This window comes from Mytilus trossulus, chromosome 5, assembly GCF_036588685.1.
Source record: "Mytilus trossulus isolate FHL-02 chromosome 5, PNRI_Mtr1.1.1.hap1, whole genome shotgun sequence".
Lineage (NCBI taxonomy): Eukaryota > Metazoa > Mollusca > Bivalvia > Mytilida > Mytilidae > Mytilus > Mytilus trossulus.
This window is the reverse complement of record NC_086377.1, coordinates 27156395-27300573: the sequence shown is the minus strand read 5'-3', so window position 1 is coordinate 27300573 and position 144179 is coordinate 27156395. Positions and strand designations below refer to the sequence as shown.

The window sequence follows — 144179 nt, the reverse complement described above, 5'->3', positions numbered from 1 at the left end:
CAGAGACATATAATACTTATATGTCTCTGACGTTATGAATACCGTTTTGTTGGGGTTGACGTGACGTCCGTTTTGGGGGCAACCCCGCCCCACCCCCACCGAAAGTGAGCTGCGAGGTTACAGTTCGACTGAGGTTTGAGGTAGATGGCAAAGGGGAATCCCATTATAATTAAACAGCAAATTCATTTGGATTGAAACAGATGGAATTGAAGTGGAATAACAACAGAAAAGCAATATATATATTTTATTACAATCCTTTTCTCTTATTTAAAATTTACTTTTCTATGAGCATGTATTGAAATTTATCTAGTTATGTTTTACTCAATGCGTGAATATTTTTTTTGGTTATGTATTATATTACTTTTTTCAGCATTTATTTTTGAACTTTGAAGCTGTCACGGTTGTATTATGTAAGGGAACATGATAAGTTTATAATAATAACTAGCCATTTGATTATAAATAAGTACATGCATCACTTTTTTTTTTATTTGAAGTTTCATATTACTTTTACTCAGAACTTTGGCTCACACTGCAAACTAAACTATATTGGGCAACTAAATTACCGGTGTTTCCATTAGATATGTCTCGAAGATAAACATATAGACAGATATATATACAAAAAACAAATATGAAATACATAAGCAACAGAAAACCACTTTAGCTACAGGCTCCTGACTTGGTACAGGCACATATAGTACATATGGCCCCTGTCGAATGAGGGAGACCCTATAGTGATTGGTCTGACAGTCTGTCTGTCTGTCTATAACACATTGTGTTTGTTGTATATCTAGAGAACCCTTATGATTTCAAAGTATATACCCGACATAAAATTGAGAATGGAAATGGGGAATGTGTCAAACAGACAACAACCCGACCAAAAAAAAAAAAACAACAGCAGAAGGTCACCAACAGGTCTTCAATGTAGCGAGAAATTCCCGCACCCGGAGGCGTCCTTCAGCTGGCCCCTAAACAAATATATACTAGTTCAGTGATAATGAACGCCATACTAATTTCCAAATTGTACACAAGAAACTAAAATTAAAAAAAATACAAGACTAAAAAAGGCCAGAGGCTCCTGACTTGGGACAGGCGCAAAAATGCGGCGGGGTTAAACATGTTTGTGAGATCTCAACCCTCCCCCTATACCTCTAACCAATGTAGAAAAGTAAACGCATAACAATACGCACATTAAAATTCAGTTCAAGAGAAGTCCGAGTCTGATGTCAGAAGATGTAACCAAAGAAAATAAACAAAATGACAATAATACATAAATAACAACAGACTACTAGCAGTTAACTGACATGCCAGCTCCAGACTTCAATTAAACTGACTGAAAGATTATGATTTCATCATATGAACATCAGGCACAATCCTTCCCGTTAGGGGTTTAGTATCATACCATCATAACATATATGAGAAGAACATAACCCGTGTCATGCCAACAACTGTTTTTAGAATAAATGTGTTTAGTTCCGACGCAAAGACCTTATCAGTGACTCAATATTAACGCCAAAATATGCAATCTTTAATGACTTGACAACAGTATCGTAATAATATCCCTTAAATTCTCCCTCGCCCTGCTCGTCCGAATTTAAAGTATTTCTACTCTAAATTCAATTAGGCTTTAAACAAAACAAACACATAAATAGAGTTAGTTGCTCGCAGTAACATTATTATCTTCTCTTGCGATACAAATTTTATTTCACTCTATAATACAAGTTTCTTCGATACAAACAACATAATATAAATACATGTTATAAACATAGCAGCCATTAATGTGACTAACTTCGTACTATACGACCTAACTGCGAGCACCTTCGATACTAATACATTTAAATGCCAAACTTTATATAGTACCCCACCCGTAGAAACCGCCAAAACTTTTCTCGTGCTTTGTACACGTAACATCAGACTTTATAAATAGTACATACTCCTGCAGAACTAGTTCTAAAACTAGTTACACTAATTCCCATCTATATATAATAACTACAAATACCTAAAGGGAAAACCCCAATTTCAAACGAAATGAAATATATTTAAATTCTCCCTCGCCCTGCTCGTCCGAATTTAAAGTATTTCTACTCTAAATTCAATTAGGCTTTAAACAAAACAAACACATAAATAGAGTTAGTTGCTCGCAGTAACATCGAATCAAAGGAAATGAAACAGTTCAGAATTATATGCCAAGATTCAAAGATACTACCAACTGACGATGTAAATTGTCCTTAATATAACCATCTTTCGACTGATCTGATGACCATCTACCGTGGGCCTTCAATAATCTATCAGAAACTCCGTTATTAGCTGCTGAGGTAGCACCTCCGCTTCTCAGACTATGCAACCCGAATTTAGATTTATCTAAACCAATGTCTTCCAATGCCTTAAGTAATATCTCACGAGCTCTAGTGTACGATAAGGATGTATTGTTTTTGCTTAGCTTGTATACACCTTGTGATTTCAAAAATGACAAAGACCGAAAAATAAAATAATCAGAATCAGATTCTAAACCAGCTAATTTCAAATAAATTTTTAACCACTTAACAGGACACGTTTCATTCCCGGTCCTAGCAATTATAACCGTGTTTCCTCTTCTATAAATGTCTGTTTTACTCTTATCAATAGTAATCTCAACATGAGAATCATAAAAAACAATGTTGTTTCTTTTTATCTTAGCTAACTCGCTGTAGCGTAAGAAACCGGAAAATCCAAGAAGACATAGTAAACACACTCTTAAATTAGACAAATCGTGTTCGGAGCCGTATCTAGAAACAATTAACTTTAAAATGTCAGTAGTAATAGGCTCTTTTTTGTTGATGGGTTTACTCAAAATTCTACGACCGCCTTCCAAAATATTAGATAACAACTTATCAGAACAAGGATTGTATTTAAAGTTAATGTCATGATACCATTTAATTGAATAAAAATTAGATTCTAAAACGGACACGCCAACACCTTGCTGTATCAGTGAACCGATATATAAACATACTGTAGTTGAATTAGCCGGAGAAGATTCAAGTTGACAATCGGAACACCAAATACGAAATTTTCCAAAATAAAATTTATACTTTTTAACAGTAGATTTTGAGCTAGACGCTTCCACAATTGATGGCAATGCACTGACAATTTTGGCAAATCTAGAATCATTGGCTAATTCTTCGAACTGTTTCCATTGAGTCTGTAAATAGAAAAAACCCAATTAAAATCTTTATACATACATGTATCTTAACATTAAAGTTCTATTAATATATACATCTCATATCTACATACATCATCCTCTAATCACACTGTGTGATTCTTTATGTTACACTGTGCAACATAGCTCGTGAAAGTTCATACATAATCCATCATAACACTGTATATTATACCACAGAACAACTATATTGTTCACCCGTAAACATTTCACACTGTGTGACATACACATATATAATTGTATCTAAATAGATAATCATCTAAATTTCTAAGTTGAAAAATCAACTAACAACACTAACACATTACTGTTAAATGGTTGCTTAGCAAAGATACTGTTTTCGTCCGATCCTTTTATAAAAAATGATTTCGGATTTCTGTACTCACGAAAATCTTTAATATAGTCTTTATATTCATATGTTAAACGATTCACAATCATCCAATACACAGCTGATTTCCACTTAGGTATTACTAATGCACCTTTTGCCTTGCATATAAGCATATAATTAATAACCCTAGTAATCAAATAAATAGGAGGAACTATCCAGTTATTAAATGCTGACCAGTCATATGCAAATGCATCAACGCCGGAAGTACCAGGTGTAAAAAACTTTGAGAAGAACCTAGATACTTTTTTATTTCTACTGTCAGCAAATAAATCACAATTGAATGGACCCCATAATCTATCAAAATATTTAAAAATAATATCTGAAACACCCCAATCATCAAAATCGAAAATTTTGCTCAATTCGTCAGCTTGAATATTTTTATCTCTCGGGATCCATTCAATTTCTAATACAATATTGTTATCTAAACATATATTAAAAACATCTAAAGCTATGTCCTGAAGCTCTGACTTCATACTACCTTTTCTAATAATCTTAGTCACATTCTGATTATCGGTGTAAATTTTTACAAGTTTTCCACTCAATTGATTATGTACAGACTGTAAAATATTGCTTACTGCTTTTAATTCTCTCCAAGATGAACTCTTGGTTTTTTCTGATTTATCCCACATAAAATGAGCGACATTATTTGAACCTACAATATAACCAGCACCTGCATATTCGCTGGCATCAGAAAAAACAATTCTCTCAGGCATTCTATGAAAATATGAAATTTGCCTAAAACTAACTTTTTCACAGTAAAAATACCAAAATCTAAGTTCTTGAATAACATTTTCATTCAAATATACAAAAGAATCCCAATAATCTCTACAACAAATAGTCATATGTAAATGTCTTGTCATAATTTGACAAATACTGCCTAATGCTGGTAACATAGAAATTATTTTTCCACACACTTTAGCTAAATTTCTACAAGTGATATGTATATTACATTCAAATAAAGCAGATATTATGTTTTTTAAATTCTCAAATTTTTTCACAGGTATTTCTAAAGTTCCGTCTTTTAAATTCCAATTAAAACCTAGCCATTCCATAATTTGAACAGGTGTCCATACACTCTTTTTATTATTTACAACGAAACCAGATTTTTCTAGATCACTTTTAACCTGTAAAGCCATATTTTCACATATTTCTGAATTTTCTGCAGTTCCCCACCCGTCATCTAAATAAACCACAATAGGAATACTCATTGCTCTCCAATATTTTACTAAAACTCTAAGCGTTTTAGTAAAAATGTGACCTGCTGATGACAAACCGAAAGGCAAAACTGTGAAAGTAAAAAATCTGGTTTTATTGCCGAATTTCCATGAAAAACCTAAAAATTTTTGATGATCATTATGCACATCTAAGTGATGATAACCATGCCTTAAATCAAATTTATACATGTATTTTGAATTATGTGCAAAAGATAATGCTTCATTAACACCTTCAAATTTAACCTTTTGTTTTTCAACGTATTTGTTTACATGTCTTAAATCTAGTACAAGTCTTATTTTACCTGAGCTTTGTACCGAAACAGTTAACGGATTTACTACAAAAGGTGGACACTCTACTTCATTAATACAATTGGTAGTAAGAAGTTCATCTATTGACTTTTCAACAAAAGTGGCATGCTTAAGAGCTGATTTGTTATTAGGTAAATAAATACAACATGGTTCAATATTAAATGGAATACGATAGCCAAATTCTATAGTATTTAAGATAAAATCATTTGCCTGTAAAACAGATTTCCAAAAAGACACACTATGTTTTAAATTCCCTTTAACGTTAATAACTTGATCTCCAGATTTAATTTCATAATTGTTAATAAAGTCAAAATTATACTCAACTCCATTCGTAGTATCTTCATCTAACGTCGGTTCTTTACTGTGACTTTTCTTGTTCCTTTGGGGCCGTGCTGACTGTTGCTGACGGACTTGCCTTGAATGGACAGTATCTGGCGAAATGTCCTTGTTGATTGCAATAGAAGCATTTCCCGGATCTGTTCTGCGACTGACCTGCATTTTCTCCGAATCCACTGTTTTGACTAATCCCACGAAAAAAATTCTTTGCGTTGAATTTATTTCCACTTTCTGTAGGTTTATTGCTGGGCCGATCATACGGTTTTGAACTTTTCCTTTTTCTAGAAGCACTGGCAATAGCGGAACGCAAATTGGCTGCATCATCCTTATCGTCAGCCAAAGGACTATCAAGATATTCATTAACGGTGTCCCATCCATGTTTGTCGGCGATTTTCACAATTTTGTTCCTCTTCCGCAAGGTTTCTTTCTCTTCTGCTAACACCTCCAACGCCTGAACGTACGATTTGGACCTTATCAGTTTCTCTATTCTTGAAATCGTGTCGGACCTTTCTGTATTAAATAAGTACTGAATGCGATGTCCCTCTCTCTTGAAAACGAAATCTGGAGTCGAAACACCGGTTGACTTCACTGGTTGTATAAATTGGTTTTCGAAATGTTTGATTAAATTAACCTTCTGCTGTTCTAGAGCGTTCGTTAAAACTGTTGAAAACAACGATACGGCACCATCAGTAGACAACTCGGTATTTGATGTACTCTCTTTACTTTTGGACGGTCTCAAATCATCATGGTCGGAACCAGTATCGGACATCATAAACGTAAATTAATGTGACTAACTTCGTACTATACGACCTAACTGCGAGCACCTTCGATACTAATACATTTAAATGCCAAACTTTATATAGTACCCCACCCGTAGAAACCGCCAAAACTTTTCTCGTGCTTTGTACACGTAACATCAGACTTTATAAATAGTACATACTCCTGCAGAACTAGTTCTAAAACTAGTTACACTAATTCCCATCTATATATAATAACTACAAATACCTAAAGGGAAAACCCCAATTTCAAACGAAATGAAATATATTTCTTAATAAGTCTATTCAAAGGTTTTTTAAGTTTCTGAGGTGAATACTGACACCTTTGTGCTTTATAAAGAATATTTCCATAAAAAAATGGATGTGAAATACCTGAACGTATAAAAAGTCTGCATGTTGAGCTATATTTACGAATGATGTCTTTATACCGATGATAAAATTTAGTAAATGTTTTGACTAGTTTGTGATATCGAAAACCCTGGTGTTATAATTTTTTCAGTAATACATAAATTTCTCTCGTTAAAATCTAAAACATTGTTACATTCAAGAGCGAATCGTACAAGTTGAGATATATAAACACCGTAAGATGATGACAAGGGAACGTCACCATCTAAAAACGGATAATTAACGATAGGAAATGAAAAATCATCCCTTTTATCATAAATTTTAGTATTCAGCTTTCCGTTAGTGATATAGATATCAAGATCGAGGAAAGGGCAGTGGTCATTGTTAGTATTAGCTTTATTTAAAGTAAGTTCAGCAGGATAAATTTCATTAATATACATACTGAAGTCGTCATTATTATACAACACCAGAGGCTGTGTCATAAGATCAAGGTCAAAACCTTAGATTTCGATCAGTTTACAACCCCATTTACAATCATTATGGTAAAGTAACAATTTTTTACACACATTATACACATGGGGGCTCACAGATACAGCTCCGATCTTAATGATATCTAGTTATGTTTGCTATATCTTAACAGACAGAACCTAACCCACCCTCTAACAAGTGGCTATGCAGCACAAGAAATCTAAACTTTTGTATGGCTACATGAATTATTTCTCAAGTTGAGTATTAATTTTATTTCTGTTTTTTAAGATAAATAAATGTTTGCTATGAGAAAGAACTAAATAATCTTTCAATCTGGTTGTAGGCGTTGCAGGATGTCAAGTTTCCACTGTACAAATAAACCTGTCAGAACTTTCTAATAATAAACTAATAGAGCACAGATCAGGATGCATTGTTCACGAATCATTTAAAGTGCCTTTAACACCAGCAGGAAATATCAAAATGGTTGCTAAAAATTACGGTAATGATACTGTAAGTAAAACTTGTCCTGAAAATGATATTGAAAGTCTTCATCAAAATGAAACTAATTATGCTTTATTCTTTTGTCCAGAAGTTGGTTGCATCAGAAAATTTATTACTTATAAAGGAATGGAAAATCATGTCCTCTGTGGAAAACATTCATTACAGCTAGAGAAAAAACAACATGATAAAATCAGAGAACAGTGGGCATCTCTGTGTAATGATGTTGTGATAACACGCAAGACACTTTCATCCCCAAATAGCAGTGTTGAAAACACACTCAACTGTGAGCAAATGGGGTGAGCTTTACAGAAAGGAAAAAGGACTATACGATTCCCAGTGCAGGTTAAGAAATTTCTAATAGATAAATTTTTAGATTAGGAGACAAGTGGAAAAAAAATCAAATCCTGTTGAAGCTTGTGAACAAATGAAATCTTGTAAGAGATTCTGATGGAAAAAGATTATTCCAAGTTGATAAATGGCTGACTGTTGCACAAATTACATCATACTTTTCGAGATTAGCAGGCAAAGCACTTTCAGTCCAGACACCTGTGAAACAAGAAGAAATTGATGATGATGATCTTATGGCAGCCTTTTCTGCTATTGAAGAACAAGAGTTGATGGACAGTATCAATAAATAGAATTGATAACATTATAATCATTAACAGAGACTTAGAGGTGCAACAAGTATTCAGAAAACTTTAATTATTCACTTGAAATTTCATCATGTTCATGTTATACTACATTTTTTCATATCAAATGTTTTTGAACTTGAATTCCTTGTCTTAATGTGGTACCCAACACATTCACAAAAATTAATTTGGCTCATTTAATTTTCATAAAATTTATTATGAAGTACTGTACTATTATGCATATTTTTAGGGGCCAGGTGAAGGACACCTACGGGTGCGGGAATTCTCGCTACATTGAAGACCCATTGGTTGCCTTCGGCTGTTATCTGCTCTATGGTCGGGTGGTTGTCGCTTTGACATATTCACTATTTCCTTTCTCAATTTTACTTTGACCCTTTGACAAACATATAAAAATTTCAAAATATTTGAGCCAACCAATTTATCAGAAAATTTATATAACAGTTTTGCAAACACTAGTTTTGATCATTGAGAAGCTTAATATTTCCTAGACAACATAACTAAAACGTTTAGCTGATTTTACTTGAGTTATCTCCCAGTAGTGTTAGGTACCATGTCAAGTGGTAAAAAACTTTTATGTAATCTCAACTAAGTAGTAATTGTTGGTCAACTGCACAAAAGTATTGAGTTCTAATTTTTGTAAAAAAAATTGTTCTGTGCATTGTTTTTTTTGTCTGCTCTTTTTTTTCTGTCTATCCATCTATCTGTTCTGCTTCAGGTTACAATTTTTGGTCAAGGTAGTTTTTGATGAGGTTGGAAATCCAAAAAAAAAATGATACTTAGTACATATTTTCCCTATGTATGATTTTACTAATGTAATTTCCAAATGATAGAATTGACCCAAGTTTGTAAGTCCGCTGAACATAGAAAAAGACAGTGTGAGTATGGCACCAGTGTAATATGGACACATTCTTGTTCAGAACAGTATATTAAGCATAGAAAATGATAGTGCGAGTGGGGCATCTGTGTACTAGTTAGGAAACTTTCTTGTTCATTCATTTTTTGTACATAAATAAGGCTGTTAGTTTTATCGTTTGAATTGTTTAACATTGTCATTTTAAGGTCTTTTAAGCTGACTATTTGGTATGGGCCTTGCTCATTGTTGAAGACTTTACAGTGACATATAGTTGTACATATCTGTGTCATTTTGGTCTCTTGTGGAGAGTTGTCTCATTGTTAATCACACCACATCTTCTTCATAAGGCTGTTAGTTTTCTTGTTTGTATTGTTTAGAATTGTAATTTTGGGGTCTTTTATAGCTGACTATTGGTTATGGGCTTTGCTCATTGCTGAAGGCTGTACAGTGACATATAGTTTTTAATTTTTGTGTCATTTTGTGGAAAGTGGTCTCATTGGCAATCACATCAATTTTTTTTTATATTAAAGTAATTGTCACAAATTATTAAAAGTACTAAGCAATCACTCTTTTGATAAGAAGTTTATGATATATATTTGTACCATAATAATTTACAACTAAGCATAATAAAAATATGTTAAAATGATTTTGCTTGGTTCATATAATTTTGTTTTAGAAAATTAAACATTTGAACAACTTATTATCTTTTTTCCATTTTATTCTTTACTTCCATTATCTCCAATTATCATTTTATACATGTAAGTTAACTAGATATGTCCTGTTCAAAAGGGGAAAATACTGAATAAAAGAACATTGACTCTTGCATGTTTACATAATTATTGAGGAGGGGGGTACCTTTTTGCCATGCGCACCTTTCATTTAATTTTACTAATTATACCACTGAACAAACATTCTGCAGGTATAACTGTTTATAACATCTACATAAAAAACCCCAACAAATTCCATGTTCGAGACACAAAACAGAGTAATCTGTGGCTGAAATATCTTCACTACAGTGGCTTGTGAGATGTGAGAAAATTATTTGCTTCTTAGAAATAAAATCCTTCATTCATATCAATTCAGACCCCATTGATGCTTGCAAGGTAACAACACAATTATTGTGGACTTTGGCTCATTACTAATGTAAATCATAACATTTCCCCCCTTGGAAATAGTTCAAGCGACATTCCTTCCCAATCATACACAAAAAAGCTTTATATTGTTCCACTCAAAATGTAAAATATTAACCCTTTAAACCCTGGTATATCATATGTATAGGAATTGGTATGACATAAGTGAAAACCTGAAAAATTGACGATTTTGATGGTGCTGCCACCTACAACAGCGAAATATTTCCGAACTTTTTTTGTTTTGATTTATTCTTCAGGGCTTCTATTAAAAGGGAATATATAATAAAAGTGTTTCTCTTGTAACAAACTTCATTCTGTATTAAAAAAAAAAACAGAATTACTACTCAATGCCGTCTCATATACCATATACCACAAATACTTCGTATTGGTCTCATATACCATATACCACAAATACTTCGTATTGGTCTCATATACAATATACCACAAATTCTTCGTATTGATGAAAATGTAAATGACATACTGCTAAACAGTATGAAGAAAACAATAAACTCATAAATAAAGTGCAAAGCCGCTGCTCAGTTTATTAAAGATATGAAACAATTCATATAACTTGTATACACAATACAACATTTCAACAATATAATTTCTAATTTTCCAAGCATAAAAACTACACTCCAGTCCTATCAATCATATAATTACGATAAAAGGGGGGGACTTATAAATTAAAATTTACCAACTTACTTAAGAATTAAACTTTAGATAAATAAATGTGTGTTGACGGTTCGGCGCTGTCGTGCTGAATGACCAAAACCCCCGTTTTGGCGGGGAAAATGACCGTGCGATAAGCACGACACCTACATACATCATGAACAAACAAGAGAAAATAATTTCACTCTTATTCACTTCGTTCAAACGAAAGAAATTATATTTCTCTTGTAACAAACTTCATTCTGTATTCAAAAAAACAGAATTACTACTCAATGCCGTCTCATATACCATATACCACAAATACTTCGTATTGGTCTCATATACCATATACCACAAATACTTCGTATTGGTCTCATATACAATATACCACAAATTCTTCGTATTGATGAAAATGTAAATGACATACTGCTAAACAGTATAAAGAAAACAATAAACTCATAAATAAAGTGCAAAGCCACACGACAACGCCGCTGCTGAACCAAAGAAAGGGACAATATGTAAAATGTCCGAAAACGAGTCCTTAACGTAACCGTCTTTTGCTGTCTCCGACCTCCAACGTCCATGCCTTTTGAAAAGTCTATCAGAAATACCAAAATTACAAGCTGTAGAAGCTCCACCAGACCTTAGACTGTGAAGGCCAAAAGATTTTATATTTGGCACAATCGGAGAAAATGCTTCTATAAATAGTTCTCGCATTCTTGTATAAGAAAGAGGTTTGTTTTCTTTTCGGAACACATAATTTTCCTTGGTTTTTGTCAAATTTTGAAATACGAAAACATCAGTATCAAGTGGATTATTGCTCCATTCTAAAAAACTCTCCAAGTTCTTCACAGGACATAATTTATTCCCGGTTCTCGCAACGATTATTCGATCACCATCTCTGTAAATATCCGTTTTACTTTTCTGTATGAATACTGACATATGACTTAGAAAAAATTGAATATCACAGGTTCTCAAATTCAGCAATTCAGAAACACGTAAAAAACCAGAATAAGATAACAAACAAGCAGAAATAGTGCGCTGGTTGTAAAGGTTATTTTCACAATATAACCTGTCGAACATCTGTGAAAGCATATCTGGAGTGATCGGTTCTTTCTTTTTAATCGGAACAGATAGACGTCTCTTAGCTCCTTCAAGAATATTTTTCACTAAATTAGAATCTGTAGGAGAAATAACACTAATAATTTTATGTGCCCATCTAATACTATAAAACGCTTGATTGATAGGACTGGGCGTACGATTTTGTTGCACTAAACATGCTAAATATATAGCCACATGTATTGGTTTGGCCGGTAAAATAAATTCACTAGATATTCCATTAGATAAAGCCCATTTTTTCCATCTCAAAAAACCATAATAATAATTTTGAACGGTGTTGTTAGATTTACTTTCGGTTAACAGATCAGGAAGTAAATGAATTTTCTCAATCAAAGTATCAGGTAATTCCAACAGATCGCTTTGGAAAGCCTGCAAAAACATATGTAAAAATAAAAATCACATTAAAACATAATGTACAAAGCACATACAATTTGTATATAAACAATTTCACAATCTAATGTTCACATAACTCGTCTACCATTTCACTTAAGATTAAACCACCACCACAGCCCCTCAGGCCTACTGTAACATTACCGCCACCAACTCAAGAACTTTTATATTAGTTGTTAAAAAGGTTCAAAATCAAGTCTCAAAGCCAACACCCTGAAGGGTAAATCAATATTTCCAAATACTGATTTATTCCCTTTACCAGAAGTATAGAATTTCTTGTTAGTAGGTAAATCTATACAGCCTTTCACCTCTTTAATGAACCCTTCACCCGTAGGACATAACATCGGCCAAAAGCTTGCCGACTTCCATAAAGGTAAAACAAGTGTCCCATGAGCAAAACATTGCCTCATGTAACTTATTACTTTAGACACTAAACATACAGGTGGTACAAACCAACCATTGGCACCTTGCCAGTTAATAGTGAATACATCGATACCCATCGAGTTCACCGTCCAATAACGGGAATAAAATACCGTTAACTTATGATTGTCATCATTTGCAAACCAGTCTATCTCGTGTGGTCCCCATAGGGAATCTACATACATAAATAACTGTTCGTCAATACCCCAATCGTCATAATCAATAATACGACTGATGAAATCCGCTTTCTCATTCAAGGTTCTAGGAACCCAAACTACATCGATAGATATATTATGTATCAAACAATTCTCAAAAATGCACATAGCAATATCCTGTAACTCGGGTTTCATACTACCTTTTTCCACAATAGTTACTACATTCTGGTTATCACTGAACCATTTAATTCGTTTATCTTTTAATACATTGATCATAGATAATAGAATATTTCTAACAGCATTTAGCTCTTTCCACGTAGAACTCTTTTGAAGCCTCACATTCGGACCACATACCATGTGCTATATTAAAAGGTGTTTCTACAACATAGCCACCATATCCTGTATTGCTTGCATCACTATAAACTACAGATTGACATGACACATCTGAAGAAAACTTTTTAACATTTACGTGTTCTAAATTTTCTCTCCAAAATTTAATTTGTATCAAGCTTTCTGTTGATAAAACAATACAACTATTCCACGAAGTCATACTTAAAATATCAATGCTTAAATGTTTAGACATGATATAAGCAACGTTTCCAATGACGTATGACATGGACACTATTTGTCCCACTAAAGAAGCAACCAATCGTGCATGGACTTTGCCATGTTTAGATACATAATATTCAACGTCAGCAATAGTTTTTAAAACCTTTTGAACTCTTTCGTTCGGAATGGCTATAGTGCCACGGTTTGTGTCAATTGAATAACCCAAAAATACCAAAAGTTTCATAGGTGACCATTTAGATTTTTTATTTTTAGGAATAAATCCACTCTGAATTAAATCTTGTCTCACTTGATTGGACATAGTTTTGCAAGTTTCTTCGTCCGTGTGAGTGCCTAAACCATCATCTAGGTACATTAAAACTTGTTTACCTTCACCCCTCCACTTTTTTATAAGTGGTCTTGTGATCTTAGTAAATATATAACATGCTGACGAATGTCCAAACGGGAGAACCAAAAACTTATACCATTTTTCGGTGTTTTCATGCCTCCAGGAAAACCCTAAAAATTCTGTATGTGGCATAAAAATATTAACATGGTGATATGCCGACACAATATCAAACTGGAAACAAAAAGAATTGGTTGTGATAAACTGCATGGCTATGCGAACATCTTCAAATTTTACACTTGATTTCCAAAGATGTTTGTTAATATGACGGAGGTCTAAAATAAGGCGTTTTTTCCTACCGTCCGACGCTGAAACTGTAAGAGGATTTACAACACAAGGTTGAAATTCACATTCCTCAATCAAACCCCTTATAAGAAGATCATGTATAGCTTCGGTAACAAACTCGCTATGGATGATTGCCGATCGATTGTTTTTTAAGCATATAGAAGGAGGGGTACTGTAAAAAGGAATTTTGTAACCATTCAAAATAGTATCTAAAATATAATCATAACAATTAATATTTTTCCAAAAAGAATAGTGACTTTTAAGCCTGTCCTTCACAATAATATGTGCCTGTCCCTGTTCATACTCGTAGTAATCATTAGTGAGATTATCCGAGTCACTTATCGAAGATACTTTAGTTGTATTATTTTCAATTAAATAATCTATGCTACAATTATACTCATCTTTTATAAAGTCTGTACTATTTCGATTTTGGCTGGATAGGTCTGGGATTGAAGGGACACTGGCTTCTCCAGTGCTGGAACGATCCACAACCATAACATGCACCTTGTCTATTTTGTCGTTGATATCCGCTCGTGCTGGGTTGATTTTGATACAAGGCTTGACCATTGTACCATGACTGGGGTTCACGAAAGGGCTGATTTTTTGTTTGAAAAGTATCAACAAAATGAGAAGGAGTACTAGGAACAGAATAATTAGCCTTCTTAGAAGCAGACTTTTTTCCTTTTGCATTACGTTTACGTATCGCCCTACTCTCAGCTTTATTAATTTTGCTCTCATCGTCGGAGTCACTGGCCACTGGATTACTTTCATATTGCCTAACAGTCTCCCAACCCCCTTCACTACTATCGGCAATCTTAACAAGTTTATTTCGTCTTTTAATCTGGTCAATTACTTCAGTAATAGTTTCCCGTGCGTAGTCGCTCTTTGAATTATCAATGGCCCAAATAGCTTGTGTCAGGTCTTCTAAAAATTCAGTATTTAGTAGAAATTGAACCTTATACTTCCAATTATATTGAGATTCAGTTTTAAACTTTTTAACCTGGGAAGCAACTGCAACGGTAGACCCGTGAACTTCATGTCTTAAATCGGAAATGTCTTTCCTAAGTTTTTCGTTAAAGTCACCCTGGGTTTTAACAGCTTTCATAACATCTCTAAGAGACACCTCCTGTTCTGGGGTTTCCCTCTCTTCAGGGTCCGACATTACAAAAAATTTTACCAACTTACTTTGTGTTACTTCAGCGCTGTCGTGCTGAATGACCAAAACCCCCGTTTTGGCGGGGAAAATGACCGTGCGATAAGCACGACACCTACATACATCATGAACAAACAAGAGAAAATAATTTCACTCTTATTCACTTCGTTCAAACGAAAGAAATTATATGTATACTGTTGCTGTTTCTTAAAAAAATCAAATGAAATTAGACGAAGTATTCTTTATAAAGTATATACTAGCAACAAAAAATATATTATTAAAGCAAGATAAATTACTTTAAAAACGTGCCTTTTTGTAGTTTTCCTTGCTCATTTTTAGGGGCCATCAAGGGGAAATTTGAAAATGAATATTTTTAACACAAATACTAAATTATCCATTAGATATATAAAGATTTGGTTTAATTTGAAGTTTGGTTGTAACTGAAAACTTAGTTCATAAGGATAGCACATCCTCTATTAACGCAAATGTTGTTTACCGGCTTGCCCGGAAATTAAGAAACGATCCTTCACAAAGCCTCCGGTAATTTGCGGGCCGTTAACATTTCCGTTAAATTTCCGGTAATGTTATTTCGTATTCATAAAACCTCCGTTAATTAACGCATCCGGTAGCGTCTCCGTTAAATATAACGCTAACCTGAAAAATTAACATATACCTCAACGTACCCGCTAAATGGGCACCAAGAACATTTTATACAATAAATACGGTCATTTTGAAATTTTTAACATGTGGTGGGTAATACCCACTTCGTTTGGATAGTTTTCAAGAGTGGCCAGGAAATATAACAGTTTTCAAGAGTAGCCAGGAAATATAATATTGTTCACAAAGTTACCCCTTACAATTGTTAACCGAGAAGTAAAACATTTTAACGTATGTCATTGCGTTTTCTTGTCGATCTTTATACGATAATAAGTTAAGGGATACCACATGCAAAAAGGCAAAAGAGGGACGAAAGATATCAGAGGGGCAGTTTAACTCATAAATCGAAATAAACTGACAACGCCATGGCTAAAATGAAAAAAGACATTTGAACAATAGTACACATGACACAAAATAGAAAACCAAAGAATACGCAACACAAACGCAATAAAAACTAGGGGTCATCTCAGGTGCTCCGGAAGGATAAGAAGATCCTGCTCCATATGTGGCATCCGTCGTGTTGCTCATGTTATTTCTGTTTTAGACTCATCGGGCTCAGACTGTATTGGAAGTGATGTACCTGGGACATAGTGAAATAATTATTGGTTATCAACTTTGCTTTTTCGGTAGACATAAGACAAAGTGACCATGGAGAAAATCTACAAAAGAAACCCCAAAAAACAAACGATGAAATAAGCCTGACATCATCGTGTTGTAAAAGTCGAGTTAAGAGGTTTTTCAATACCAACTAAGTAACTCAGTTTGTAACGAAAGTCTATGCATTGCAGTAGGAAGTTTTATGATTTTAAGACAAATTTAACAACGTTTTCGGGCGCATTAACTCATAATCCTGGTGCCTTTGATAACTATTTACGTCGATTTCGTGTGCTTTGTATACAAACCTTCACCTTTGCTAAAAGAATTCAGGCAGAAATATTTAAGAAAATAGTAAGAGTTAAATGCATTATGTTTTCAATTTCAAGTTATTATTAAATGTCCCCGATTTGCATGCAAAAGGTTTAATAAATTCAATTTCTACACCTTAACGTTTAAAGGTGGTATGCCATCATGATAATTTTGTATATACCTTTAACTTTTTTTTCAAGTTTTCTTTTTCAAACTTAAGTCGATTTTGGTATACCTATAAGCACCATTTAAAATAGAGCACAGCTGAAGCAAGCAACGCGTCACAAATGGGAGGTTAACGTCATGATCATTGGACGTCACTCAGCTATGAGACGTCGTCAAAAAAGGCTTTGTAATTATTCCTGGTCAGTGCTCAAAATAATTTGAGACTCAAGAGAATATTTATAAATAGGTTGAACACTTTAGCTGCCTATGATGACCATGAAGTACTGTATCGATATATGATGTCTAGACAAATTAATGAGGGTGATACATATGGTTCGAGATGATATTGTAAATGAAACACACAGATCACATGCATTGACAACGAAATATCAAACATTAACAGCTGTCAGATATTATGCCACAGGATATTTTCCGACAGTAGTAGGAGATATAATGGGGATTAGCCAGCCTAATGAAAAATGAACGAAAAATATATAAGTACCACAACAGCAAACGATAATTTCTTGATTACAGGCTCTTGACTTGTGACAGGTACATACATACAGAATGTGGCGGGATTTAACATGAAAGCGGGATCACAACCTTCTCCTTACCTGGAACAATGGTAACAGTACAACATTAGAGCAAACTAAAGAAATCAGTTGAAAAAGGCTTTACTCATTATATGGATAAAATAGAAATATAACTAGCAAAAATGAAAAACACAAAAAAAGAATGGACGTGGCCGGGTACTTGTATATCCCAACCAAAAAACACTAAACTAAGTACAAATCTGAGAGTACTCGCTGTTACTACTGACAGCTAATTCTGAATGCGAATGACATTCTGCCAATGGAGTTGGGAACATCTATCATGCGAAAATCGTGTTGTATCACTATTTATTTCACACCTTCTGTACTCGTTAATGGAAAAGGACTAAATACGTGTGCAATATGTGAAACAAATCAACCTGAAAGATGCAGTTTGAAATGCGCTAAACACAATTTTCGAAGTCATTTTAATAGAAAAACATTGAACATAAGATTGTATAAACAATTCTGTAAACGATCTAAAGAAAAAGGAATAAGTAATTCCGATAATACATACTGATTTCTCGCTGCATTGAAGACCTATTGGTGACCTTTTGCTGTTATCTGTTCTATTGTAGGTTTGTTGTCAATTCGATACATTCCACATTTCCATTCTCAATTTTATATCTATACCATTGAAGTGTCAAGTTAACAACCTAATAAAATCAATAAATGATGTATCGTCGAATACAGGTCGGGAACTGTCAACCAGTCGCTACACATACCTCAGATATTACACAAGCAAAATTAAAGATATAAATCATTCTTTTTCAAATGACAGTAAAACCAAGCACATGTTCGGATGAAATTAGTGTCACCTTACCAATCTTACCAAAGATAAATATTCAAGATTTGAAGTTCATTATAACTCTAACCAAACTAACTGCTGTTGTAACATATTTAAAAGACAAATTTCAAAAACACCATTTTACGAAGAACCTGTACACGAACAAGAATAACTTATCTATGTAAAAGAACAACCAATAAATGCTGATTCAATTCATGAATCACAAAATTCAATGTATGACACACAAACGAAACTGCCTCCAGAGTTCTAATTGCAGGAAGTTCTGTTCTAAATGGAATAAACTCTTTAAAAATAGGAGTACCTAGATGTTTAAGTTCACAGAACATTTTATTATAGATTTGTACGATGTAGTAAACCGTATAGGTCAAAGTTCATATAATACAACGAAAATCATTTCGGGGTAAGCCAACATCAATATGAATTTACAGCAATTTGTGATATTTACTAAAAAATAATAAACTATAAGAAGTCTAATGCTAAGTTATAAATATAAAATTGAGAATGGAAATGAGGAATGTGTCGGAAGAGACAACAACCCGATTTTAGAACAGATAACAACAGAAGGTCACTAATGGGTCATCAATGCAGCGAGAAATCAGTATGTATCATCGGAATTTGATTATTCCGTTGTCTTTTGATCGTTTACAGAATTGTTAATACAATCTTATGTTCCATGTTGTTCTTTTAAAATGACTGTATCCGCTGTACGAGAATACACGGTTGATAGCATCTTTTCACAGAATTTTCCTTTATGAACTTTTTACACTGAAATAATGATCGACATTGGATTGTGTACTTGTTTTGCTTTAAAAAGTAAAATATATACTTGTATTGTATTTAAAGCTTTGTAAACATGCATCGTTAGTTTAACTGTTGAAATTAATACCTATCAACCTGTCTCAACTACGCCTTGCCAGAAAAAACCATGCATTTGCAGCAGGAAATTCGCTAATGCCATTAACCTGAGGTAAAGCTTTAAATACAATTTGGGTTTGCTTAATTCCAAGCAAGGTTACAATTGGCCTTTAGGAAATGTAGTAACTCTTTTACTGTAAAACATATATGTGTTTAATATTTATATTATCTGAAATTTCAACATGTAATCCTTTATTGTATATTTTACAATACTTGAATTTTAAACGTCATGTCATGTAAACATCTTTAGCTCACCTGGCCCAGTTTTTGGCTTATATCCCTGAAACCGAAGCATTTAGAGCAAATCTGAAAGGGGTACAATTGTTAAACAAGTCAAGATCTATCTGTCCTGAAATTTTCAGATGAATTGGACAACTGATTGTTGGGTTGCTGCCCCCATAGTTGGTAATTTTTTAAAGAAATTTTACTGTTTTCCTTTATTACCTTGAATACTATTAAAGATAGAGATAAACTGTAAACAGCTATAATGTTCAGCAAAGTACGATCGACAAATCAGCCAAGATGACCAAAATGATCAGTTGACCCTATAAGGAGGAATTGCCCTTTATAGTTAATTTTGTAAATTTTTTGTAAATTTTTACAAAATATTTTTCTCTGGAACTATTAAAAGGGCCAAGTTTATTATGGAAAAAGAAAATTGTAGGTAGCAAGAATGTTCAGTAAAGTAAGATCTACAAACACATCACCATCACCAAAACACAATTTTGGCATGAATCCATCTGTTTCCTTTGTTTTATATGCACATAAACCAAGGTGAGGGAGGACTAAGGCTCTTAAGAGCCTCTAGTTTATATTGACAATAATTATAGATAATCATTGATCATTTCAAAACGATTGATTTACTATCATGAGTCGGTACAGAAATTGTTTTCTTCTGTAAGTGGTTTGACAATCTGTTACAATAACTTACTTTTAATAGAAATATGTTCGTTTGGTATAATAAAACAATTATGGCCAATTGAGTCGATGAAAGGCCTTGTGGAATAACACTTCTGTTGATAATTTTGGATACTCACCCCCTCCGTAGACAATAATTGTATCGTGTTATTTCTTGTGATAATAGGTGTTGTAACAGTCATGGTAATGGGAATGGTCAAATAAAGCAAATGTAGTATAAATATGTAATACCCTCATAGGAAACAAGATTATATGAAATCTTCTGTTTGACATTTTAATCTTTTGTCTTCAAAAATTATTTATGTTCAGACTATTTTGACTTTCAGTTAGTAAATGGAAATGGCAAGGCTATACAGGGCCTCAATTTTAAGGCCCTGGGAAAGCTGACATTTACAGATTTTAAAATTGGTATAGAGACTGAGGCTATGAAGAAGGCAAATAAAGAAATTGTGGTTGCTTTGGTATGTATGTATTAAGATTTTTAAGTCATTATTGAAACTAGTATGCTTGCATGTACATGATTAAGAAACCATAAACTCTGAAGTGAGGTATTAAGTATTTGCCCCATATATTTAGTGAGTCCCTGTTAGGGAAATATTTATTTTTAAAAACTAAATATATCAGAATATAGCATTGCTACTTTAAGAGAGGCATTTGAGAATACACCAATGATCAATCCTATGAAGCAGAAAAGGCAATTAGAAGGCTACACTTTAATATTATAAACTTTAGAGTGAGCAGCATTAGCACCAACAAAACATGTTTTAGAAGAATAAGCAGATTTGCTAAACAACTAGGATTAATTACTCAGATTTATGGCTGAGAAAAAAGTTTCAATTTGCAGCTAAGTCTGATACATATACTACAAATTGCATTTCAATATGACTTGGTTAAAAGATCTTTGTCAAATTAGACCTTTTTTTCATTTAAATGTCACCAACTCTGACAAGATACATATTTTGTCACACTTGTATATAAATTTTATACTTTTTCAGAGAACTTTTATGGAGGCCAATGCCTGGAGTAAAGACATAAAAGATTTTTGGAACACTTTTAGGCAATTTATTACAACGTTAAGATGCAGGGAAAACCAGGGAGAATACTGGAAAAAGCTTACTGCAAAGTACAGCAAGTTAATTGAGGAGTTCAATAAAAAAAAGATAATGAGTACATCTCCATGTCTAGGCCTTATCATAATGAAAAAAAAAATTGTCATGCAATATTATCTACTTATTTAGTTTTATATTTCAATTAATAAAGTAAAATTCATCTTATTAATGATTAAATATGACTACAATTGTTAAATACGTCTTTGAAAATTTTAAAAGCCTAAGCCTTGATTACAGATCTGAGAGATCATTCTTTCAGTTTGAATTTTGGCATCCTAACTGTTTTAGATTCTCTCAATTCTTCAGTTTTATTATTTATCCGAATCAAGACATTTTACAATGCAAAGCAAAACAAACCTGTCACGAGTAGTATTGCGTTGAAGCGAAATTTTACAGGTGTCAAGCCATTTAGCCAGTTATATGCATATATAAGAAATTATTGCACGACACTATATAATTATTCTGGTTTATTGAAAGAGGATTATTTTGGGTAGAAGACAAAATTTGAATTCCTTCACGTTATTTATACTGTAATCAAGACGGTCTCTGCTGGTAGACATTTTGTCCCCGAGGACATCATCCGCCCAGTAGCAAAACTAAAATTGCCTGAATTTACGAAGATCAAACAGGAAACTGGCTCGGACGTCACCCAGTATATAAAAGGTCTGAAACAGACGTCACCATGGACACGGTGTCGTCTGATACGGCAGGTGTCCCCTCATCACCAGACATGAAAAATATCTCAAACATGACTCATTCAGATCATCGTCGTAGTGACAATAGCAATATTACACATATATAGCCATGTTCAGTTCTCCTTAAAGACACTTTGGTTTTTGATGACAGTACAACACTGCCGCATTTCGAAATGTGAGACCAAAGTCTGCAAAACGTGCAATTTTGATTACAGATGCTGGATTCACTAGCAATTTGACCAAGAAGTCATATTTTACAAGAAGTTACGATGATATGAATTGTAAATCGATAAGTGTCGTCTACGGATTAGAGTGCAACCTTTGCGGATTGGTATACGTTGGTGAAACGAAAGGACGGCTAAACAAACGTATGTGCAGTCATAGATCAGACATTAACCTCAATGCTAACGACATTCTATACCAGCATTTCAATCAGCCCGATCATTCCATCGTTTCTATGACAGTTCGTATTATCAAAAAAATATACTATAGCTCTAACAATCCTATTCTTTCAACGACTCTCCGTAGACAAAAAGAAGACAACTGAACTAGACAATTGGGAACTGCGACACCTTATGGTTGCAATGACAAAATCGATAGTATAGGTATTCTATCTAGTCCTTCGTGTAACTCGGTGAATGTGATGAATTTTTTCAATTCGACTCCTCGACGTAGACACAGTCATGGCTATCGTCATTATACATCACCTTCTCTGTATGATGTCTCTATTAATGACTTGCTGCCATTTATACAAAAACCGTTAGGTATTTATCACATTCGCACGAAACATTATTCATTACCCCTTTCAAAATTTCATTCTCTGTTCAATTTATGTTTGGAATCCACTGTTACAAACCCTCATTCAAACAAATACAAACTTGAAGCTATAATTTCGGATATTGTAAGTCACAAAATTTTCAAGCCAGTCCACATTGAAAAAGATGAAAAAGAGAGAAGATCTTTCCTTAGCCAACAAAGATATCGATGGCGTCAACTTAGGCAATATCCTTCATCATTAATTAGTTCAATCGAAAATACCTCAGTTCAAAGACCAGTCTGTACCAATCATACCTAAACCTATACCAAACCTATTACAACTAAAATTTTCAATTACAAACACGTTTTGCAGGATCTCGATATTGACGACTTCAAGTCCAAACCTCCTGATTGCACTTGTGCTAATTCACACGTAATCCTGCTTGCCACGTTATTACAGGTCACCTCAACATTGTTAATAACACTTATCTACGAAATGTGTTATCGAAAGGTCCCAAACATCGTGAGCCTAAATCCATCGATTGGAAATACAACTTTAAAATTTTGATGGATTCAGTCGATGATTATGCCAGGCAATGGGCTAAGCGTGAGATGGAAGACGTAGACACTCTTTCCGAATGGATTAAGGCAGTGAGGTCGTTGATACAAGTAGATTTAAGAAACTGAATGGGTCCATCAATGCCCATGCAACGTCAATCTTTAAAGACCCAAATGTTGCAAAACACCCGCAGACAAAGCCCCAAGTAACATCGTTTTTTTTTTTTTTAGTAAAAGTCATTACATAAACTGCTTGTTAAACGAATTAGGTATTGACAATTCAATTGGAAACTCAACATATACCCTCACGACACTTAACAAAGAGGAAATTCTGGATAATCATAGGTCTGTTCTTTGTTCCTTCGGAATTTCAAACAAAGATGAAGAACTTTCATCACTGTATTGGACACATAAACTACATAAGTGTCCTTACAAACAACGGTATATTGCTGGGTCTTCCAAGTGCTCCATGAAACCTCTTTCTAAATTATAAACATTTTTTTATCAGCAATCAAAGACGGGCTTTAAAGTTATTGTGAAACTGCCTATTCTAGTGGTGGCGTGAATCAGATGTGGATACTTAAAAATTTCTTTTAGAGTACATACAATCTTACTCTCTTTCATCTTGTAACAGTATTAAAACATTGGACTTTTCTACTCTTTACACAAATATTCCACATTCCAAACTAAGAGACGAATTGAAAGGGATGGTATTGCTTTGCTTCATAAAAAAAAGAATGGCCAACGTAGATACAAGTATCTTGTCTTAAGGAGGAATAAATCCTACTTTGTAAATGACTACTCTGATTCAAACAGAAAATTCTCTGAAACTGATATTATCAAGATGCTTGCAAGATTTCTTGATTAACAACATATTTGTTACGTTCGGAGGACGTGTTTTTCAACAGACTGTCAGCATTCCAATGTAAACAAAATGTGTCCCTCTACTAGCAGACTTATTCTTTATTACTATGAGGATGACTTCATGCAGGAACTTCTTAGGAAAAAAAGATAAGAAGTTACCAATATCCTTTAGCTCTACTTTCCGCTATATAGATGATGTTCTTTCACTAAATATTTCAAAATTTGGTGACTATGTGGAACGCATCTATCCCATGGAACTAGAGATAAAGGATACTACAGATACAGTCAAGTCGGCTTCATATCTTGACTTACATCTAGAAATTGACAATGAGGGTCGATTGAAAACAAAACTTTACGACAAAAGATATGATTTCAGCTTTCCAATTGTGAACTTTACATTTCTATGTAGCAACATTCCAGCAGCACCTGCATACGGGGTATATATCTTCCAATTGATACGATATTCCCGAGCTTGCATTTCCTATCATGATTTTCTTGATAGAGGGTTGCAAGGAAGCTATTAAACCAAGAGTTCCAAATGGTGAAGTTGAAATCATCTCATTACCGGATGTGTTATCACATAAGCAACACGACGGCTGCCACATGTGGAGCAGGATCTGCTTACCCTTTCCAGAGCACCTGAAATCACCTCTAGTTTTTGGTGGGGATCGTGTTGTTTATTCTTTAGTTTTCTATGTGGTATCATGTGTAATATTGTTTGTATTTTTGTCTTTTTCATTTTTAGCCATGTCGTTATCAGTTGATTTTAGATTTATGAGTTTGACTGTCCCTTTGGTATCTTTCTATACATGCAGATTTTTTTTTTCCATTATGAAATTCCCACTTTTCAATCTTATACAGTTATTGTAGTAAAAAGAGATGCCAATTATTCACAATAATTATCCTTGCACTACAATTTATTGTAGTATAGAATAAACAACCTTATCCTTTAAATATAAAAAAAGAATATGATGTAGTTGAAGTAAGTATGCACACAACAATATGGTATTTATTTCGTTTATTGATAATTAATTTAATCACATTTTAAAGATTTTTTTTAAAGTGAATTAACAAAATGGGTACAGTACTACTACTTTTGCATGAGCACTATTTCTAGTACTGGAAATTTACTTTAATATTTAGTACTATTTCTTTACTTGAAAATTAGTGTTTTATATAGGTACTTGTATTTGAAGTACATGATTTGAACAGGAAAATTAAGTATAACAGATGAGTTACATGCAGAGAGCGTGCTACTCTATTTTACAGGAGGTACCGAATGTACTGTAACCATTCTAAAAAGACGTAGATATGTACTTGTACATCCCGCACTGTTAATCGAATGCGTCAGTTTGGACCACAATCCTTAAATTTAACAGAAGCGGGTCATTGAATATTACATACTGTTCTGCAGCTCTGGAAAGGGGGACTGGTTTGTAGGATTTACATGACCATAATAATGGTTGATAAAGGCAACAGTAGTATACCGCTATTCAAAACGCATAAATCCATGGACAATAAACAAAATCGGGGTAGCAAACCAAAACAGAGGGAAACGCATTACATATAAGAGGAGAACAACGACACAACACTGAAAAGTAACACACACAGAAACGGACCAAGCATCAGACAAAATCCCACGAGAACAACAAATATAACATCAAAACCAAACACATGAATTTGGAATAGACAAGTACCGTGTACAGTAGGCCAGTACAGACAATCTCTGTAGATCCAGTATCCTGAAAGGAGTTCCAGGGTGAACTTGACATCAAGGCAATCTCAAATAAGAAACGTAAGATCATTAGCAATACAATTGAATGTACTGTCATTGAAACAGCAGTGTTATTTTTCTGTCAGTGTTCTCTTAATGCAACAATGCAAAGATTCCCGACCCCCCCCCCCCCCCCCCCCGAGAAATTCAAACAATAATATTATTAATATATATATGAAGATGTAGTGTGAGTGGGAGAACAAACTGCGCCTCTTTTTATCTTAATGTAATCACGATCCTCTTTTTTAAGTTAAATTCATTTTCAAATTTTTCTCTGTGTCTAGCGATATTTTGTATCATCTCCTAGATCTCGTTGCATTTACCGACAGTTATTCCAATCCAACACGGGACCTTGTGGAGCAGGTGTTATTGTTATCTTCAACAATTAAGAAACCGAACTTAAACAATCAGTATCAAAGAGGATTTCGACTTTTTTAGCAGAGCGTGGAGCAATAACTTTAGTTTAAAATTATGTAAGCAGAGTTGAAAATAAAACCATAATAGTAGAAGCAAAATATTTTCAGACAGTCATCAGCTATTGGAATTTGATCATTAAACTGGAAAATTGATAATCACAGACCCACTCCTCATGAAATAATCTTTCTTATTAAATCTATACACAAACACCATAAAATTTTTTTTAACCTTAAGGCATGCAGATTTCGCACGTGGTACAAGTGCCGTGTGTAGCTTCAATATGACTTAAGATTTTAGTATCCAAGTATCATGATCCAATGTGCTTGTCAGTGCACCGGGAAAGTTCATCCGTGATAAAATTTGCCATAAATAATTCGTTTTAGGGTAGTATGGCACTGGTAGAAAGTCTTTTCTAACCATAGAATCTTACTAGCACAGAAGTTCGTATTTGTGACAACATTTGCTTTTCGGCATATAAATTGTATTCATACGAAAAAGAATGCCGTACACTCTAAAGTAAATTAAAAAACAAAAACATTGTAAACTGTAAACTTGGATCAAAATTTATTTATGAGTTTTAATGATTGATGTTGTTCAGTACGCAATGGGAAACAATTCATCTGTGTTCAGGAAGAGATCGAATAAACAAAAGATAAGTAGGACATTCATTAGAGAAATGTGAATGGCGAAAAACATTGACTGCCACTAGAAAATGAGTGTTAAGTTAATAGGAACCTTGTCTTGTTTTGTAACATGCGTCTGATGGATCTCTGCATATTTGTTAAAACTATTCTAAACGTGCCAGTGTTAATTCGAGGCATAGAAATAAACGTCCCATCTTTGACCGGACGTGGCTGTGTACTTGTACATCCCGGATATTCTTGTTTGTTAATGGTTTTATTTTCGTCTGTTTTATTTCATATGCCACATCCTTGCTCAGTTTATTAACGAAAGTGACTTGTTGACTAAAAACAAATCTTCGAAAAAAATGGGTTTCATTTGTAAATTAAATAAAATTATTTATCGGAGTGTTTTACATGTCCTTAGATATCAATACAATAATACTTCCCTAGAAAAAGTCGTTCCTTGATGCTGCATAATAATTATTCGGAAAATATGAATATTATAAATGGTCTTGAAAATGAACTACTTATTTTTTATTTGTTGAAAAATCAGAAAAGAAATTGATCGCCTACAGATTTCACGACGAAACCCACAAATATAATAGCAAGACTGGTAGTTTAATCAAGTCGTCATCGGTTGCTTTAAGAAAAAAATAAAATCACAAAAATACTGAACTTAAGGAAAATCAATACGAAAAGTACATAATCACGTGGCAAAATCAAATAACAAAACGCATCAAACACGAATGAACAAGAACTGTCATATTCCTGACTTGGTACAGACATTTTTAAATGTAGAAAATGGTGGATTAAACCGGGTTCTATAGCGTTAATCCTCTCACTTTAATGACAGTCTCATCAAATTCTGTAATATTTACATTGATGCGTTGAATAAATAGACAAAATAAATAAAATAGTCAAAATATGGGCACATCAGTCATCATCGTATAACAATTTTAAAAGGAACAATTTAACAGAACACAAAAATTCTACTATCTACGAACACATTGATTGATTTGAGTGTCTGACGTCAGAAAATTTCATACGTCACATAAATATGTCGTTCAATGTGCATACCAACAATTTTAAAATTTTACATAGACAATGTTAGCATACAGGGTTAAAAAATCAAAAGTATGTAAGAATTAATTTCAGAAATAGACCGAGATTTAAAGTCATAAGAAACGAGTGACCGGTGAAAAATAATGTTTTTCCAATTCTTGAACCAATGCATACAAACATCATAAACTTAGTCTTCTGTGCTCGAATTTATAATTTTTTTTCGTGTAAAGGACTAGGGGCTATAAGGGCCATTTTTGGCCCCACCCCCAAATTCCATTTAATTTGTCATGTTGTAAGTCTATACCATAGACCTTCTGAAAATAATCGAATTTTGGGTCTAGCTCGTTTGTTCTGTTGCCTAGCAACCACTAAAATGACGAAGTTAAACTCATCAAATATGATTATTATACAGCTTAAATATATCTATATTTGAAATTGAACCTGTTTAGCATGTAGTGAACTTTACACTTGTACACTATTTAAATATTACATAATTAATTGCACATTTTTGCCAATTCACTGTTGTTTCTCCCTAGCAACATATCTGTGCCCATGGCAACCGATTTACAAGATTTAATTTTAAATATATTGAAACAGAAAGGCAATTTAAGATGTAAATTGTAAAAAGAAACAAACTCCAAGGTAAATATTAAGGGGGAAAGCAATATTGAAACACCAACAAACAAAACAAAACACCGGGTATTGCTGATATATACAGATTATGCATATGATGCTGGGTGGGGTCTCACTTATCAGCGATAAGAAGAATAATATAAAGACAAAACACATTTAGCGCTAGAAATCTTAATATTGATTATCTTAAATAAATAGATACAACAGACACATGCATTAAAGGGTGTTTTCAAAAGTCAGTGTATTTCCATGACAGTAGTTATCTTTCCGGAAGGGGTTGGGGTTGAAGGGGGGCATTTCTATTTACACCTTTTTAAAGTCATATGAAACGCGTGAGCGGTGAAAAATAATGTTTGTTCAATTCTTGAACCAATGCATGTATACATCATAAACTTAGTCCTCTGTGCACGATTGTATCATTATTTTCGCAAATATATCATATAATCGTCATTTTTTTTCACTCTGTTTGTTATGATTTAACACATATGGCTGCTCATTAAATGCCGTGTTTTGAAGCCGAGTTTTAACGATTGTCACCTTAAAGTAAACAAATCACAAAAAGCATGGGTATTGAGCACGTGTTTAACATGTATAATCAGATATTTGTTTATTTCAATGACAGATCCATGCGTATTGTGGTCACCGGAATTTTACGAGGAGGGTTACGCTCGGGTCACTATGCATACGGAAAATATGTCGGCGAATTGCTTCCTGGAAGCATGCAATTAAAAATAATTAAACTTCTTCTAAATGTGGACAAATTAAAGAATTTTCCTCAGAAAAAAATATATGTACATAAGTTGTATAATGAAAACTATCCATAAAGTTATAAAAAACATATGCATATTTTTTTTTAATTATGACTTTAAGCTTGAATAAGTGAAAAGTTGAGAAAACTATCAGATATATATGATATAACTTTTTTTCCTACGCAATTTATGAAAAGGTATATATTTTTAAAATGTAAAACTGGGTGAGGTGTCAAAATAGCGGCACCCCCTATCAATTAAGTATTGAAGTACACCCCCTCCCAACCCCAACCCCTCTAGACTAATGTAAAGGATCGTTAATAGGGTTGACTTTTCCAAATTCATCTTATTTTTATTATCTATTTCAGTCGTCCAGACATATAACCGTATCATTCTATAGAATTACAAAACTGGAACATGCTACTATATCAAATAAATCTGTATTCTTAGAGATTTTTTCTATATTCAATATATATATATTATTTGTTTTATTGTAGTTTTTGTCAATGTGACTAGTTTACTCAGTTTCGCCTTCACTAATCATAGCGTCGTATGACTTGGTCTTTGATCATGATGACAATATTCATTATATATTCTTAAAAATTATTGAAAACAAGAATGTGTCTTTAGTACATGGATGCCCAAATCGCAAGACTAACAATGACCAGGAAATCCTAGGTTAGGACAGGCCCAAAAAATCGGCAGATTTAAACATGTTATTGTTGCGATCTCAAACCCCCTCTCCCTCCCTAGGCAAAGTAGAAAAAAATCAAACACACAATACACACAGTAAAATTTACTTTAAAAAAAGTCTGAGTCTGATGTCAGATTCAACTACCTTCACCAAACACATAAACCTGAAGCGAGACACAAGGACAATCGGACGAACAGACTGACATACGCACAGACGAACAGACGCATAGACCAGAAAACATAATGCCCACAAATGGGGCTTAACAACAAAGCCGGGTCAAATTTACACTTCATTTTTACGCATGATTATAAAACTATTCAAAACATAACCTTTAAAAAGGTTACAGACATGGAGTATGCTTACAGACTTCAGGCTCTTGTTTCTATGCATGGAAAGGTCAATTATCCATATATACATTTGCAAATTTACAGATCTTACATTGTTGGGTTGATGTTTAGACGAGTTGTATATACATAATGTAGACAGCCATATATCACCATCACTGCTGGGGACCCAATGAATAAATCTGTTGTAGAGTTGTCACAGGCTCAGGCGTACTTATATAATAATATATACATGTTTATACGGATATATGGATAGTCTACCCTTATGCCGTTTCAGTTTTTTATCATCAAATTTTATAGAACTTGTTCTCTATGCACATTACCCACAAAGACACATCCAATTGAAATATATGTAGTTTCATTTTCGAAATAAATCTCATGTTTCTCGCCAATTATGGAAATTTAAGTAAAATACCCCCAAACTTTTCGTTACATAAATCATGGATCTGACCCTAATACCAGAGAGAGAGAGAAGATTACCCCATTCCATAGATGCCAACCCCCTTTTGACACAATCAGTAACAATCTATCAAATTTTCAGTAATTTTGAAAACTTTTCAGTAATCATTCAAAAACATGCATTTACCAAAATAAACACTGACGAATTGATGCAAAAAGATGTGCAAAAACATGTCTCTTCACATATGTTATCTGTAGTATGTATTCCATTCGTAAGTTGTTCATAATTAGTCTTGTTTCTAAAAGACATTTTGATTGACATTTTTGTACCATTGTTTTTGTTTATTGGAATTTGTTAATGTTTACTGGTATGTTCTTTTAATTTATATATTTTGTATGTCCCTTGATTTTAGTACATCTTATATCAATGACAATACTTCAACTTGGGTGTTGGAAGTAATTTTATAAAAAGAATAGTAAAGTTAAATGTTTTAATGTGACAAGTACATTGTTCATTATCCTTTATGAGTTCACACTGTCAAACTTAAAACATATATAAAACAGTCAATTAAAATCTGGAACTGGACAGTCAATTCTGTAATGCCTGGTATGTTGCTGACTTAGCACTTTTCAATTGTTTTGGTGTGTAAGTGTGTTCATAACACTTCTTGTCTGTGGAGGTCATATAAGTTTTCACAACCATCAAAGAAGACAGAGTTGACACTGATAAATTAGGCCGAGTTTCAGTTCTGTTTTTTCTGACTTGGCTGAAAATTCTTTCACTGTCAGCATTGCTGTGTGGGATAACTAGTATGCCAAGCATTAGTTTAGACAGTTCTGAATACTTTGGTTTTCCATCAGTTCCCTTAATCTTAGCAATCATATTCCAAGTAGTGTCAATTCTCTCTGCTTCAGTGATGTCAGGCGAAAGATTCTCAATTTGATAATGGGCAAATTGGACTTCTAGTTGATCTTTCATGCTGTTCTTATCTGATGCAGTATCAGTTACTAGTGCCATTGACAACTTATCAATAAAATATTCTACTGAGCAGAACTTTTGATTTGATCTTACTTTTACATCTACAACTTCTGCATGGTGTAAGAGAGGGTCATTTACAGGAAGTTTTTTTATTATATAGTCACAAGCAGCCATAAAAAACTCTCTGATGGATTGATAAAAAGTTGTTTCTTCTTCAGAAGTGAGTTTGACCAGTCTCAAGTGAATTCTGGTTTCTGCTCCAATGGTAAGGTCTTCCCTACTTTTTTGATTTTTCCTTTCAGTGTAATTAACTTTTAACAGATTACTAGTGGATGTGATAGATGAAGGTTTCACAAATCTGGTGTATAAGTCAGTTAGTAATGCAAGAATTTCTCTCCTTAATACATAGATTAAAGGTTTGTCACTCTGTAGAAATGTGTTAAATGAATCAAATAATGGAATTGTTTGTTTCAGAAAAAGACAGTACAACTTGGTCTTTGGACTACTTAATAATCTGTGTACTCTTTCTACCCTTGATGGCAATATGACTTCCTTTTGTTTAGGTTTAGATGTTTTGTCATTTGAAGCTTGCCTTGCCATAAATGTTGTTGGATTGCTTGGTTTAGAAACCGTAACTGTGTTAGTTTTTGATCCAGAAGGTCTTGATTCAGTTTTTGATTTGTCTTTTCTTTTATCAGTTTTTTGTTTTTCTTCATTTTTGTCAGTTTTTGCTTTGCCCTTACTTTTTTCAGATGTCACAGTTGAGGTAGCATTTTTCTTTTCCTTTTTTTCACTAGCTAATTTTTGTTTTTCCTTTTTTTTCTTTTCGATCTCATACTCTTGTTCAAAAAACATTTTCAGTGCATCCCACTGCTCAAGAAGTCTTTCTAAACATTTGCCCAATGAAAGCCATCTTGTAGCAACATGTTTTAAGATTTTGTGGGTTTTTATTTCACACATCAGTTGACAGTTTTTTAATTCTAAATTACGCTTAGAACTTTTATCTAAATAATAGTAAATATCAACAAGCAAATCTTCAAATTTTATTGGTATTTTCTGAGCTGCTTTCTGTGCAGCGATATGTACAAGATGACAAGGACAACCACTTATATAGATATTTTCATTCTGATCGGCTACAAATTTAGCAACACCCTTGTGCTTTCCAGTCATCACTGACGCATTATCACAACCAAATGAAACACAATTTTCCCATGGTATGTTGTATTTCACAAACTCCCGATTGAGCAAGTTGAAAATATTTTCCCCAGTACAACTTTCATTACAACTTGGCATTGATAACAAAGCAGTCATTATCTGATCAATTTCTTTATTATAATAACGAACTACTATGGGATATAGTTGTGTGTTGACATCATTACTGCCATCTGTAGCACATGCAAAAAAGGTTTTTTGAAGTGTTTCCACAATAGTTTCAATTTTGTCTCTTGAGAGATTGTCAATTATTGCAGACGTTTTGGTTCTTGCACAACCATACTTTTTAGCAATTTCAGTGTCAGGAAACATTTTCCTGAATAAAGGTCCTGCGTGATCACTGACGGCAATTGGGACGTTATGTTCTATAATAAATTTTGTAAATAACATTTCCGCATTTGTGACTTGGAGTTCCATTGGAGATACTCTCTTTTCAAAAAAAGATGAAAGCTTCGAGTTGTTATTTTGGAGATTTGCATTGCTCTCATGCTTTTTGGATTCGACATGCCTTTTACAGTCGTCCCGACCTCCGTGCAAAACACTTACATCTTGATTGCAGTATGTGCAAAACACGCAATTTTCCTTTGTTGACTTTATAAGGCATGGGTATTCTATTGAATATTCAGCCCTATATCGCTGACCCTTGGCTTTCTTTTTAATTTTTGGGGCAGACGGCCCAGACTCTGACATTTTTATTCTGCAAAGGAGAAAAACAGTAACGGGGAAAGCCACTAGAAATCATGGTTCAAATGCGTGTTTGACTCTTCGGAAGTCAGTTAGTTACCTAACGATACTCGATAACTCCCGAGAAAACGGAACTGAAACTGGAGTTTTCTAAAAACCGGACCATGCCGGAAAGGCAATGTAAATAATCCGCGTTTTTCAAAAATTGAACGGCGGCGACTAGGAATCCGTAAATATTGGACTATTGACCGTAATAGCGTAGTTTTGATGGCAAAATCGTAAAAACTACGGGAAAATCGTAATGGTTGGCATCTATGCCATTCAAACAACAAATTTTGAATTTATAATTAGCAAAAACATCAGAAATGTGCAGATTTTGTTATGTTGAAGGAAGGTCTATCTAAAATTTCATAATTAAAAAAATTGTCCTCAAAGTTGTTATTGACTTCCTTACACATGAAGTCTATTGCTGTCGGATTTTTTAAAGAAATTTAACTAGATAAACTTACAGAAATATAATTAAGAATACACTTTACATTCATAAACAAAAAAAATAAGTTTCTATAGGTATAAGAATGTATAAACTAAACTTTGTCAGATGAAAAGGTCCAATTTGGACGGCAAATTTCAGCTTTTTATTGCTCCTCTTGGCTATGAAAAATATAAAATAAACTATTGCACCAACCTTGCACCAAAAAGATTTTTTAACCGAAGTTTGATATGTATAAACTTGTCAAAATGTTAAAATTTCTAATTGGTGCAAGCATGGTGCGGTGGTAAAAATTTAGAAAAACCATCAAATTTTCGGTATTTTTGCTTATTTTCCCAATTATGACGTCATTTGAACCTACCATTGTGACGTCATTGAACCTTTTTTAGTTAAAAAAAAACATTTTTTTAAATCATTTACTCATATTCTAATAATTTATGGAGAAAAATCTGCTCTGTTAGAATTTTTATTATCTTGTAAATCTGGGGCCATTTTAGGCCCTTAAAGCCCCTACTCCTTTCGTATAATTGTAATTTTTTTTTCAATCGGTCAGTGTTGTTGTGAAAATATGGCAGGTAACTAAAGTTCACGTTTTGAAGCCGAAGTTTAACGATTGTCACCTGTTTGTCAACAATTGACGAAAAATAAACAAAAAAGCATGGAAATTGAGCACGTGTTTAACATATAAATTCAGATAATAGTTTATTTTAAGGACATCCATGCGTATTGTGGTCTACGGATTTTTACGAGATGGGTCACACTGAGGTCACATTGCATACGGAAAATATGTCGGGGGAATTGCTTGCTGGAAGGAAGCTATTCAAATAAAGTAAACTTCTTCTAAATATGAATAAATTAAAGAATTTTCTTCAGAAAAAAGTATATGTACATAAGTTTTATAATGAAAACTATCCATTGAGTTATAAAAATCATATGCATTATTTTTTTTTGATTTGAGGTTTCTTATGACTTTAAACTAGTCCAAAAGTTATATATAGAATTTTTAAAGTCATAAGAAAAAAAAAACCGTTGCTGCCTAAGGAGAGGGAGGGGATTTTTTTTTTTTAGGTTCAAATTAGAAATGATTTTCTATGTGAGGTGATAAGACGTCATGCTGCTGAAAAAGGTTTTTAAGAATGAAAATAGGCAGGGGATACTATCAGAAATATATAAGGTCACGACAGTTAATTTTCCAAGTTGCTCTTCAACTTCATACTTTATTTGGACTTTTTGACTTTATTTTATTCGAGCGTCACTGATGAGTCAATTGAAGACGAAACGCGCGTCTAGCGTACATACTAAATTTAATCCTGGTATCTATGATCAGTTTATTTACCGCAATTTTTGACATTTTTTTTATCAATTTTGTTTGTTTGTTTATCTCGCACATTGTTGACAATTACGATCCCCTTCCCTTTCATGAATGTGACCTACCGAATTGGACTATTTACCGGATTTGTAATCTCATAAGCAACACGACAGGTGCCACATGTGGAGCAGGATCTGCTTCCCCTTCCGGAGCACCTGAGATCACACCTAGTTTTTGGGTTCGTGTTGTTTATTCTTAAGTTTTTCTATGTTGTTTCATGTGTGCTATTGTTTTTCTGTTTGTCTTTTTCATTTTTAGCCGTGGCGTTGTCAGTTTGTTTCAGATTTATGAGTTTGACTGTCCCTCTTTTCTTTTACGACTGTAGATGCTATATACGTTGTTTATTGGCGATAGTCTGTGGGATAAATTGTCTCTTATTTTTATTGGCAAACGGTAATTTGTCTTTGATTAAACATTTTCCAATAGGCCTGACGTTTGCTACATTTCTACACCTGGTGGCTTGTCGGGGAAGAGATCGGGCAAAAAAGATAAGGACCCCCATGTAGAACACAGTCACTATTTTTTGCCGTATAAAGATGGAATCATCGACAAAAAAAACCCGATTATATATAATTGTTAATCTAATTTACTAGGCTTATCTACCTCGAATTATGTGCTGTCTAATATCATAAGGCATGTATAGAATTCTATTCTTGGGAGACATAATGTAGTTCAACAACTTTTGAAGATTTAAATTAAATGTGATAGGCTTATTAGGACAAAGTACATGAAAAAATAGACATTAAGAGGAAAGAACAATTTCATTTCTGTCTTTCGTACCCTCAATAAATAAGCTGCATTCTAAATTTTTACCTGAAATCTTCTTTTCGGATTCTATATCTAGTTACTGACGTTAATATCATTTTAGTAACGTGTTGTAGTTTTTTTTTATTTGTCTGTATATATTTAACCTTTGCTGTTCAGTTTTTATTTTTGTATTATCCTGCTGGCGTGTCTCGGTATTTATTTATCCCGTTTTTGTGTTGTGGTAATTTTTTGTAATCCCGTCTTCCCATTGTTCTTTGTCTATAAAAGAAAACTGCTTCTTTTTCTGTTTCCTCTCCTAAAACCGTGGTTGTGATTTAAACATATTCAGCTGCTCTGACAAGTTACTTACAGACGGACTATAATAGCTGATGTTACCGATGAAGCTAACGTGACGTCTGATTCCGGGGGAAAAAATCTAAAAATTCGTGGATAAATCTAAGTCTTGATTTCACGGATGTGCCCGAATTGATTTTTTTATTTAACGATGTATGAATGCTTTATAATTTTTTATGATAAATCGAGAACAACTTTATTCCAATAATTGATTTTTTTACTTTGTCCTGCACAACCTTGGATAACAGGATGTGTTGTATCAATTATATCCTTTTACAAGGCTGCACTTGAAAAAAAAATGAACATAATAATCCGTGTTTTCCCTTCGGCACCTTTCTTTGCGGCGCCTTACATTTTCCCTTTCCTCGTATATATATATTGGATACTTTATAAATGTTTATGAGGTGAACTCGTTGTTGAGTTGTTATTTCTTAATCTTTTGCAGATTTCTTGGCTTGTCATTGGAATTAAAAGTGTGAATTCAGTGGTAAAATAATGTTGGAGGTAATCAGATGAAGATCTTTGTTCCTGGTGGCTGTAGTTATATCCACTTTGATGTATACGTCTAAATTATTTCCTGTGGTTTTCGCCAAAGGATTGCAAGATAGCATGTTCACAATTAACTTCTTTTAACTTCTTGCTTGCTATTGCTGTCTCATCTGCAATCGGCTTTGAAGTAGGAGAATGGGCATTGCCAAATTGAGAAATTTTTGCTAAATCCTACAAAGCAAATACAGTAACAGGCAAATGGAACATGCATTGTGTTTTTTCTTTCCGTGAGCTGAAGGCGAAACGCAATCTTAATTGAAAAAAAGGGTTGGGTTATGTGAGACTGACCTGTCTTTATGACACGTGAATAACGGATATAATGTGTTACTATTTATATTAAATCGGATGTTTTTTCACATGTAAAAGCATTGTTACTTTTAACATAAATTAAAAATTCTTCAATTGACGAAATTATTTATTTAGTCCTTCATTTATATTAGGATGAAGAAAAATGCCAAGTTGAAAATAATTTAAATGGTATATATAGTTCCGAATATACCTTTCAAGCAGACAAGAGAAATGCATCTTTGTCTTTCAGACAACAAATGGTTTCTCTGGAACATCAATATACCATATACAGCACATATTTGAGCTAAAGCTGAGGACGATATCTTCCCCGTTGCAGATACTAGTACCTTTAACAAAATTGGTGCTCTGTGAATAGATGAAATATTGCTTTTAGCTTTTGTATTTTGCGCCATCGCTTTACATCAGATGCCAGTTTGGGCCAGAAGACACAAGACTGACCTTTGACCAACCTTTGAAGCAATCATCTTCATCTCCCTGGTTTTCACCTATCTGGTTTTCATTTCCTTGGGTTTCACCTCTCTGGTTTTCATCTCCCTGGGTTTCACCTCTCTGGTTTCATCTGCCTGGGTTTCACCTTTCTGGTTTTCATCTGCCTGGGTTTCACCTGTCTGAGTTTCATCTGCCTGGGTTTCACCTGTCTGAGTTTCATCTGCCTGGGTTTCATCTGCCTGGGTTTCACCTCTCTGGTTTTCATCTGCCTGGGTTTCACCTGTCTGAGTTTCATCTGCCTGGGTTTCACCTGTCTTGAGTTTCATCTGCCTAGGTTTCACCTCTCTGGTTTTCATCTCCCTGGTATTCGTAACCCTTTATTTCATCTCCCTCGCTTTCTTTGCATTTCATTGCATTTCAATATCAATATGCGTTTGATGAGCTGAATATGTCAGAAATGAACAAACACATCCTTTTTCTGTACATGAGAACAGTTCACAGTTCATGTGTGTTTGAAGAAGATGGAATGTCTCTTGCTTTGAGATGCAACAAGTATTTGTCTTCGTTTTTTAGTTCAATAACATTGAAAGTTGATGAAAGTTGTAATAAATCAGCAAAACATTTTTCAGATCTTTTCCTGCGCCTGTTATGTATGCATTGAATCATTTTTATTATTTATTAAACAGTTGACGCATATTCAGATCTACTTAACATTATTTAAGGCACTTGTATTAGTTTCAATATTGACCACTGCTACCTGGCAACTAGCTACACAAGCTCATTCGTCTATAGCAAAGTTCATGTATGTTGCTCTTGTTACGTTATGTCCATTTCCTACAATCACTTTCATTTTTCTTCTCATGTGAGCAATTTCCCGGGCATACAAACAATGCCGTATTTGGCCAAAACCTTTACAACTTTTGATCTTCAGTGCTGTACAACTTTCGATCTTTTATATCTGGGCGTCACTGGTGAGTCTTGTGTGGACAAGACGCGTTTTTGGCGTATTGAATTTTAAACCTGATGCTTTTTGTTATATATTAATCATGTTTTTCTTTGTCTAATTTGTTCTATTTATTTGTATTGTAGTCCTGTAATATTATGTTGTCATTTCAATGTTATATTTAACTTTGCCATTAAAGTGCGAGGTTTGGCATGCAATAAAACCAGGTTCAACCCACCACTTTTATTCCCCTTTAAAAGTGTCCTGTACCAAGTCAGGAAGATGACCCTTGTTATAATATTGTTCGTTTCTGTGTGTGTTACATTTTAACGTTGAGTCGTTTGTGTTTTCTCTTATTTTTGAGATAAGACGTGGCACGGTACTTGTCTATCCCAAATTCATGTATTTGGTTTTGATGTTATATTTGTTAATCTCGTGGTGTTTTGTCTGTTGCTTGGTCCGTTTCTGTGTGTGTGTTGCGTTCCGGTGTTGTGTCGTTGTTCTCCTCTTATATTTAATACGTTTTCCTCGGTTTTAGTTTGTTACCCCGATTTTGATTTTGTCCATGGATTTATGAGTTTAGCGGTATACTACTGTTGACTTTATTTGGCATCGCAATAAGATTTGCCTGATTGAGCCTCGCTATAGTCGTATCTTTTTATTGCAAATCCTGCAACTATATGAAATTAGACAGAATATCTATTGAAACAGAGTATAATGCATTTACAGTTTTCGATAATAATTTCAGGTTATTGTTTTTGAAAAGGTTTACAAGAGAGCCATCAGATCCGCAAGAAACGATCATTTTTTTCTTGCTTACATGTTTACATGGAAGATAAATTATCATTCCTCATTTTTCGGACCAATAAGAAAGACATACTAAATATCTGACATGTCTCGCCTTCTTTACCAACAATTGGTTTCATGTACTAGTTGATAATCGTTTATAAAGCTTTACTATAAGTTTCAAATAAACTTAACTTGATGAAAGAAAATGAGGTCCTGGTTACATAAACCAAACGAGAAATACATGTACACCTTGAAATTATTCAATACACCAAATACAATTGACCTATTGCTGATAGAATCTAGAATATGGACATTACCACGAAAACTAAACCAAACAAACAAACAACAAACAAATATTTTATCACGGCGCCCAAAATGAGCAGAATAATTACAATATAATTTTCAAACATAATGTAAAGTAAATTAAAAATAGGTTAAACAAAGTACATAATATGATTGATTTTAAACCTGGTTTACTTATCCACAAAATTAGGTCGAGGTCAAATGAAAACCTTTTTGCGGGCATGAGGATCTTGTAAGGTACGCACAAACTAAATACAGTTATCCTAATACTTATATAATAATGAAGACAATTAACATTACGACAAATCTTTACTTATTTTGCAAGTAGTCACTGAACTATGGAAATGATATCAAGAACAATGGACATATGTCAAACCGAAACTTTGTTACGTAATGCTTCTGTATACAAACCATGAGGCATCCAGGTCTTCCACCTTCTAAAGTATGAGGCTTTCAAGTCAAAACCTTACGCTGCAGCCACCGGATCGCTATTCCATGTCGAGCTTTCTACGACAGTAGTCCCGAGCTCGAAAAAAAACCGGTATACCTGTTCGACTACTTGTTTAATTTTACGGAGATCCAGAGATTTCCACAGTGGTAGCATCCTGCTTTGTCTGAGCGTAGAAAATTCCTGCGTAAGAGCTATGTAGATTTGACCATTCGGCCCCAGTGGTTAGTTACTCTGTCGTTTAGGCGTGGATTTAACAAACACAATGAAAATTCAAAAATAAGAAAGCAATGAATGAGATTGTAAATAGTTATCAAAGGTACAAGGATTATAATTTAGTTCAACAGACGCGTGTTTCATCTTCATAAGACTCACCAGTGACGGTCATGTCAAAGTTAATGAACATTAAGGATTCAAAATTTCAAAAAGTTGTGACAAATACGGCTTTTTATTAGCCTTTTTTTTGCTTCTTTGTTAAATATTTTTGTGCTTCTTTGTTAAATATTGTTTGTTTTTATTGTTATTAGGTTAATGGTGGTACTTTTACTTCCTGTCATTATTGCGAGGTTTGGCATGCCATAAAACCAGGTTCAACCCACCACTTTTATTCCCCTTTAAAAGTGTCCTGTACCAAGTCAGGAAGATGGCCATTGTTATAATATTGTTCGTTTCTGTGTGTGTGTTGCATTTTAACGTTGAGTCGTTTGTGTTTTCTCTTATTTTTGAGATAAGACGTGGCACGGTACTTGTCTATCCCAATTTCATTTATTTGGTTTTGATGTTATATTTGTTATTCTCGTGGTGTTTTGTCTGTTGCTTGGTCCGTTTCTGTGTGCTGTTGCGTTTCGGTGTTGTGTCGTTGTTCTCCTCTTATATTTAATGCGTTTCCCTCGGTTTTAGTTTGTTACCCCGATTTTGTTTTTTGTCCATGGATTTATGAGTGCCTTTATTAATGATATTCTCGTATCCTTGTTTTTCATTTTGGTTAATGTGCTTTGGCTATTTGCCTTTTGGTGGCACTTCGAAATCTTGTTTTGTTTGCTTTCATATTTGCTATGTGCTGTCTCTATATGCCTTATGGTTTTTTTTTATTACATATATAACGTGACTCTGTACTTATACATCCCGTTGCTTGGTTGTATACTATTTTGTGCTTCTTTGTTACATGTGTATGTTGTATAAGTGATTAAGATTATAATATAATGTTTACTGGTGCATTTTTGACATTTCATTTATTATGGCTGTTTGGTTAATTTTGTTCACGCATCGTTGTCTTAATAAAAAATGATGCAACTGTCATACAAGTGTTAGGTTTTGCAAGCAATAGAACCAGGTTAAATCCACCAGTTTCTACTTAAGAAAATGCCTGTAAGAGATTCATTCAGTTGATTTGTTTGAGTTTTTAATGTTTAGATCATGGACTTTCTGTTTTGAATTTTCTTTAAGTTTTCTTTGAGTCAAGTAATTTTGTAATTAACTTTTTTCTGGTATCTGAGAAATTGGTGTTTTTTATTTTATTTCATTGGCGACTGATTTTGTCGATGCAAGCTTATTTTCTATTGCATTGTTTGTTTTTTTGTGACAAGTTGAACCTTTTTTTTCATACCCCAATTTTTTTTCTTTCTCTTGAAAGATGGATGCATGACCCTATTTATTACTACTACTTTTAACACAGATAGTGACTTTCTGATCCAACAGGCACCAATTTTCAGTTAAACATGGAAAATGCTCGACCCATCAACCCACACTGCTCTCTCTGGATATATATTCTTTGAGTGGTTAGGATGTGCGCAACCTGCCATTTTCCGCCTACAAATTCTTAAGCCACAACTCCAACTCCCAAGTTTTAAATCGCTGCAACTTTCTTAATAATGCTTGAAAATTAATAAAAGTTGAAGTTTTGGATAGTTAACAGGTTACTCTCTCAAATTAATGCAATGTTAGTATTATGCAACAAGTATGTGACCAATTATAATGTTAACTGTGTCTTAAATATTATTTACCAAATTTCCGCTTTCAAATGAAATTAGCTTCTGCATATTCCCTAGAGGGTTGACTTTATTATATGTTGTTCCTATGGCCATTATCTATAAAAATGTGTCTCAGATTTCAGATAGAATGTATAGAACAAATTTTACACCTAATCAAATATTTATTCTTTTATGTGTTTTTTTATAGGATGTTTACACTAATTGAGATTTATAAGAGAATGGAATACCATAAGGACAATTTGAGACACTTTTTAGGGCCAAGTGAGCTTTTCCCATCACTTGGCGTCCGGCGTCCGTCGTCGTCGTCCGTCGTCGTTAGCTTTTAGAAAAATCTTCTCCTCTGAAACTACTGGGCCAAATTAATCCAAACTTGGCCACAATCATTATTGGGGTATCTAGTTTAAAAAATGTGTGGCGTGAATCGGTCAACCAACCAAGATGGCCGCCATGGCTAAAAATAGAACATAGGGGTAAAATGCAGTTTTTGGCTTATAACTCAAAAACCAAAACATTTAGAGCAAATCTGACAGGGGTTTAATTGTTTATCAGGTCAAGATCTATCTGCCCTGATATTTTCAGACGAATCGGACAACCCTTTGTTGGGTTGCTGCCCCTGAATTGGAAATTTTAAGGAACTTTTGCTGTTTTTTGTTATTATCTTGAATATTGTTATAGATAGAGATAAACTGTAAACATCAATAATGTTCAGCAAAGTAGGATTGACAAATAAGTCAACATAACCAAAATGATCAATTGACCCCCTAAGGAGTAATTGTCCTTTAAAGTCAATTTTTAACACTTTTCATAAAATTGGTAAATTTTTATTAACATTTTCCACTGAAACTACTGGGCCAAGTTCATTATAGATAGAGATAATTGTAAGCAGCAAGACAGTTTATTACAGTAATATTTACAAACACATCACCATCACCAAAACACAATTTTGTCATGAATCCAATGCTTCCTTTGTTTAATATTCACATAAACCAAGGTGAGCGACACAGGCTCTTAAGAGCCTCTAGTTTGAAGCCCATGATGTCTTTATTAAGATTTCGTTAAAGTTTTCTGTATTGTTTAAAAGATGATAGAGCTAAATTCATTCAAGTGAACGGACCCAGATTTTGTCACTAATGAAATAATAATTGATTACATCAAAATTGTTTATCATGTCAAGATCTATCTGCCCTGAAATTTTAAGATAAATCCGACAACCCGTTGTTGGGTTGCTGCCTCTGAATTGGTAATTTTAAGGATTTTTTTGGTTTTTGGTTATTATCTTGAATATAATTATAGATAGAGATGAACTGTAAACAGCAATAATGTTCAGCAAAGTAAATTATACAAATAAGTCAACATGAAATAAATGGTCAGTTGATCCCTGTAGGAGTAATGACCTTTTATTTTTAACCATTTTTCGTAAATCTTGGTAAAATTAAAAAAAAAAATCTTTTCTGAAACTACTGGGCCAAATTATTTCAAACTTAACCACAATCATCATTGGGGTATCTAGTTAAAAAACGTGTGTCGTGAACCGGCCAACCAACCAAGATGGCCTCCATGGCTAAAAATAGAACATAGGGATAAAAATGTAGTTTGAGGCTTATAACTCAAAAACCAAAGCAATTAGAGCAAATTTGACATGGGTTAAATTGTTTATCAGGTCAAGATCTATCAGCCCTGACATTTTAAGATTACTAGGACAACCCGTTGTTGGGTTACTGCCCCTGAATTGGTGATTATAGGGAAATTTTGCTGTTTTTGGTTATTATCTTGAATATTATTATAGATAGAGATAATCTGTAAACAGCAATAATGTTCAGCAAAGTAAGATTTACAATTAAGTCAACAATACCAAAATCGTCAGTTGACCCCTTTAGGAGTTTTTGCCCTTTATAGTCAATTTTTAACCATTTTTTTGTAAATCTTAGTAATCTTTTCAAAATTCTTCTCTGAAACTTCTGGGCCAATAGTTATCAAAAGTACCAGGATTATAATTGCATACGCCAGACGCGCGTTTCGTCTACATAAGACTCATCAGTGACGCTCAGATCAAAATAGTTTTAAAGCCAAATCAATTCATAGTTGAAGAGCATTGAGGATCCAAAATTCCAAAAAGTTGTGCCAAATACGGCTACGGTAATCTACTCCAAATTATTCCAAACTTGGCAACAATCATCTTTGGGGTATCTAGTTTAAAAAACTAATGACCAACATGGTTAATTGACCCCCTATAAAGGAGTCCTTTCATATTAATTTTTTAACAATTTTTTGTAATCTTCTTTCAAACTACGAAGATAAATTTAACCAAACTTGGTAACAATCATCATTGTGGTATCTAATTAAATATTGTGTCCAATGACCGGCGCGGCCAACTAAAATGGATGCCATGGCTAAAAAAAAAACACGGCGGTATAATGCATTTTTGGCTTTTATCTCTGAAACTTCAATATTTATAGCAAATTTGACAAGAGGTAAACATGTTCAACAGGGTTAGATCTATTTGTCTTGATATTTTCAGATAATCAGACAACCAGTTGTTTGGTTGTTGCCCCGGATTGGGTAATTTTAAGGAGGAAATTTTGCAGTTTTTGGTTATCTTCAATATGATTAAAAATATATCTTGAGTATTATAAAAAATAGAGACAGACTGTAAACAGCAATTATGTTCACTAAAGTAGGATTTACAAATAAGTCAACAGGACCAAAATGGTCAAATGATCCATAAGGAGTTAGTGCCCTTTAAAGTAAATTGTTAAATAATTTTTTGGTAAATTTTTGTAGTCTTTTACAAAAGTCTTCTCTGAAACAACTGAGACACATTTAACCATACTTGGCCGCAATCATTATTAGGGTACCTAGTTTAATAAATGTGTCCAATGACCCTTCCAGCCAACAATCATGTCAGACATGGCTGAAAATAGAACATCTGGGCTTATATCTCTGAAACTAAAGCAAAAGAATAATGTTGGCATCATTTCATACATCAATTGTAAATACAAATATCAGGTAAGCGACACGGGCTCAATATTGACTTCACACGAAAATCTATGTTACACGGGACGATTTAAACTTCGTAATTTTTAATATAACATTCATCAGCAGTAAATGACCATCAAAGGTACCAGGATTATGATTTAATACGCCAGACGCGCGCTTCGTCTACGTAAGACCCATCAGTGACGCGCAGATCAAAATAGTCGTATGTAGCCAAACAAGTACAAAGTTGAAGAGCATTGAGGACCCGAAATTCTAAAGGCTTGTCTTCTTTTTCAAATTATGGATTCTCATCTTACTACAATGTATTTTCAAACTTGTCGCAAAGGAAAACAACGTCACTTTTATACATATATATCAAGGGTGGATTAAAAGGGGTGTGTGGTGCTGGGGTCACCCATTTTGTGTGGAAAATTTGATTTAATATATGGGAAATCACTCAGGTATGACTGGAGCCCCCCTTTTTTTTTACAAAAAGTTCTGTGTCCGCCATTGTTTATAAATGAATATATATTAATATGCAGGCCTCATGGAAGCTCGCTTTTCACGTTTTGGAATTTTGGTCAGATTTTCGGAATCCTCTGGTTTTCTCCATTTGCATTCTGTAACAGATTTTGCCTGGTGACCCCCATTTATCATGTTTATCTTTTTTTTGATGTTGTCTATTTTAAGTCTTGTACAATTATAATTATTTTTTAACAGTTTTGAGGACTTAAACTTGTCAGTGGTAAAGCTATGAAAAGTCAAGAGAGTATATATTCCCGCCAAATTTGCAATGGCTAATATCTCGAAAACAAGCACGGTGACCTAAAAATGTGTTGTTTTGTTTTTTGATTCCTTTATTAATCCCCCATCACTTTATATTAGTGATTTGAAAAGATAAATTTTTTGAGACTGAGAAGCGAACTCCCTTATGTCCTTTATTTACTCCTGATCTGAAACGCGTTTGGTTTTCAATTGTTGTAATTCCCAGTCACGACAAATCTGCATCTGTTACATTTGTAAGTCGCGAAATGTTGCCAAATTGTTATCTTTACTTTCAACAAAGATGTTTATCAAGTCACTTAAATTGATTTTTATCAGCACTGCTTCGACTGTGTCTAAATTAGTTAGCGTCGACGCCATCTTAAGTTATAAATATTTAAACATCGGATCGGAATCAGTTTTGATGTGGTCTAATTGTCCATTGACCATACCAACTGTAGCGCCGACAGTTTATCAAGTTTACCAATTTCAAAGCAATGAATGAAAAACTGTTGTAAAATATATTCCGTTTATTATAACATAAATAAATGTGAAATGTACTGCAATTTACAATTAATAGTATTTAAATATTCTCTACGTATTCAATTACCTATAACATAACTAATCTGTGAAGTTTCTGAAGTTCGTTTCTGAACAGCTGATCCTTGGCAATCCAAATTTGGAACTGTCGAATACACAAAAATAGATATTCCCTTCTTTCGGTTAACGGTTACGATGTAAAAATTAACGCTGTGTAGCAAAAGGCTACAATCATGAAAGATTATCGTTATAAATGAATGTTTAAAAGGTAATTCCATACAACTTTAACATATATAAATGATTTGTAATGCAGTTCCTATGAAAATTACTCCGCATAACATCTATGTCGCGAATGACAACCTAAAATCTGCTACGAACTCCCGGTAAAATCATTACCAAAATATTGCGGAAATTATGAAATATAAAAATGAACTACACAAACTATTTGCATTAAACAACGTAATAACTTCTATCACGAAAGTAAATTCAGTTAAATAGCTTTGGCACAACACTAACGATAAAAGCACATCACATAATTACATACAATTTTGACACTATATAATGAAGTAAGTCGAGCCACATAATATAATTATAAGATCACATAATATAAAGATGTTTAATTTAAACATATTTATTTATAGTGGATTGGGAAACAAGTTTTGCAACTTATATTAATCCCTTTCCACTTTGCGGGTGCGAGTGCTGCCTTGTAGCGGCATTAGCCTACTCTTTTTCGAAATCTACAAGGGTGTCTTTAACGTGCAAGAGATGTGGCTCTCTCTTAACACGGGCCAGCCATTTATCGTCCCCGTCCGACGGACTATCATCGTTTCCTCAAGACCATACTTGCAAATGGTGTCAAGGGAGAGCCGAAAATTGGGTTCCTGAAATTTTCATCCCAAACGGGAATCGAACCAGGAACCTTTGTGTTAGTAGTCCGATGCACTAACCACTACACCACGTTTCATATACCATAAGGAAAAACGCACATTTGCACATCATATAAAGTCATTTGTGTATAATATAAGGACAAAATCACAGCATATAAGGATGTTTGCTTATCATATAAGCATATCTACACACTATATAAGTACATTGAAGTAAGATGCAGTAAATCGAACCACATGATATAATGATAAAATTACATCATATAAAGATGTTTGAACATGATAAAAAGGAGAACGCACATAATATACAGACATTTTAACACCATATTCTGTCATTTGTACATAAAATAAGGACAAAACCACAGCATACAAGTAATCATGCACATCATATAAGCATATATGTATATCATATAATAATACATGCACGTCATCAAAGTAAATTTTCGTACCATATAAGTATATATGCACATCATATTAGGATATTTACACATCATATAATGTCAGCTGGACACCATATACAGGTATGTTCACATCACATAATGTCAGCTGGACACCATATAAAGGTATGTTCACATCATATTATGTGAGCTGGACACCATATAAAGGTATGTGCACATCACATAATGTCAGCTGGACACCATATAAAGGTATGTTCACATCATATAATGTCAGTGCACAATATAAAGGTATTTTCACATCATATAATGTCAGCTGGACACCATATAAAGGTATGTTCACATTACAAAATGTCATCTGGACACCATATAAAGGTATGTTCACATCATATATAGGCAAATTGACATAATTAGACAGTTTTGGCATTCCATATCATATATACAGGAGTGTGCTTCTAACGTAGATAGTTTTCAAAGATACCAGTATTTTAAATTTAGTACGCCAGACGTGCGTTTAGTCGACATAAGACTCACCAGTGACGCTCAGAACAAAATAGTTGTAAAGCCAAACAGGTACAGAGTTGAAGAGCATACAGGATCCAAAATTCCCCAAAATTGTGCCAAAAAAGTCTCAGGTAATCTACTCCTGAGATAAGTTTTTTTTTGTTTTTCGAAAACTTTAAAGATTTGTAACAGGATTTTTAAAAAATAACCATATAATTGATTTGCTGCTCCAACAAAATTATGATGAGGACACATTTAAAATGACACTCCTTAAATTTTATAGACACCATTACGAATTGGTTGATTCATAAGATGTGTCCTAGTCCAAACTAAATTTAGACATTTTTACCACGTTTTAAATTGGGGTTTGCCGTTACGTCGCTGTCGCATAATCGTTTAAGTACCGAACCTGACTTGTTTCCGGTTGTGACTTTTTGCTTCGTGTGAATTCGCACTGCCATAAGACGGGTCACGACATTTTTCCATCCAAATTTAGTTTTGTAATTTATTATATTTATAAGTCTTATTTTTTCTGTTCTATTAATCCCAAGTTCATTTATAGAATTTTTGTTTAGATAAACCTTATTAATTCTATGTGTTTGGTTTACAGTTGATTTCCTCGGTAAACATTAAAATACGTTGTTCTGCTGCTTTTTTTATGTGGTGATTTATGTTGTTTTACATATTTGTTTTAATTCTGTAGTTAGTCACCACCTTTTTTACGTCTAATCTTCTAATTACCAAACGTGACTTATTCCCGATTGTGACTGTTTTGCTGAATGTGAATTCGAATTACTTTAAGACGTGTTACTGTACTTGTCTATCCCAAATTCATGTATTTAGTTTAAATGTTAAATGTTATATTTGTAATTCTCATCGGATTTTGGCAAATGTGTTGACGTCTTTTTTATTATATTTATGTGTTATGGAAAGAAAAATTAATCACCGCTTCATTTATAATGCGTTTCCCTCGGTTTTAGTTTGTTACCCGATTTTGATTTTTGTCCATGGATGTAAGAGTTTTGAACAGCGGTATACTACTGTTGCCTTTATTTACGGTGTTAACATGTATAGCTGTTATAAAGTCATTTTTATAAATTTACTGTTTTCCTATTCTAGACAGATAACCATAGCCGTATTGGGCACAGCTTTTGGTTCCCAACGCTCTTTAACTTTGTACTTTTTTTGGCTTTTGATTTTTTTTTATCTGAGCGTCACTGATGAGTCGTATGTGTACTAAACGCGCCTGGTACTTTTTGATAGCTTTTATTTGCGAGTTTCTTTGTCCTGGATGATAACCAACTCATTTGTATTGTAGTCCTGTCATTAAAAACGGTAGGTTCGTCTAGCCACAAAACCAGGTTCTTTTTTTCGAAATATCCTCAACCAAGTCAGGAACATGGCAATTGTTATCGAGCTTGCTTCGTGTGTGTTGCATTGTCGTTTGTTTTCTCTACAGTTAGTGTTTCTGTGGTTCCGTTGTCGAAATGTACTTTATTGTTTTATTTCTTTGCGCAATTCTCCGTCCTGCATGTTATTGCATTGATATGTACGAGGTATGGCGAGCCAAAAAAAAAACCAGATTTAACTCGCCATTTTTTCTAAAATTGTCTTGTACCAAGTCGAGAAAATGGCCATTGTTATAATATTATTCGTTTCTGTGTGTGTTGCATTTAAGTGATGTTGTATCGTTGATGTATTTCCTTCAGGTTTAGTTTGTTACCCGGATTTGTTTTATCTTCAATCGATCTATGAATTTCGAAAAGCGGTATTCTTCAGTTGGTGTTAAATGCCCCTCCGAGTTATCAAATATTCTATTTTCTACATAAAAAAATTGGTACAACCAATAACAAAGGTACAGTCCTTTGCATTCAGTATACAAACGCTGCAAGTCATGTTGCAACCCGTCTATGTATAGCCTAAAGTTTTGGCGTTCAAAAATGATGATTTGGATGTATAAGTACGAAACCAAGTCAGCACGTCAATATATAAAACGAATTGCTATATAGTTGAGATGGTTTGGCTTGGTGAGATATCTAAATACATAGCCACTTTAGAATTTGGGTAGGTTACCAAATGCCTGATGTAGAATTCCATGTTCCCTACGGATAGATATGCAACAACATTAGAAAAGCCGGATGAAAGAGAGGAACACTGTCCCTATGTAATCTTCCCTCATATTTTTATTTGTTTAATGGGTTTGCCGTATTTGGCAAAACCTTTTCAATTTTTGATCTTCAGTGCTGTACAATTTTGTATTTTTTTCGTCACTGGTGAGTCTCGTGTGGACTAGACGCGTTTTTGGCGTATTGAATTTTAAACATGATGCTTTTTGTTATCTATTTATCATGCTTTTCTTTGTCTAATATGTTCTGCTTTTTATTTGTATTGTAGTCCTGTAATATCTTAAAAACCAGGTTCAACCCACCACTTTTATTCCCCTTTAAAAGTGTCCTGTACCAAGTCAGGAAGATGGCCATTGTTATAATATTGTTCGTTTCTGTGTGCGTGTTGCATTTTAACGTTGAGCCGTTTCTGTTTTCTCTTATTTTTGAGATAAGACGTGGCACGGTACTTGTCTATCCCATATTCATGTATTTGGTTTTGATGTTATATTTGTTATTCTCGTGGTGTATTGTCTGTTGCTTGGTCCGTTTCTGTGTGCTGTTGCGTTTCGGTGTTGTGTCGTTGTTCTCCTCTTATATTTAATGCGTTTCCCTCGGTTTTGGTTTGTTGCCCCGATTTTGTTTTTTGTCCATGGATTTATGAGTTTTGAACAGCGGTATACTACTGTTGCCTTTATTTTGAGCTTTTAATATTAAAATTGTGAATGGCACTTTCAACTTATAATTATTTTCTCGGAATTCAGTTCTTTTGTGATTTTACCTTTTTACGTTAGCACTACCTTTCAAAATGTATTTCTTAAATAAAGGTAGTTTTTAAATTAAACGTTTTGGATGAAGTAAGGGAATTGTGGACTGCCAATGGAAAATAAAAGTACTTCTTGGTGAAGCGATCTTTATCAAATAACGATTAATTTCATTTAAACAGCGTTAACACGTTTTTGTCCGATCAAGTTAAATTCGGGTTACTAGTGATAACTGATAACAAAATAAGAAATGTTTTAACAATAATTTATTTTTAAAACGATGTAAATAATAGCAAATTTTGGACGGTATATTTAAAAAAAATAAAAATTAATCACAAGTACAGAATTTACTGAGATCTTTGCAGTCAGTATTTCCACACTGAATATTACACCAGTTATCGAAATACGGATTTCCTCTCCACCCTGGTGAAATAGCTTTACATTTTCTACTAATTGGAATGGCTGTACTTGTTATATGTTGTACCGTATCCACCGGATGGGTTCTTGTAGGTTGTCGGATCGATGTATTTAAGATAGTGCTCAACGATGAGTATGTTGGTAAGACTGACTTTTCAATTGCTATGTCGGAACATCCATAATATTCTTCTTCTGAACCTCCAGGACTGTTTGCTATAGAAATAAAAATAAATATTTTAGCATTGCACTACATTTTAAAATTCCACTCTACTTCGATGTATTACTCGTTTATTTTCAACAGCTGTGATAATCACGAAGTCATTAAAAGAGGGACGAAAGATACCAGAGGGACAGTCAAACTCATAAATCGAAAAGAAACTGACAACGCCTGACCAAAAAAGATAAAGACGAACACATGACACAACATAGAAAACTAAAGGATAAGCAACACGAACCCCATTAAATCATGAAATTTAGTTACATATAGTCCAGATTTGATGTGCAAGGACTTTTATAATGTGTCTAAGCTTCGCAGATCTAACATGTTACTTCGACCTAGTTAATTTAACAATTTTCGATTAACAAACGGCAAAAGTTGAGCACCAACATTTTAAAATTGATCTGTGTTTTGTAGTGATAAGTAAAGGGTATACGTTCCATAATATTTGGTTAAGACGAACTCAATTTAGAGACGTGAACTTATTTTGAACGTTATTTCGTAATGATTATACATACCGGTTCGCCATTTCCATTGAAGAACACACTGACTACAGACGAGGTCCTTGGGTAGTTGCAAATTCAACTCTTTTATCCCGGAATTTGCAGAAAACTTTGTCCTTTATGTGACAGAAAAAAATGCATATCATGTTAATGTATAGAACCCCATATTTGGTTAACTGTGTGAATCAGTGAACGTATTTACACTTTTGGTATTTAGCTGAATCTTGCCTCCGAATGACCTTAGATCTACTCCGAATCACCTTTTGACGTCAAACAACAATCACTTTTAAATTGTGACGTCAAATATTTTAAATTATGATGTCAAAGTTTACGGGAACCTGTGTAAATTTACGTAATGGCGGACAAATTTGCATACAAGTGTTGCTTAATATCCTTTAATATTACACATTTAGAAAGACCACGTACTAAATTGTAAGTACAATAGGCAGTTTCGACAAGGTTATGCTCAATACGGGAAAAGGGTGGAATATATAAAGGCTGCCACTTGTGAATAATTGCAAATGTGAAAGGGACCAACAGCTTACCTTGTAACGGGTAAAATACAGATCCCTTATGATCCTTTAAAGAGACAAACGTTTACAGTGCAAACACATTAAAAGGCATTTTTAGGACAGTAGTGTTTATCTTAAGGATGTATTCTTCTGACGTTTCAGTCTCGTCCAGTCTCATTGAAATCTCGTTCGGGAATTTTGTCTATAACATGTGATACAAGTGGAAAATATGAATAAATTAAAAAAATGTTATAATCAAACTCAACTCTGTGAAAAAATTGGATATTTCCAATGAGTAATTTTTGAGTAATCAATTTTTCAAATTTTATTACCAATCAAGTCAGTCTTTTTAGCCAAAATTTTGAGAAAATGGGTGAGGGATACAAAAAATGGTTTTACCAGAAGCATGTACATCCAACATCTCTTTTTTCTTTTCAAATTTCTTAGATATGTATTTTTTCAATCATTTATAACAAAAAAGTTAAAAAAAATATGCAATTTGTACTTAAAACGGAGAAAAATCACAAATTTACAAAATTGAAAACATGATAAATTTGGCACAAAAAAGCATCAAAATATGATAAAACTTTCTTATATTAACACCTACCTATAGTTTTGGTAATTCAAATTTATTCAGATTGGTCCCCTTTATCTTTATTGTAAGTATGACAAAAAGTTTAATTGTGGAAATGTGATTTTTTTTACGATTATAGCCCAAAAATAGGTAAAAACCGGTGAAAAATGGGAAAATCATCAAAATTGGGTACTTTGAAAGGGCCGTAGCAAAAAAAGAAGTGCACCACCATATGATTTTTTCTTCACCAATTATTTTTTTACAGTCATACGAACCCAAAACACAGGTTTAGAAAAAAAGTTTAATTCTAGAAAATTTTGGCTCCTCAGAGGTGTACATCCTTAAGAATGCTGTTTGTTTCCGCTTAAGGAAAACCTTATCTCAAATTATTTTGATTGATAATACCCGAAACAGATTTCCATTTTATATGACGGCGACTAGAGCTAATTTCTTCCTCACGTTTTTTAAATTTAAATATGATTGTTGTTTTTTTATTAGATATTCTTTAATTATATTTCATCTTGCATGTAATATATGTTGTTGAATAACTAAGTTCTTAGTTGAAACAACTATTTTATTCTTACCTAGTAAGACCGGTATCACTGGTTATTAGAAGATGTTTGTCAAGACAATCATGGGTTATCTTCTTTGAAATATTGTTATTAACACAAAGTCTGAACTCGTGCCAACCTAGATGATTAGCTGTTATCTGAATTTTGACGGGTATTTCTTGCCCAGATCTGTAAGTTCTTGCAATTATTCCCTTTGCATATATCCCGCCGGCCTCATTTGGGTATGGGCCTTGGTATGGGTCTCCACATACACCACATTTACCCCCATTCGATGCAAGATTCTAAAAAAAAATATATCAATTAAGTTTACACACTCTTTAATTTTTGTTACAACAAAGTACGTTACCATTTATACATACTATCACTGCTGAATACTTTAAATCGGATTTAAATATCTAGTTACTTGTCCACTGTTGTATGTTAATGGTCTTTTTTTTTCTTTCTTTCTGTGGGTTATTTATTGTTGGTCGGTTAACGTTCAGTGGCAATTTTTACATGTTCAGGATCCTTGGCTTACATTTCGATACTCTATATTATTGAAATGACGTTCGTTACTTATGTTAAAACTATAATACATTTAAGTGCAATGTTGGGATTTCAAAACAGACAAAATTAAGTTTAAACGATAAAGGTTGAGAATAATGAGGATTAGTCTTTTTTACTAGGTTTTACGGGTGTGTGAACGGGTTATCTGACTCGCAATTTAAAAAAAAAACGTCTTTCGGTATTTGTTTAGGTAGAAATAAAGCGACACCCGCGCTAACCGAATTACATCCATATAATGTTAAATATTTCCAGTTGATAATATGGTTGCTTTATTATGAATATTCTACAAGTTGAAGCTGTCCAACCGGGATAACATGGACAGATAGTTAAGAATTGATTGATCGATCGTTGTGAACCCTTACCCTAACATCGAATGTGCAACTTGAAAATTGTTAAAAGGCCTAATAATGTACGAAACTGTAGAGCATTGAGAAACAATTTTCGAAACGATTGTCCTTTTACAGCTAAGGTATTCTTTTTCGCAAGTAGACAATACAAAAAATTGAAAAAGATTTGTTAAACTTATAGCTATTAACATTTCAAATATAAATTGTGTCAATACTTGACCGATGATATTATCAGAAAAAATGTCACCGGCAGAGGTAGGTTGTTTTTAGGATAGTCCTCAAGTGTAGGAAATTAAAAAGTTGACGTTCGATTATCAAATAGGTAGAATTTGAAACAAAACGTAGATTGGTTTCTTGTTTATAATTAAATTGAATTACATACATGCATTATTGTAAAAGATTGATTGATTGACTGATAGGTAGATATAGGAAGATGTGGTGTGAGTACCAATGAGATAACTCTCCATCCAAGTAACAATTAATAAAAGTAAACCATTATAGGTCAAGGTACGGTCTTCAACAAAGATCTTTGTTACACACCGAACAGCAAGCTATAAAGGCCTCCAGATAATTACTAGTGTAAAACCATTCAAACGGGAAATTCAACAGTCTAGTTTATATATGAAAACAGAAAACACTTATGAACCAAATAAACCACTGAACATCAGATTCTTGACGTAAGACAGGTGCTAACAATTACAGCAGGATTAAACATTTTTATGGTACACTATAAAATATCAATTGGAATGACTCAACTCAATACAAAAAAAAACAACGTTTGTTTATAGTGTGGCGCATTTTAAACGCGAAAAATAATAGTTTGAAAATAACGGAATACTTAGTCTCCACCGAACAAGATGCCATAATAGCGATTTTTCTTTCTTTAAATTTAAACAATTATTTGTTTGTTGATAATACTCACCCATCGTCCGCCACAAAACAGACCATTGTCATTATAATTTGGTTCTACTATCGATTTAAATTCAGCTAAACGCCACAGTGATGATCTATTGGGAGGTTCAATCATGTATCCATGGCCAGCTACATTATGACGACTTATACATGCCAAAATAAAATAGAATACGTAGTTCATGCTTTAGTTGAAAATTAAAATTGCGCTTTAGTTATTCTCGATTGACTGATGTAACAACGTTAAACATCATGCACTTTATACTTTTGAACAAGGAAGATGACATATTAAAAATATTATCTTTTGGAAATTTTACTTTTGAAATAGGAGTAGCATCATATCAAATCCTCTTCAATATTTACTTAAACTATATTCCCTTGTCGTTCCTTTGTTGCTTGTTACATATGTACATCCGTTACCTTGTTTGTTGATTTTAATATTAAATTATCCTATTACTCACACTTTTTATATAACAACCTACATGGCTTAATAAACTGTGAAACTTTTAAACAGATGAATGTTAAGTGAAATATGGAATGTTACAATTTAATCACTGTTTAAACAAAAACAATCACTTTATAAATTGAAAATATGTAAAACGTAAAGGTTTATTCGAGTGGATGAGCCTGACCACCGTTACCTATTTCAAATTGTGATAACTTTTACATGGTTATCACTGAAAGTATTTGTGTAATTTTTATCCATATAATAAACATTAACTTTACATGTTAACGTTAGTATTCAATTTGATTCGTTTAATGACTTCAAACAACTTATTTATCTAATGTACAAATAGAAGATGATTCTTCTTCCAAACATTTACATAATTAAAATGATTCTTCCACCATCGGCCTTCGCCTTGCATCATGCTATATACATTTGAAAAAGCCTGTACCGAGTCAGGAATGACAGTTGCTTTCCATTCGTTTGATGAGATTTGTCATTTGATTCAATCGAATTTTCCTCAGAGTCTAGTATTTTTGTTATATTACTTTTTTCTTCTTGATGTTAGGACTTTACAACATTGCATATAAATTATGAAACCTAAATGATAAAATAAAAGTTTTTAGTAGTATTTAATTTACTTATCAACTATAATTAAGTACAAATAAATAGGAACATGAAGAGATAAGATTATGAACGTTTTTTCCATGGATCATGCAAGTATATGTTGCCACATTGCTGGTTATTTTTGCAGATATACTTCGCCAAAATAAATTCCTCCACATTAAAATTGTACATGCAAAGTTTTGAATCCGCCAAAATATTTTGCATACCTTACTCAATGAATATCGCGAAATTTGACACCCGCGAAAAAAACCCGCTATATTGTAATAAATTCATCATAGAACGTCAGACTTGCGTTTCGTGTAAAAAAATATAGCTAGGCCAAATAAATTAAGAAGTTAAACATGATAAATTAAAAGTGGAATCTGGAAGAGTACCAAAATAACTAGTTTTTGGTTAATACTTATCATTTTACCCTACTCAAATGTATGAAAAGATTTTTCTTATTTATATTTTTTTTTAAATATTTTGATGCACCATTTATGGGAATTATATTTTCTGATCTGTGCGTCCATTTGTTAGTTTATTCGTCCGTCTGTCCCGCTTCAGGTTAAAATTATTTGGTCAAGGAATTTTTGATAAAGTTGAAGTTAATCAACTTGAAACTTATTTCAAATGTTCTCTATGATATGAACTTTCTTATTTTAATGCCAAATAACAGTTTTGATCCCAATTTCACGGTCCACTGAATATATAAAACAATAGTGCAATATAAGCATTGGTGTTCTATGGATACATTCTTGTTTCTACGAATATGGTTGATCGGCATGAAGTTACGTGTGTTCTGTTGATCAACTCTCAGATCTGTTCATTGTGTCTTTTTGTGTCGGGATGTATAAGTACCCGGCAACGTCCACTTGTATTTTTTTGTCTATCTGATGAGTTAAGCCTTTTCAACTGATTTTTATAGTTCGTTCTTATGTTGTACTGTTATACCACTTTACCAGGTTAGGGGGAGGGCTGGGATCCCGCTTACATGTTTAACCCCGCCACATTATTTATGTATGTGCCTGTCCCAAGTCAGGAGCCTGTAATTCAGTGGTTGTCGTTTGTTTATGTGTTACATATTTGTTTTTCGTTCATATTTTTACATAAATAAGGCCGTTAATTTTCTCGTTTGAATTGTTTTACATTGTCTTATCGGGGCCTTTTATAGCTGACTATATGCGGTATTGGCTTTGCTCATTGTTGAAGGCCGTACGGTGATATATAATTGTTAATGTTTGAGTCATTTTAGTGTTTTGTGGATAGTTGTCTCATTGGCAATCATACCACATCTTCTTTTTTTTTTATAGAAATGAAATTTGTCGGCATTAGAAGTTGCAAAACTCCTTAACATTTTTTTTGGCTGAAATTAACACACCCTACATTTTTTGAAAGTGGCTTTTTTAGACGTTAAATCTTAGGATAGGTAATACATTATAAATTGATTGATTGCAATTTCCCAGTGTCAAAATGTTCATGTTCCGAATGTTAATAAGCGCAAATACAAAATTTCGTGATATCTATGATGAGTAAATTTACAACCATTGGTTGCCACTGCTGATGGAGTTAATATACCTCATATACCTCAGTAATAGATTACCGTAGCTGTATTTGGCATAACATTTTGGTATTTTTGGTCCTATGCTCTTCAACTTCATAATTTAGTTGGCCATTTTTATTCCAGCGTCACTGAAGTCTTTTGTAGACGAAACTAGCACAAAAAAAAAAATCCATTCTGACGAGTTTATTATAATCCTGGTACCTTTGATAACTGTTATTTACAATAGTTAAGCCGAGATAAAAGGAGAAAAAAATGGCAACAGTATTATACTGCTATTTAAAAATTCATAAATAGTACTTGTCTTTTTATTGTAGGTCTTCAGAGGAGAATGCGACATGTGTCACCAATGTGCCTGTTTATTTATTGTCGCTTTCATCATTTTGCACTTTGCATAAAACACCGTATGAAGAGTCTCAGTACGAGGTTAAGGTAAACATTGAAACTGCTCTTCCAGCTGTTTGGAAGTGCAACTTTTCTCCCGCTAGACTAATACTTTCTTTTTTGAAAGACATTCATTCAAGAAGCTTATGGTGACCAACCTTTAACCATTTTGTGTGCAGCAACCACACGATGGCTGTCCAAATGTAAAGCTTGTGTTGTGTCCGATTACTTTATATTACACACAAATACTTGAAACCTTAGATTTATACTAGGAAGAAAGAACTTGAGTTTTTTAGGCTTGCGTATTGATGTTTTGTCCATGGATTTATGAGTTTTGAACAGCGGTATACTACTGTTGCCTTTATTTACAAAGAAAGAAAACATGGCAATGAGTTATTACTTTGTGATGTGCTGATGTTTGTTAACATTCTGGGAATATATCTGCAAATGTGTTAATAATGAAACAAAGAAGGTTAGAACTACTTATAATCAGTTGTCAGAACTTGTAACTCAGCTTGAAAGAAGAGATTCTGATCTGTACTTTTACCAAAATGTATGATTTGTTTTATTAGATAGATCATGTAGATGATTGTACTGATTTGCAGAGGTGACCATAATTATGTAAACCCGGAGGTATTTCTACAGAATGTTGGAATACCTTTTATTCACAGTTAAATAAATTACAGGTAAGGCGAAAGTGGGTAAAGCAATCGAGTTTAGTATGACCAATGAAAATCTATATAGTTCAATCTTACCTTTGACAACGTTGATAATTTCATCACGTCCGCTAATTTTTCATATCACTCTACTGTACTGAGAAAGAAAATTATCAGATAATAAAATCAAAGGTCAATTTCGTAAAATAATGATAAGTTACAGAACCATGTTTAATCCAACATTTTCTACATTTGAAAATGCCTGTACCAAGTGAGATATATGACAGTTCTTGTCCATTCGTTTTTTATGTGTTTTGTTATTTGACTTTGCCATGTGATTGTGGACTTTCAAAATTGATTTTCCTCGGAGTCCAGTATTTTTGTGATTTTACTTTTCACAGTAACAAGATAGAAAAAGAATGACATATAATACCAGTAACAAGTCATTGATATCAGGTCTGCTTTTCATTATGGTTAGATTTTGTATGAAGTACTTTATATAAAAAAAGAACTATAAATATTAAAGAATACATTGCACCCCAAGGAATCACACATTTTATCATTTAATGACTTCTTTATATTTCAGGGTGTCAAGCAACATTTTACTTCACCACTATGCTGAACCTAAAGTAAATGAACTTAAGAGACATGTGATCAGGTGTGATGCAGACATGACACAATTGGTGTTGCCAGGGCAGAGTATGATGGCTTTATGTTAATGATGAGGTTATAGTAAAAATTAAAATAAAAAAGTTACTATTAAGAGTTTTTTGGAATTTTGGATCCTCAATGCTCTTCAGTTTTGTACTTGTTTGGCTTTATAAATATTTTGATATGAGCGTCACTGACGAGTCTTATGTAGACGAAACGCGCGTCTGGCGTACTAAATTATAATCCTGGTACCTTTGATAACTATTATGTATACTGTTGTTGGTTGTCAAGCTTTAAATTCATATTTTTTGTTGATCTGTTTTACAAATAGGCTGTAAATAGAACAAAGGGAATATAATCGAGTATCCATTTCTTGAATGTATTATACTATTTACATCTGGCCGGGCAGTCTCATATGTATAGCTTTTAATTTTTGGCATTGATTCAATAGTTTCATTGTCTTAAATTGACTGTTCATGTTAAAAAAATCAAGTTTTAATTGATGATTTTTGTTTTGATTATTGTTGAATGTTATTTTGTTTATTTTTATAGATTCCAAGTGAAAATGGTGAATGCTTATTCTGAGGTGTGTATTATGTAGACTGGTCTGGATGGCTAACTCACAGCTTAGATGAATGAATGTAGAAATACATCCGGGATTACATAATTATGGTCACCTCTGCAAATCAGTACAATCATCTATCAAATAAAAAAAATCATAGATTTCGGTAAAAGTACAGATCAGAATCTCTTCTTTCAAGCAGAGTTACAAGTTCTGACAACTGATTATAAGTAGTTTTAACATTCTCTGATTCATTATTAACACAGTTGCAGATATATTCCAAGAATGTTAACAAACATTAGAACATCACAAAGTAATAATTTATTGCCATGTTGTCTTTCTTTGTAACATCAATACGCTCAGGTTCTTTCTTCCTAGTTTAAATCTAAGGTTTCAAGTATTTGTGTGTATACATGAAATAATCGGACTCAACACAAGCTTTACCTTTGGACAGCCATCGTGTGGTTGCTGCACAAAAAATGGTTAAAGGTTGGTCACCATAAGCTTCTTGAATGTCTTTCAAAAAAGAAAGTATTAGTCTAGCGGGAGAAAAATTCCTCTTCAAAACAGCTGGAAGAGCAGATTCAATGTTTACCTTAACCTCGTACTGAGACTCTTACCTTAACCTCGTACTGAGACTCTTCATACGGTGTTTTATGCAAAGTGCAAAATGGTGAAAGCGACAATAAATAAACAGGCACATTGGTGACACATGTCGCATTCTCCTCTGAAGACCTACAATAAAAAGACAAGTACTTGTATTATTAATATCAATTGTAACTTATAAGCATCAGTAGTATAAACCTGCTCTTGCCATATAAATTAATCTGACAGGTCCACTAATCGGAGTATCACTAAGCGGGAAAATTAAAACAAATGTTCTGCACTCTAAAGACCAAAAACAGCAACTCTCGGAAACAACCTGGTTAAAGGCAATACGACAGTAGCACATATTGAATATATCCTTATTGTCCAACGACTTTTTTAATGTTTCACCTTTCATCTATCTTCCTACGCTTTTCGTTTGTTAGCCAGATTGGCTTACTCTAAATCGATTTATGAATTTTTAAATAGCAGTATAATACTGTTGCCATTATTTTTCTCCTTTTATATCGGCTTACCTATTGTAAATAACAGTTATCAAAGGTACCAGGATTATATTAAACTCATCAGAGATACCAAAATGGAAATTTTATTTTTGTGCTAGTTTCGTCTACAAAAGACTTCAGTGACGCTGGAATAAAAATGGCCAACTAAATTATGAAGTTGAAGAGCATAGGACCAAAAATACCAAAATGTTATGCCAAATACAGCTACGGTAATATATTACTGAGGTATATGAAGTATATTAACTCCATCAGCAGTCGCAACCAATGGTTGTAAATTTACTCATCATAAATATCAAAATTGAAATTTTGTATTTGTGCTAGACGCGCAAACAAATTAACATTCGGAACATGAACATTTGGACACTCAAAAATTGCAATCAATCAGTTTATAATGTATAATCTATTCTAAGCTTTAACGTCTAAAGAAGCCACTTTCAAAAAATGTAGGATGTGTTAATTTCAGCCCACAAAAAAATGTAAAGGAGTTTTGCATCTTCTGATGCCGCCAAATTTCATTTAAAGTTGATCAACAGAACACACGTAAGTTCATGCCGATCAACCATATTCGAAGAAACAAGAATGTATCCGTGGTACACCAATGCTTATATCGCACTATTGTTTTATATATTCAGTGGACCGTGAAATTGGGATCAAAACTTATTTGGCATTAAGATAAGAAAGTGCATTTCATAGGGAACATTTGAAATAAGTTATCAAAACTTCCTTGACCAAATAATTTTAATCTGAAGCGGGACAGATGGATGAATAAACTAACAAATGGACGCACAGATCAGAAAATATAATTCATATAAATGGTACATAAAAATATTTAAAAAAATATAAATAGGAAAAATCTTTTCATACATTTGAGTAGGTTAAAATAATAAGTATGAACCAAAAACTAGTTATTTTGGTACTCTTCCAGATTCCACTTTTAATTTATCATGTTTAACTTCTTACTTATTTTGGCCTGGCTATATATTGTTTGTACACAAAACGCAAGTTTGACGTTCTATGATGAATTTATTACAGTATAGCGGTTTTTTCGCGGGTGTAAAGTTTCGCGATATTCATTGAGTAAGGTATGCAAAATATTTTGGCGGATTCAAAACTTTCCATGTACACTTTTAATGTGGAAGAATTTATTTTGGCGATGTTATATCTGCGAAAATAACCAGCTATGTGGCTTCATATACTTGCATGATCCATGGAAAAAACGTTCATAATCTTATCTCTTCATGTTCCTATTTACTTGTACTTCATTTTAGTTGATAAGTAAATTAAATACTACTAAAAACTTTTATTTTATCATTTAGGTTTCATAATTTATATGCAATGTTGTAAAGTCCTAACATCAAGTAAAAAAAAGTAATATCACAAAAATACTAGACTCTGAGGAAAATTCGATTGAACCAAAAGACAAAACTCGTCAAACGAATGGAAAGCAACTGTCATTTCTGACTTTGTATAGGCATTTTCAAATGTATATAGCATGGTGCAAGGTGAAGCCTGATGTTGGAAGAATAATTGTAATTATGTAAATGTTTGAAAGAAGAACCATCTTCTTCTATTTGTACATTAGATAAATGAGTTGTTTAAAATCATTAAACGTATCAAATTGAATACTATCGTTTACATGTGAAGTTCATGTTTATTATATGGATAAAAAATAAAAATTACAAATACTTTCAGTGATAACCATGTTGAAGTTATCACAATTTTGAATATGTAACGATAGCTAGCTCATCCACTTGATTAAACTTTTACGTTTTACATATTTTCAATTTATAAAGTGATTGCTTTTGTTTAATCAGTGATTAAATTCTTACATCCAATATTTCACTTAACATTTAAAAGTTTCACAGTATATTAAGCCATGTAGGTTGTTATATAAAAGTGTGAGTAATAGGAGAAATTAATATTAAAATCAACAAACAAGGTAACGGATGTAGATATGTAACAAGCAACAAAGGAACGTCAAAGGGAATATAGTTTAAGCAAATATTCAAGAGGATTTGATTTGATGCTACTCCTATTTCAAAAGTAAAATTTCCTAGTTCAAAGGTATAAAATGCAGGATGCTTAACGTTGTTCCATCAGTCGATCGAAAATATCTGAACGCGAAAATTTAATTTTTGAACAAAACATGAACTACATATTCTATTTTACTGTCAGTATGTAGCAGGCCATGGAAACATGTTTGAACCTCCGAACAGATCATCATTGTGGCGTTTGAAAGAATTTAAACCGATAGTAGAACCAAATTATAATGACAATGCTTTGTTTTGTGGAGGTAAATGGGCGAGTTTTATTATATTAGATTGATATATACACACAGAAAAAAAATTGTATTTATGCCAATTTTACAACGCTTCACAAAAGACCAAATGATACAGATATTGATATTGCCTTCAAAAATTAGAAAAGCCAATACCACATACCCAGCTATAGGAGGCATCGAAATCACATAAATTATGTGTAACACAATTCAAAAGATTGTCTGATTTCAACTTTACTTTTCAGAAGAAATCAGTTTACGTTTTGTTTTCAATTAATGTTTTGAATCGAACGTCAATTGTTTTATTTCCTACAATACTTATAATTTGCGTTTAATCCTATTTTAGTCCACTTTGCGGTTATATAATTTACTTGATGTAGTTTAATATTCCAAGATTCAAGATTTACATATTAACGACAATTTTTATTTGCGTTATTTTTTTACTCGCGAATGTCGCTAAAATAAATCGCTTGCGAAAATTACTTTGTTTACAGAATAAAGACAAAATTCCCCAAACAAATTCCCCTGATGGTCAGCTTAGAATACATTTTTACGAAATACAAATGGTGACAATATAATATTCAGTCTATGGAAGGTGCGATACGATAAAAACTTTTCTTATATCAATGAGCGATATTGTCTTATATGAACGAGTTGCATTGTGGGAAATCTCAGACGCGAATGTTTACATTTTTATCAAGGAACGAAGTTTTCTCGGTATAAAGTAATGATTCTTTTCTTAAAACAGGCTGACATTTAATAAGACATACGTCTGCTGTATAATTTCCATGAAATATTTTAAGTTATGCCAAGCAAGGTGTATTTAAACGAGAAAATTGAATTGTTGTATAAATGAGACATAAATGCACGATTTATCATTTGTAGATGTACAAATTCAATTAATGTCATGTAGCAAATTATGTGGAATGCAATTGAGATGAATTCAATTGTTGGATAAGCCAAAATTGCCTATAAGCCAAAGATACTGCTATATTTTATAATATCAATGCGATGTTTGTCTTATATCATAGCGATATTTTTTTATCAAAAATTTATGAATGCGATACTTTTCTAATATAACTGCTATAGTTTTCTAATATAAAATTAATACCATGACACGTCACAATGCATATAAAAAGAACCGCAAAGATAATTCACAAACTTAGTTCATGACCGGCTTAATATTTGAGGATCAATATCACTAAAATTTCGTATCTGTAACAAAATTAACGCTTACACGATCTTATCATTTCAAAAATGTTGCTTGACCCTATTAATATTTGAAAGTGTTAATAACCTGTTCAGTCTATTGTTTTCAATCACATGGTTTAAGCGACTAATTCTGTTTGAAGTGATGATGCAATGGTGGAATTTAAATGCGGTTGTAAATAGACTACCAACCTATTAGATTCTAATATAGGTCCAGTGGCCGATCAATGCATTTGAATTGGGACATATGGTTAGACTCCACCCCCTTATCCTAGGTTTGGAACCCCCTTTTGAGAAAACGGCTGGATCTGCCCTTGAGGTCACACTGCTATAGTGTATCCACATGGGTAATATCGAAACAGACAAAAACTAGATATGTCAAAGCAACACAAATTGTCCTGTCTTAATATGTTGAAAAATCAGCAATTTCAATAACAAATGTGGACACAAACATGATGGTAGTCTAACAAATCAAAAATCAGCTCAAAATCTAGAGGCGTATAGAAAAAGAGTCAGTATAACAGTGATTTTCATCAATTTTCGAAGTTGTTAACCCTTAATTTAGGCCAAAATTAGCGGAGCAAAACAATTTTAATTTCATCTGCAAATCATCATAGTTATCTCACATACAAAAAAAAAGCAGTCCAATATCTGAAAGATTTAGAAAAAAAATCTGTAAAACTGAGATTTTTTAACAATTTATCAAAGTCCATAGCCCGTAGTTTCGGCAAAAATTAGTCAAGCTGAACAAAACTTAAACTTTATCTGTAACTCATCATGGTTAACTCACATAACAAAAATCAGCCCAAAATATGAACGCGTTTATAAAAAAAAAATCCGTATAATGGTTTGTTACGGAATGAAGGAATTTCAGAATGACGGAATTTCGAAATTACGGATGTTCGGATTTTCGGAATTACGGAATTTCGAACAAGGGTAAAGCTATATGGCACCGACAACTTCGTTGCGCACCATACATATCATTACTTAAAAAAAACATTCTTTCAAACAGTCCAATCCAATACAGCTCCAAATAACAATAAATATTCAAATGGTAAAATAAATATTCCAAACAAATTAAAATGTACAAATGCTGATGTCCAGACTTTGAAGATACCAACTGAGTAGCCTCAGACTATAAGTTGAACAACTTCAGATACAACGAAAATCAAAAATCTTGTCAAACAGAAAATGTATTTATTATTAACATAGAAAAAATATTGAGAAGGAAACAGTTCTTTTTTATATCAAAGACTTTCCCCGTTGGTTAATCGATATCACTATGAACATAATCAGCTCACCGCCTGGACGCTCTTTTGCATCGCGATGACCGTGAGGGCATTCCGTTGCTTTGTTACCACAGAGATTTGACTTGCGTTTTTGACTAATATTCGATCGTATAAATAACAATCCGTATCGCTTGTTATAAATTCATTTTTACAATGGATACTAAAAAAAATGTTAAGAAAACAAATTAATAAGATGCAAATGTCTGTTGACGTTAGAAATGTGTATATATTTTTTCTATATTTATACAGTTCGATCGTTCAGTCACTGTGCTGTTTATTTGGTATTTTTATTGACGTAATCGTTCTTGTACCATCATAACTGCCGTTACCTTTAAAGCTTTAGAAGTGTGTTTGTTCATATTGCACTTAACAAAAGATTCAGCACCCAAATGACGTTTTGAAGTACAGGAAAGCAGTTATTTATAAGGGGTTTATCTGATATAAGATTTAAAGATATATTAAGAAGATTGTGCATGAGTTCGAATGAGAGAACTTTCCATCAAAGTAATAGTTTGTTTTAAGTAAACAATTATAGATCAAAATAGGGCCTACAACACGGAGCCTTGACTCTCAGCGAACACCACCAAAAAATTACTAGTGTTTAACCACTAAAACGGGAAAACCAACAGTCTAATTTGCATATAAAAAGGAGATTCAAAAATGCACAGGCCAAATTTTGTCGAATCAATCTGAACGAGGACAGTATGATTCATTTTTGTCAAAAGTTAGTTTCATTGTTTTCAATAAAAAAAAAGTCTTCCATGCATGCGTTGCGAGCATATCTGATATATATTATTTCGGTGCGTTCATTATAAATTTGCTAAATGTTATATATATGTGAACAATGATTTTGATACTTAGCTATTTGATTACGACATTCTTTATTAAATCCCATCGGTACTGGCATTTTCAAATTTTGAAAATGGTGGATTGAACCTGGTTATATTGCGCTTAACCTGTCACGTGTATGACAGTATCATCAAATTCTGTCATATTTACAACGATGCATGAACAAAATAGACATAATAGATAAAATTGTCAAAATATGGATACAGCAGTCAAATATTAAAACTAATAATTACTAATATCGATATTACAAAAACACCGCTATGATATTTTAAAAGTATCGCATTGATATTTTAAAAGTATCGCATTGCTTATTTATGTACATAAGAAAAACACAGCACTTCAAATTTTACACGGACATAAACTTTAGCTTCTTACTAACTTCTGAATGTATATTTAGACTCAATTGTTGTTTATATTTGAACAATAAGTTTTAAAGTTAGTATTTTCTTAATTTTTCGTTGCCGAAAACTACATTTCCGCATGGAATGTCTGCATATTTACAATTGATATAAGACAATATCGCTCATTGATATAAGAAAAGTTTTTATCGTATCGCACCTTCGATAGACTAATAATTAATATATGTCTTTACTATAGGAAACGTGGATCTTACATACAAGATAATGAAACTAGTAACTAATGTTGTTTTTTTGTGTTCATTTTACGGGGTGCAAAAATGTAGTGGGAAGGCCTGACTGAAAAATTGCAAGTACCCTTAAAAGATTCCGTATTTGCATGTTACAAGGCTTAATATTCCTCCATACAAATTGCCTTCATTTGGAAGAAGTGGAAATCTTAATATCCCCTCTTATATTTATTGTTAATGGGTTTTGTCAAAACATGCATATCATTTCTTTAGATATTAACACGACGATCAATTGTAAAGTGTATGTCCAAGTTATCCTGGTTGACCAGAATCAACTTGTAGAATAGTTCTTAATATATTCCAAATAAAGCAACCCTATTACCAATGTCATTTAAACTGATCGGGCGGAGCTTACGTTTTAATTTGCATAAGGACAGGCTATTTGCAGATGTGTGTGATAAGGATGATTGCCGTTATAATTATAACTGATTTCTAATCACCAATCAGTGTCATCAAAGGAATTTACAAAAGAATGACTGGACACTTCATTGATGAGTTTATTCTTAAACACCTATCCATAAATGGACTGGTTTATTATGAGCGAACCGGTTAAACTCTGCCCAGTCAAGTGAAATAAATTGAGTAATACAATCAATTAAAAAAAATATCATTACAATGACGTAACAGTGGCGGATCCAGAAAAAAAAATTGGGGGTGGTCCCAAAATGAATATTGAATGGTATGAAAAAGGTTACAAAATACCTTCGACATTATGGAAGATCATGAATTTGGACAACACCATGCAATACACATAATCCATATATATATAAAAGAGGTTTGGATGATAAAACACCTAAATCATCTGATCCAAATAAGGAGCAATAGATGCAAAAGCAGCCATTTAAAGAAGGTGAATATACAAGGCCTACATATCTTTCCAACCAAGTACTCTGAAATGTTCTGTTACGGCCCCCATACTTGGTAACTGGGAATACAAATTTTTTATTCGGAATAAAATGATTCCTAAGAAGTTGATATTTCTGTTCATCACTGAGTTGCAGTTTATACGAAAAATTACCAACATCATTTTTAGAAGAAAACTACAATGGCTGAGCGTGTGAAAATGAAGGTTTAACAATTGTATCCAAAAGTAACTCCTCAGATGAGCTCCCTCGACTTTCACAAAATTCATCTAGATTTGAGTTGTGACGTATTCTAGGCTGAATATTGTCATCTTGCTCCAACTTGCGTTTGGGACTAGGGCAGCTTGACGACCTAAAATATATAGAAGGTCGGTCAGTCGTGCTTAAACATTTAAAGTTTTTAGGAAGGAAAAGGGAGGAGATTGTTTTTTTCAAAATGTACATAATGAAACTTTAAACCGAGACTCCGTTAGTTGGACAATGCAATTATATATGGAAATTTCACTTAAAAATACAAAAATAATTTGTATTTACCTTTCAAAATAAGAAGTCAACTTCTTCATATTGACGAGCTGTTTTGACAATTCAATTACATCAATACAGGTGAAACGCATTGATCCGTATTATATCATTTAGACAACTTCAGGTATCCAGGTAACCCCTAACCAATTAGTGCGATAAAAGGATTAATCTTAAGTATTAATTTGTTAATTAGCTAGTTATTGAAAAAATAGACACTTTAAAAAAAAAATTGAGGTTCGTCATGGGGGTGGTCCAGTGCGCCGTGGGACCACCCCCTGGATCCGCCACTGCGTAATACGGTAAGCGCATGTGTCGCCTTGGTTCTATTTCTATTTTTATCGAAAGAAGTTTTCGTTACATTTTGAGTCAGCGGACCAGTTTACACATTAGAAAAATCTAGTACACAATGAATCTTCTTAAAATTCTCAACCCAATTTTTTTTATACTCTTTTCTTTAATGTATGTATCGCACATGTACATACCATAGTGATATCGACCGACCGTAACAAAAGTATGGAATTTAGTTTCCATAACATATATTAAGTCTATGGCAATGTAAACCAAGTATCCTGAACATGCATGAAACATTTGCCAATGGACGTAAAGCGACCAACAAGCAATAACCTATGGAAAGAAAAAAAGATGATGGACAAATCACATACAAGTAACTAGATTATATATACACAACTCACCAGTGATAACATGTCTAAACACTTTAATTCAATTTAAATGAAATGTTGGTGTGTTTAAACATATGTAATATTATCATTTTTAGAATCTTGCATCAAATGGTGGCAAATGTGGTGTATGTGGAGACCCATATCAAGGCCCTTACCCAAACGAGGCTGGCGGAATATATGCAAAAGGAATTATAGCCAGAACTTACAAATCTGGGCAGGATATCTCTGTCAAAATACAAATTACAGCTAATCATCTCGGTTGGTTTGAGTTCAGACTTTGTGTTAATAACAATATTTCAAAGAAGATAACCCATGCTTGTCTAGACAAACATCTTCTAAAAACGAGTGATACCGGTCTTACAGAATAAAAAATAGTTTTTCAAACTTTCAGAATTCAGTTATTCAACAACATATATTCCACGTAATTTGTAATATAATTTAAAAAATATTTAGTTACAAAACAGCAATCATATTTAAAATTTGAATTAAAAAGAACGTGTGGAAGAAAACCGTAGCTGTGGTCGCCGTCATATAAAATGGATAGCTGTTTCAGATATCAATCATAATCATTTTAAGTTGACATTTTCCCTAAGCGAAAAAAAACCAAAAATTAATGTGCTTACACTGTATACGTTTGACTCTTTAATGGATCTGAAGAGATCTGTATTTTACCCGTTACAAAGTAGCTTTTGTCCCTATCACATTTGCCCTTATGCGTAGGTGGCAGCCTATATATTCCATCCTTTTTCCGAATCGATCATAACCTTGTAGAATCTACCTTGTGTATTTATAATTTAGTATGTGGTCTTCCTAAACATGTAATATTAATTGATGTTAAGCAAAGACCAATCATATATTTTCGTCGATTTCAATAGTTCACGTAGTTAAACAAATCTTGGTTCTTAACATTAACATGATATGCATTGTTTCTTTCACAAAAAGGTCAAGGTTTTCTGCAAATTCAGGGATAAAAGAGTTGACTTTGCAACTACCTAAGGACCTCGTCTGTATTCAGTGTGTTCTTCAATGGAAATGGCGAACCGGTGTGTATAATTGTTCAATTGTAATGCCCCCGCCCTCCGCGATAGGGGCATTCATTGTTACCTTTGTCGGTCTGTCTGTACGAAATTTAGTCCACGTCCCTAAATAGAGTTTGGACTCAACCAAATGTTATGAAACGTGTACCCTATACTGATTACCACAAAACAATAATTAATTTTAAAATGTTGGTGCTCCACTTTTGCAGTTATGTTATGCTCCTCGTTTAAATTGCTGAACTTTTCGTTAACGTTCTCTAGCTTAAGTTTAGCTCAAACAGTTGTTATCCATTCGTTTGATGTGTTTGAATTTTGAATTTGCCATTTGATTAAGGACTGTCCTTTTTAAGTTGTCTTTGGAGTTCATTTTTTTTGGTGATTTTCCTATTTACACAAGGCTTATCAACATAAAACTTGTTTACATTTGAATTTGGAAAGCGTTACTATAACATTCGACAGTTATATCATGTTTTAACGTTATATGCAAGCGGAGGTATCATATGTGTCCCACAGACGCATTCTACTTTTTTAAGCAACCTACCACCTTGCTAATCTCGTAGAGGCATATTTTCAAAAACTGCTCAAACCTGTCCGCGGTCAAAATAAATACTGCAATTGGTATATTCTGCAGATTGCTATTTTGTGTACTAGTACATGTATTTTTTAATCGAACTTGTACGTTGAATTCGAAAGTCGGTCTCTTCATATTCATATCACTTTAACATGCTCTTGGAGTGGTGTTTTCATTGTTTTCTCGTCCTGACTTTGAATATCTATGAATCGAATATCAACAAAACAAGTATTTAAACATTTTCTCGTTGCTTTGGCATCATCATTGTTTAAACATTCGTAACCAATTAAGACCATTTAGCTCTGATATGTTGATGTTGTGAACATTGGTGTCGTTTGTAATCGAATTACAATTGCAGTTTCAGTTGTCATAGTTTATAAAGGTACACTATTATAATAGGACAAAATTTCCATAAATGAGACAACAGATACATCTTAAAAAAATATTTTCTATCATCTACCAAAGTCTGCTACATTTAAAAAATCACGCAGAAATTTATGATGTAGACTTCTTATCATTTATTTGTTCATGTGCACGTATTTTGAATTCTTCATGGGCATGTATATCGAATTCTGGATTCTCATGTGGTCTATTTAATAGGTTCACTCGATTTCGTGTAGATAAGGGTTCTTGCCTTTAATTTGGATACTTGTATGCGAACTAGGTCGAAGTACCATGTTGGCTCTGCGTAGCATAGACAAATTAAAAGTTTTTCTTCACATCTAATTCTGGTTATATTTAATAAGATTTCATGACTTATTGACTTCGTGATTGCCATAGCTGTTGAAAATAAACAAGTAATATGTTAAAATATTTGTTTTTATTTCTATAGCAAACAGTCCTGGAGGTTCAGAAGAAGAATATTATGGTTGTTCCGACATAGCAATTGAAAAGTCAGTCTTACCAACATACTCATCGTTGAGCACTATATTAAAAACATCGATCCGTCAACCTACAAGAACACATCCGGTGGATATGGTCCAACATATAACAAGTACAGCTACATTGTATTCCAGGTGGTAGAAAATGTACAGCTATTTCACCAGGGTGGAAAGGAAATCTGTATTTCGATAACTGGTGTAATATTCAGTGTGGAAATACTGACTGCATAGATCTCAGTAAATTTTGTGCTTGTCATTGATTTATTACTTTTTTTAAATATACCGTCCAAAATTTGCTATAATTTACATCGATTTATAAATAAATTATTGTTTAAACATTACTTTTTTGTTATCAGTTATACAGCCATCAACACCTCTCTGTTTACGCTGCACCCAGAAGTTCTTTTATTTTCCATCGACAGTCTAAATTTTCCCACTTCATCCAAGCCATTTAATTTAAGAATTACCTTAATTCAAGAACTACCTTTTGGAAGTTTGTGCCAACTTGAAAAAGTAAAATCACACAAATTCTGAATTCAAGAAAAGTTCTAAACGAAAAGTTCCTGATCAATTTGCCATATTAAAAGCTCAAACCCATTAAACGAAAATATATGAAAGATCATAGATCGATTGAGGAAAAACAAATCCGGGTTACAAACTAAAACTGAGGGAAATACATCAACGATACAACAGAAGAACATCACTAAAATGCAACACACACAGAAACGGATAATTATATAACAATGATCATGTTGTTGACTAGGAACAAGACATTTTTGCGGCTCATCATACATCGTACATATAAATGCAATAACATTCAGAACAGAGAATTGCGCAAATAAATAAAACAATAAAGTACATTTCGACAACGAAACAATAGAAACACTAAATGTAGAAAAAACAAACGACACGAGGGTATCACCAGCCCATTAGTTAACACGTCGCTGTTGACATGAATATCAATAATAAATTTCCTATTTACAAAACTTGGCACAACTTTTTGGAATTTTGGATCCTCAATGCTCTTTAACTATGTACTTGTTTGGCTTTATAAATATTATTATATGAGCGTCACTGATGAGTCTTATGTAGACGAAACGCGGGTCTGGCGTACTAAATTATAATCTTGGTACCTTTAATAACTATTTACACCACTGGGGCGATGCCACTGCTGGTGGACGTTTCGTCCCCGTGGGTATCACCAGCTCAGTAGTTAACACTTCGGTGTTGACATGAATATCAATAATGTGGTCCTTTTTATAATTTTCTGTTTACAAAACTTTGGATTTTTCGAAAAACTAAGGATTTTGTTATCCCAGGCATAGATTACCTTACTCGTATTTGGCACAACTTTTTGGAATTTTGGATCCTAAATGCTCTTCAACTTTGTATTTGTTTGGCTTTTTAAATATTTTTATATGGGCGTCACTGATGAGTCTCATGTAGACGAAACGCGCGTCTGGCGTACTAAATTATAATCCTGGTACCTTTGATAACTTTTTGAAAATTCATATCAATTTATATTATCTTCATACCTATTCAGGTTTTGTTATAACATAGTTTTATATTTAAGACGGACGCGCGTTTCGTCTTCAAAAGACTCATCAGTGAAGCTCGCAAAAAAAAAATGTTTTAAAAGGCCAAATAAAGTAAGAAGTTGAAGAGCTTGTATGTGCATGATTGTTTCGTGAGAATTTATTTAAATACAATATAAACTTGCAAAACTATAAGTATCAAATCTTGTGTAAGCTTATAAATGAATTTCTCTGACCCTCGTGGTCTACGATCTTCACTCTTAGTGTTCTGATCAGTGTTTTTATCCAGAAATAAACTAAAATACGTAGGAACAAAGCACAGAACAATGTGGATTGAAACAATAATGTTAAACACAAATTTAATTGCTTTATTACCAGAATAATAGTAGAACTAATTATTAAAATATGTTATGCACTACAATACGCCGTCTATTCTAAACTGTATTTGATCATGTCCATGTACGTTGGTAGCTACACATCTGTACAAGCCGTCATTGTTGCGACTGAACTTGGTTATTTTAAGGATTCCAGAACTTGGAGATGCCTCCAGATTATTTACGTCTCCGCTGTGCTGAAATAAGATTATAGTATATGTTCTGTTTAATACTCAAAGTGGAAAAGCAACTTTTTAAAAACAATTGATCATTATCTTGAAACAACCAATTTCAAAACTGAACAACAGTATTGCTGAAAAGAAGGTAAGTATGTTTTCACAATGATATATATTTACGAAAATCTTGTATATCCTTGCTATCCGTTGGCATATTTTTGGTTCGTTCCTTGTAATACCAAGAAATCCCCAAAGATTGTTGTTCCCTTGTTAAAATACAATGCGATTTTCACGAGCATGATTGTATATGCATGCAATATGACAGAGACAAACATGCCAAGGGTATTAAAAAATTCCGTTTTCTTCACCGTGATGTAATGAAGAAGAGGTAGTCATCCAGACGAATAGCAAACTCGATTTATGAGTCTTTGTTATACATTGTAACACTTAATACTTTATTCGCCGTAAGACCTTTAATAACGAGCAAAACCGTACTGTACATGTACTGAACTAGATGTATATCTACAACAAATATATGATATAATAATGGCATATAACAACTTTATAAATTAGTTCGTTAGTTAATTTCTTTATTGATTTGTTTCAAATGTGGTCATTCGGAAGTCTTTTACAGATTATACGTTGTAGTTTTTGCTCATTATCAAAGGCCTAAAGACGAACTCCACAGAGGAAAGCAGATCGTGTAACACTGATGGCATTCGCCAGTTAGAGAAAAACCCGGTAAAAAAAATGATCATGATGACGAAAATGCAGTTTTGAAAAAAATATTTCAACAAATCAGTTGTATCCCTGCCTGATGCAAACATAAAGAACATTGAGATTGAAAAACAGAAGTAGTATAATGCATAATTGTCCTTCCATTTTGTTTATAAAATAATACAATTTATCACGTATACACATTCCTTATGACAGAAACGGAAAACCAAAATAATTTGTAAATTACAATTAAACATTAATTGATCATGAGTCATTACTGGCAAATACAATGGGCCAGGAACGATTATGAACGTTTGTACATTTAAACAAACCAGTTGTAAGTGGCAGATCCAGAACTTTTCATAAGGGGGCTTGCTGACTGACCCCCCCAAAAAAAGGGGGGGGGGCTCAAGTCATGCTTCAGTGATTCCATAAGCAACCAAAGTTTTATTACTAAAGCCACCCCCATCCCCCGAACTATGGTTGTATACATAAGCGTTAGCTTGCCTTATAAAATTATAAAGAACCTTCAGATGGAAAATCAGAAGAACTATAATGTATAATTGTCATTTTCTATGACTATGTCGGCATAACAATACAGAAATTGATCATAATATAAAAAAAGAAGATGTGGTATGATTGCCAGTGAGACAACTATCCACAAAAGACCAAAATGACACAAACATTAACAATTATAGGTCACCAAACGGCCTTCAACAATGCATTTGACCACATTTTACACCTCGCTAACGCTCAGTATAAAATATCGACAAATATAATGCCTACCCATGTTAAAATGAGCAAAGAGCATGACATGAAGAAATTATTTCTTAATTGAAAAGTAACGATTAGTAAATACCAGAAATAGAAATTCCGTCTTCGGATGAGGATTTCCCGTTGTTATGCAAGACAAAGATACATCGTCACCATAATGTATAGTATTTGGTGTCCAGGTTATATTTGTAATCTTCGGTGGGCTAGCTAAAACGAAAAAAAAGGAAATTGCTATAAATGCATGTATATACATATATAGACTGGATCTAGCGCGTCGGATTCAGTGCAGGCGATTTGGTGTCACGATATCTCAGTAGCATGAGTTCGAATCACGGCGAGGGAAAAACAAACAATTTTGCAAAATCAAATTCACAGATTTAACATTGTTGGGCTGATGTTTAGACGAGTTGTATATAGTGAATGACAATATAGTTTTGTATACTTTTTTTTTGTGTAAAATAAGAAGATGTGGTATAATTATCAATAAGGCAAGTCTCCATTGATCAAAAACAGAAGACAAAGACAAACAAAATCAAAATGTCATGGATTTAAGGTGGTACCTAACAATACAGGGAGATAACTCTGTGAAGTCAGATAAACGTTTTAATTACGTTGTGTTGTAAAAGTAATATCAAGCTTCTCAATGATCAAAATTGGTGTTTGTCAAACTGCTATCCATATAACCAGTGTAATTTTCCTGACAAAACGGTTGGTTCAAAATTTTTGAAACTTTTATATTTTTGTTAAAGAGTGAAAGTAAATACTTTGACAAAGTTTTATGAAAATATACGAGCCAAATAAATTAAAATTTAATGAAAGTGTTGGGTACCACCTTAAGCAACTGTAGGTCAACATATCTATTCATTTATTTATAAATGGTGAATCGATGGTTTTTAGTTTAATGAAAATTTACAGTACAATGTAAATATGCAAAGACGGTACCTCATCACAAAAAAAAAACCCAACAAAAAACAAAACAAAATAAAATAAAAACAAACAAACAAAGAAGTATATATAAATATATAAAATAAGGAGATATGTTTTCTTTGCAACCATCCAACAGAGTATAAATGAAGCGGATTACAGGTCACTGATCGGCCTTCAACAATAAGCAAAACCCATATCAGGCAAACTAAATTGATTTTTAGAAGTATATTACATATTGTAAGTAAACCCTATACTCAACATACAAATAACTGCCCTGACTGACTTATTGTTGATGTTTCAATTTAACGCCCATCAGGGTCCAGGGGGGAGGGGGTTCCGGGGGTTGGAGCCATCCTTTTTGAACGATCAATGCATTTGAATGGGGACATGTAATTTGAAAATCCCCCTTTTTTTAAAATGGCTGGATCCGCCCCTGTTCATTTATATTGGCAGATTAAAAGGTCTAGATATACATTAAAAGTGTAAAACTAAAGGTCTGCATCACACTCACGTGGTCTAGGACAGTGGTTGTTACATAAACTACTGCTACAACAATGATCTTTACACGAGAGTGTGTTGTTGTTCTGGATGCTCAGACATTTCTAAAATAAAAAAAAGGGTGTAAAATAAAATTCAACGATCTCTGAACATTATTGAACGCTAGCAAAAACTAGCTGAGTAAACCGAAGCTGGCCTGTTGCAAGAATAAAACATGCTCTAGTTTTCAAGTAGTAGTTGAAATTCACCCCGGTCTATTCACTCTAAAGTCATCTTGCCGGAAATGTTACGAATACAACATGACTTTGTTAATCATCACCAAAAATATGATGTCACATTTTTGGCTACACATCATTCTTTGTATTCTGAATAATCATTTTACTATTAAAACTATCTGGCTTTACATGATTACTTTTCTGTGGTTTTTGTCACCTTTTTATTGATTTTTTCAGTTCTATTATCAGTTGCATCTATAAAAAAGAAGATGTGGTATGATTGACAATGAGACAACTAACCACAGAAGACCAAAATGACACAAACATTAACAACTATAGGTCACCGTACGGCCTTCAACAATTAGCAAAGCCCATACCGCATAGTGAGTTATAAAAGGTATCTCATTATTCTCTTCTTTTTTCGATGGTTATTTTTTTTTTTCGAATTATCCTCTATTTTGTAGACTTGTTTACGTTCCTACCGTGTTCTCTTGACAGCCTGATTTCCATCGACTTTCTCCAGAAATTGTGGAAACTTGTTGAATTTGACAGGACTGTATATAAACGAAAAGAGAGTAAATACATATTTGCCTCATCCTGCTAAAATGAATCTTTAAAAAAAGGCTTATATCAGTATGAAAATGTGGCAAGATGGCAAACGCCACAATTCTCCACCAGAGACCAATAACGATTATCTCTCTCATAAAGAAAAAAAAAAAAGAATCAGCTTAAATTTGTAGCTCAGTAATAAAACAGTATTATTAGTTAAAAAGCGGACAATTGGTGTGTAAAAGGTTTCTCTGATACGAAAATAACTTTTTATAAAGTGTGTTTGTAAGAAAAAAATTGATTGAACGAGATCACCCGAGGTCAAAAGGTACATTACAAACAATACAGATCATTACAAAAGGCAACCGCTATGTTTTTTCATGATATTTTTCAAATAAAAATCTAATAACAAGTTTTGGTAAAAGAAAGTTACCCAATGTAACAAGATAATACAAACGAATGGTTTAAGATAACAAAGGGTTATTCAAAAATATAAGTCGATAACGCATTAACAATATCAAGGCAAAAAACCAACATAAAAACCGACGAAAATATATTACACGAACCCCTGTAAAATACGGGTTTGATTACCTGTTGACTAGAACACAGGGTTATAGTATTGCAGTCATCCGGTCTGAGTGTTCCAGTCTGGCAATTGTAACACAAGTGTCCACCTCGAAGATTGATGCCTGAAAAACAGTGTAATTATATATACGGTTTTAAAATTTCTAGATGTTACAATATTTTTATTCTGTAAATGAAATTTTTGGTGGATGTTAAGTATGAATGTCAATTCTACATGTGCTTCAGTAAAAGTATACGTTCTTCATGATTTAAGAACAAGAAAGTATAGAACTATTTTAGGATTATGATTAAATCAGGAAAATCAATACAAGTATAATGATGTCTTCCATCGCATTTACATGATATTACATCACATTAATAGATTTATTATGTATGACAAAATATCAAATCGAAGTTAAATAGCAAAATTACAAATATTCAAAGCATAATTGTTGACAAGACAAGGCAATATTTTATTTGAGTCTCACCTCTTCTACAACATTTACATAATATTACAATTTAAATATTTCAATATAAAACAAGAGCTACTCTAAAAAGAGTTATGAGAGACTATACAAAATGGTATATACATGTACATATATATATATATGCATACATACATAAAACATAAAACAAATTAAAAGTAAACAAAAGTTAAGAATAACATTAAACAATCTAAAAGTGAACAAATGTTAAAATATGATAAACATTTTCTTTTCTGTAAAATATCATAGCAGATTTTGGCAGTATAAAAGTAAACATTTTCATCACTAAATAAAAATACAAATTTATCGTCATCTGACATACTATTAAATCATGTCAAAAAAAATTAGCATAACTAAACAACACAGTACGAAAATCTGCATATAGTGGACATTTCAAAACTACATGTTTCTCGTCTTCAATGGTATTACAACTAAAACATATTCTTTCATTAATAGGTAAGTTCTGATACCGGCCCGTTTCAACTTTTATGGGCGCAACACAACAGCGAAATTTTGCAAAAGCACTTCTATATTTCCCTGCAATAGTTTAACGAATGTAATTTTCTACCTTAAATTAGTTTTAAATAATTTATAAGTACGAAGCTTGGCATATTCATTCCAAACCAACTTATTATGCCATTCAGTTATATATAAATCAATAGCTAAGCATTATGTATCCTTAATTACATTTTTAGTTAACTATATATCACAGTTACAATATGGTTCAAGATTATCTATACTATTAAACGAGGAGACCTCATTTTGGGTGTCGCTTCTCTTCTTTCCACAATAAATTAATCAACACGCCTCTGTGTCCTATAGGTACAGTGCATAGTGCCATTTGTCATCCATTCATATGATTATTCAGATTGAGTTATTTTTGGAGAAAAACGAGAAAAAAGGCATCCAGATATTGTCCCGTCATTGGACGAAATTTCAAGTCAGATTAGACTTCCGGTTTGCGTTTTTCTGTATACTTTGAACATACATATACAAAGAATAAAGTGTATTTTCAGAATTCTATCTGCTATCATTTTCAAGTTTACTATCCACGGCAGTCACAGAGTTTATTAAATAGAGAGGGTCTGTATACTACATGTATACCAATGACCACTATGGATCGATTAGTAAACTTCGAATTGAAAGTAAATACACTATACTTATATATAGTAATGAATGTTCATAATATACAGATAAGCGCTAAAAGCATTCATGTGAACTTTTGATACTTGTGGTATGATTGCCATGTTGAGACAACTCTCCACAAGAAACCAATATGACACAAATATTAACAACTATAGGTCAACGTACGACCTTCAACAACGAGCAAAGCTCATACCGCATACTCAGCTTCAAAAGGCTCCGAACTGACAATGGAAAACAATTCAAACCAGAAAACTAGCGGCCTTATTTATGTTCAAAATGAACGAAAAACAAATATGTAACACATGAACAAACAACAACCACTGAATTACAGGCTCCTTACTTCAACGTTCATAACATTCTAAATGTATGTTGATATTGAAATTGATAGAAAACCAAAAAATGGGAATATTGGAAATAAAGGATGAGGGATAAAGAAAGCATTTTCCTGTCCCCAATAACCTATGTCTAATGATACTTTTGCTGAAATTCTCCAGTCATACTTTTGCTGAAATTCTCCAGTCATTCAATATTTTACAAAATTTTTCAAACAACACTTTACATACCTTTAACTACGCTCTGAGTGCCTGCGATTTCGCGGGTGTGTTCTAGTACTCTTTAAACTTAGTCATCTCTCTGAAGCACCAGTTTTTAATTGGATTATTTCCATACTTATATGATTACATACATACTCTTTTGTTCAATCTATCATTGTCCATTTTACAAAATCTGGACCATAATCTAAAACAGCTGTCCATTGCTTTACATTGCATGGAATCCATCCCATATCACCATACAAAGATAAGTTTGGTGTATACATACTTTCCTACACCCATAAAAATCTCATCGCTCTGTTTTTAACAGCATTTATGCAAGAAAATTCTCTTGTTCCCCATTTTGAAGCACCATAATCGAAAACTGACCATTCAAGTGTGTCAAAAAGCTTTGTATAAGTAGAGTAACACAAACCACCATTTGATTTACATTTTGCGATCAATAACCCAAGAGCTCTACTTGCCGACTAGGCAATAGCCTTTGCCATTAAATCATAGTTTTAAAATTCTGTAAGATGTTGTATGTAATGGCATATATTTTTTGTATCATCAATATTTTGTGGGTTAAGTAAACTAAATAAATAATAATTTTCATAACTCTTTCAGTGCACAGATCTTGTGAATGAATATTTATTCATTTATTAAATAGTTGTTTTCTATAATTTTCATTTTTTTTGCAATAAATATTTGATTGCAGTTCAAGCATATTCTGTTTGCTCTCTGAATTTTTGGTCTGAAATATCTAACCGTTTCAATCAAAAGAGGGTATGAACTAAATCTTATTTTTGTAAGATTTCTTGTTATATTAGGAGAACATTTAAACGATAGATGATTCATCGTTGATGCTCTTTCATGCTTGCATTTTTATTGACTAGAAAGCCGAGTCAGAGTGCCCAGCGTGAATTAAATAGAAAACCTTCAACAGAACAAAATGACTAGAGAATGTTCTCTTTTAAAAATATAAACACGTGACCATGAGAAGGAATACATGTAGCTGCCACTATGATGATATTCTAAGAGGTATAAGTGTAAACAAACTAATATTCGCGACTTTCAAGATTAGAAACAAATCTCGAATCTTAATTGTCGCGAATATTCTAAGAGGTATAAGTGTAAACCAACTAACATTCGCGACTTTTAAGATTAGAAACAAATCGTGAATTTTAATTGTCGCGAATACTAGTTTATAAAACTGGATGTTTTTCCTAACCTTACTACTTTAAGTTAGTCATGTTAGTTATAAAAAAAACGGAAATTAAATCGCCGCAAATTGGACTAGAAACGGCTGAACTCGAAATAAAACATCCACAAAAGTAAGTTGGTTTACAGTATTTATATTTAAAACTCTACCTTGGGATCCACAGTGTTTGTCAGCATTACATAAAGTAGAATTACAACAGTTTGAACATAGCGTTATGTCTCTTCGTCGTCCAACGGCGATTGGGTTGACACACATCTGAAATTAAAAATGTATAAACCACATTCATGTGAAACAGTCGATTTGCACTCTACCATACATTACTGAAAAAAAAATCTGCCAAAAAAAAGGGGGAAAATGTGAGTTACAAACCTAAGCGTACATAGCGTTAATATAAAGCCAACATCAATATCACATATATCATTGTAGTTTAAATCAGGCTTTTTTTTCGATGTTAAATTATATCACATTTTTATTATCGGGGCCTTTAATAACAACGACGTATATGGACTTTGTGAATTGTTGATGACCATTCAGTGATCTACAATTAATATATTGTTAATATATTTGGTCTATGGTTTTAATGGAATCATTATATATTGTTCTCATTTACTTTGATACCGGTTACCGGTACAACGTCGCATTTTTCTAGTAATAAGAATACATTCTTCAATAAATAGTAAAATATCTGTTTAATGCGTCAAGGTCCTTATTTCCATGAAGATTTCGATTTGACCTTCTCCATGATGTCAGTACGACTTTCGGTTACCAATCAACACCAGGGTTTACTGGGGTATATAAATATGGAAAATCCTTGGTCTGCGTCTGACTTGCACTTAACTCCTTTTAAATTTTGAATTTCGGCATCAGTTTTAGCTGTGAGGGATGATTACGTTTGCAGTTGAAAACTAGAAATCCAAAAACTCAACTTCACTTACAACTATCCAAAAAAATATGGGATAACATTGACAGAAGGACTACTTTTATGAATGGCAATTTATGCTATACCATGCGACACATGAAATAGATTTAAAATAAATTCTTGATTGAATTATTGTCTAAACTAATCGTGAAGACAAGTCCCTTAAAATAAAGACGTTTGAGCCAAGGTTCCGCGTTGAAGACCGTACCTTATCCTATAGTTGTTTACTTTTATAAATTGTGACTTGAGTTGTCCTATTGACACTCATACCACAGCTTCCTATATCTATTGTGTACAACTCACATCTATATCTCTGCAGCCGACCTTGAAATAGTAATGGCCATCATCCGTTACAAATCTGTCTGTAAAACATTTCTATGAAAAAGAGAAATATGTGAACGTCTTAAAAATATAATTATATGAAAGTGATGAAATATCTTCAGTTACTCGCACACAAGCTCTAAAAGATTTTTGACACTTGTGCGACTGGTGATAATTCAAGATAGAAGCATTTGTTTAACTACCATATTATGATAAAAACAGCGTATACAGAATGTCGAGGAGCTCCTTTTTTTCCTTTTTGTTTTTAAATAGGACTGGTATGTATTAAAGTGCACATACGCATAGACATATTTAATTAAACCAACATTATGAAAGACTATTTAGTACCCAGTTTGTAATAACATATTGAAACAAGATGGGTACAACATGTAAATCAGGATCTTCATTACCCTTCTGAAAGCATCTGAAATTCACCCTAGTTTTTGGTGGGATTCATGTTGCTTAGTCTATTATTTTCTTTGTCGTGTATTCTGTATTACTTTTTGTCTTTTTTTTTTAAGTAAGGTGTTGTCAGTTTATTTTTATCTATGAGTTTGATTGTCCTTCTGGTATCTTTCGCCCCTTTTTATTTTCCCTAGCTATAGTAAAGCGTTGATTGGATGAAATTGTACCAATCATTTACATATATTACATACCTCGTGATCTCCACATCGAGTTACACGATTACAATCATGTGGCTGAGCTAAGTTATTGGGACAGGACAAGCATGTTATTGATGCTGTTCCTAAACAAAAACATGTGTAGAAATATTAAAGCATTTTTAACATGTGCACAAATAGACGACGTATACACAAGTTTTTCTTATGGTATTTGTTTTATTCAGTACACATGTTTCATTTCTTTAATTGTTTGGCAATTTTCCGTATCTGAAGTTCTTTCTGTATTTAGTTACACGTACCGAATGAATTAAAACGTATGAGATATTTGTTTTAATAAACATGTATAACTAAAATACAATCACATCATCATCATTTCTAATTGTAAAGCAATTATATTTGCCATCCTTTATCGCTAGCGTAAACCGCCTTACTGGTCCCGTAGTGTTCGCTTCGAGTGTGACAGGTTGTGGATTCGAACCCCAGTCACGTGTTACTTGGTTTTTGTTGCTTCTCCATCTTAGCAGGAGACATTAAGGTGGTACCCAATAAATTGACTTAAATTTTTATAAAATTTTGACAAAATATTTGCTTTAACCCTTTGACAAAAATATGAAAATTTCAAAAAAAATTGAACCAACCAATTTACCAGAAAAACTACACTGGTTATCAGCAAATCTGAATAAATTATCAGATTCTAATTTCTTAAATGATATAACAGCTTATGATATAGTACTGTTAACTGAGACACATATTGGCAAAGGTGTAAATATAGTCCTTCCAGGATATAAGTATTTTCCTGTTTGCAGACCAAAATCAGCAAACAATAGATATTTTGGTGGTCTTGGCATTTTTGTTAAAAATACCATTTTACCTGGTGTTGAGATATTGAAAAATACAAGCTTAGACTATCAATGGGTCAAATTGGATAAAAAATTCTTTAATTTCGCCAAAAATATTTTCTTGTGTTTGGCATACATTATCCCAGCATCATCTAGTTATATATTTCAGTCAGATGATGACCCATTAGAAACTATAGAAAAAGATATAACAAATTATTATGCTGAGAGGGGTCACATAGTTCTATGTGGAGACTTAAATGCAAGGACTGGGTCAGAATTAGATTTTATAGAAAATGATACATATGTTCCATTTGCAATGGACGATGAAGAATATGAATATGATATTGGGTTACAGAAAAGGAATAGTTGTGATAATAAAGTTGATGCTAGAGGCAAGCAATTACTTCAACTATGTATTACTTTAAAACTTAGAATACTGAATGGCCGTATGTTGGGTGATTCAAATGGTAATTTTACTTGTTTTAAACCTAATGGCACAAGTGTGGTAGATTATATTATTATGTCGGAAGATTTGATTCAACATACTTTGAATTGTAAAGTATCAAATTTTATTCCCTGTTTTTCAGATTGCCATTGTAAGGTATCATGTATGCTGCTTGCCTCATATAGTCCTGTTTTTATAAATAAGAATGAAAGTACTCAAAATTTTCCAGGTAAATTTAAATGGACCGACTGCTCAAAGGAAAAATTTCAGGATGCTCTATGTCACCCATCTTGTAAACTTGATATTAATGCTTTTCTAACTAACAATTATCAAGATAAATCAAACATAAACTCTGCTGCTACTGACCTGCAGAATATTATTATTAAAGCAGCAAAAATGTCACTCAAATTCAAATCTAATAAATATAAAAAGAAAACTATTAATAAGAAAAAATGGTATGATCAAGATCTTTACAATAAAAGGAGAGAATTAAACATTAAGGCTAAGCATATGTCTGAAAATCCATATAATATTAATATTAGAAATAACTATTTTAAACATTATAGAGAATTCAAAAAGTTAAAAAAATATAAAAGAAAGGAGTTTAAATCAAAAATTGTTAAACAGCTTGATAATCTGCTAACTAAGAATCCAAAGGAATACTGGAACCTTGTAAATAAACTAAAGGGGGAAACAGAAGAAACTAGGGACACCCCAGAAACTTCTATAAATAACTCAACATGGACAAAATACTTCCAAGATTTAAATTCTCTATCTGATACCAATAAATCAAAAATAAACCTATTAAATAACATGCTTGTTGATTTAGAAAAAGAGAACATGTCAAATGTATTAGACTATAAAGTGACTAATCAAGAAATATTTAAAGCAATTACCAACTTAAAACCTGGAAAGGCATGTGGTCTGGACCTGATACTAAACGACATGCTTAAAGCTGGACAAACAGCCCTTATAGGCTGCATTAATAAACTTTTTAATTTAATATTTGCTCATAGTACATATCCAAAGCTATGGTGTGAAGGATAATGTATACCTATACATAAATCAGGAGATATAAATAACCCTGAAAATTACAGAGGTATAGCTATAAATTCTTGTATTGGAAAGTTATTTAATGTTGTGTTAAATACAAGACTTTCTAAACATTTAGATGAGAGAAATATTTTGACTGATTGCCAAGCTGGCTTCAGAAATAAATCAAGGACAACAGATCACATGTTTATCCTCAAATGCTTAATTGATAAATATACTAACTGTAAGGGAAGTAAATTTTATGCTTGTTTTATTGACTTTAAAAGAGCTTTTGATACTGTGATACACCCAGGTATTCTTATCAAAATGCTCAAGTCAGACATTGGGGGAAAATTTTACCAGTTAATTAAACACATGTATACACTTAATAATTTAAGAGTAAAAGTTGATAACAAACTAGGTCCATGTTTTAACTCTTATATTGGGGTTAGACAAGGGGATGTTTTAAGCCCTGCCCTTTTTAATCTATTCATAAATGATCTACCTAACTGTTTACTAAATTGTCCTGATAGTGTAAAACTCAGCACTAGTCGCATAGACTGTCTTATGTATGCAGATGATGTCATTGTATTTTCTGATTCTTCAGATGGACGTCAAAAGCGCTTGAAGGCATTGGAATCATACTGTGATACCTGGTGCCTTAATGTAAACTTAAAAAAAACTAAAGTCTTAATCTTTAATAAAAGTGGACGCCACATAAAAGAACCATTTTATTTTAAAAATGAATTAATTGAAACTGTTTTCAAATATAAATACCTTGGAGTTATATTCCAGTCAAGTGGCCTATTTAATTATGCAAAAGAAGACTTATTTAATAAATCTTTAAAAGCTTCATATAAACTTAATAGATGTTTATCTGGCTCAGATGCTAGTATTAAAACAAATTTACATCTGTTTGACCATACCATTAAACCTATTATTTTGTATGGCTCAGAGATATGGGGAATGTTTAAAACCAACTCTGCTTCCTGTAAAAAAGATGCTACAAATGTGATTGAAAAAATATACCAGAATAATGTTGCTGATAAAATGAACTTAAAGTTCTGTAAGCATATTCTAGGCTTAAATAATAAAAGTACAAATGTTGCTGTACAATCAGAATTAGGTAGATTTCCTATATATTTTAATATTGTTATATCTATGATAAGCTATCTGCATAGATTACATCATTGTAACTCAAATTTATTGAAAGAAGCATTTTTATGTAACAAAGATATGCATGAAAATAACACTATGACATGGTATTCCTCTGTTAAATTTATTTTACAAAAGCTTGAATTGAAAGAAACATATTGTATTGATTATTCAATTAATAGATTAAAACAACTTATTATGAAAAAGTTAAAGACATTATTTTTAAAAGCATGGTTCAATGATAAAGTGATGTTAATGGAAAGCTAGATACATATTTTTCTCATAAAAGTAATTTCCAAATGGAAAAATATCTTGATATTCAAAGTTTTCAATCAAGACAAATTTTATGTAAATTTCGCATAAGTGCTCACCAATTAAGAGTAGAAAAAGAGCGACATAAGAACAAACCTATAGAAAGGTCACAGAGGACTTTTTTTGTTCTCATAATGATATTGAAGATGAGTTTCATTTTTTAATTAACTGTCCATTGTATAATCAATGTAGAGAATCACTGTTTGCACAAGCTCATGAACACTGTCAAAATTTCAATAACTTGGACTGCAAATCAAAATTTTTATGGTTAATGACCACTGAAGATCAACATATACTGAAAAAGTTATGCATTTTTCTTATCCAGAGTTTTCAATTGAGATCCACAAATTCTGTTAATGGCTAAATCTCTTTTAGTTTATCTATATATATATATTTTAAATTCAAAAATTTAATTTAAGTGCACATTTCTTTATGTGTATGCATATTTCTTCTATTAATATGTAAATGCTTATAAACAAACTGCAGTAAAACTCTAAGGTGCTTATCATATTCCTGCAATTGTCAAAAAATATAATTATATACATAAATATCTAGTAATTGGTTGCTGTGTGTACATGGGAGAAAAATACCCTTATATCTAATCAGTTGGGGTTGCATATCATTTGTATGCAACTCAAAACACCATATCTGTTTAAAGGGAAATAATCCTTACAGAAATTGATTGATTGTCTCCCATATTACTTTCTATTCCATGTGCATGCAATAACTGTTCAGAGTTCTATTGTCATGTATTTCATTTTATTATTTCATTGTTATAACAAATCATTGTAATCATTGTATGAAATTTAAAACCCGCAAGGGTCCATAATTGAATTAATAAAGTATTCTTATTCTTATTCTTCTTATTCTTATAGCAGTTTAACAAACACTTATTTTGATCACGGAGAAGCTTCAATCCCTGAAAAACACAACGTGATTAAAACGTTCAGCTGATTTTACAGAGATCTCTAGGTAGTGTTAGGTTCCACCTTAAGGAGTAAGAGCAATGTCTGGTCGGCTCGGAGTCGGAACAATGTTTCAAGGTCAGGTGATATGTCTTACTTCGGAATTGAAATATTACATGGTCATATTTACATTGTGTTGTTACATAATGTGGTTCGGAACCGACTTCATAAGTATTATTATCTGATGTTAAAAATGAATTTTACTTTGAGGAAATAAAATGCGTTAATTAAACTTGCCTGATATGAGCGCACACACAATTATCACAAAACAAGAATTATAACGAACATTCATGACCATCCTTATCAGGTCAACTTTAAATACACAACAATTTATCTGTACTGATGTTCTGATATTAAAATGTTCTTATTAAACTGAACTAACCCATGTTTATTCGGGAAAATGAAAAGATGAAGTTAAAGATGCATGTTACATAGAAATTGGATAATTTTGAAGCACCTCAAAATGTTTGATTATAACAAATTTACAATTTTTATCTTGAAAAACTGTGTTATTATGTATATTAAAAGCGGATTTTGTAAGCAAATAACAATGGAGGATGTGAACATTTTTTCTCCAAGACCTTATAGAAATTGTACAGTAGGATAATTTCAAATATTAAAAAATATCTCGTTAAACCACCTTGTCATCTAAGAATAACATAATTCGGAGAACTTTTAAACAAGAATTAAAATAATTAACTTCAAAAGCCCACGTTTTTTAATATAGATATTTTATTAGAGCATTTGAATATTTTCAATGGTAAATTCGGATTAGGTACACTATAAATAACCTCAACATTTTTGAATTTTCTCATCTTTCGTATACTTTAATTTATTGTTCTGTATATATGTCTAATTCATATGTGAAAAGGTCATGTGTATTTATAAACGGATTTCATTACGCAATACCAGTCATTACATTTACTTCGATCATACATTCAATAGTCACGCACGTTAAATGTTAAGGAATTTGTTATCTTAATTGACGCACTGAATAAACAGTTGTATTTGATAAATCATTTTATACCATTATATTATTAATAGACCAAACCATAAGAATGTATTGTACGTTATTATACGCCCGTTTAAGGGCTGCATTATGATATACAGTTGTCCAGGGGCGGATCCAGCCATTTGAAAAGGGGGGGGGGGGATGTCCAACTTTACGCTCCAATTCAAATGCATTGATCGGCCAAAAAAAGGGGGTTCCAACCCCCGCCCCCTTGGATCCGCCAATGGTTTTCTGTCCTTCCGTTCAGAAATGTCGGACGTTTACAACGCATAATTTGCATGAAACTTTGGTAAATTGTTCTTATTTATTGAAGTGAGTTCCATTCCATTTTTTATAAATGTTCAATTTCATGTTTTAGGGTTTTATTTATTATAAAAAGGAGGATTTTTCAATTTTCGGACAATAACTTAATAATGCTTTGAGCAGTTTTCTTGAAACTTTGATGAATAGTTTATATTTATTGATATGATTTCGTTTTTTTTTAATAATTTTTGGAGTTTACGTTTCCGAGTTTTTTTGGTTTTATCCATTTAAAAAGAATGATTTTTTACTTTTTGGCCAATTACACAAAACTGCTTTGAGCAGTTTTGCCGTTACTTAGGTGATCTGTTTTATCTATTTACGTTTAAAGCTCCACCTTTTAAAAAAAAAATAAAAAATTTAAGAGTTACCGTTTCCGAATTTTGGGATTTTTTTTGACAAAAAGGCGCACTTGATGAAAAGTAGTCTCGATGCACCAGAGTTATCGTTCTTACAGCCAACAATAACGTTTGGATCCAATTGTTGAGATGTATGTTATATTCATGAGCCTCACCTACGATTTTCAGATTCTTTTTTCTAATACGCGATTGGATGGTAGAAATGTATTTACATGTTGAATAATAAACTCCTCCCTTACTTCAATAACAACATCGTGTATCGTGCTGTTTTATTTTAAAAAGGAGAGTGTTATCTTTTATTTAGATGCATTTATGAATGATTTGTGTTAAAAGCGAGATGAACAAAATATCTTCATTAAATGTGTCAAACTCCTATATTTAATTTGGATATAAAAGAATCCTAATAAGGATTCTATAAGTATTTCTATATAAAATCCTTGGTTAAATATTAATATATATATATTGTTTTTGGTATAAAAGAAGCATGATACATCTCGAACCAATTCTCCACCTCATCAAAAGATGAATGATTGAACCATTTATTTAAAAAAGCACTTTGTAATTTCAGCATATTGGTGGCAACACTCTCGTTTTATTAGTGCGGAAAAAATATATGGGCTGATTATATAGGGTATAACCACAGCAGACTGCATCTGCCGCTCTTAGACAGTCAGTGAAAATTTCTATATACATGTACGCCACTTACGGCCCCTTCATGTATATTGACATACACGCGTTGTGTATTGTAGCAACAAAATCGGGGTTTTAATGGGGTCACGATGGGGGTGGTTCACAAATCACTGATTTGTCAGTATCAATACAATAGCGAATATTGTGTTTATCTTGACAACAACTGATAGTACTTTTACTCCCCTCTTCCATTTCCGAAAGATGATTGATTTGTAACAGTTGTTAGGAAAATAGTTCATGATGCATGCATTTTCCACTAGAGGACGCAAGCTGTATATGCCAAGCAGCTATATATATATTATATACCGATTTAACTTGGGCATGGTTATTATTGGTATCAAAAAAAATGTTTTACCTTTGATTTAGTTATTTTCTTTCTTTCAAATTTCAAGATATGTATACCTTGACATCCACTATTTTCAACTAAATTTTGAATATCGAATAACGAATAGCGAACCTGCTGCTAACTTCACATACATTTTCCATACACATGATAAAAGATAAACATAGGAATGTGATTTTTTGTTATCCCAAGATCTTGAGAAAAATACGTTGTCTTCAGCAACTTGAAAATAAATATAGTTGCAAGTCTAGAGTTTGAAATGTGTATCAGTAAAGGAAAAGGATTTCTAAAGGGTTGTAAAAGCAAGCCAATATTTTGTCTGTGCACGAACAGCTGACTGCATTCAAACTGTAAATAAGGATCACGAAAATATTTTCTCCACATGCGTTTATTTCATGTCGTCAGGTTTTGTATTTTTGGTTTCTTTTAAGTGACTGTAAGCACGTTGTTTGATTTAGTATTGTGTATCATTGTTTTGAATTCGTTTTTTTTATAATATCTATTATACTGATACAGTACATTATGTTTTTTTTTATATTCACATTTACTGTATGTGATCCAAACTCCTTATCCGGTATTTTGATTGGTTATTTCTGAGTCTGAGTGAGAGCCTGTATAGACGCCTGCCTATAGTTGTAAATGGTCTGTTCATCTTTCCATCTTTGGGGCTATTTATGCTGTTTGGTTAATTTCTCACCGATACAAGTGTATACCTCACTTCTCCGTGGATTCATATGAACAGACAACTATCATTTTAAAAAACCTACACTGAACGCATTGCTTAATTATCTACAATATATCTTTGAAATTAGTTCTGTATATCATTAGAGGGTTGTTTGGTATTCAAATGCATCATTAAAGATTCAATAGAAAACCAAAGGATATGGAGTACCAAATCATGATACAAAATCAGAACATGAACAGCAAAATTAAACAAGAAACAAAAGAGCATTTGCATTGCTTTTCTCTGTTTCACTATAGTAAGGTCGTCAACACGACGCAAAACACTCTAACCTTACTGCAAGGTGATATGGTTATATTTGTAAATATATTGTTAACAAAATTTAGGATTTGTGAAATACTAAGGCTTTTCTACCCAAGGCATAGATAACCTAAGCTGGTTAAAAACTTTAAGAACTTTTGGTCCTCAATGCTCTTCAACTTAGTAATTTATTTGGCCTTTTTAACTTTTTTGGATTCGAGCGTCACTGATGAGTCATTCGTAGACGAAACACGCGCCTGGCGTATATACAAAATTTAGTCCTGGTATATATGATGAGTTTTTTGGTATGTTATTATAAAGATTAAAGGTTGTTTGTTTAGCGGCGATACTGTCATATAATAATCAGTACAGTACGTTAGATATCGTAATTTTTTTTAATACAAAACTGATCAGACAAAACTATGTTCTAATAACTCCGAACACATGTAAAATGTTGTTGTCTTGTGGAATTACTACTTGGTGTCAGTCCCTTTCATTGTAAATTCAACTTTTGCTGTACCAATTGTATTAACTGCATAACAGTGGTAATGGCCGTCATTTTCTTTATTATAGTTAGAAATCAACAGAGTGTTGTCGTTCTCCCTTGCAAAATTGGTTGGGAAAGGGTTAGTATGCTGTAAAGAAATTGAAAAAGAATCAACACGCTTTAAGGTCGCTGTTCATATCTAGTAATGCCCCTTCCATTTTATTCGTCAAGGTCAAACTGATGTTTTAGAAACATAACGTCATTTTTCTTCTTCTAAGGTACGACATAAAAAATCAATGTAGGATAAAAAAAACTTAAATCAAATAGTTTGTGGGCGGGGAAGGTGTAAAACTGCTGCAAGTTTTGTTTATCCGACTCTTTACATTTATCCATATTTGTCAATGAAGTTTTTTTTTTATCCATCATTGAACTTTTGATGTTTACACTAAAGATATGATATATTCATATACTTGTATATGAAGTTTGATCAGGATACTATTTCATTCCTATTATATAATTACTGAAGACTATTACAAAAATAATTCAAATATTACGCGTTGGAATTTAAATGTCTGCGGTGGAGCGCATTAACTTGCATCAGGTAAACCCGGTATCTAATTTTCGAAAATTAAAGGATTGACTGTTAAATCGACATTCGGTTATCTTATGGGTCCTTTGCTCCTTTTGACAGATACTCTTGGTATTACCGGATGGTAAAATTCGCAGTCGCGTCCGCTTAGATTAGGATCTTCAATTCCAATGTCCAGTGTAGAGAAAAAAAATTGTGCTGTAAAGCCGAATATTTATCTATATCCGATGCATGTAGCTGTTATTTACCAGAAACAATTGCGATTTCCTGTCAATCATCCCGGTTGACCCCCTTTTGTAGGTTCTTTTTATGTATGTATTATATTCTGGTTTTGATCATGCATGAAATATTTGCATTTGGACGTACGGAAACCAAACAATTAATTCAACCAATCGATATTTTTATCTCTTTTACCTGTTACTTGAACTTCCATGTCATTTTGTCTCTGGTGGATAATTGTAGTATTGTCATAGATATTGACATTTTTGTGTTATCTTATATGTTCAGCACGCCAATACGATCTATCTACTTATAAAAATCGGTTGAACGCCAACCATTTTCTTCAGTAATCTAAGTATATATACCAAGTCAGCACTATAATAGCTGTTCTGTTTATCACTAATGGTTGTTTTTTGTCATTTCAGACTCCCCGATTTTAGATTTGCATAGGAAATCAGTATTTTTGTTATAATTCATTCTAACTGTGCACCTACCAGGAACTCATATCCAATGGTTGGTACCGGATATCCGGTGGCTATACACGTTATCCGAACATCTGTCTGGTACTTTGCTTGGATATTCTGATTGGAGGTTGGATTTACTATAATTGGTTTTGCTACCATTATGTAAAAAAATATGTTTATATGTTTTACAAATAAATATCGATGATTAATTATATGATGTCTACTGGTTGAACTTTGTAAATACAGCTGTTTCTCAAACCACGCCTCTTTTGGGGAGATTTAGAATATTCATAGAAAATTGATTTTGTTTACATACTGGTTCCCAGTTATGATCTCTGTGATCCATCTCACAGACACGTAACTTGGGAATGTTACCAGTAAATATACATGTGCAATTTGTGTATATTGAAATCTCCGGTAACCTTTTTTCGAGGTAGGCCATGGGGTAGTTAAGAAAATTATTGTTAGTTTAAACTGTGAAAATTTCAGGGCATTTGAAAATATGCCGCACAGCCCTATATTTTGACCTCTGAAAAAAAAAATTGTAGTGCATAAGAACCTTTAATTCTAGGATAAGATTTTATTCAAAACTTCATAATAAAAGGTGGTACAGTTTTAGCCGTAAAAGGAGTTTCTATGGAAAATAATATTGTCAATATTTACAGAAATGCAACCTACTGGTAAATACATACAAAAACCTGATACAAACTACATGTATCAAGTCTAGCCATCGTTAACTGTTTATTTTATATTTTTTATAATTTGGATATGCGTTTTGTTATGTAACAAGTCGAATGTAAGAGTTTGAGTCCAATCGATAAACTTGATTTTGACAGATAATGCCCCTTAAATCCTAATTGCTCAAAAAATTCTTACTTGGAATATGTCTGTTACAAAGTTGATTGTTACAGCAGTATAAACCTGTTGATCCTTGACACGCCTATAATTAAAAAAGAAATGCTGTATACGCAGGTTGATACGTGAGAGTGTAGATTAACATAATAGAGTAAAAAGGGAAAAACAAGATAAAAGAGTAAAGGGCAAACTATATAAAGATAAGAGGAAACAAGGCTCCCGATAAAAAAAATAAATAGGGTGCTGAAACATAAAAAAAAAGAAAACTGCAAAGATATAAAAAATATATAAAAGATACAGAATATATAAAAGAAAATTTTCAATCTATCAAGGTGTGATACCACCAAATCATGGTACGTCACATCCGGTTGCATACGAAAGTAGGTATACAAAAATATTCCCTTGAATTTGACCGTTGTAGGTAATTAATCCTACATTTTATTGCAGTAAAACTATTTCTGTGTCATAAACATATGTCTTGGGTATTTCAAAACACCATTATTTTTTATTTGTGATTTCTATAGAAAATTTTGTAATCTTGATGTTACATGGTGACTAAACCTTGTGCACAGATAGAATAAGGGGAGACATTTGATTGGTTAACTTCCAATGATGGTTATTTTCTTATATGCAATAACATGTTATGTGAAACTTTTTCAATAGAAGTGGACAGGATAAAACTTTACTCATGCCAAGTATTTCTTTATTTGAAACAAAGATAAAGTCTGCACAATTTTTTGAAAAGTGCAAATTTAACAAAGACTAATAGGGGAAAATCAATGGTGATATTACACCTCAAGACCAAAATCAAAGTTATTAACTAATACGACGCTCAATTTTTACTTATATATTGGCAACGAAGAATTCACTGTGAGCATTTTTAAAAATCTATATAATGTTTCTACACGAGCAATACTAACCGTGTTGGATGAACAACCCATTTGATATCTCTCCTCATTCAGTAAATTTCTGGTTGTAATGATCGAGCATTGCTAGAAACATCAAAACATTGATAAAATAGAAGAATTAGGATACACAGCCAATTTTGCATAGGTACTATGTCTGAACCAAAAATCTTTAGTACTGGAAATCTACTTTTCATATTCAGTTCTATTTTGTTACTCTTAAAATATTGTAATATTTAGGTACCTGTATTTTACAGTACTTGAAAATTTAAGTACTACATATTTATGGTTACAACGTTACATTTCAAGCATTTTGATAATATGTCTACTTCAAATCTCTTACTTTTATGATTTTTAACCATGGAATATTTTGTTTGCTTTTGGTATTATGTCTGTACCAAAATTTTAAGTACAAATTAAGTACTGTAAAATACAGGTACGTAAATAGTACAATAATTTTAAAGTAAAGAAATAGTACTAAATATCAAAAGTAAATTTTCAGTACTACAGATTATTAGTACAAAAATAGTACCTATGCAAAATTGGCTGTGTAAACATAAACAATGTTTCTTCTGATAAATAAATAATATAATAAAAAAAATATATATATAATATAGTATGCGACAGATTAAAATTAACAATTATAAAAATCAGGCTTCTTACGTTTTTTATGTAAATGGTATTGTCAGTAACTGTAAATTAGTACATATCGGCTAGGATTCAACAGCTGGTTTAATAAATCAAAAGCATCTGATCTTTTCCACACAATTTTACCCAATACTTGATCGATAAAAAGTAGAGAAGATGTAAAATCTACAATCATCGATAAAAGACGAATACAATTCACCTATCGCCCATATTGGGTTATGCTCCGCCCATTTATGCTAATTAGCTATTACCTGGTCCTGTCCACACAATGTTATCCTGTGACACTGAGTTGGTTGTACTAAACTATAAGGACACGAGAAACAAAGAACGTGTCCTGCCTTTGGAGCAAACGCTGCAAAAAAAAAAAAGCGCTACAATTTGCAATGTTAATTTCACAGCAACGTAATATTTACATGTATATAACAACCTTAATGAGTCATGTATGCGTTTTAAAGAACATCGATAATCTTAACAACTTGACCTCTAAAAACTCTGTTATAAATCGGTATAAATTATACCTGTAAGTATTTTTATTGTTTTACTCTCAGTTAATTCAAAAATAAGATGTGATTTGATTGCTAATGAGACATGTCGCCTCCTGTGATAAATTGACGTAGATACACAAATTGTGGATGTGAGAATACTATTAACTGGTTTTTTTTCAAAAATCAAACTTCTAAAAACATCAATAATTATACGAAATGATTATTTGATGTTCTGACCTAGTCTGAAGTTTTTGATTCCGTGTTCTGTGCCGCCTCATTTTTTCTGTAAAAAGACCATGGGGTATTCTCACGTGCTCCTGAAGGATAAGTAGATCCTGCTCCACGTGTGGCAATTCAAAACAAATGGAAATACAATATAAAATTACTATGCAGATACAAATTACAAACGTCTGCATTCTTGCAGCATTGTGACTGTTAGAGGTTTAGCTAGTTATTAAACCAGGTTTACTCCATTATTTTCTACTTAAGCAAATACATGTACCAAGTCAGGAATATGACAGTAATTTTCCATTCGTTTGATGAGTTTGAACTTTCGATTTTACCTTTTGATAAGGGACTTTTGATTATTTTGGAGTTATGTAAGTTTCCTTCAAAAATTTGTCTAGTGAGATATTTGATAGGTAGTTTGCGTATAAGACAACTTACCTTCTGAACTACATAGCTGATCCAAATTACACATGTCTGTATTGTTACAGCATCTCGTACATATGTTAACATCGCCTACAGACCTACCAGGATTTGCCTTACATTGCTGTAAATAGAAGATGACTGTTGAGACATCGTATTTTTCAATATAAATTATATTATTATAAACCTAAAATAAAAATTAATACTTATGACTTTGATAAGACAATATGACAGAAATACGTATGACATATTTTTCACTGGATTGTTAGCAAAGTAAAATTATTCGGTTGAGTAATGGTCTTCATGGAATTAAACCGCTCTATCGAAATTTGCTAAAACTTTAAAGAATGTTGTGGTAATAGTGTAGGTTAAGTACACCAAAGCCAAAGGACTTGGCCATTGAAAGACTTTTTTTTAATTATAATTGAATCCATAAAAATACAACTAAACGCCATTTTGAACAAAAAAGTAAAATTCGAAGAAGAAAAAAAAACTAAATGAAGGTTTTTATCATTCCCAAACACGGCTTGCTTGGGTGTATTCTCCAAACAGCAAATTCGAGTTTGTGTTTATCCTGGGATATCTTTATGAACATCTTTTACAGTGTATTGTCAATATGTTCCAGTCATAAACATGCATTGAATATTTGCCTCTGGGTGATTATCAACTAACAGTCAATCGATCTGTCTAACCTCTCTGTGTGATCAAGTTTTTTCTAGGAAATTTTTCAAGATATGATCGGATTACACTTCCAGGACACCAGGGTAGTTTGGATTCGTGTATTTAAGTCTAAGGTGACATAGGGTTGTTAATTTCTGAGTCATTGGTCTCTTGTGGGGAGTTGTCTTATTGACATTTGTATCTTATCTTCTTATTTTAATATTTTGTTTTCTATATATGAATTTTTACGGACTTTGCGGATTTTTTTATGACGCCCATTTCTATGAGAGCTATAAAGTATATTTTACAAAAAATGTGGTAAACGCATTCGGAAAACAAATTTGATAACAACAAAGGCCGAGTTATACAACTTACATCATGGTCCCGACAGCCTACATTAAATAAGGTAATGCCATCATATGTAATGAACCTCTGTGTGTAGCATGACTGAAATAAACGAAAATGACAAGATTACAATTTAATCAATCAAATGTTATCAAGAAATAAAAATAAAATCAAGATAAAAATTCGAAATTTGTATGCTGTATTCCTCTGTTGAAGAAAATAATAAGAAAATAAAATAAGACAATGCCATTGCATAGTGCTCGAGGCTGGGCCGATACTTTTGCAGGTAGACTTATAGTCCCCAAGGGCAACAAATTCGATACTGGCATGAACATACAAATGTCAATACTTTCTGATAAAAATTGTAAATAATGTTAGCTTAAAAATCTGATCCTTTGTCCGGATATGTCTGTTCTGACGTTTTTAAGTAAAGACTGTAGAAAATGCAACCAAAACCTTATTTGTCTGACTTGATATCTACATCTTCCAAGACTTATCACTACCTATTTTGAGACACAAAATATAGTGCATTGATCATAATACATGTACATTCTATCCATCATGTCCATGAACATTTCTTTTTCTTTTGAACGGTTCTTCTAACATTTCTATTTAATTTGAATTTTCAAATATTTTAGCCTCATGCATCACTGCAGAGACAAGAATTGTCTAAATGCGCCTCTAGGATATACACGTATGTAACGTTAATGTTGAATATGGGAGATTTAAAATTATTGAGATGACCCTTGGTTAATGGTATACGTAGTCTTTTTATTAGTTTTGTTTGTGCTGTATATCATTTACTCATCGTTGTTGCTTTTCTCGTTTGTGTGTTTTACATTTGTTGGGGCCTTTATAATTGAATATGCGGTATTGGTTTTGATAAATTTTGAAGGCTGTACATTGACATTTAGTAACTTCTGCGTCATTTGTGTCATTTGTAATCATACTTCATTGTCTCATTCTAAACTAATTTGTCCTCTGTGCATGTTTTATCACATTTATATCGTACACGTTAAATTGAGAAAACAGTTCATGGCTTTTATTGCGATAATTGGTCATAGAAATTGTTGCTGTTAATTATCTGGCGTACTAAATTATAATCCTGATACCCTTGCTAACTACTCTCAGTTCTTTATGCAACAGTGTACTGCTCTTGACCTCGATAATCAAAGCGTGAATAGTATTGAAAGCTAGCGAAGCATCATTCGTTAATTTTTCAATATTTGGGTATGATTAAAAAAATATTACATACTAGTAATCTAAAATTGAGAACGGAGAGAGGGAATGTGTCAAAAAGACAACAACCCGATCAAAATGAAGAAAACAGCCCAAAGACTACAAATGGATCTTCAAAATACTGTTGATTCATTTTTATTCGTGGTATACCAATTTTCGTGGGTTTCGTGGGTCACAGCGAACCACGAATTTAAGAATTCAATGAAGAATAATCCCGAGAAATGTGTATGGAGTCGGATGTTTATTTCCGGTTATGTTATGCAGTTCTAGTGTATAGTGTTGACTAGGGATAAACATTGTAACATAACACGTGTTTTTTTTTATTGAAAGAAGATACAAGTATTTTGATTCAATCTATAATAAATATATCGAATATCAGTGATAATTTACTTTTTAAAATTGATTAAAACTATTCATTGAAAATAACTGCAAGTTGTTAATTACCGTGTCATAGTTTGGTTTACCACTGATTAAAACTCAATAGGATTAAGTACGGCGATATTGCCCGAAGGTAATATTGTTTATGACAGCAACATTTTTTTTCACACCTTATACTTCTATCACTGTTTATTATATCGTGATTAGGGGAATGAGCTTTCAATCATAAAGTTTTAAATGCCTTATAGAATTCAGACAAGAATTTATAAATTGTAAAACAAACAAATACTTAGTTGTCTCTGTCCATTATTGTAATCGAAGTTATCAATGAACACTTGAACCAAGAATGACCAAATGAGGATTTCGACATTTCAAAACTTTTTCAATAAATTCCTTCCTTCTTTCTTTGTTTTGTTTTATTATTGATCAAACAAAGGAGGTTATATGATCTGCTAAATCAAAAAGAAATCCACGAATTACGCATCTATTTTTTTTTGTTGTAAACAGCGATGCACGAATTTAGGTATACCACGAAACGTTTTTTTTTCTCTATCCACGAAAATTGATGCTCACAAAAATAAATGAATCCTGAGTAGCAAGAAAATCCGATACTCGGAGACATACTCCAGCTGGCCCTTATCTAATTTATGGACATGTTTATCACAAATTGATGTCACACTAAATTTCGAAACATATAAATGAACCAATTTAAATTTGGTTTACATGAAGTATTTATGCCTACCTCAACAAATGCTAAACATAAAGTATTTATGCCTACCTCAACAAATGCTAAACATGAAGTATTTATGCCTACCTGAAGAAATGCTTAACATGAAGTATTTATGCCTACCTGAAGAAATGCTTAACATGAAGTTTTAATGTCTAACTCAACAAATTCTTAACATAAAGTGTGTATGCCTACCTCAACAAATGCCTAAAATAAAGTATTTATGCCTACCTCAACAAATGCTTATGCCTACCTCATGAGTTCCACATTCCACAACATCAGTACAATCTAAAGGCTGGGGTACTGCTTTACAGTTCAAACAAAGTTGTCCTGCGTCTATATAACATACACAGTAATTATCAAGTACTAGTAAATCAGTTTTATGGAATAAAAATATTTGTATGATGGTTTTAAACGGGTGCCATATGTGGAGCAGAATCTGCCTACTTTTCCGGAGCACCTAATATCACCCTTAGTTTTTGAGGGGTTCGTGTTGTGTAGTCTTTAGTTTTCTATGTTGTGTCATGTGTACTATTATTTGTATGTTTGTATTTTATTTTTTTCAATCTATGAGTTTGATTGTCCTTCTTGTATCTTTAAGAATCAATTTATTACAAAAGATAAGAAACTATTTACCTATGCATATACGTATTATCTATTTTAATGCTTATATTCTGCAATTATTGTTGCAATATATTGGGAAGTTGTTATGAAAGTGGAATAGATAAACTCAATAAATTATTAAAGAAATCATCTATGGTTATAGAAGAAGCTGACACAATGACATCATCTAGTTTATTGTTAAACAGTTCACACTGGTTAAATGTGAAGAAACGCATTCAATGCCAAAAGGCAATACTTGTATTTAAATCATTAAATGGTATAGTTTCTAACTATTTACCAGAACATTTTCCTTTTACTGGTAATCAAAACTATAACTTACGTTCAGCTGATGAAAAACTATTAAATCTTCCAAAACCAAAAACATTTTTTTTAAAGAAAACATTTACATATTCAGGTTCTCAAATATAAAACAGTTAATTTACCAAATGAAATAAAAATGAGTAATACACTTATATCTTTTAAAACAAAAAGTTACAAATTTTTATCAATTGTGCAAATAAATATGCTTTTTCATTATGTTTTAGATACCATTGTACATTGTGTATAATATATCATTATAACAATGTATAATGCTGTATGTACTTATACGTGCACCAGACGTACAGAAAAGTTTGACAAAGTCGTTATACATAAGTCGCACGCCAGAGGACTGCTCAGTAATCGTTAACCGCGAGTTCCATAAGTTTGAAGTAAGTCGAAATGCTAAGGTACACGCTTGGTGAACGTTATAAGTCAAGGAAATCCAGCTAAAGCATTTGTCTGGCGTATATCTGTACGCACCAGAGCATTGAAAACACTACACATAAGTTTGAAACACGTTTAGGGCACGTTGTATACGCTCCAAAAACGGTCGATTTTAACTCAAACATATGCTGGTGTGTTTGTAACAAACACTCGATAAAAAATGTCCCAGATACGTTCAGAACGCGTTTGAAATACGTTCAAGAGACTTTTTTTTACCTTCATAGCATGCATTCCATCTACGTTAATAGACAAACGCCAGGCCTACTCAAACATACATTACTTGAACGCCCGATAAACGCGTAGGTACGTTTCTCGTACGCCCAATACACATTTAAAGCTCGTTGTGCACACGATACAGATATGATTGACAGGTTGAATTCATCCAAAATTACTAGCGTATTTGCAGCGTACATGATTTGTTTTTACCACGAATGGAGTACGTCTGAGATATACGCTGATGTTTGACGCCGGTATAAGACTCACAGGTCAAACAATTTAAAAGGCCAAACAATTATAACTTGAATTGAACTTGAACTTGAATAGCATTTAGGTAAAAAAAATCCAAAAGTTGTGCCAGATACGGCTTAGGATATTTATGTCTCGGATAAGAAAGTCCTTAGTATTCGGAAAAAATTCTTACTTTTGCAAACATTTTATTTATAAAATATGACCATATAATTAATTTTCATGTCAACATATAAGTGCTGTCTACTGGGCTGGTGATACCCGCGGTGAAGAAACGTCCACCAACACTGGCATCGACTTAAAGCCGGACAAACAAAAATGTAGTGATAATTGTCTCCAACATCGACATTCTGAAATTCAGAACACTTTCTTTCACTTCTGTCAATATTGTACTGCCAGCTTTATGTTGAACGCTTTAGAGTTTACCTAGAATGCATTTGATTTATTAAAGACAAATTTATACGTACTAACTGTTGTAATCACCACCAAGAAAAACTGTAAGAGGAATGTAAATTGTACAATATTACATTATAGTTGTTTTATTTGTGTTTACTATATATCAAACTAATGACAATGAGTAAAGTCGGTCTTTTTAAAAAACTTTATGTGTCTTCCATGAGTAAATATTGTTTATATTATGTTTTATATTGTTCATTTTACAAAATAATCCGTTGAAATGTCACATTTATACAGTTATGATTCGGAAGATAAAATGAGTCATTATTTGGCATTTGAAAAATTACAAAGACTAATTGCCTCTCACGAAATATATAGGAATTAAAACCCTCTTACAGAGGCTACTTCTACAGTTTTGCGATAAATACCATGAGTTTAAAGCATACATGCAAATATCATGAATTTGTATGTAAGGCAGAACTTTAAACTATGAATAATGATATATGTCCGAACAATGTCTCAGGAACATCGAAGTTATGTCATTTGGTAGTTTATGATACTTAAACTATATAAATAAAAGGGTCAAACTGGTGGCCTTATCATTCCTTCATTCTCCATTAATCGTAAATGTATTAATCGAACATATTTTTCAACTTCGTACTCAATTTGGCCTTTTAAACATATTTCGATTCGAGCGTCATCGATGAGTCTTTTGTAGGCGAAACGCGCGTCTGGCGTAATATAAAATTTCAGTCCTGGTATCTATGATAATATAAAAAAAAAAGTTTATTAGTAGCTTATGTTCTCCGTTGTAGTTCTGCTGCACTGGTGTTGATAACCTTTATCTAGTAAATACAGATTTTCAATTCCTTTATACATAGCATTGTATGATTATTGATAAAGGGATTATAATTAACAGATAGATCTTTCTACTCAAAAGACGTAAGCGGATATTGAAAGCTAAAAAGTAAAAAAAAAAACAAACTTAATATTAGCATGAAATTAAACAAAATGGAAATCCTACCTGTATGATATCGAAAATCATTTCTTATAAATACTTGTGTATAGAACGTCCTATCAAAGGTCACTGATCTAACACAGAATTCAATCACATACGTGTTTCAACTTCATACTTTATTTGCCCTTTTCAAATATTTTTTATTCGAGCGTCACGAATGAGTCAACTGTAGACGAAACGCGCGTCTGGCGTAAAAATAAAATTTCAATCCTGGAACCTATGATGAATTAATTTTAAAAACATTAAAGATATATTCAAACTTATGAGTCAGAACAAATAAACGATGCCATGTAATGGCAAAAACGAAAAATAACGAAAAGACAAACAGAAGTACGCAAAAACATTTAATAGAGTTGTCTCATTGGCACTCATACCACATTTTTTGATATTTAAAGAGTCAACAACTTTAAACCTACCAAAATCAGTGGTGATCTCAGGTACTCTGGAAAATATAAAAGTAAAATCACAAAAATACTGAATTCCAAGGAAAATTCAATCAGTAAAATCCTTATCAAGTGACAAAATCAAATGACAAAACATATGAAACGAATGAACCATAACTGGCATATTCCTGACTTGCTATAGGCATTTTCAAATGTAAAAAAATGGTGGATTGAACATAGTTTTATAGTGTTAAATCTCTCACTTGTATGACAGTCGCATAAAATTCCGTTATATTTTCAACGATGCGTGAACAAAACAGACACAATAAATATGAGTACAACAGTCATCACTGTGTTACAATCTCAAAACAAACAATCATTTACAAAAAAGTAATAGAGTATCTTTCAAAAAATTAAAAACAAATCCTGCTCAATAGGTGACGTTCATCAATTCTCAATATGAGCTATATGCATTTTATTGTTAGGAGAAATTAAACCAAAAGAAATACTGAACACCATTGAAAATTCGTAATGGCAAATCCTTTATCAAAACACAAACCAAAAGCTCAGGCAAATCGTACGAATGAAAAACAACTGTCATATAACTGAACTTGTACAGGCATTTCTTTATGTCAAATATTTTAGTTTAAACCCTGTTTTATAGCTAGCCTCACCATAGACAGATGTAAATAGAAACAGCAGTATACATTTGATAATGTACTAAACAGCAGAAAGTATGTTCCGGAAGAAAAGATATCCCTTACAAAACTTGTTTGACTTTGGAGCAACATAAACTTTTCAAAAAACGATAAAAACAAGTTTTAAACTAATAGCTTGTAGCGTTCACCTAATAATCATTGCATATTTTGAATTGAATAAATAAACTTAGCGGAATGTATTTTTTAGATTTAAACATAAGATTAAATCTTCTTTTGTTGTTGTTTTAAAAAGAAATATTTTACCAAAAAAAAAACCCCAAACTTCTGGTCAACAAAAATAGGTCGGCATCAGGGCTTCAAAAATAAACAAAACTCATCCAAATGAAAAGCACTACGAAATAACTGTGTTCTCTAGCCATTTGGTTTCATTTTCCGTGTGTGTCATATAACTTGTTGTTTCATAGGTATCGAACACTTATCAAACACATTATATCACAACAACAACGAGGTGCGAATTTTATTCAGTTTTTTTTTAGTGTAGAAGTGTCCAGAAAGATCGTAGATAAATATACATATATTTTGAACAATACGAAAAGTAAAAATACTGCAAAGAAATGGTAACCGACGCGTATACCATGGTTGGATACACGTATCTTCCAATTTTATATCATAACTTTCACTTTGATCTGAACAGCTACTGAATATTAAATTATTCATTTTTGTTTAGTTTTTCGGTTAATATCAGCCTGATCAAATGCTTAAATTAAATTTCGGTATCCGTATGCATAAAGAGGAAGTTCAATCTTGTCGCATTAGAAAAAAATAAAAATGCAGTATATTGTTCAGGTTATCTAAAAGTGAAGCTAGAGTTTAAACTTGAACCTTCATATTATGTGAGCTGTTAGTACATTATTTGCTATAATTGTCCATATTTTGATTCACTGTAAATATTCCAGATGCAACGTATCATATGACATTGAAGCATATAAGTAATTTTTGCAAATTACATTTTTTAAGAAGCTTTTTGAGAGTTATCCTGGTGACTGGTTCAAAAAGCAGGTTGAAAGTATATAAATATATATCTGATATCAACTGCATGTGCTCACCTTTTGGAATGTGCGTGAATTTTTGGATAATTTTATTAAAACTTATGTTGAACTAATACCGCAGTCCCTCTAGGCCACTATCGCACTACGATCTGTGAAAAAAAAATGCAAATTTTGATGATCTTTGGACGATCGTGTAGATCACAGTTTTAAAGACGTATGATGGTCGTGGTGAGATCTTCATAATTGTGATTAGCGTGGCCAACTTTGAACATGTTCAAAACAATCGTGGTGTGGTCGTGGCGAAATCAGTTCGTAGAAGCGTAGTGAGAGCGCACTAAAGTCGTAGTTAGATCGCAAAGGTCGCTCTACCATCGTAGCGAGATCGTAGCAAAAGCGTAATTCTATTTGGAGACGACAATTACGACCTCACTACGACCAACACGTTATCACCGCGACCCAACTAGGCTTCCACTACGACTCTACCACGCTGTTCACGACAATAGTACGATTCTAGCACGCCCTTGCCGTCCTCATCACGCTCTTCTTACGACCTGAATACGATCATACTACGTATATAAACTACCGACCACTTTTTTATTGTCATTTTCACATAAAATGTATAAAATCTGTCCAGGTTTTGTTTGGCTGTAATGTAACTAGTTTTTTTCTAACGGCTCAACCATGGTTTTCGTTTTAAGACTGTTGGTTTTCCGTTTGAATGGTTTTACACTAGTATTTTGTTAGGCCCTTTATAGCTTGCTGTTCGGTTTGAGCAAAGGCTCAGTGTTGGAGGCCGTACCTTGGCCTATAATGATTTACTTTTATAAATTGTGATAGAGAGTTGTCTCACTGGCACTCATATCACATCTTCTATATCTATTGACACATCTGTGTCATCTCTGCTATCTTCAATATCGTCATTTGAGCTTTATGGACCAGCAACAGGTTGAAATTTAGGTTGGATTGGTCAGTCCGACATTTCTGTTTGGTTAGAATTCGTTACAATTAGAACTTCCTTGCTCTCTTCATCAGCCCCTACCACCACGCCCATGTGTTCTAGTAGATTTTGGTGGCATGACTGTATTGTTTCCGAGGAATCTACGTATTAATCAGAAATTGATGTAATTGACTTGTAATGATATGGAACATGAGGTAGACGTTATTGTTGAGAATGTAGTAAGATCGCGGTATGAACGTAGTAAAACGTGGTAAGAACGTGCTATAATCGCAGTAGAAGCGTGGTAAGATCGTGTTGCAATCGGATAACTCGTGGTTCGATCGTTATGAGAACGTGATGAGCGTAGCAATATCTTGATAAGCGTAGTGAGGTCGCAGAATAAGCGCGGTTAGAACGTGGTATATTCGTAGCGGGATCGTTGTAGAAACGTTATGAGGACGTAGTTGCATCGTCAACGCAAAGAAAAGTTAGATTTTTTGTCCGCTCATGCTGCGACCTCACCACGATCTGAATTTATTTTAGATCGCAATGAGCGTGGTGCGATCGTTGTCTAGTTGGACTGGGGCTTTTGGAACATTTACATTTTATTCTGCAAAAGATTGCTTGAAAATCTTTCAAATTAGCTGGACAGTGATATTGTCGAAAAATAAACCACATACTTTTATAATATTCTGAGTGAAATATATCATAAATGATTATTAATTTCTTTCAGAAGTATTTGATTACGAGTGTGCTTATATTTTCGCTCAATTAATTTAAACACAAAAACCATGTGAGAGGTTAGGTTCATGCCTATATTTTATGATATTTAAGATATGATAGCTGACAAGTGCCCCGCGTCTGATTAAATGTATTTCTTTAATTGCTCTTAACACCCATTTACAATTTACACGAAATATTCATTTGATTATTTTCACATGTACATGTATGGCTATGTATATTGATGAAGTTGTATAGGCAGCTTGTTGTGATCACCGACTATTAACTAAGAATATAATAGTAAACGAAGAATGCGAACTATTTTAAAAAGTTTATTACATATCATATCAATTTATTTTCATACAATCAATTTAATTAAAGTATTACTGTCCTTGTATGTGGAAATCTTTATGATCATCACCCAAAAAGTTTTCACCAATACATCTGTAATCTCCATCGTTATATGGCAAAAAGTTCGATATAGTGAGTACATTTGTAGTGGAATCTACTTGCACATTAGGGCCCAATCGGCTTCCCTGCAAATATATCATATAAACCTACTGTAAAAGTATAATAGAACTCAAACGGATTTAATACTTTCAAATTATTATACATTAACTGATCATTATGTCTCGTACAATAAGTAGCCTTTTCAATAGTCGTCTGGCGCGAAAAGGACGATAACTCAATTTTACAATTTAATGATTTTGGAGACGGTCAATTTCCGGAATTCCAAGCATTATCATCACGATTTTTCCCTTGGCCGTCGACGATAAAACTATTGCTGCATTCTTCGACAATAAGGTATATTTAACAAGGCAGTATTATCAATGTATTATCGTGGTATCAATTTATGTTAGTAATGTAAGATAACTGAATTAATTGTAATTTTGGCAAGGACAATTCATCACTTCCCCTCAATACCTGCTTTTGTAAACTATCACTTATCGGCGTCTCTGGGTGGCAAACCAGATCAATTTCCTGATGATCTTTACTCCAGCATTCTGATTGTTATTAATTTCTACATATTTCCCTTTTTTATATATGGTTGTTGACATCAATGATAGAATGATTGAGATGTATGTGGACTGATGTCCATTCCGACCAGTTGAATCTGTGCTCTACCGGATGCATTTTTAATTATATTTCTCTACTTTTGGTCTACACAATACAAAATGAACTTTTGAATAAATTATATATTGTTTTCATTTTTTTTAATTTAGAAAGTGCTACATTCGGCATGCATCCATCGTCTTCTTTTTGATCAGTTGTCAAATTAGACCAATCTGTGGTCTGCATCCCCTGCATAATTGAGCCTTTTACATACATGTCGGGCCCACTCCCTTATTTCTTTAACGGCTTTCAGTTATTTGGTGGACAGGGGGAATTGATTCCCAGTTCTCTCCCCCAAACTCCTACTTCACTCCATTTTCTGTTCCCCTGCACTCCCATTTTTCATCAACAAGAATTATCTCTGTTTTAACAACACTTTTCTCACGATTAAAACCACCCTGCCTCAAGCTTTCATCCATCAAATTCTCATTTCTAGTCCTCTCATTACATAGTTCTATAATTCTGTCTACCCCTTGTCAGTGTCACAATGACTCGCACCCATTAACAACCAACCATTCGGCCACGAATTATATCATACTATCTGATTTATTTCCTATATGCAAATAATAGTCAGTTTTGTTTACTTTAATCACGTCTATTTTTTTCACATATCTCGTTTTTAACTCTTATGCGGTTTTTTTAATATCAACTACAGTGAAACCTGTCCAAACCGAACACCCGCGGGACTTTGCGTTTTGTTCGGTTTTCACAGGTGTTCGGATTGTAGAGGTTAACGGAAGTCGACACCAAAATAATTGTACTGGCATTTACTGACAAGGGATAATAGGTAATAAAACAGACGACAGTTTATTTTTGTGTTGATTTAGATGTAAATGTAAAAATAAAATAAGATGAAGAAAAACGTTATGATACATTTTTGTTTATAAATCAAACGCCACTCTGTCAATCACGCTCGTCGTTGGGAGATATCCGACGTGGAGTGATTTTGCTTTTCATAATTATTTTCTCATCCGTTAATTCACTGACCAATTCAGATTCACAGTCACTGTCAAATGACGATTCCATTGTTGAATCGGGAACGTCATTGTACGAACGAGTTCTCGGACTAAACTGGTCACCCGCTGATTGATACTTCGGCACACACGATAACAGTGAAACTACGGCAGGGGTCCAGTTTATTCTCAGACTTAATCGTTGCTTAATAGCTAAAGGAAGTCTTCGGGTGCATTCGAATCAAATATATAGGGCCTGTAAAGGGAATCCAGCAATCGAAATCCATTGAATTTGTTGTGTTGCACGACTTCTTAATCCAGTGAAAGGCTTTAAAACTATTATTTAAAAAAAATAGTTTAGCCACAGAATAGCAGTTATGATTTTGTGGCCGTAATTATTTGAGTCTGAGGGAAAGTTTCTTTCTTGTAATTATCGGCGATGTGGGTAGCTGACCAGTTTAACGTTTCCTTACTAAAAATCACTTTATACATGGACACAGACATGCTAATTAGTTTGTAATAACAACTCACAAGTTTATTTAACCTCAAATATCCTCGGGGATACTCTGCCATCCTGTGTTTGTTTAATTAAATCATGTAAATCATTAATAATATTTTATTGTTTTAATTACTATTGATCGATTTTGACAGGTAATTTTTAGATACAAATTAACTAACGAGCCTTCAAAAAGCATTCGGTATTCGGTGTTGACAGGGTTCGTTTTTTTCAGGTTAAATTAACGTTAAATAATAGAGAAATTTTGTGGGACTTTGAAAATTGTTCGGTTTAACCTGAAATTCGGTTTTATCAGGGTTCGGTTTACCCAGGTTTCACTGTATATGGCAGCAACGCACACAAATAAACTATCTTTTCACAAAACCACAAAGATTACATATGAAATACATATTAAGGGTTTTTATTAAAGTTTACTTTGTGAGCCCAAAATTATAAAACATGGGTGAGCAAAATAAATATCTAGATGTTTTAAAAATAGACTATAGTTGATGAGCTATCCCTTCGTGTAAAACGATTTATCTCTCCTGGGATTTAAATCATTGAGATTGAGATTGAAATATCTCCCTTTGATAACAGCCAGTACCAAATAACTATTATTTGTTTGGTGATTTTTCATTGATAAGCAATAGTTAAATTAAGAAAAAGGATAATATTTTCAATTTCAAGGTCTCACAATAGCTTTTTCGCCAATGATTCTAATTTTACATTAAAAACCAAAATTTTGATTAAAAGCTACAATAAGCAAGTAAGTAAATTTTCATCGTGGTGACATGTGTAATAACAGTTCAGTAAAGTACGAATTTATGACATAATCAATAAAAGAAACCCGACCGAATGGGTCTATAAGTCACTTTCAAATCATAAAACGTATTTCTTTTATCACGGATTTCAAACCAAATAATGACAAAAAAAATAAGATAAATTCAACATAATTCATTCTAAGTCAAATGTGGTTTAAGATAAAAACAAATTATATCATAACCATCAATTCAGAGTAATTGTTTTCTCTCTATTCAGTATTGTGCGGCAATACAACTTTCTTTTTTTTTATATAAAACTCAGAATTAAGAATACATAGTATATTGCCTCTCCATTTTAAAGTGTGTATTTCTATTGGAAAGTTGAATATTAAATCATAAACTATAAGTTAGGTAAAAGATAAATAAATATATTAAAAAAATCGAATGGAGAGAGCACGAATTCGTTATACATGTACATGTCACACAAAAAAACGAATATCGATAGGCCAAAGTAGGAGCCTCCGGCCTTTGTTAGTTTTGTATTATTTTAATTCTAGTTTCTTGTGTACAATTTGGAAATAAGTATGGCGTTCATTATCACTGAACTAGTATATATTTGTTGAGGGGTCAGCTGAAGGACGCCTCCGGGTGCGGGAAATTATCGCTATATTGAAGACCTGTTGGTGACCTTCTGCTGTTGTTTTTTTTTATTTGGTCGGGTTGTTGTCTCTTTGACACATTCCCCATTTCAATTCTCAATTTTATTTCCAATTCAAAATCCTACACATATGTCATTTGTCAAATATGGTTTAATTAAGGTGTAATGAAACTGTTTGCATTATTAGGTCTTTCCACTTTTCTGTGGAAAGACCTATTGTTTTTCTTCTGATTATTTTTTTTTTTTTTTTTTTTCTTCCGCCTAATTTTGTTCTTGCGATAAACATTTGTTTCGCAATATGTCGCTTAGATATTTTGTATATGATATCGAACAGTTTATGCGCTTTTGAAATTTACCCTGCGTAAACTAATACTTTTCTTTGTAGGAGTTATCTCCCCAAACACTGTTTTCCTTGTTAGCGCATCTCCTTCGCAACCGTAAAAGATTATGACAAATTTATTTTACAAAACTGCTCGTTATATCCTTCGCATGATTTGTCCTATTTTGACCAAAGCGATATGACCGCTCCATATGAGAGTTATTTCCCCTTATGCATCTGATATAAGTGATATGAATTTCTATCTTATAAACCATAAGTGATAGAGACCTAGGATCTTTTGATTTGAGGTCCTTGGTCCCAAAAAATGAAAATTAGGTCAAGGTCAAAGGTCAAGGTCATATTCTAATATTTGAATTTGGCTTATTTTCACTTATATCCAAAGACTGTATAAGATATCAACAAATTATTTTTACTAAATTGTTAGTTGCGACATGTCGTAAGATGTAAATTTTGATTGCAAGCGTACGTTGAATGTAAAAGGGAGTTTTCTCCCGTCTTGTATTTAAAAATACGCGTTTGGTGATTTAACTCATTAACTAAATATAATTTAAGACCTATGGTCTTTTGATTTGAGGTCCTTGGTTTATGACCTTGAAATTGATCAAGGTCATATCTTAATTTGACGTTCTAGATTTTGACCTTTGCTTTTATTCTATATGTATACATGATAAAGATATACAACTTTTAGAAAAAGGTATCAAACCATTTAACCTTGAAAAAAACAACCGGAAGTGACCTTTTGTAAACCGGAAGTAGCTATTTTTTGTACTTTATTAATATAAAAGTATATAGAACCATATATTTTTGGAATCAGTGTCAAGTAAATATTCAAATATAATCGGAAGTAACATTTTTCAAACCGGAAGTAACAAATTATCTCTCTTATTTAAAAAAAAATGCGTGGAAACAATATATTTTTGGAATCAGCTTACTAGGAGCTATCATTTGACGATTGAAATGACATTTTAAACTTAGTTTCACAACTTTTCATATCAAAATACATTGTTTTGATGGAAAGACCTTCAATTGTTCTCTGAACAATTGGTTTTTAATTATATTTATATCCCATATTGTCCCATTGTTGTATCCATGAATTTAAAAAAAATATTTGTTGGTCAACGACGACTTTGGGTACTTTAGTCAAATGATGATAATGATTGGCTTGATTTTGTCTTAAACCTACAAAAAATTATATAGGGAACTTTTAATTGACAACAACAACACACTATAGCTATCATACGAATTTTATATTCAAGTAAATTAAAGTTTGCATTTTAATCAGGAAAATAATGACCTTTTACAGGTGACTATTTTAAGCCTTGAAGAAAATTTAAAATAGTGACGTCATTCTCTTATATTTAATGCGTATCCTTCGGTTTTGGTTTGTGACCCGGATTTGATTTATTTCTATCGATTTATTAGTTTTGAACATCGGTATTCTACTGTTGCCTTAATTCATTGAAATATCATCCGTGTTGATTCTTTAAAAGATTGACATATCGTTCTGATGGAAAATAAGTCCATGTAAGGATGTAAAATTATTTGCAGATTACTTTTCCCCATATTCAGTAAAAAATTTAAACGTCTAATAATTGTTCATGCGTTATTTTGAATCTTCTATTACCCGTAACGTATATTGCCTAAAAAATCATCAGACTTATTTTATAGTGCACTTTTGAAATAAGCAGGAAATATGCTGACAATTAGTTTGAACTGAAAATAATATATATAGATGATCGAAGTTTAATGACAGTATATTATATTCAACACATGCAATGGATATGCACATTTATCCTGCAATTGGGTGTCCTACTATACAGATACAGCCCTACAGATATCGCTATGCTGTATCTGTATGCTTTAAAGCTCCACCCACTGCCGGACTGAGTATTGTTTGAACCTGTGTGACCTCATAATGTGTATTGAGTTGCATTCCAATGACGATGACAATTGTCGATTTCAAAACTTGAACATGTATGATTGTGTTACAAAATCAACCATGTCAATTTCAGCATGCAAGTTTAGTGAATGTCAAGTCTGAAGCGTAGGACAACTCGTACACTTCTGTTACAAATTTGACAATGTTTTGTTATTTGTCAAGTTTTACTGTTGAAATTAGTTGTTATGATAAAATAAATAATTATTCACCTTGAGGGCTGTATTATTGTTGACCATTCGAGATTCTTTTTTTAGCGAACCCGTCTGCGGCGTAATGTATGATTTTGATATTACTACGCGGGCCTCAAGGGATTACAAATCGAAAATAAATGCTAAATATGTTAGTTTCTTTAAAAAAAACAAACAATATACAGAATTAATTGCAGGATAAAGACAATAACTGTTTAGTGTTTTTAAAATCAGCTGTATTTGTACTCGGCTCGAAACAGATGTAGTAGCTCGCTAAAAGCTCGCATACACCTTGTTTCCTAGCCTCGTTCAAATACAGCTGATATTTAAAGACACTAAACAGTTAGTGTCTATGTATCACTAGTACTAAATAACTGAAATTATCAGATTGGTTCAAATACTAGAACTCGACGCATCTTGCATAAAATCAATAATTGTATATGTAAGGGACATCAGTATGAAATACGAATATAAAAAATATTTGAAATTAATGAGGCGTAAATAGATCAAAACCAAGTTTTAATGATATAAGTCTGTTCTCCCCATCCCTTAACAAAACAAATAATGTGTCGTTATTTTAAAATATTCACTGTTAGTTAAACAGTTTGTTATGGAGAAGATAGACAAAATTATTTACCTTAAATAAGAAATCTATGGTTGGCTTAGGATTTCCTGTTACAAAACATTGAACCGTAACGGTATCACCATATATGATATTCTTTGGTAGTATAACAGTTTGTGTAACGATTGGGAGTGTCTCTAAAATAAAAACAAAGAAGAAAAAACACATGAAAAAGACTTCCCTGATTTAAAAAGGCAAAGAACACTGTATATCACCTTTCTCTAAAATCTATGATTCAAGATATGTCTACGTTCCACTGATTTTACTATTGTGCAGCCACAATATAAATGCGACAATCCTTTATATTGCCTAATTTCAGAAACATAAATTCATATCACTCGATTTAACTTAGCTTTTCTTTAGTCTAAATTCAATAATGACTTCTTAGTTCTTGATTCTGTTTTGTTTCCTTTGTTCATTTGTTCGCCATGCTTAGTTATTTCTAGAAAAAGGAGTTAAGTATTTCTTTTTTATTATATCTTCTGATTTCCTGTATGTTCTTTTTGACCACCCGATTTGGTGGTATTAGAGCTTACAAAGTCCATCCGAATAAGTTTGAAAAGATTTTCATTAAAATTATATATTTACCTTTTTTTTCTTTTTTTTTGTGTAATCAAACGACTAGAAACAAGATTTCCTATATGTTTTTTCTACATTAAAACAGAAGTGACTTTCAAACATAAGTTCAGGTTAAGGGATTTTTGTCAGATTTTCAGAATACCCAATTTTTTTATGATATAGGGTTAAATAGTTTGATCCATAACTCCCAATTGTCTTTTTATATAAGACTGCAATTGCCGATCAATAGTCACCAAACAAATTTGAAGTAGCTTCTACGGACGCCATCACAAGTTGTTTGACCGAACTGGAATAACCGTTTCACAAATGATATAGGATATGTTCCTTACGTCGTAACTACAATCCCCTTCCCTTTCATGAATGTGACCTACCGAATTCGACTATTTACCGGATTTGTAATCACATAAGCAACACGACGGGTGCCACATGTGAAGCATGATCTGCTTACCCTTCCGGAGCACCTGAGATCACCCCTAGTTTTTGGTGGGGTTCGTGTTGTTTATTCTTTAGTTTTCTATGTTTTGTCATGTGTACTATTGTTTTTCTGTTTGTCTTTTTTCATTTTTAGCCATGGCGTTGTCAGTTTGTTTTAGATTTATGAGTCTGACTGTCCTTTTGGTATCTTTCGTCCATCTTTTCTATCTTTGTGATTTGAGGTACGGCTTACGTCTTAGTCAGCCTGTTCTCGTCTTTCAAAACAATTTGTCAACTTGAAAAGAAGATCCTTTACCTTTCAAAATTTTAGCTTATTTTGTTCCTTAGATAATGTTCAAGTGCTTATATTATACATTTGATTTCACGTAAGAAATAAACTCATCATAGATACCAGGATTGATTTCGCATTAACGCCACACTCGCGTTTCGTCTACAAAAGACCAATAAGTAACGGTCAAATCTGAAAAGGTGAAAAATATTCTAAAACAAGATGGCGGCTCAAACTTAGATACTTACGTTGTATTGCAGTAGTGGTCGACGATATAGATGGTGAGGTGATTACTGAATGTGTTGTCGAACAGTTGTAATTACATAGTGGAGAGTCACAACAGTAAGAACAACATCCATGATTAGACAAACTACTACACACCTGAAATTTAAAAGAGTCATCAAATAATGTACAGACACATACTATAGATACATTGATATTCATTGAATACAAATTTTCCAGGATTAAGTTAGTACACGAAGTACCTTTTTTAAGCAAGATATACATACTTTGTCATATTATTTTGGGTTTTTGTTAAGACATATTCAACCAGGTTTGATCCACCATTTTCTACATTTGAAAATGCCTGTACCAAGTCAGGAATATGACAGTTCTTGTCCATTCGTTTTTGATGCGTTTTGTTATTTGAATTTGCCATGTGATTATGGACTTTCCGAATTGATTTTCCTCTGAGTTCAGTATTTTTTGTGATTTTACTTTTTTCATATTCACCCTTCAAAAAATTGAGGGCATGATGTCGTTTACAATTAAATTTCTAGTATAAATATTACATAAAAGAGACGTCACTCCTGTAAAAAAAAATGATTGTTACTGAATATAAAATCAATCTAGGTACTTAGATATAGGAGGCTGTGGTATGAGTGCCGATAATACCACTCTACATTCAAGTAACAATTCATAAAAGTAAATTATTATAGGTCAAGGTAGAGCCTTGATTTTATGATATAAACGTTCATTTGAATTCCATAATGTTCTGACAAGAAATAAAGGTCTGTGAGTGCTCGCAGTACAGTTCTACTAATATATTGATCCTGTAAACATTACTGATAAGGGATAATTTATGAAGTCTTATAAGATTTAGCTTATATATACCTTATTGTAATTAAAGTATATAAAACAAACTGGACGACATGTAAACTTAAGGGGGCTTTTTTTCTTCTTTTTAATTGTAATCGTTATATAATGGGGGGGGGGGGGAAATTGAATAAAAATACAAGATTGAAATGGAATTTCAAAAGAGTAGGTCCAGTAAGACCCCTTTTCGATCCAAAAATATAGCAGTTTTAAAAAAATTGTTGGAATATAAACTTTTAGTTATTTATTGGAAGCAAGAATGCTTCTGCTACATGACTATTGGCTGTTTTATGCACATATATCGGGTACTAGTATCATTGAGTCATGTAAAATTAAATTTTACTGAAATCTTCACAACTCCAGCATTATAGTTAAACTTTAGACGATTTTCGTCTAAAATGAAAGTGGCCGCATTTGTGCTCTTTCTTAGTATTGAATGTTACTTGTATTTGATGAAAAAACTTAACATTTATAAAGGTTGAGGATGAACACTTTCATTTTTGACAAAAACACACCTGAAAAGTGACATTTGTTTCCATATTTAATAGATTTGTCATATTTAAGCTTCAATCGGAGCGTTTTTAATGAATAACTTAGTTAAAATCTTTCATTTAAATTAATTGAATCAACTGAAATAGACATTTATTGTTTAAAAAGTGTGCAAAATCTTTCGATTTATGGAATTGAAAATTGAAGCCAAAACCGGCCCTTACCGGACACACTCCTTTAGCTGCCGAACATATTTTGATTAAATCTGATAAGAAAAATAAACTACTTTAACCTATAATGGTTTACTTTTTAAATTGTTATTAGGATGGAGAGTTGTCTCATTGGCACAGTCAGTCAGTATTGTTTTCTTTTATTGAACTCTTTTTATAAGGGCATACTTCTCTTAAAGTTCCGAACGCCAAACTAACACCATCATCAGTCAATTGTGAAATCTGAGTAAAAACTTAAATATGGCAAACAAGTTATGTCTTTAATCTTATGATTAACATGAGTACTAAGTTTGAAGTTTGTGCGAACACAAAATATTTTTAGAGTAAAAACAGACAACAAATTTTCAGTTTCAGTATCAGTTAACAAAAATTTGGTTATATTATTAAAACTATTTTGAGAAATGTGACCAACATCAAAATTATGGATAAAAAATACTCACACATTTGGAAGATTAAATAAAGATACAGTGTAATATGACTAAAGAAAATAGGTTTTTGTTTTAGAGATTTTTATTCTGTCGTTTTTGTTAATATATTTATTAACTTTTTTCACTTACTATAAGCAAACCGATACTGACTAGAAAATAATTGCATTAATACATATGTACTTACCGCCTTTTTAACGCAACCATGTTCCCATCGAATATGCCCAAGATAATTAGTTACTTGTTGTAGCGAGCAGACCTGTAATAAAGAGCATATGGTACCGGTGTATAGCATTCTTCAGTTTTTATTGGATATTACGATAACGTTTTTGAAATGAAATTGTATGTATCTGAAGCCTTGATTCTATTCTGCAGTATATGGACGCTTTGTTCTCTATTCATACGTATATTGATAGTCATTTTTTAAAAATCTTGCGTAATTTAGATCCGGATATAAACTGTTTCTCTTCATGACGTCACACATAACAATTTCATGAAGTCACACGTAACAATTTCATGACGTCAAATAAAACAATCATGGCGGAAGCGCCGAAAATTACAGAAAGTAAGCTGATATTAGTAAAATATTGAATTCCTATTTCTTCTAAACCAAAAATTGGTTTGTTGTGTTTTTGTATATAATAAAAGAAGTAAACCTTGTTTATTAACATTTTCAATAGCGCTTTAAACATGGTAAAGATTTTGCAAAAAATAAAAGTATGGGTCGTACGGTGACATTTAGTTGTTAATTTCTGCGGCATTTTGGTCTCTTTTTGAGAGTTGTCTCATTGGCCATCATACCATATCTTCTTTTTGTATATGGACAGATCATTTAAGTCCATTATCATACGTTATTTGCATATATGATTTAAAAATTAAGGACTTTAACTCAGTCAATACATTACATATTGATCTGCAAGATTATAATGACGCTCGGACTTCGTCCTCGCTCCATATAATCGGAACAGGGTCACATGTAGCGTATTGATTATTATCTCGTCAAAAGTCTATAATTGCTAAATATTCAAGTAATGCTACTTTGTTTTTTTAACGACAACAGTTTTATCTATCTTGCAGTTGATATGTTTCCATTTTGAATGTGATGAACATGTCATTATATATTTATCGGAATGTACTAGGATCAGGACCCTAAAAAACAAACTGTTACAATCGGATATATACATGGTTAAAATTACCATGATAACAGTGATTAGACCATATTAGAAGATATATTATCTTGTATGTTAATCAAGCAGCAATATCTGAAACAGTGGATTATTTAAGGCAAATGCTATAATTGTTTCAACATATATGGTATATGCTAATTTGTAGACTAGTGCTTTGATCCGTTTAAAAAAAAAAATGGACCAAAAGAATAAAGTGATGACAAACCGTATGCTGATCACACAATGTTAACTGATGACAACTGTCAGGTCTACCACTTAGGTGGCACTTGTAGCAAAGGTTTGAACCTGTTGGTGGTACAAACTCTACAAAAAAATATATATCAAGTGTAAATAAACATTAAATTCGTTATATTTTTTTTGTGGTTATGGTATTGTTTAATTCTGATAGTTTATACACCTAAATGAAATAATTTTATGTATTTAAATTCAAACTGACAGTTTGTTAATCAATTAAAGGTAAAAAAAACAACATTATTTTCACTGAACTAGTACATGTATATATATTTGTTTAGGGGCAAGCTAAAGGACGCCTCCGGGTGCGGGAAATTTTCGTTTCATTGAAGACCTGTTGGTGACCTTCTGCTGTTGTCTGTTCTATGGTCGGGTTGTTGTCTCTTTGACACATTCCCTCTTTCCATTCTCAATTTTATATGTATGTTTTCATCATCTGAGGCCTTTTAGTTATAGAAAAGATTGAAATTTTGTGCAACGGCAATGACAAAAGCCGAAAAAAATATATACACACAGTTACTGGTAGTAAGGATTTGTTATAATTTTAATGTACTGCAATGCTTTATTTGATGAAAATAAGATGACATACGGACATGTAGTGAATTTGTTAGACCGGCAGTACAACTCTTGTTATATTGTTGATTTCAATTGGCTGTTCGGGTTGTGTCAATACGTAGTAAAGTCAAGGTAGACTTGTTATCGGCTTACATAATGTTTTATTCTTTATCAGCACCGTTGCGATATCTAAAATAACGTAACCTTGATAACAGTTATGACAAATACATATTCTAACATAAAAGAAGATGGTATTATAAAATTGCTAGAATATTTTTGTTACGCTTGTTGGATCGAAAAATTAAATATTTGTCGTCTGTTTTCTTTTGGGTATCAATTTTGTCGATCGTAAAAGCCAACATGCTTTTATACTCATAAAAGAAAGAATTTGTTTGCCCTATGCTCTTCAGCTTCGTTTTTTATTTGATTTGGCCTTTTAATATACTTTTTATTCGAGCTTCACTGATGAGACTTATGTAAACGCGAGTCTGAAGCAATTACAAAATTAGAATCCTGGTATCTTTGATGAGTTATTATGATCTTAGTTTAACTGATTTTAGCTGTTTTTGGCACAAATATTTTGTATTTCGATGTTATCGATGCTCTTCAACTTTGTGCTTGTTTAGCTTTTTATCATTTTTATTTGATCGTCACTAACTGGTGAGTCTTATGTAGAAGAACAACACGTCTAAGCATGATGCCCTTGATAACTAAACTATCTGAATAAAACATAAACATTTAGTTTCCAAAGATAAGCAGTACTTGATAAAGACGATATAATAAGTCTAACAAACATAAGACCATATACATGAATAAAATTAAAAAGTTATAACGAAATGTTTATCATGTGTTGATGTCATAAATTAGAGCAGATGATACTAGTTTTAATAGATATGTAACGAAAAGGTATATTCTTGACGCTGAGGTTGACAAATTATACTTTAATTTTGAGGACAGTGTCAAAACATTGATTATATATTTAAACAGGTAAAATTTGAATCCTGTGCGTCTTAGCTAATTCAAATCACATTTATCAAGAAAATCATCATGTAACATCCTATATTACAATTGTTTTTGTGATATCATAACTGGCTATCACAAGACTTAAAAAGGTATACGCGTGCAGGAGTGGGTGCGCTAGAAAGGGGGAGGGGGGTTGAGAGTTATACAAGTTCATTCGATTCTAGATTGAATATATATTCCCAATAAGCCTTTAAGATATTAGTTTAATTGTTGTATTACAGTTCCTGAAAAAGTTTAATCTGTCGCTCCACTACTCCCGCACAAAGTTCTGGTTGATTTTGTCTCTCGAGTGTCTCCATTACCTTCCAATGACTCTGAAAGTTTTAGAGCGTCTTATAGCGTGATCGACATATTACCGACATTCTGATATACGCAAATTCATTTTTTAACATCTTAATCTTTTTATTCGTGGTTTAACTAATTATTAATGACGTCTGTAGGGGATAAAGAGGGACGATGGCAAAATTTTGGTCCAAAAAAGGCAACAGAGTATTCTGTTGGGCATCATTTTGGTGTCCTATAAAACCACTTCGAATAAATCTTATATGATTTCTGTTGTCCAAAATCATTTTTGTATGAATGCAATGTCTGTGTTCTTGAGGTTTCGTCTGAGGTTTGCATAAATGGCATGATATGTTATGTCGATTGCAGCTACTGCTGCTACGGGTAATGTATTCCACCCATCGAGTAGTTGACGCGAATGATTTTTGGATGGCCAAAAAATATCGGGGCATTTTTAATTTCCCAAAAATGAGAATCAAGGTGAACCGATAGCATGAACAGAAACGTCAAAGAGGTAAGACAGTATAACATATGCAAGGGTAGATTCTAAACCACAAAATTACCATCATTAGACGATTTTTGGAAGTTCAATTGCGTCTTACATTTCCGATAGTGTTTCTGGTGTCACAAACCTCTTATTGTTCTGCAAATGCATGAAATATACAAACCCCTTATACAGAAAGAAACAAATTCAGCTTTTAAATTCAGACAAAGGTGAAAGAAAACAAAAAGGAATAAAATACATGCCTTTGAAGAAATATGACCGGGAGTAAATTTTTTAAAATTATAATGCATCATGTTTCAAGTTTAATTGTATAAAAATCGTGATTTAGGTGTTTTGAAACAGATCTAGACCTCGTTTAATGAAAATTTAAGTGGGAAACCACTGAATCTAAAAACATACACTCCTATGTTTGCTTATATAAAAAATTACCGTTACATATATAATTAAGAGTAGGTATAAAACATATTATTATACTTAAGATTTTTTGCATTAAGGGCTCGGTGAAGAGTTCATACACGTATGAACCCTGTGTCTCTGTTGCCCCACACATCTACTGCGTTTACATAACCGCTCACCCACTTCATTATTTTTGCATTAGAGTTTCTTAAAATATTATGGAATTGATTAATATCTATTCCTTATATTTCTTATGGTACACATGTTATTGAATATTCGTTCCATACGGAATTGCATCCAAAAGGATCAAGGCAGTTATATGTTTACACAGGTAATCTTGTCATCGTTTTGACACATTCCCCACATTTAAAGTGTAATTTGTCAACCTTGAATATCCTTTTTCGTAACATGTTAATAATCGTGTTAGAGTAAGCAGTGAACTCTAGTAAATCTTAATACTAAAGTATTACAAATTAGTACGTAAGATGTGTGAATCGTCTACAAAAAGACTTTGACGCTCAAATGAGAAAGTGTTAAACCCGAATAAAACACGAAATGGAATATTTGTTAGGACCCAAAAATTTGAAAAGTTTTGTCAAGTAAGTCAAAGGATATTTCTTGGTGAGATAGTATTAAGAGTATGGTAAGGAGGTCATTGTTTTACATAGCGTTATTTATACATTTAGTCTATAAAAGACCGCAATAATATTTATTTCTGTTAGAGATTTCGAAATTTAAGTAAAGTCTACATGTACGTTTGTAAGATTTTACACACACTAGCAATAATTGATAAACGAGCAAACAGGTAAATATTTGAAAACAAGTCACATGATTTGTATACACCTATGATTACGTATTGATGAAACTGCTAAATACATACTTTCAGCACTACAGTGTCCGTCGATATTACATACGTCTTTATCATTGCAGCACGCAGAACATATACTGGTGCCGATACTTCTTCTTTTTCCGAAAGGCCCATGAGAAGCGGTACAGAACTGAAAAAGTTTTTATAGACTCTGCGTTTGGCTATCAATGCAAAAATTAAGGCATGAAAATAACTCAAATGTCTGCAAGAAAAAGTAAGAAACTTACATAAACAAATAACTTGCAAAAAGTTAAAACGTTAACAAAAATAATTTCGAATTTATGAAAAGGGATGATAAGAACAAAATAATCCGTCTCTTACAAACTAGTATGAACAAAATATTAGATCAGAGACACATCAATTGAAACTTTAAAACAAATCATAAACCGAAATTCAAAAACAACTTTTGGTGTTAGAGTATGTGTCTTAAAGTATCATTTGCCTGAAGTGATTTCATAAATTTGATATATTGTTGACGAGGGTAATATACTAGGTTTTAAAGTGACTTTTGATTATACAACTCCTCACTTATATAGATATCTATGCTTTCTTCTCTTTCAAGTTGAATCTAGAATGTAATTTCCTTCTAAATTTATCCATTTATTGAATCAGGAGGTCCAATTGGCCTTTTCAGAATCTAACGAATCATGGGTAACTTCATTATTTGTACCCTAACATGAAAATAACGTCACGACATTGGTTAAATTCCCATTGTTTTGGACGTTTTTAACCAATCACGTCATTTCGGTGTACATTTTTGAAAATATTACCCAGAATGTATTAAATTCTGAAACTGCGAATTTACTTTACTGCAACCGGAAAAGATATTCTTACGTTTATAAGTTGTGCGCTTTTTCCACCCAGTTCAAGACATACTAAGTAGAATGTGGTTGATATTATACACGAAATCAGCCTAATGTAGGAGAGCATATAACGAACTAGAGATCGACGAAACAGAGGACACATTGAAGTATGCCTCATATCTCAGACATTTACCGTTTGAGAAAAAATATATTCCACAAGATGAATAATTTTCACTTCGAAACTAATATAAGGCCGACACTGTTTGTGCAGGATCTACTCACCTATTTAGAGCACCTGCCTATGTTTATTAAATTTCTAACAAGCGTTAACGTTTCTGAGTCCTGAGTTTTATATGTACTTCTTTTTTGTACTTTTTTGTCATTTCTTCAATTTTTGTTTGGCAACACGTGGGCGACTTTTGTTAGTGTATTCTTTGTATCTTTCGCATTATTTTGTAATGAATAATCTGAGAAATGAATACAAACCGAATATTATCGGCTGATAACAACACGGACAGAACAGGGTAGTGAAATATACCACATTGTTTATATAGGAGCAGAATATAAATCAAATGGTAACTCACCTGCGTGTCTTTACACCCTACGTCGTACACTATTATTCCATCAGTAGTAACGTATTTTTCAAGATAACATTCCTGAAATTGTTATCAAAGGAACAATGATTATAAATGTATACACCATACACGCGTCTCGTCTACATAATATTTGTATCCTAAAATGCCCTGCACCAGGAAGATGGCCATTATGATATTATAGTTCGTTTCTGTGTGTGTTACATTTTAATGTTATGTTTCTGTTGTGTCGTAGTTCGTTATATTTGATGCGCGTCCTTCAGTTTTAGTTTGTAACTCAGATTTGTTTTTTCTCTATCGATTTATGCATTTCGAACAGCAGTATACTACTGTTGCCTTTATTCATCAGTGACGCTCAAAATAAAAGTATAGTTATTTTTAGTAAAATTTGAGTGATATAAAGTTGTGTGAATATTTATGGAGACAAACAAAAAAGCCGCTCTATCAAATTAAAATAGTAACTTCATCTGCTAAATCAGCTAAATATTAAACGGATTCTAAAAAAAAAGACAATTACCTCGTTTTTTCCACATTCCGACACATGGCTACAATCTAATGGCTGTGTTACACTATTACATTGTAAACATCTTCTGGCGTCTAAAACTGATAAAAAAAATTAATATCATTAAAAGTATTGTTTACAATGTAGATTTCTGTCATATTTTTTGTGTGCACGACATTTGTTATGTTATTTCGCATTTACAGAAAAAAATTACAGTCATTATTTATAAGTCAATTCTGAATTCTATTCTAAACCGGAGTAAATTTTGAAAATAGTTGACCTCATGGTCACATGACAAAATTTTGTCTTTAAGCTAATTAACAAAACTACGCCAGCAAATCAGAAAATCGTTACATCTGAAACTTAATTATTACATTTCAAACATCTAATGACTTATAAAACTGTAAAAAATCTAATATCAATAAAAATTGTTGTTTACAGGTTTAAATCTACCATTTTCTACATTTGAAAATGCCTGTACTTAGTCAGGAATATGACAAAAGAGGGACGAAAGATATCAGAGAGACAGTCAAACTCATCAGTCGAAAATAAACTGACAACGCCATGGCTAAAATTGAAAAAAAAAACCAAACAGACAATCAATAGAACACATGACACAACAAAGAAAACTATAGAATAAGCAACACGACCCCACCAAAAAGTAGGGGTGATCTTTGGTTATTCAGAAGGGTATGTAGATCCGGCTCCACATTTGACATCCGTCGTGTTGCTCATTGTTATAACAAATCCGGTAAATAATCTAATTCGGTAGGTCACATTCATGGGATAATAGTTGGGATGTAAGGAACATACCATTGTTGTCCATTCGATTTTGCCATTTGATTAGGGACTTTACGCTTGAATTGTCCTCTGAGTTTGGTATTTTGTGATTTTTCTTTTATGACAATGAAGTCTTCTGTCATATTTATTGCATGGCAGGATCTGCTTACCCTTCCGGAGCACCTCAGATCACCCCTAGTTTTTGGTGTGGTTCGTGTTGTATATTCTTCAGTTTTCTATTTTGTACATGTGTTCTATTGTTTGTCTGTTTTTTTGTCTTTTTCATTTTTAGCCAAGGCGTTGTCACTTCGACTGATGACTTTCACTGTTCTTTTGGTATCGTTCGTCCCTCTTTTTCATGGAAGTGATAATGTCTAAACCTTGTAATCCTCAACCTTAAATATCTGTACATTTTATGTACGTACATTCGCATGAAAGTAAAAGAAAACTTTTTATTTAGCCTTTCACAAAAAGGAAATTGTCAAATCTGAGGATTACTCTTGATACCTAAAAAACTTCGTGCTTCGATAAACAACATGTAAAACAAAAGTTGGACTTCTAGTTAGTTATAATGTACAACGTACTGTAAGCTAGTGTTTCATTGCATTGACTAACCACTCGAGTATCACATGGTCTGACCAGACTACGCCGTTTTTGGAATATAAGTTATATACATTTCCCTATGGTAAGCAGAATATATGATTACCAGTAATTCATAAGTAAATATTACCACAGAAACTGTAAACTTGTGATATCAAAATAACAGATACCCTTTTGTATAAATACACATTATAATTAGGATCTCAATGATGAAGGCACACATATTGGGCTTGGCATAGACGGTAGTGTCTGTGATTTGTTTAAAGTTATTGATTATAGTGTCATACATGTTGTGATTGATATGTAATGAAACGTTAGGATTTTTTTTAAGTTGGTAAAAACTTTTTTGGATTCGAGCGTCACTGGTGAATGAGTCTATTGTAGACGAAACGCGCTTCTGGCGTATATACAAAATTTAGTCCTTGTATCTATGATGAGTTTATTTATCATCTTGGTGCCATTCGGAGATTGATGAATATAAAATTGAGGAGAGAAAGTATGATAACCAACTGAATTCTCCACAACAATTACAAATAAGTGATATTAGGAATTCTAAAGATCAACTCATCATACATATTAGGATTGACATTTCGTATTTGCGCCAGACGCAGTTTCGCCTACAAACGACTCATAATTGACACTCGAATAAAACTAAGCTAAAAAGGTGAAGTAGGAGAGTCGAGCGGACCCCAATGGCTGCGCCCATGAACAAAAATTTGTAGCAGTACATTTTGAGATATTTTAGATATTACGGAGATGTAGAGTCTTTATAAGTGGTACAGATGATTTTGTTTCAATGAATTGACATAACTATATACAACAATATAATGTCTCGTTAATAGTAGACAATATAAGCACATATCCATGCACCGCAGATGAGCTGGGCACAACGAAGCCGTTACGAGTAATGAAGACAAAATATATATACAGTCCCTGGCATCACCTAGGGTTTTCTTTAAACATACAACCAGAGTGGTATTATAAACGATACAATTCTCAACATAAAAGAAAACTACACCATACATGTACGTGCTGAGTGTACTGTAGTGCAGTACGAGTAGTCAGATAAAACTATAAAATTGTACTTTTATAATCCAACATGGCATCACAAGAACAATTTGATGATTTGAAGACCCTTATTATGGGAATAGATAAGAAAGTTACTGTCTTTTCTACACAGCTGAATAAAGTTGAACGTAACTTGACAAGTATGATAAACGAGGTGAAGGCTGATGTAAATGTGCTCAGTGTTAAGTACGAAACCTCCCACAGAGAGCTGAACACTCTTCGTAATGATTTCACAGAGCTCGAAAGAGGTGTTCAAGGTATGGATGCACAGATTCAATTCATAGAGAATGATAAACTTGAAAAACAAAAAATGGAGTTACAAAAGCAAATTGATGACCTTAAAGAGCAAGCTGTTTTACTAGAAAAACATGATCGAAAGTATAACATACTGATATACGGTATAAACGACACCAAAAAAGATGAGAACGTGTATGCTATAACAAGGAAACTCTTCAGTGAAGACATAAAATTGAGAATGGAAATGGGGAATGTGTCAAAGAGACAACAACCCGACCAAAATAAAAAACACAACAGCAGAAGGTCACCAACAGGTCTTCAATGTAGCGAGAAATTCCCGCACCCGGAGGCGTCCTTCAGCTGGCCCCTAAACAATTATATACTAGTTCAGTGATAATGAACGCCATACTAATTTCCAAATTGTACACAAGAAACTAAAATTTAAATAATACAAGACTAACAAAGGCCAGAGGCTCCTGACTTGGGACAGGCGCAAAAATGCGGCGGGGTTAAACATGTTTGTGAGATCTCAACCCTCCCCCTATACCTCTAACCAGTGTAGAAAAGTAAAAGCATAACAATACGCACATTAAAATTCAGTTCAAGAGAAGTCCGAGTCTGATGTCAGAAGATGTAACCAAAGAAAATAAACAAAATGACAATAATACATAAATAACAACAGACTACTAGCAGTTAACTGACATGCCAGCTCCAGACTTCAATTAAACTGACTGAAAGATTATGATTTCATCATATGAACATCAGGCACAATCCTTCCCGTAAGGGGTTTAGTATCATACCATCATAACATATATGAGAAGAACATAACCCGTGTCATGCCAACAACTGTTTTTAGAATAAATGTGTTTAGTTCCGACGCAAAGACCTTATCAGTGACTCAATATTAACGCCAAAATATGCAATCTTTAATGACTTGACAACAGTATCGTAATTATATCCCTTCTTAATAAGTCTATTCAAAGGTTTTGTAAGTTTATGAGGTGAATACTGACACCTTTGTGCTTTATAAAGAATATTTCCATAAAAAATTGGATGTGAAATACCTGAACGTATAAAAAGTCTGCATGTTGAGCTATATTTACGAATGATGTCTTTATACCGATGATAAAATTTAGTAAATGTTTTGACTAGTTTGTGATATCGAAAACCCTGGTGTAATAATTTTTCAGTAATACATAAATTTCTCTCGTTAAAATCTAAAACATTGTTACATACACGAGCGAATCGTACAAGTTGAGATATATAAACACCGTAAGATGGTGACAAGGGAACGTCACCATCTAAAAACGGATAATTAACGATAGGAAATGAAAAATCATCCCTTTTATCATAAATTTTAGTATTCAGCTTTCCGTTAGTGATATAGATATCAAGATCGAGGAAAGGGCAGTGGTCATTGTTAGTATTAGCTTTATTTAAAGTGAGTTCACCAGGATAAATTTCATTAATATACATACTGAAGTCGTCATTATTGAGAGCCAAAATATCATCCAAATATCTAAAAGTATTATTAAATTTGTTTATCAGATGTTGTTTTGATGGGTCTTTGCTTATTTTTGTCATAAATTGTAACTCGTAACAATACAAAAAGAGGTCCGCAATAAGTGGTGCACAGTTAGTCCCCATTGGAATTCCGATAATCTGACGATATACGGAATCCCCAAAGCGAACAAAAATGTTATCTAGTAAAAATTCAAGGGCATATATAGTATCAAAGCATGTCCAATTAACATAGTTTTTTTGTTTATTGCTACTAAAAAATGACCTAAAAGAGTTTGAACATATATATTCACATTCTGATTTTTTGAATGCCCATTTAATTAGGTGTGTGAATTTTTTCTTAATGAGAATGTGAGGCAATGTGGTATACAGGGTAGAAAAATCAAAACTTTGAACAGATTCAAAATCACCAATATAAGCATGCAATTTATCAAGTACTTCCAACGAGTTCTTGACACTCCAAAAGTAATTTATTCCACTATTTTCGAAGGCCTTATTTGAACAATTTATTATAAGGTTTTTAATTGTACCAAGTGTGCTGGTAAGAATAATAGACAATTTAGTAGTTGAACAATGACTTGAAGACGAAATAAATCTATATTTGTAAGGGGTTTTGTGTAGCTTCGGAAGCCAATACATAGTTGGAACTTTCATTGTATTTGGCTCTGCTTGTAAAGCGGAGGCTAAAAGTTTATGTTTGTTACAGATTTCGTTTTCTGAAAATGGAGTCAGTTGGAATGTTGGTGAATTGGTGATTTCCTTTTTCAGAACCTCGATGTAAAATTTACGTCAAACAATAATAATATTATTAGCAGCTTTATCGGCCGGGACAAAAACAAATTCCTTGGCTAGTTCTTTTAGTTTATGTTTGATACGAGAAATAGGTTTATTGTGGTTATTGTTAATAGTAAAATGTTCTTTAAAATGTTGAATACGTATATCAACTATCTTCATTACTGAATTAAAAAAAGAGTCCAAAGATTTTTTGTCAGCTTTTTCCCGTTTTACCCATTTCATACAGTAAGTATGGAGTGAGTCGTGGATGATATTACGACACTCATTCCAATTAATAATTGACGGGGGACGATATTTAGGTCCTTTACTGAGAAATGATTTTAACTCTCGGTCTTGAACGATGTTAAGATCTCCTGTTATAACATGGGAAATGGGTCCATAAATATATTCGGAATTACTGCAATTACATGAAGTAGGTGTATTTTCACTGATATTAACATCTTTACACAATTGACTATAATTAAACACAAATTTCCGGGTAGATTTCTTGTAAATATAACAAATAAGAGGTAGCTCAGTATTGTCAAAATATCCAGGAATTTGTTCTTTAACAGAATGGTCGTTAAATATACCGGCAATATTTACAAAATCAAAGCCTTTATTGACATACTTAATTTTAATAAAATGTTTTTTATGATCTTCAGGGCGATCAATTTTGGGAAATAATTTAGAATAACAATATGCCATAATAATTTGAACAATTTCATACTTAGGACTGCTATATGAAATTGTGTTGCAATCCTCCAAAATTTTATTTAACTTATTAACCGGTAACGAACAGAGTTTTGTTAACAGATAATGTCTGCCGTTGTTTTTTGAAATAGAAATTAGGTCCGAAATATTGGTATGATTGGCCCGAAATTTTCTTTGATTGCGATTTGTTCTACAACCATTTGTTCAATGCATATTGATGAAAGAAAAGCTAATGCTATACCCATCGCAAATGCACATAGAGTCCCTACACATGGGAAAGGTCCAAAGCCTATCATTGTTCGTTTCCTGCATTTTGGGGATAAGCAACTCATCATGTCCAACGCGCACAACTTAAAAGGGAAAAAAATACGCATACTTGATGATCTGCCAATTTCAATGAAGGAGGAGAGATTTTTACTTTCGCACAATGCATACAAAATAAGAAAAAGGGACAAATTACAAACAAGAATTCGAGCAAAGGGGGCCCACATGACATTAGAGACTCGTAAAGATAGTTCAGAAGAATGGTCTACCTGGGGATAACTATTATTCTGCAGTTTTATATACTTGTATATACATGTATACTATTCTAAGATGAAAACTGGTTACTATATATATAAAATGTCATATATAATATATAATACTATTGAGTATATAAATTAACTAAGAATATAAGAAGATATAAATTTAATAATGAATTCTAGAAAATATTATATATATTACATTGAAACAAGAATTTGTATTGTTTAGATTTCTATTTACAGGCTTTAGATTGATAGTTCATGTAGTAAGATTAGAAGAAGAAAAAAATTGTTGCTTTTTTATTTGGCTTATATTTTATTTTAAATTTTGCTTCTTTATTTTTGCTCTATTTTGTTTGACTAGTTTTATTTGATACATTAGCTTTTTTTCTTAGCTTTTATTGTTATATTGAATAAATGCATGCATGCTTTAGCTTACATATAGGTATTATATGTTATAATTTGATTTGTTTTGTTTTTTTGCTTCTTTCATTCCGCATTTTGTGTTCAGTTGTTTACATATTACAGAAAATGCATGCTTTATTCTATTTCAATGCGTATGAATTTATAAGATCACCTTAAGAAGTGTGTATTTAAATAATTGGAGGATGCGCGGGGTGCTTTTTTTATATATTAAGACTCTACATTTCTTAAAAATAAACATTAAGATTGAAATAAAACATGTACATTTTGTACCTTCAATACTCGAAAGGGGATAGAAATTTATACCTTAAGGTGAGCTTTAAAAATGAATATTTAGTTTTTGATCTCAATTATAGTTAATTAACAAATTGTGTATGCTTATTCAAATCCAAAGATGAAAAGTGACACCTAACATGTTGTAGTGATGTGATATAAACATATAAGACAAACTTGACCAGATCAGATAAGGAAGCATAGAAACAATGGACATTTTGTGGTTTTGAGGTGCTTCTTGTGTGATCTCTTCTCTTTTGTCTAAACAATTATTTAATGTTTAAACCTAATTTATTAATTATAAGTTTATAAGAAATGGTGTTTAAATATTGAGATGTAGTATATATTATTATGTAGATCAGTACAAAACTTCGTCTGGCCTAATTTTGTTCTAAAACAAATTGAGTTATCTCCCCTAGAACACAGATAAATCTACATTAAGATTAGAAATATCTTAGTTTCATATTATATATTTTAAATGGGTTTCTTTTTCTTTTTTGTTTGTTTATTTTATGTATATACTTTTTACAAAACATGGATTTCTGGTATTTGGCATATATATGAGTATTTTTTTCAGGAAGTGAAATATTATGAAATCAGTCCTGATGTCTCGCATGAACTACTTTTTCCTTTGTTTTTACAAATATCATACTTCACAGTTGAAGAACAAATATTATGATGGAAGGAAAAAACATTAAAATAATGTCCTATAACTGTCAAGGACTTCACATGAAGGAAAAACAGGGAGATATTTTTGATTATCTTAATTCAAAAGACTTAAATATATATTGTCTCCAGGATACACACTTTATAGAACAAGATGAAGTTTTGATAAAAAACCAATGGAAATGCCATTGTGTTTTCAATTCATTTGCTTCAAACAAAAGAGGAGTTGCTATACTTTTTAAAAATAATTTTGACTATAAAATACACAAAGTTAAAAAAGACGGAGATGGCAATCTGGTGGGATTGGATCTTAATATTGAAGACAAGAGATTTACTCTGATAAATGTTTATGGTCCGAATATTGATACTTCCTGCTTCTATGACAAATTAACAGAAGCTATAGATTTCTTTGGAAATCAGCTCTGTATTATTTGTGGGGACTTTAATCTTGTTCAAAATTTCAACCTTGATACCCATAACTATATAAATATAAACAATCCAAGATCTAGAGAGAAAATTTTAGAAATTAAAGAATATAAGAATCTTGTTGACCCATTCAGAGAAATATACCCTGATGTTAAAAGGTTTACATGGAGAAGGAAAAACCCCTTTAAACAATCTAGATTAGATTTCTTTTTGATTTCTGAAAGCCTTATAGATGACATTTGTGATGTAAACATTGGTAATAGCTACAGGTCAGATCATTCACCAGTGATTTTAACTTTAAAAATAAATGAATTTATAAAAGGCAGAGGCCTCTGGAAATTTAATAACTCTCTCCTTCAAGATCCTGAATATGTAAAACTAATAAAACAACAAATTACTAACACAGTCGAGCAATATAAAATTCCAGTGCATAGAGGGGATGCTTTACATTGTATTGATAATTTAGAAATTGATTTTTCAATTAATGATCAATTATTGTTGGAGACCCTTCTTCTTGAGATTAGAGGTAAGACTATTTCTTATTCAACATTTATAAAAAGAGAAAGGACAAAACAGGAAATCCAACTGACCGAGGAGATACAAAATTTAGAAAATGAGGTAAGTATAGAGGACACTCTTGATGAAATAGAAGCCAAAAAATGTCAACTTAGAATTTTGAGACAGAACAAGGTTAAAGGTCAATATGTTAGGTCAAGAACCCAATGGATTGAAGAAGGAGAGAGGCCAACAAATTTCTTTTGTAATTTAGATACACAAAACTTTGTCAATAAAACTATTAAAAAACTAGTTACTGAGGAAAATACTGTAGTAGAAAATCAAAAAGAAATCTTAAAACAATCAAAAATATTTTATGAGAAACTTTACAAAAGACAAGAATGTCTTAAAAAAGTAAACCTATCAAGGGAATTACCATCTTTGACATCTAAATTAAATGATATCGAAAAAGAATCATTAGAAGGTAAAATTTCCTTTGCTGAATTAACACAAGCTTTGAAAAGGATGAAAAATAATAAAAGTCCTGGGTCAGATGGTTTTACTGCAGAATTTTTCAAAGTATTTTGGATAGACATTGGAAAGTTTGTTTTGAGGTCAATAAACTATTCTTATCAGATAGGGAAATGTCTGTCACACAGAGGCAGGGAGTTATCACATGTATTCCTAAAGAAGGCAAGTCAAAACAGTTCTTAAAAAATTGGCGTCCAATTACACTTTTGAATTCAACATACAAACTAGCTTCTAGTTGTATTGCTGAGAGGATAAAGTCAGTTCTAAACAGAATTATTGATTCTGATCAAACAGGTTTTTATCCCGGGTAGATTTATTGGGGAGAACTGTAGACTTATATATGATATTTTACAATTTACAGAAGAAAATGATATCCCTGGTATATTATTACTCATTGATTTTGAGAAGGCCTTTGACTCTATATCATGGGCCTTTCTTTTTGAAACATTGAAGTATTTTAATTTATGAGACTCTATTATGAACTGGATAAAAACATTTTATAATGATATTACATCTACCGTCACCCAGAACTGCTGTCTGTCAGACTTTTTCCGTGTTGAGAGAGGCTGTAGACAGGGTGATCCTTTATCTCCTTACCTTTTCTTGCTATGTGCTGAAATATTAGGCATTTTGGTAAGAGGTAGTGAGGAGATAAAGGGTATTACGATAGACGATTCAGAGTATATCTTGTCTCAATATGCAGACGACACATCACTGATTTTAGATGGGTCGCCTTCCTCGCTGGATGCATCTCTCCGTATATTACAGTTCTATGCTGAGATATCATGACTGAAAATTAACTTAGACAAAACAAACGTTATATGGATAGGTAGTAAAAAACATAGTCAAGACAAAATATGTGTAAAGTGGGGACTGAAATGGGGTTTCAGTACCTTCAAATTATTGGGTATCACTTTCTGTGTTGATTTAGATAGAATGTTAAATCTAAATTATGCTTCTCGAATACAAGAAATAGAAAAAATATTACAAAAATGGTCAAAACAGTCACTTACCCCATTTGGTAAAATAACAATTATAAAGTCATTAATTATATCAAAATTTAATCATCTGTTCCTGTCTATCCCAGGACCAGATGATAATATGCTAAGTCAACTTAATAGTAAAATTTATTCATTCATTTGGGATGATAAGCCTGACAAGATCAAGCGGGACCTTCTATGTCAGGAATAATTCCGAGGGGGCCTAAAAATGATTAATTTGAGAAATTTTATACAAGGTTTAAAACTAACTTGGGTTAGAAGATTATTAAAGTCAAAATCTAAGTGGATTCAATTATTTACCTCCACCCAAAATATAAATTTTACAGAGTTGGCTTATTTTGGAATTACTAAAAAATCAAAAAACAAATTTTGGGATGAAGTTTTTCATGCCTGGAAAACTATGTCAAAACTCAGACATCCATTTTATTTTTAGGAAGTCATTTCTACATCTATATGGCATAACGAACATATCAAAATTGATAATGTCAGCGTTTACTATAAAAATTGGGCAAACCATGGGGTATGGACTGTCAATGACCTGTTAGATGAACATGGAAATATATTAACATATCAAAATTTTGAAATAATGTATAATTTTAAACCCATGTTTCTACAGTTTTATGGACTTATATTATCACTAAAAAAGTGGCTACAAGATATTGGAATCAACACTGAAAGAGAAAAAAAACATCAGGCTATTATACCTTTTAATATTAATATTTTCTTCAAGTCCGAAAAGGGCTCAAAGGACATGTATACTATTTTAAATCAAGGAATCTTACCTACAGATTTTGTAGCAGAAAAAAAATGGGAAGGTATTCTTAACAAAGTTGTAGAAAATTGGAAAAAAATACACTTGTGTGTTACCAAGGTTTCAAAAAACACTAGGTTATGTTGGTTTCAATATAGAATTGTTCATTATATTTTAGGGACAAATGCTTTACGTTTTAAAATGAAGCTTGTTAGTTGCAATTTGTGTACATTTTGCAAGGAAGAGCCTGAAACTATAGAACATTTACTTTGGGGTTGTCATATTGTAGCCGACATTTGGCACAATCTAAATTCATGGATTTTCGATAAGGTTCTTATCGAAATTCCACTTAATTTGAAAATTGTCATTTTTGGCCTCTATGAAAATTGTAAATTGAACTTTATTAAAAATAAAATTATCTTACTGACGAAGTACTTTATTTACAGATGTAAGATGCAAGATATAAAACCTAATATAAAAGGTCTTTAAAACTACATAAAAGAAAACTTGATTTTAGAGAAACATATTTCTTCAAAATACTTAAGTGTGGAAGAACACAACTTGTACTGGAACCCCTGGGCTAATGTCATTAATTAAATTTAACATGTATGTATATGAGCATTTGAAATTGTCTGTATACTGTTATACCATACCATATGTATGCTCATATATATTTCTTGCACTACTATAACTATATTAATGATAATGTTATTACTATACTTAATCCATACATTTCTAAGTGTTAGTTCATAGAATGCTTATAATGCTTTTTTCTATTTCATTTGTCTGCTCGTTGTGCCACAATATAAATATATGTTGATACTTGTAGATCCATGAAGAAAAATAATAAATTATAAAAAAAAAAAAAAAAGGTGAAGTAGAATATGAAGTTTAATAGTATTGTGCATAAAAAAAATAATAATATAAACATAAAACGTATAAGACTATTGTTGTATTGTTTGATAACAATGTAAATAACTTACATACTACACTGTTTATCAGACAGAGGCAAACGATCAAGTTGAAAACTAAAACAAAGTTATTAAATTATTCATGTTATCTGAGAGAATCAATCAGACATGAATGGATATGCACTTAAAATAATTATTAAAGCAAAATGACGATAATGATGAAGCATAAAACGTAACACCGTATTCTAAAGCGTCGATCTGTTTATAAAACCAGTTTACAAAAAAACCTACGTAACCAAATACAAGAAAGGATTGATGATAGGGCATTAAACATTGGCAGATGGCCAAACAGTTGTCAAGAAATTGATTACAGATTTAACATAGTGTTTACTTCTGATATCTTCAATTTCAGTGTTCGCAATACAGTTGATGTATTACTGATCGACATGCTTTATACAAGAGATTAACATAGTTAATAAGCATGAAGTATAAAAAGTTAAAATATAAAGTTTTTGTTATTGGACTTTTTTACATTAATTTAATAATTCAGTTATGTTGATCTGATATATGCATTTGTATCTAATAAACTTGACCAAATTTTTAATATTAGCCCGACCGTACGCATACGGTCCGACCGTACGCATACGGTCCGACCGTATGAGTATTATAAAAAAGTACGCATACGGTCCAGACCGTACGCGTATGGTCCAAATACTCATACGGTCTGGAACATTTAAATCTACGGTTTAGATCATTACAGACATTTTTATTTCATAATGTCGTCTTTTAACAGTCGAAACTGCTGAAAAGTTACTTTCTGTTATATGAAATATTGAGAATGAAAATGGGGAATGTGCCAAAGAAACAACAACCCGACCATAGAGCAGACAACAGCAGACGGTCACCAACAGTTCGTCAATGCAACGAGAAATTCCCGCACCGAAGGTGTCCTTAATCGGGCCCCTAAACAAATATATTCTAGTTCAGTGATGATGAACGCAATACTAAATTCCAAATTGTACACAAAAAAAATAAAAGTTAAAATAATACAAGACTAACAAAGGCCAGAGGCTCTTGACTTGGGACAGGCGCAAAAATGTCTGCTATGTATTATAATTGATACGGTCATCCTTGTTCATAATTCGTTTTTGTTTACGGATTATAAAGTAATGAAGGACAATAAACTAAGGTCTAATGGATACTCCAGCGTTATGTTACTTAGCAAAACAAACACATTGTCCTTAAAACTGAAAAGAACGGAGCTTATAATCGAAAAACATATCTTTGTGTTGTGTTGATTAGTTTGTTTTGTTCTATGTGTTTTGTGTACTATTGTTAGTCTGTTTGTATTTTCCTGACTAACACTATTATTAATGTGCATGCTGATTTTGTTTAATTTTGTGGTAAAGAATGCTCATTTAATTCGGCTGTTCTAAATTTATTATATCTTTAAGTACAATGTGCATATCATAAATAAAATTTTCATAAAATAAACCAGACATTAACTGCAGCTGTTCTCAACTGGAAATTCTTTTAAAAACAATGTGGAAGTTAATTTCGTCATATATCGAGACTATCAAACCCTCCCTAATTGCAGCAGTCATAAACGAACTAATTGAAACATTACTTAACTGATTATTTCTTTCAATGCAATAGTTTAAAAAGTGACATAAAACTTACTTTTAACCATATCAGTGGAATGTAATTGTTATCAATCAGGTAAGTATTACGTGTACTCAGTAGATGATATAAGATTAGGGTTCAATGTCGTCTATTACATACAGTTGGCTAGACTTCTAGATATAAGAAGATGTGGTATGAGTGCCACTGGGACAATTCTTCAAACAAACCACAGTTTGTATAAGAGAACCATTATTGGTCAAAGTACGGTCTTCAATGCTGAGCCTTGGACCACACCGAACAACAAGCTATAAAGAGTACAATAAAGACACATTGAAACTGTTTTTGGCATTTGTAAATGTAATTGCAATTTAAATACAAATATAACTACAGTTTATTATAGGATTAAACACATTTTTTCTAGAGGTTATTGATGTGTAAATCGGGGCGGTTAACTCACAAACTGAATGAAAGTCCGAAGTCTTTTTTTTTGTTATATATGCATTAGAATAGAAACAACTGTTATGTAATTGTTTTATAGTCTCAACTTGCTGAAAATCCCAGTATCCCTGCAAGAATGTGTATCGCGTATGAATAGATTACAAAAGTAGTTTCGGAAACATGGTTTATCGAAGTTTAAACCAAGAGAAAAATACAGTGAAACTTGTATTAACAACAACTGAAGGTAAAGTGGTCTCATAAGACAAAAACGAATTTTACAGGTTCAATATGTACAAGCTAAAGGAAAGGGTATCATAACACAGGTCATACTTTTAAAAGACGCTTGTTCAAAATCTATTCAATTGTATGTAATATTTTCAAAAGGGAACACCACAACGTCATGATTGACTTACTTCATCCTAAACAATTGAATTTCAACAACGTCATTTTCATTTTGGATACGAACAATTAAATTACCAACATTTTTTAAGATTCTGAAGTGGCCAATTAGGCAAGTTTGACAATTACCAGATTTTATTTATTCGGCAAATATTGTTTATGTATGACAAGAATAAAAACAAATTACACAGATTATTGTGAACAGGATGAAGAACTTACACATGTTACACTCAAAACAGTATGGCTATGCCATATAGCGGTGTACTTATTTTTCAAGATACCAGAGGGATATTTAAAACTCATATGTCTTACATTGAAAAAGAACGCAATGCTAAAATAGAAAAAGACCAAATCGCACAAACAAAACGGAACATAAAAACACAAGACTTAACCAAATGACCCCACGAAAACAATAATTTATCTTAAAGAAGGATAGGCAGACTGCTCCGCATGTAACACTTATTCATTTATCCTTCAGAAACTTTTTCGCGAGAGTCATGATTGCAAATCAAGAACTGCAAACAGCGAAGATTTAAATAGATGTTTGAATTACGATAGATATTGCCTTAGTGATGGAATGAGATTGTCTGGTAATTTTTACAGAAACGCGGTTATAATGGTATTCCCCATGTAATGCAGTCCATATTCTAAGGTAAGGAGACATATCATATGTACATGTATTATGTCATTTTAGATGAACCGTTGCATTAACATAACACCTAATGTGTATGTCATATTGTTCGTTCCTGTGTGTTGTGCATTTCCTGTTTTTTTTGTAGCACCTACATTTAAGTGTTTCTGTTGTTTCGTTGTTTTCCTCTTATAGTTGATGTATTTCCCTCCGTTTTAGTTTGTTACCCGGATTTGTTTTCCCTTAATAGAATTAGATGTATGACTTTCGAACAGCGGTATACTACTGTTGCCTTTATTCAGACATTGAAATCTCATGTTTGAACTTAAAATATTCATTATTACATTGTAATTGCATTACATGACCAAATCCGTATAAACTCATAAAACATTTAACACACTAATTAGTTAAGATTATTTTGATATTTGTTGTGATTAAGAAATTTTAACATTGTGTACTTTGGTTCTTACATTGATTGCATCATCAACACACCAAAACGTAACTAAATGTGTATTTTTGTCAATCTTATTTAATCAAAAATACATATCAAAAGTGTACCACGTCTTTTATATATACGAACCGTTAATTTTTCTGCTTACATTGTTTTAAACTAGTCACATTTGGGCTCTTTATGACTTGCTGTTCGTTGTGAGCCGAGACTACGTATAATAGGCAGTACTTTGACCTATAATTGTGAATGTTTTACAACTTTTTACATAGATGAGATTGTCTCATTATCACTCATACAACATATTATTATTTGTACTAAAAAAAATAACAAAATCTAGAGAAGGTTAATGTTTGGTGAGGGAGGAATGTACTCACAAACATTTAGAATTTTACAATGTCGCAGAACTAAATGATGCGGAATGGTGTGTATGTATGCATCATGATAAAAAAAAGAGATCACATTAAGAATAAATGATAAGAGCATATTGAAAACCAATTCAAGCAGGCTAAAATCTGGCTAAGTTATAATAATACATCAGGTTAGGCTCAAAATTAAACCGATGATAAATAATTGATGCAGTTTGCCACTCTAATTTTAGTGATACTCTTTACGAAAATATTTCAAAATCAAAAATCCTAAGGAAAGGTTGAAGAGCTGATCAAGCCAACAAAGGAACGAATGTATAGCCAAATGAAGGTAAAGAATCAAAGATAAAATGACAAAAACGTATTCCTTTGTTTAAATTTAGTTTTCCAATTTTAAAACAGCAAATTGTAATCAAGCCATATCCGTACTTTTATGTCAGTACCAAATACTAACTAATGGACTAGTGACAACCCTGAAACTGTCCCACATGTTGTTTTAACATATCCGGTATTAATATACTGTAAACCAGCTTATTTTCGCGAATTCTATATTTCGCGTTTTACTCATTCTGGACCACTTCGCGGCTATTTAATTTCCCGATTTTCTAATTTACATGATGAATTTTAATAAAGGAAAGATCAAATTTTAACATCATCGCGACGATTTATATTCGCATTATTTTTCTACTCGCGAAAGTCGCGAAAATGAATCGAAAATAAGTTGGTTTACAGTAACTGCACCAGATACACATGCCGACATTAAATATTGATGATCAAACACACAAAAAGATTAAGAATTTAGCGAAACCTGAAAATACAATTAAAAATCTTTCAAAAGATGAATACATTCGTTTAATCATAATGATCACACAATGTCATAGCAGCAGAATTCAATGAAACAATTGTCATATTTTTTTAAATCAGTCATAATATCATGATGTATGGTTGATAGACTCAAACTTTTTGTTTTTGTTTTGTTGACTTTTGACGTGTTTGGCATGACAGTCTCTTGTCCACTTGGAGTTCATTTTGCAAATAAGACTTACATTTTAAATTCATTAATTAAATACATGAATACCATAGCTTTCAAGCATATAACGTAAATAAATAAAATTCTACTTCATAAACATAGTTCAATACACATTGATATTTTATATATACAACTGGAAAAAAGAATTGCAACACTAAATTGAAATTGAAATTAAAAACACATTTTTTATTTTTTTGTGATATAATTTGGTAAAATAGAACCATTTAAACATTATTTAAGTGTCACATGAGTTTAATCAATAAATATCGACTCGGTAAGTTTGTATTTGCACATGCAGCTACTGTACCCGTAAAAAGCAAAACAGATGTTTTCATCCTCATTGTTTTCAACACTTTAAATAACCAAATTGTTAAAGTTATGTGACTGACACCTTGTAATGGGTCCTCGACAACTCTAAACTGCAGCAAGATAACATATCTTCAGCATGAGAGAAGCAATGATGTCGCTGTAACAACTGCACGCATTGTTGGTCATCCCCATTCCACTATAAGTCGTTTTAAGAATAACAAAATGGCACATAACGACGTTAAAGACCTTCCGAGATAAAGAAGACCCCCTATACCATTTGCTAGGGAAAATCAAGCATAATAAAGGTTTGTCAGAAGGAAACCCATTGCATATAATACAATCCCAAAAAGAGAGTGGTTGGCAAACAGGAGCCTTTTAACAAGAACTGTTCGAGATCGGCTCATCGCTACTGGTGCGATAAGACCATTTCGGAGATCTTTGCTAACGAACAGACACACAGTTTTCCGTATCCAATGTAGTGCAGAGCTCGCTAAAGTTAAAAATTAGCATCGTGGAGGAAGATTCATTGTTCCAATGGAATTCGGGTCATCTTCCTTGGATGGATCGTAGCCCAGATTTGAACCATATCGAGCATATATGGGACACTATTGGGCGAAAAGTCCGCGAAAGGACACCCCAGTTCAAACACATCATGAAATAAACAATGCCCTTCATCAGAAATTGTTGCTGCTACCTTAGCAACAAATTAGTCGATTTTTGGCAGGAATCAACGGACGTTAAAATGCGGTTATCCATTTGAATGGAGGCTGCGCAAAAAGTACTAATTCTTTGGCGTATAACGCCCAACCATGATGTAGACAGTCATCTGAAGATTAATTTTGAAATGTCTGACATTGAAAAGTTCGACTACAGCCAAAGTTGTAAATTGCATTTTTTTGTACAAAAAACACTTCATTTTATTATTAAAATTGTGGTTATATAAATCTTTTTTTTTCAAACATTTCTTGTTAGTTTCAATGACAATGTTATCATAAACTAGGTTTCAATAATATTATACAAATATCTTATTATGTATCATCCAAAAAAAAGACACTGATTTTTCAAGTTTTGAAAAATCCAGGTGTTGCAATACTTTTTTCCATGTGTATATAACAAACTGACAAGTTATCCGAGAGTGAAGTCTGTTAAATAACTAGTTAATTATTACTTACATCACCTCAATGGAATATTATAGAAGATTATGAACACTTCTTT

The 144179-nt window shown here is 32.6% G+C and overlaps 6 protein-coding genes across 6 annotated transcripts; 1 reads left to right on the top strand and 5 right to left on the bottom strand.

Moving 5' to 3' along the window:
- Positions 1-2176: 2176 nt before the first annotated feature.
- LOC134717808 (uncharacterized) lies at positions 2177-4783 on the bottom strand. The gene is made up of 2 exons (XM_063580300.1): positions 3620-4783; positions 2177-3175 (listed from the first exon to the last, which is right to left on the bottom strand). Exons 1-2 carry the CDS (start codon positions 4781-4783, stop codon positions 2177-2179), a joined length of 2163 nt encoding a protein of 720 aa, XP_063436370.1.
- A 26326-nt stretch (positions 4784-31109) lies between these two features.
- LOC134717807 (uncharacterized) lies at positions 31110-33796 on the bottom strand. The gene has a single exon (XM_063580299.1). It carries the CDS (start codon positions 33794-33796, stop codon positions 31505-31507), a length of 2292 nt encoding a protein of 763 aa, XP_063436369.1. The 3' UTR covers positions 31110-31504.
- A 17955-nt stretch (positions 33797-51751) lies between these two features.
- Positions 51752-56284, bottom strand: LOC134719559 (uncharacterized). Its single transcript, XM_063582552.1, has 4 exons — positions 56055-56284; positions 54252-54520; positions 52597-52697; positions 51752-52074 (listed from the first exon to the last, which is right to left on the bottom strand). The coding sequence occupies exons 1-4, from the start codon at positions 56223-56225 to the stop codon at positions 51773-51775; spliced, it is 843 nt and encodes a 280-aa protein (XP_063438622.1). The 5' UTR covers positions 56226-56284; the 3' UTR covers positions 51752-51772.
- Positions 56285-69912: 13628 nt separating this feature from the next.
- On the top strand, positions 69913-72982 carry LOC134717806 (uncharacterized). The gene is made up of 4 exons (XM_063580298.1): positions 69913-69933; positions 70447-70705; positions 71227-71394; positions 72792-72982. Exons 1-4 carry the CDS (start codon positions 69913-69915, stop codon positions 72980-72982), a joined length of 639 nt encoding a protein of 212 aa, XP_063436368.1.
- Positions 72983-74760: 1778 nt separating this feature from the next.
- Positions 74761-84546, bottom strand: LOC134719558 (uncharacterized). The gene is made up of 8 exons (XM_063582551.1): positions 84449-84546; positions 83775-83846; positions 82702-82807; positions 79197-79294; positions 78539-78610; positions 77855-77945; positions 76502-76623; positions 74761-74946 (listed from the first exon to the last, which is right to left on the bottom strand). The coding sequence occupies exons 3-8, from the start codon at positions 82805-82807 to the stop codon at positions 74791-74793; spliced, it is 645 nt and encodes a 214-aa protein (XP_063438621.1). The 5' UTR covers positions 83775-83846; positions 84449-84546; the 3' UTR covers positions 74761-74790.
- Positions 84547-97249: 12703 nt separating this feature from the next.
- On the bottom strand, positions 97250-125314 carry LOC134717804 (uncharacterized). Its single transcript, XM_063580297.1, has 12 exons — positions 125291-125314; positions 124141-124258; positions 120474-120571; positions 119269-119340; positions 117091-117223; positions 115576-115697; positions 108878-109026; positions 105159-105184; positions 101749-101831; positions 99182-99253; positions 98165-98270; positions 97250-97365 (listed from the first exon to the last, which is right to left on the bottom strand). The coding sequence occupies exons 1-12, from the start codon at positions 125312-125314 to the stop codon at positions 97250-97252; spliced, it is 1119 nt and encodes a 372-aa protein (XP_063436367.1).
- Between the last annotated feature and the right edge of the window lie 18865 nt (positions 125315-144179).

Coding starts and splice junctions, on each gene's coding strand:
- LOC134717806 (XM_063580298.1), top strand. CDS start 69,913: ATGGGGGTGGTCCAGTGCGCC. Junction 70,706..71,226: donor TCTAAAAACGAGTGATACCG/GTCTTACAGAAT, acceptor CGATTTCAATAG/TTCACGTAGTTAAACAAATC. Junction 71,395..72,791: donor TCAATGGAAATGGCGAACCG/GTGTGTATAATT, acceptor TTATTTCTATAG/CAAACAGTCCTGGAGGTTCA.
- LOC134717804 (XM_063580297.1), bottom strand. CDS start 125,314: ATGACAAAAAAGTACAAAAAAGAA. Junction 115,698..117,090: donor GACCACTACTGCAATACAAC/GTAAGTATCTAA, acceptor TTTTTATTTTAG/AGACACTCCCAATCGTTACA. Junction 98,271..99,181: donor TAGGCTGTCGGGACCATGAT/GTAAGTTGTATA, acceptor TTCTATTTACAG/CAATGTAAGGCAAATCCTGG.
- LOC134717808 (XM_063580300.1), bottom strand. CDS start 4,783: ATGAGTATTCCTATTGTGGTTTATTTAGATGACGGGTGGGGAACTGCA. Junction 3,176..3,619: donor CAGCTGTGTATTGGATGATT/GTGAATCGTTTA, acceptor TTCTATTTACAG/ACTCAATGGAAACAGTTCGA.
- LOC134719559 (XM_063582552.1), bottom strand. CDS start 56,225: ATGAACTACGTATTCTATTTTATTTTGGCATGTATAAGTCGTCATAAT. Junction 54,521..56,054: donor TGTTTTGTGGCGGACGATGG/GTGAGTATTATC, acceptor ATTTTTTTTTAG/AATCTTGCATCGAATGGGGG. Junction 52,698..54,251: donor AGTGATACCGGTCTTACTAG/GTAAGAATAAAA, acceptor TGTCACATAAAG/GACAAAGTTTTCTGCAAATT.
- LOC134719558 (XM_063582551.1), bottom strand. CDS start 82,807: ATGTGTGTCAACCCAATCGCCGTTGGACGACGAAGAGACATAACGCTA. Junction 78,611..79,196: donor CCCTGTGTTCTAGTCAACAG/GTAATCAAACCC, acceptor GTTTATATACAG/TCCTGTCAAATTCAACAAGT. Junction 77,946..78,538: donor CAGGCTGTCAAGAGAACACG/GTAGGAACGTAA, acceptor TTTTTATTTTAG/AAATGTCTGAGCATCCAGAA.
- LOC134717807 (XM_063580299.1), bottom strand. CDS start 33,796: ATGTCAGAGTCTGGGCCGTCTGCCCCAAAAATTAAAAAGAAAGCCAAG.